Source organism: Diabrotica virgifera, chromosome 1 (assembly GCF_917563875.1).
Source record: "Diabrotica virgifera virgifera chromosome 1, PGI_DIABVI_V3a".
Lineage (NCBI taxonomy): Eukaryota > Metazoa > Arthropoda > Insecta > Coleoptera > Chrysomelidae > Diabrotica > Diabrotica virgifera.
Window position 1 is genome coordinate 224962972 of NC_065443.1, and position 121896 is coordinate 225084867.

Consider the following 121896-nt stretch of genomic DNA (forward strand, 5'->3'; position numbering starts at 1 on the left):
CAAAAAAAAGTAGTGAGGATACTTGCAGGAGCAGAGTATAGGGAACACTGTAAACCTTTATTTCAGAAGTTAGGTATTATGTCACTACCTTCACTCTATATATATATATATATATATATATATATATATATATATATATATATATATATATATATATATCTATATATATATATATATATATATATATATATATATATATATATATATATATATATATATATATATATATATATATATATATATATATATATATATATATATATATATATATATATATATATATATATATATATATATATATATAAATCCTACTATCAATTTGGCATCGATACATTATGCATTTACCATCAATTTGGCATCGTCTTGCAAAGTGGCATCTGTATATCGATGCCACTTTACACTACCTTAATAACTTTTTTCCTGTACTTGTTAGCAGAAGTCTAATCAACTCTGTAGTTAGAGATTTGATTCCTTGATGTTACTTTAATATATCAGCTTTCTTTGTTTATTCCTTACTGACTTATATAAGTTTATTCCATAAAATGTTTGAGTTCAAAATGATGGCACAGTGAAAATATTATATACATTTAGTTCAGTGTTTTACCGTTTTGTCGCTGCCGCTATATACATGAAAACGTATATCCCACTTTCATTATCAATCATTTTGGCATCAGAAATTTGGCATCACTGTTGAATACAATATTATCCACAACGAAAAATAGGCAATTTGAGAATGTATATATTATTTTCATCAACAAATCATTCTGGCATCAAGTTGTTTTCACCCAATTTTGAAAAAATGTGAAAGCTTATAATCCAAGGATGGTACTAAAGGTGAGAAATTTGACCTAAACTATCTGTCCGTCGGTCTGTCCGACCGCGAATATAACTCTTACGTCATTATACCAGGTAGAATGACAAATGAGGTGTCAAATGAAAGCGTATAATCCAAGGATGGTACTAAAGGTGAGATATTTGACTTAAACTTTCTGTCCTTCGGTCTGTCCGACCGCAAATATAACTCCTCCGTCATTATACCAGGTAGAATGACAAATGAGGTGTCAAATGAAAGCTTATAATCCAAGGATGGTACTAAAGGTGAGAAATTTGACCTAGGCTGTCTGTCCGTCGGTCCGACCGACCGCGAATATAGCTCCTCCGTCATTATACCAGGTAGAATGACAAATGAGGTATCAAATAGAAGCTTATAATCCAAGGATGGTACTAAAGGTGAGACATTTGACTTAGGCTGTCGGTCCGTCCGACCGCGAATATAACTCCTCCGTCATTATACCAGGTAGAATGACAAATGAGGTGTCAAATGAAAGCTTATAACCAAAGATGGTACTAAAGGTGAGAAATTTGACTTAGGCTGTCTGTCCGTCGCGTCGGTCAGTCCGACCCCGAATATAGCTCCTCCGTCATTATACCAGGTAGAATGACAAATGAGATGTCAAATGAAAGCTTATAATCGAAGTATGGTACTAAAGGTGAGACGTCGGTCCGTCCGACCGCGAATATAACTCCTCCGTCATTATACCAGGTAGAATGAAAAATGAGGTGTCAAAAGAAAGCTTATAATCCAAGGATGGTACTAAAAGTGAGAAATTTGACTTAGGCTGTCTGTCCGTCTGTCCGTCCGACCGCGAATATAGCTCCTCCGTCATTATACCAGGTAGAATGACAAATGAGATGTCAAATGAAAGCTTATAATCCAAGGATGGTATTAAAGGTGAGAAATTTAACTTGGGCTGTCTGTCCGTCGGTCCGTCCGACCGCGAATATAACTCCTCTACTATACCAGGTAGAATGACAAAAGAGGTGTCAAATGAAAGCTTATAATCCAAGGATGGTACTAAAGGTGAGAAATTTGACTTACGCTGTCTGACCGTCGGTCCGTCCGACCGCGAATATAGCTCCTCCGTCAATATACCAGGTAGAATGACAAATGAGGTGTCAAATGAAAGCTTATAATCCAAAGATGGTACTAAAGGTGAGAAATTTGACTTAGGCTGTCTGTCCGTCGCGTCGGTCAGTCCGACCCCGAATATAGCTCCTCCGTCATTATACCAGGTAGAATGACAAATGAGATGTCAAATGAAAGCTTATAATCGAAGTATGGTACTAAAGGTGAGACGTCGGTCCGTCCGACCGCGAATATAACTCCTCCGTCATTATACCAGGTAGAATGAAAAATGAGGTGTCAAAAGAAAGCTTATAATCCAAGGATGGTACTAAAAGTGAGAAATTTGACTTAGGCTGTCTGTCCGTTTGTCCGTCCGACCGCGAATATAGCTCCTCCGTCATTATACCAGGTAGAATGACAAATGAGATGTCAAATGAAAGCTTATAATCCAAGGATGGTATTAAAGGTGAGAAATTTGACTTGGGCTGTCTGTCCGTCGGTCCGTCCGACCGCGAATATAACTCCTCTACTATACCAGGTAGAATGACAAAAGAGGTGTCAAATGAAAGCTTATAATCCAAGGATGGTACTAAAGGTGAGAAATTTGACTTACGCTGTCTGACCGTCGGTCCGTCCGACCGCGAATATAGCTCCTCCGTCAATATACCAGGTAGAATGACAAATGAGGTGTCAAATGAAAGCTTATAATCCAAGGATGATACTAAAGGTGAAAAATTTGACCTAGGCTGTCTGTCCGTCGATCCCTCCGACCGCGAGTATAAATCCTCCGTCATTATACCAGGTATAATGGCAAATGAGGTGCCAAATGATAGCTTATAGTTCAAGCATGGTATTAAAGATGAAAAATTTTACCTAGGCTGTCTGTCCGTATGTCTGTCCATCCGCGAATACAACTCCTCCGTTATTAATACAGATAGAATGACAAATCGGGTGTCGAATGAAAGCTTTTAACTTAAGGATGGTATTATTAAAGATGAGAAATTTGACGTCGGAGTTCCGGTTTTAGAGTTGCAACCGTAAGTATTTACTATTTTAAAGTTGCCGAAAGAGAATAAGTGATATATTATTCAACGTGGCTTAGCAAGATGAGAACAAATGTAAAATTTTGGTTTTTACGTAATTTCCGCTTAAAAAGTTATAACCGGAAATGCCATTATTCGCGGTGTGCAAGTACTTGGAACGGATACGAGAAACGATCGTGCGCGAATAGCGGAGAAATATTGCAACTTTCTTAAATAATTCATATTGTCCATTGAAATTGTCAAATTGACGTACATTTCATACCTACTGTCATTGAAGAAGAAAAATTATATGTTGCTCTGCAATATTGATATTATATGCAATTATTATATGAAGGCAAATTAAATTAATTGTATTTTGCTTGCAGTACTGCATTTTAATAACTAATTTTATTTACTACATACAATTGTTTACGTTTTAATAACATAACCTGAATCTTATTTTTTCTTCTTATTATTTTTTTGGATTATGGCCTTGACAATTATCCAGTAACCAGGACTAATATAATTGGCCAATATAATTAAAAGTGCGAATAAAGTTGCAGAGCGTAGAAACCAGGTGTCGTTTTGCCGAACTTGCACGGTCCCAATAGACTCAGAAATAGTATACGAACACATAAATCGAAGCGTATTGAAAGGTTTGAATCTTTAGAGTTATTTCTGTGTAAACAGTTTAGTAAAAATGACTCAAAATTAGTAAATTTGTATATCAATCCACGCAAAGTTACACGAAGAATTCAAATATCGACTTCCAATTCTACTTTCGATTACTTTGGGTGAAAACCTAGGACTTACGAAGTCCAATTACTTGTTTTCTTTAAAAATAAGACATGTCATAAATATGCCTTAGGCATCATAGAAGACAATGACACAGAAAAATCAAACAAGCAGCAGGTCAAAAGGGCCTTAGTTATGTATCTTCGGTCCTATTGGTTCAATCGTGACGTACAGCGCCTGAAACGATGGGATTTAACTGGCAGAATACGATGGTGTAGACAAATGAAAATGACGGCATGTAATAACACTTTAAAATTGTAGAAATAAAATGGATTAACGCACATGGTATGACATATTATGTGAGAGTATTTAACAAATAGAATACGATTACATACGTCCAGTTTTTGACAAGCGACTTCTCTACATATGATAAACGCGAAAGGGCCCCAACGTTCACTGTTCGACATAGGCCTCCCGTTCACTGCATATACCCACTGCTTTCTGACGCTGTGACTTAAGAGGATAGGATTTAACGAATAAAATGACAAAGAAGACTAAACAAGGCAGATCACGGGAAAAACACAACTGTCCGTTTTATACTCCACAGGGAAGCATCAAATATTCAACGTAAGGATATATTATAGTATAACGGTATGATAAATCTTTTTCTTTTTTTTTTTTTCATTTAGTGCATTCCGTACGTTTTTTAAACATAATCAGGAGAAGTTGTTGAATTTCTGAAGTCTATAAAAGAATTTCTTAACAAACCTTTTTTTAATTGTGTTATGGATTATTTTTAAGAATGTGTTTAAAAGGTAGCTCACAGGCTTATTGTTCAATGGTCTTATCACTTTTAAACGCCTGTCTTTTTTGTAGGACTATTAATTGTGATTTCAAACATTCTAGCGGGACAATGCCTTTTGTGTAACTGAAATAAATATTGTTATCCATTTAATTTTTTTCCTCAATTAATTGAATGCCTCCTACTGGTGTTTGGTCTAAGCTTACCGCTTTTCCCCATTTAAGCTAAACTGCTCGTCAAAAGTTAGGGATATAGAAAATTATGCTCATTTTCATAGCTAATTTTTTCGAGAACAGATTAACGGATTCCACTAATTTTTTTTAATATTTTAGATTTTTCGTTAGTATTTACACAGTTGTGCAAAAGTTTACCCAAACTTTTTTTTGTACTTTTACCGAGTGGTATAAGTACAAAAAAGAAGTTTGAGTAAACCTCTTGTTAGGTATTAGTTACGTATCTTCACTCCCATTGGTCCAAACGTGTCGTACGGCGGCTCAAATGATAGGAATCAGTCAACAGAATACAATGACACAGAAAAATCAATTACAGTAAAATATTGAAAGGGCCTTAGTTACGTATATTCGCTGCTATTTTTCCAATCATGACGTACGGTGGCTAAAATGGTAGGAATTAACCAACAGAATACAATGACACCCAAATCCGGTGTCGGAAAGCTGGTCGAGAACACTTCGTCGACGGAAAATTGGTCGACAACAGTTGGTCGACAAACAGTTGGTCGAATGCACAATTCATCGAATGGACAATTCATCGACGAACATTTGATCGAATGGAATTTTCGTCGACAAACTGTTATTTATCTTTAGGATAAAGGGATTAATGGTGACAAACGACGGGTAACTGGAATATTGTATTATATATTTTTTTTTGGGTTTTGTTAATTTTGTACCTAAATCTTACCGGAGGTATTGCGCCTTTTATAAATGTGTAGTTGTGAATTAAGTTTTTGATAATAAAATCAAGAGGGTAAGAATCGCTTTACTTTTAAACTCTTCACTTTTGGCGCATCATGGACGGCTCGTTTTTAAAAGAATCGTTTTAATTTTTTTTTTGTATAAACATGCTCTTTCATTCGTTTAAATGTTGCTTTTCAAATTTTCTAATATTTATAAACAAAGCCCCGGTGAATTTTTGAAAAAAGTGGCTAACTCGGGTTTTAAGGGTTGTAGGGCATTAAATTTTTGTTTCAGTTTCTATAAGAATACCAACATGTCGAATAAAAAAAATTAACTTCCTACGTGTTGTTGTTCTGAAGCTATTTTCTTGTGGCATTTTTGGAATTAACTAGTTTTGATGGGAAATAAGCCACAATTTTACTAAAAAAACTGATTTTATTAACGTTTCGACGCTCAAATCGGGTGTCGTTGTCAAAATAAAACCATTTTTTTTAGTAAAATTGTGGCTTATTTCCCATCAAAATTAGTTAATTCCCACATGTTAATGCGGTTGTTATTTTAATTGTTTATTCGCGAACTCAATCGACTATAGGTGGCAGTGCAGTTGCATGAAAATGGCCGATGTAATTGGGATAATGCATTTTGATATAATTAATATTTTTATTGATGTAATTAATTAATATAAATAAATCATTCATTAAATGAACACACCAGACAAGCATTCAATCGACATTGATATATAGGTTAACGGATGTTTTGTTTAAATCTTCATCCCAATTCCTCTAGTTCAAAATAAGCGGCAGCACCCTCGCTTGAGTTCGCGAATAAGCTTAAAATAACACTACTTTTTCAAAATTATTTTATAATTATTTATAATATTTATTATAAACTTTTTATTCAAGACTTGATCTAATTTGATAAATTGAACCTTTCTCTTTGGTTTGATGTCTTTAGAATTTATGTTGACCTAATAGTTTATGCATAATAACGCTGTAGATAGAAGCTTTTTGGGATAAACAATTTCAATTTTGCAATAACTATTAGGTAAAACTTCTTGAAATTTTAACGGCTGAATACTTCTAATATTGTTCCTTTACTTACGCGAAAATAAAGCTTTTAGTGTATTTTTAGAAAAGTTATTAATTATTTTCAAAAAATCGACTTTTGAAGCTATTTTCCCAATAACTAAGCAACAAATTAACAAAAAGAACTTTCCAAACACTCATTTTAAAGAATTTTCTATGCTCTTCAGTAAAATTGTATCACCTTTCCATACAGCATACCGGTCTCCACCTTTAATATTTACAATCAAATAGCGATCTTTAATTGTTTATATATTGTTTATAAGTTAAAAAGTACGTTTGATTTTTTGCATAATTTTTATATTGGATACTGTTGTAACTAAATTTACCCTAATGCCATAAGCAGTTCTTAGATACCTGTATCAACGGATGTCACGAAAGAGGCCATTTATTTGCTAATTTCTCTGGTCTATCACACCCTTTCTTATCTGTGTTTACAATCCAAATCATTAAGCCACATAAAGAGGTAGGGCAATAAACTCACTATAGCTATAGAAATGCTTTTACTACAAAATTTTAAAAGATAAGAGTTATAACGGAACAAGTATGCATACCTGCATTTTAAGACCCAGGTAGATTTTTGGGGATGACACAATGACACTAAAAGATGGCTTTGCCGATGATTGCATTCAATTGAGATGGTAAGTAGGTATGAATCACCTCTAGTTATATTTTAATGGCTTTGTAATTTAACTTCATGGGGTACGAAAGAATTAAGAAACTTTTAAGAATTTGAAAAAACATAGTTTTTGGGGGGTTTAGGTGTTTTACACAATTTTTGAATATCCCTAAAAACTCAGTTATTTCAAATTATATATACGTAACCTATAAAAAACCTTGAGTTAGTCTATTTTGAAGTATATAAAATGGAGAAAATCCCAAAAAACTACCGAAAAAACCAGTTTTCCGGATTTTTGAAGATGGCGCACCTTACGAATAAATCTGAAAAAAGTCAGAAATACAGATTTTGATAAAATTCACAAAACGCAAAAAAATTAGACATGCAGCCATCGCCAAAAAAAGTTATACGTACCTATTAAAAAAACAAAAAACATTGAGGTTATGTACACTCGACCTTCGGGTCCATAAAAATATATGTTTTGTAAAAGCCTCAGCTGTGCGTGTGAATTTTTTGTAATTTATAATTTAATTGCAAACCAACTTAAAAAAAAATAAAATCGAAAAATTGACATTTTTTGATGTGGGGAAAGGGGAAGGGGGTGGTGGGCTAAAATTGCGGTGATTCTTAATTTTTTTAATCACATAGAACGTAAAAAAATAAAAAAAAAATATTCAGGCTGTATCGACTTCAAAATAATACAGCATCATGCCAAAAGGGCCTTAGTTATGTATGTTCGGCCCTATTGATCCAATCGTGACGTACGTCGGCTGAAATGATAGGAACTAACCAATAGCATACAATGACATAGAGAAATCAAATACAGCCTCATGTCAAAAAGAATAGAATAAACAAAAATTTCTTTTGAATTAAATATTTGAAATAAAAAATCACACTAAATTTTCTTTTTTTTTCACCCTTTCACTTATCAATATAAACATAAAAGTTTTTAGAGAGTTTCGCCCTCGGTTATAATGTAATCTTTCATTCTGCGTTTAAATTTTTCCAAAATTCTTATTAGTTTTCTCAGGATTCGAATAAACTGAATGCATTTAAATAGCATTGGTCATAATTTTGCGCCTACTCCCTCAAGGCTTAAAAAATGTAACATTTCAAAGGAATGGAGATATTTCAAAGATTCGCTGAGACTATAATTTTTATCTAATATACATATATCTGTAGTCCATCCACTCACGGTAAATATTGCAAAACCTCCGAATTTTAAACAACCGCTTGGATTGACATGAAATTGGGTATGCACATAGCTGACAGGTCAAAGAAAAAGTGATATTGTGCCGACGTGTGCTTTTGCCTTGGGAGTTAGTACAACCACTTTTATAATGTGAAAAGACATACATTCAAAATAAGTCCTAAAGTGGATAAACTGAGTAATTCTAAGCTAGTTTTTGTTCTATAGATTTTTTCTTAACATACTGTTTGAGTTATTTGCAAGTGAATATATTATGTTCGTTTTTCAACAAAAAAGTCACGTTTTTAGACGGTTTTAGAAAAAAACTCAAAAAGTATTTTAACGAAAAATATTCTTAGCAAAAATATAGCGTATAAAAAAGTGAAAACAATGGTGTATGTATGAAGTCTGTAGACCCTGTAAAAGTAGAGTTGTAGTTAAGAGGAAACAGTAGCGATCAACAGGTAGCGAAAACGCGTTCCAAGATTGCGGCTGTAATTTTGAATATTTTTTCGAGATATTTGGCACACGTATTCGTAATATAATAAAGAATGGCGGTACAGAGCCCAATTTGAAAAATATATGAATATGTGGAAATTACTCTGTAATTAAATACAATATTTAAAAAACGAGCCTGTACCGCCATTAAGAAGAACAAAAAAATACACTTTCTTCAAATGAACTTTTTTATCCGATGCCTAGATTTTGTGTCATTTTGGAACTACTAAAATTTTGTATTTCATTAGTAGTTCCAAAATGACACAAAATCTAGGCATCGGATAAAAAGTTTATTTGAAGAAAGTGTATTTTTTTGTTCTTCTTAATGGCGGTACAGGCTCGTTTTTTTAATATTATATTTAATTACAGAGTAATTTCCACATATTAATATATTTTTCAAATTCGGCTCTGTACCGCCATTCTTTATTATATTACGAATACGTGTGCCAAATATCTCGAAAAAATATTCAAAATTACAGCCGCAATCTTGGAACGCGTTTTGGCTACCTGTTGATCGCTACTGTATCACCTTAATGAAAAGCAGGTTCTACTTCGTCAAAATACAAATCGAATATTTTAACATGAAATAACCATAAAACGAAGCACTTTTCGGGAAAAACTCATGACTTACAACTGTTATAAAATGTCTAAAAAGTTTTATTTGTATTTTTATAAACGTTTCTAGCATCAAAAGTTAGTTAGCATCAAAATGAAGTCTCTTTTTTGTTAAAAAAATGTAAAAATCACCGCCTAATTTACTTATGTATTGTTTATGTGATATGTACATTTTTTACTCTTTGAGATATTTAGTATCACTAATGTTTAAGTTATTTTAAACCAAGGCATTTTTTTTCAAAATTAAAATTTTTTTATTTTAAAACCAATTTTTTTTAATAAGCATTTCTTGCCAATAAATCTTATAGATCATATAAACAGTATAATATAAGTAAATTAACTAGGGCGGTAACTATTAATTTCATATGGAATGCTAATTAGGTGGTGATTTTCACGATTTCTTTTAGCAAAAAAAGGGACATATTTTATTTAAAGCGTAACTTACTTTTGATGCTGATGGTGATAGAATAGATACTTTTTAAATAACAAAAATAAAACTTTTTTAAACACTTTAAAAAATTTGGGGCGAGTTTTCCCCGAAAAGTGCGTTATTTTTTGGATATTTTACGTTGAACTAGTCGATTTGGAATTCGACGAATAAGAACCAACTGTTGTTCAGCTCCAACTCTGTTTTTATTGTGTGTCCAGACTTCATACATACATAATTTTTTTTACTGTTTTATAAGCTTTATATTTGCTAAGAATAGTTTTTTCGATCAAATACTTACTTTTTGATTTATTTACGAAAAACCATCTAAAAACAAAAAATACAAGGAATTTAATTAGTTTATCCACTTACGGACATATTTTTACCTATATTTTTTCACACTCGAGAAGGGGGTGGTACTCATCCCCAGAAAAAAGCACACACTGGCACAATATCACTTTTTTCTTTGACATGTTAGCTATGCTTATGTCAAATTTCATGCCAATCCAAGCGATTTTGTAAAATCCAAAAACAGTGAGTAAATTGTCCAATGATATCTTTAAAAAAGACTAGTGCATTTTACAAAAACTTAGGTCAATAAATAATATGAAAACAGCGGAATATCAACCAATGTTGAATGTTTTTACAAAGTATTGTTTATTTTTCGCTACTCGAAGGGGACAACTATTAAACTGGTTTCTTCCACTTCCAGACAATTTTTTAACCGCATATGACATCAAAACCAGAATTAAAAAAATTCGGTTTCGACCTCTTAATACACGTAAATTGATCAAGTATATTTTTCTGTGACTATGTGTGTCACTTCCGGGTACACCATTTTAACCGGAAGTGGTGTAAAACTAAAAAAAGTATTTCTTTGTTCTCATTTTTCTAATGCGCGTCAAATTTCTAATCGCTAGTACCATCTATGGGTTATAATCTTTCATTCAACCTCTGTGATTATATCTGACAGACGGACGGACAGACAGGCATAAAACCGGACAGGCATAAATATTTGTTCTCGTCTTTCTAAGGCGCGTCGAGTAATACATAGTTTGTACTATTTCTGCGAATTTAGAACAATACTTCGGGTTGCAACTCTTTATCCTGAAGTCGGAGGCCAAATTTCTCACCTTTAGTACCATCTTTGGGTTATAAGCTTTCATTCCACATCTAATTTGTCATGTTTTAACCCGGCATCCGACAGGTGAACTTTTTTGCCACTAACAGACAGGTGGGATGTGACAAACCCCAGCATTGAAAGAGTTAAAGAATCTCAAAAAATATCTCTACGTTTAGATTAGTTAACAGAAACAGTAAAGATGCAGTAGAAATAAACAAACCAAGACACGTTAAATGATACTAGGAGCACTCCCGAATCATAATTTACAATGTGTAAACTTTGGAAATCATGACTTGGAATTTACAATGTATATACTGATCTGATCTTGATTATTGATATGAGATAATATTCTTATATGTCACTTAATTTAATCAATGTATTAATACTAATCTAATTAATTAACCAGATCACATATCAATATGTTTTCAATCTCAGGGCGAATTATAAATTAATTACTTACTTTCGTGGCTTCTGAATATTTCTTAATGGTTCCTAATCGGGATAGAAAAGAAAAGAGTAAAAAAAAATACAAATATGGGTTACAATTATAATCAAAATATTTTTTATTTTATTCAAAAGGCAATCAATGCTTAATATTTGCTATTTCTTATTATTCTTAAACATAACATTTACAACTGGAAATTTTATTTCCTTTTGGTTTTCTATTGAAAGTTTTTATTAACATTTAACTATTAGGAGTTATTAGGGACAACTCTATTTAAGTTTGATGAAGCTTTTCTGATATTATTGATTATGTTATTCAATTTTTTATGTGGAATTTAATACGAAAAACCCATACATTCATGTCCAAACAAATGAGACTGACCTTTTCCTGGTGAACTGAAAATGTCCTCACACAAAACCCTTTCCTGCTATCCTTGGCTGCGATCAAACCTCGTCCTGGCTTCCAGTGATGTTCTCCTTTGAAAAACTAGCTCGAATAGCTCTCGTTCCTGCTTTTGTCGTGATGCTGTGTTCTACCTTTTTCGAAACTGCTATCAGCTACCGGGACACTCTGGGCTCAAGGAGGTTCTTTTACTCTCGACCTGGCCTACTTCTCGTTCCACGATAGATACTCCACACTCACGGAACTACCGGCTTTCTCACTCCTCGAACACTACCGTCTACTACTCGACTTCACTTCTCGACAGCTCAAAACATTCTGATCCCACTTTGTCATTCATTTACCTACTTTCTCAATATCCCTTCCAGATTCACAAATCAACCTTCCACCACCAACTCTCATTCTCAGTATTCCTCAAAAACCAATTTTTAATCTTTCTAAATATGCTTAATGGATTTCAAAAGAAAATATTTAATTCCCATTCTAAAATCACTTTCTACTATTTACAAATTTTAATGACCTATTCTCTCTTTCAAATGAGTCTTATTTAGCATAGGCTAATGATCGAAACCTTCCGCGAAAAACGATAATGAACTATCATCTATTTCACTGAGTTTTATTTAGCATAGGCTAATGATCGACCTTCCGAGAAGAACGATAATGGTACGCGTCATTCACTTTGTTTATTTTAAGCGCACTGTCCCGAGTTCCGTCTAATCACTTCTTAAAATTAAATATAACAATTTGTTGTATACAGGGTGTTCTAAATTTATATGCCCGTGGTTGAGAAAATTGAAAATATTTTATATTAAATTGAATCCTGTTTACAACCATCAAAATTTAATTTTCATATCAAATAGAAATATAACAATACATTGTAAATAATTATGATTCGGGAGTGCTCCTAGTAGCATTTAACGTGTCTTGGTTTGTTTATTTCTACTGAATCTGGATTTTAAATTTAGTATAAATTTCTACGTATTATGACTGTTTCTTGTTGAGAATAAAGAAAAAACTTCACCAATTATGGTTTCATTTCGAAAACAACGCACACATCTTATGGAAAATATAATGTCACTCAAATTCAATAAAATTTATACGAATAGATCCGTTTTAATTTACCGATCAAATCTTATCATTGCGCCAACTCTCTATTTTCAAAAATAAGAGCAGAAATTGATACAAATAAATCTGAAATCAAATGGGTAGGTACATAAGTTAGAGAGAGAAAAAATATTTTAAACTACCCAGATTTTCGGTACTCCATAAATCAGCGGATTAGTTTCACTAATCCGCTTAGGCCCAGCGGGATTTAAGCTCTTATGAATAGCACTCGGAGCAATAATGATTGTAACTTTAACACTTTTAACACTTTATGGACTCCAAAAATGTGATTTCGATAAACTTTAATTGCAATTTGCGCCGTAATTAATCATAATTAAGAGTTGGCGCAATGATAAGATTTGATCGGTAAATTAAAACGGATCTATTCGTATAAATTTTATTGAATTTGAGTGACATTATATTTTCCATAAGATGTGTGCGTTGTCCGTATTATGACTGTTTCTTGTTGAGAATAAAGAAAAAACTTTACCAATTATGGTTTCATTTCGAAAACAACATAAGTCCACAAACTTTAAAACATAATATCAAAAAAATAAGCAACATTTAAACTTTTTTGGTCTTTCAGATATAGGTCTGGATCCCGCGTATGAAAAAAAAGTTGATTAATAGCAAGCTGAAAATTTGTTAATAGCTTAAGGGTGTCCAGTCGGATAAACTTTGATATATGGGAACACTGGAACAGGGGCAGTTTTAATTTTGGAACAGGTTAAAAATTTGAAACGGTCACACCACGAAAACGGCACATGTATTTTGTCCGACAGAACAGACTTAAACTCTTCGAACAGAGATTAAACTCTCATGCAAAAATTAGACTGCTATTTATCACCAAATGGGCCTTTTAATGAGTAGAGCATGTAGAATATGTCAAATGACAGGAATTATGACAGGTGATAAATAGCAGTCTAATTTTTGCATGAGAGTTTAATCTCTATTCGGAGAGTTTAAGTCTGTTATGTCGGACAAAATAAATGTGCCGTTTTCGTGGTGTGACCGTTCCAAATTTTCAACCTGTTTCACAATTAAAACTGCCCCTGTTCCAGTGTTCCCATATATAAAAGTTTATCCGACTAAACACCCTTAAGCTATTAACAAATTTTCAGCTTGCTATTAATCAACTTTTTTTTCATACGCGGGATCCAGACCTAATAGATGCATTTATAACCCATAATACTTATATAAAATATAGTATTACTATCAGAATCTCTAACTACTAATGGAAAGATTTTTACGTTTCCTGAAAAATTTACACATTGTAACATACAGTGCTTCCATAAAGTAACGCATAATTTCATTATTTCGTAAACCGGCGACTTTAAGGAAAATTTTCGAAACAGGTCGATTTTTATTTTTAAATTACAATTTTTTGGCATATTACATATCATACTAGTGATGTCATCCATCTGGGCTTGATAACGTAATCGATGAATTTTTTAAATGAGAATAGGGGTCATGTGATAGCTCATTTGAAAGGGTATTTAATTCTCTATTTACTAATACAAACAATAACATAATTATATATACAGGGTGTCCAAAAAGAATTCTTTAATTAAATTAATTGAGACAAAAAGAAAAATGTATGTAACTTATTTAATTCAAAATTCGTTTTACTTTTGTCAGAAAATTAAATGTTAGAGCTGCCATCCACCTGCCTCTTGGAAGTTTAAGATTACGCTTAAGCGAAAATCAATATTTAGGTTTTAAATAAAACATTTTTATGTTTGCTGGCACCAATAAAATATATTTAGAATTAAACAAATTACATACATTCATCTTTTTATACCAATTAATTTAATTTAAATAACATTTTTTGGACACCCTGTATAAATAATTATATTAACAATTATATTATTGAATAGAGAATTACATACCCTTTCAAATGAGCTATTACATGCCCTTTATTCTTATTTAAAAAAATCAACGATTACGTCATCACGCCCAGATGGATGACGTCACTAGTATGATATGTATGCCAATAAATTGTAATTTAAAAATAAAAATCGACCTGTTTCGGTATTTTTCCTGAAAGTGTCCGGTTTGTGAAATAATGAATTTATGCGTTACTTTATGGACGCACTGTATATTGTTTCGCAATGACCCATTAAATTATTATAAATGCAATTAACCATTGACCATGTCATGAAAATGGCAATATAAAATTAATTTTTCAAATGTCAAACTTTAAAATTTGTTTTTGTTAACAAAAAAATAATTTAAATATCTATTATGAAATTCGTTACAAACAAAATCTGATATTTCAACTAAACGAAACAAAATACACAATAAAAGTGAATTATTAAACTCATTCAGGGACCCGTTCAGACAAAAGAGCCTACAACTGGTTTTTACCTGAGTGCGAGTGGAAGACTTGTAACGTGAAGCGATCGATATTATGTATCTAACTAGGTACTGTCTTTTCCGTAAAAATGTATATCTTGGCAACATCCTGTTGTTGCCAAAGTGATGTTTAAGCAATGTTTTTGACCTACGGGGGTCAAATTGTCGTTATAGTGTAAGGAATAAAATATATAAATAAATCGGATTACTGAAAATCCGACAACGGTGCCAAGCTTAAAGAAGTGTACTAAGCGAACATTCACGGATTATACCTAGAAAATGATAGCATTTCTAGGTGATGCCAAATGACTGCAACGTGAAAAGATGCCAATTTAATAGCGGGATGTATATATATATATATATATATATATACATATATATATATATATACATCCTACTATCAATTTGGCATCGATACATTATGCATTTACCATCGATTTGGCATCGTCTTGCAAAGTGGCATCTGTATATCGATGCCACTTTACACTACCTTAATAACTTTATTGCTGTACTTGCTACCAGAAGTCTAATCAGCTCGGTAGTTAGAGATTTGATTCCTTGATGTTACTTTAATATATCAGCTTTCCTTGTTTACCTCTTACTAAGTTATATAAGTTTATTCCATAAAATGTTTGAGTCCAAAATGATCGTACAGTGAAAATATTATATACATTTAGTTCAGTGTTTTACCGTTTTGTCGCTGCCGTTATATACATGAAAACGTATATCCCACTTTCATTATCAATCATTTTGGCATCAGAAATTTGGCATCACTGTTGAATACAATATTATTCACAACGAAAAATAGACAATTTGAGAATGTATATATTATTTTCATAAAGAAATCAGTCTGGCATCATGTTTTATTGTTTTCACCCAATTTTGAAAAAATGTGAAAACTTTGTATTATCCACGTCCGTCTGTCCGTCTGTCTGTAACCACAACTCCTCCGTCAATATACCAGCTAGAATGACAAATGAGGTATCAAATGAAAGCTGATAATCCAAGGATGGTACTAAAGGTGAGATATTTGACCTTGGCGGTCTGTCCGTCGGTCTTTACGACCGCGAATATAACTCCTCCATCATTATACCAGGTAGAATGACAAATGAGGTGTCAAATGAAAGCATATAATCCAAGGATGGTACTAACGGTGAGATATTTGACCTAGGTTGTCTTTCCGTCGGTCCCTCCGACCGCAAATATAACTCCTCCGTCATTATACCAGGTAGAATGACAAATGAGGTGTCAAAAGAAAGCTTATAATACAAGGATGGTACTAGAGGTGAGATATTTGACTTAGGCGGTCTGTGACTCGGTCCCTCCGACCGCGAATATAACTTATCCGTCATTATACCAGGTAGAATGACAAATGAGGTGTCAAATGAAAGCTGATAATCCTAGGATGGTACTAAAGGTGAGATATTTGACCTAGGCTGTCTTTCCGTCGGTCCCTCCGACCGCGAATATAACTCCTCCGTCATTATACCAGGTAGAATGACAAATGAGGTGTCAAAAGAAAGCTTATAATACAAGGATGGTACTAAAGGTGAGATATTTAACTTAGGCGATCTGTGCGCCGGTCCCTCCGACCGCCAATATAACTCCTCCATCATTATACCAGGTAGAATGACAAATGAGGTGTCAAATGAAAGCTTATATTCCAAGGATGGTAATAAAGGTGAGATATTTGACCTAGGCTGTCTTTCCGACGGTCCGTACGACCGGGAATATAACTCCTCCGTCATTATACCATGTAGAATGAGAAATGAGGTGTCAAATGAAGGCTGATATTCCAAGGATGGTACTAAAGGTGAGATATTTGACCTACATGGTCTGTCCGTCGGTCCGTCCGACCGCGATTATAACTCCTCAATCATTATACCAGGTAGAATGATAAATGAGGTGTCAAATGAAAGCTTATAATCCAAGGATGGTACTAAAGGTGAGATATTTGGCCTAGGCAATCTTTCTGTCGGTCCGTACGACCGCGAATATAACTTCTCCGTCATTATACCAGGTAGAATGACAAATGAGGTGTCAAATGAAAGCTTATATTCCAAGGATGGTACTAAAGGTGAGATATTTGACCCAGGCTGTCTTTCCGTCGGTCCGTACGACCGCGCATATAACCCCTCCGTCGTTATACCAGGTAGAATGACAAATGAGGTGTCAAATGAAAGCTGATAATCCAATGATAGTACTACAGGTGAGCGATTTGACCTAGGCTGTCTTTCCGCCGGTCCGTACGACCGCGACTATAACTTCTGCGTCTTTATACCAAGTAGAATGACAAATGAGGTGTCAAATGAAAGCTGATAATCCAATGATGGTACTACAGGTGAGCGATTTGACCTAAGCTGTCTTTCCGCCGGTCCGTACGACCGCGACTATAAATTCTGCGTCTTTATACCAAGTAGAATGATAAATAAGGTGTCAAATGAAAGCTTATAATCCAAGGATGGTACTAAAAGTGAGATATTTGGCCTAGACAATCTTTCTGTCGGTCCGTACGACCGCGAATATAACTTCTCCGTCATTATACCAGGTAGAACGACAAATAAGGTGTCAAATGTAAGCTGGTAATACAAGGATGGTACTAAAGGTGAGATATTTGACCTAGGCGGTCTGTCGGTGGGTCCGTCCGACCGCGAATGTAACTCCTCTGTCATTATACCAGCTATAATAATAAATGAGGTGTCAAATGAAAGCTTATAATCCAAGGATGGTACTAAAGGTGAGATATTTGAGCTGGGTACTCTTTCTGTCGGTCCGTACGACCGCCAATATAACTCCTCCGCCATTATACCGGGTAGAATGACAAATGAGGTGTCAAATAAAAGCTTGTGGGTGAAAACCTAGGACTTACGAAGTCCAATTTAAAAATAGGGCATATCAGAGATATGCCTTAGACATCATAGAAGACAATGACACAGAAAAATCAAACAAGCAATATGTCAAAAGGGCCTTAGTTATGTATCTTCGGTCCTGTTGGTCCAATCGTGATGTATAGCACCTCAAATGATAGGATTTGACAAACAGAATACAATGAGAGAAAAATCAAATACAACCTCATGTCAAAAGGGCCTTAGTCGCGTATCTTCGGTCCTATAAGACCAATCGTGACGTACGGCATCTCAAATAATAGGACTTGGCAAATAAAATACAATGACACAGAAAAATCAAATACAGCAACAAGTCAAAAGGGCCCTAGTTATGTATATCTAGTCCTATTGGTCCAATTGTGACGTACAGCAGCTCAAATGGTAGGGTTTAATGAACAGAATACAATGACACAGAAAAATCAAATACAGCAATATGTCAAAAGGGCCTTATTTACGTATCTTCGCTCCTATTGGTCCAATCGTGGCGTACAGCACCTAAAATAACTGGATTTGACTAATATAATACAATGACGTATGAAAATCAATTACAGCATCATGTCAAAAGGGCCTTAGTCTTGTATCTACGGTTCTATTGGTTCAATCGTGACGTACAGCGTCTGAAATGATGGGATTTAACTGGGAGAATAAGATGGTGTAGACAAATGAAAATGACGGCATGTAAAAACACTTTAAAATTGTAGAAATAAAATGGATTAACACACATGGTATGACATATTAGGTGAGAGTATTTAACAAATAGAATACGATTACATACGTCCAGTTTTTGACAAGCGACTTCTCTACATATGATAAACGCGAAAGGGCCCCAACGTTCACTGCTCGACATAGGCCTCCCGTTCACTGCATATACCCACTGCTTTCTGACGCTGTGACTTGAGAGGATAGGATTTAACGAATAGAACGACAAAGAAGACTAAACAAGGCAGCTCACGGGAAAAACACAACTGTCCGTTTTATACTCTACAGGGAAGCATCAAATATTCAACGTAAGAATATATTAGAGTATAACGGTATGATAAATCTTTTTCTTCTTTTTTTCATTTAGTGCATTCCGTACGTTTTTTAAATATAATCAGGAGAAGTTGTTGAATTTCTGAAGTCTATAAAAGAATTTCTTAACAAACCTTTTTTTAATTGTGTTATGGATTATTTTTAAGAATGTGTTTAAAAGGCAGTTCGCAGGCTTATTGTTCAATGGTCTTATCACTTTCAAGCTCCTGTCTTTTTTGTAGGACTATTAATTGTTACTTGTGATTTCAACCATTCTAGCGGGGCAATGCCTTTTCTATAACTGAAATGAATATTGTTATCCATTTAATTTTTTTCCTCAATTAATTGAATGCCTCCTCCTGGTGTTTGGTCTAAGCTTACCGCTTTTCCCCATTTAAGCTAAACTGCTCGTCAAAAGTTAGGGATATAGAAAATTATGCTCATTTTCATAGCTAATTTTTTCGAGAACAGATTAACGGATTCCACTATTTTTTTTTTAATATTTTAGATTTTTCTTTAGTATTTACACAGTTGTGTAAAGGTTTACACAAACTTCTTTTTTGTACTTATACCGAGTGGTAGGTATAAGTACAGAAAAGAAGTTTGAGTAAACCTCTTGATAGGTATTAGTTACGTATCTTCACTCCCATTGGTCCCAACGTGTCGTACGGCGGCTCAAATCATTGGAATCAGCCAACAGAATGCAATGACTAGGGAGCGGATTTATATGCGATCAATCTTGATGAAATATTCGCGTATATATGCGGTAAAAAATTACGAAATATGCGCAAGATATGCACAAAAATTCAAAAAATGCGCATTTCGGGAAACCACAAATTTTCTGTCTTATTTAGTAATCTTATTTATTATTTTTCAAATAAAATCATTTTTTATATATGCAATTTATTCACAGTTTTTACAAAAACTGCTACCAATAGTTACCTATTTAAAATAAAACAACAATATCACTATAAATATATCTTCGATTATAATTCACTACAATGTGTTTTTCCAAATTCTTTACGAGGAAACATATTCTTTGATCAGACAAAATATTTTTATAACTTGAAAAACTCCTTTCAACATCGATAATTGGTGCGTATTTAAAATAACTTGTTAATTTCCGTTAGAAAATCGTAAAACTTTGGCTAAAGGTGTAAATTCTCTTAACAATAGAGGATTTAAAAAATCACCAGAATTATAGGTAGGTACCTACCCTAATAGCACAAGGACGTCCAATGGACGTCCTTCACGGACTTTAGGGACGTCCATTGGACGTCCGTTTTCGTCCGAGGAACGTCCTTTATACGTCCTATTTTGGTCCAAATGTCGCGCTACCGAACGTCCATTGGACGTCCATCTAATGTCCGAGGGGACATATATTGGATCTTAATCGGACGTCCTAGGGGACGTAAATTGGACCCTAATCGGACGTAAATTGGACCTTAATCGGACGTAAATTGAACCTTAATCGGACGTAAATTGGACCTTAATCGGACGTAAATTGAACCTTAATCGGACGTAAATTGGACTTTAATCGGACGTAAATTGGACCCTAATCGGACGTAAATGGGACCTGAATTGGACGTAAATTGGACCTTAATCGGAGTAAATTGGATCTTAATCGGACGTCTTAGGGGACGTGAATTGGACCTTAACAGGACGTCCAATTTTGGTCCAAATTCCACGTTGCCAAACGCCCAATGGAGGTCCACCTAACGTCCGAAGGGACGTTCGGTGGACGTCAATTGGGCCTTCATAGGACGTCCCAGTTTGGTCCAATGTATTGCTGCCGATCATCCATCTAACGTCCTGGGAGGACGTTCGGTGGACGTCTAGAGACGATATTTATACCTGTGGAGAATGTATTGTGGGAAATAAAAAATATATTTTTTAAGAAACTTATATTACATCTTATATTAATTTACAATTATTGGATATTAGATTATTTACATTAAATTATAATTACATTTCTCCAAGAAATTAACGCACCACCTTAAAAATGGGCCATTTTTGATGTCTCGAATTTCCTAAAGCCATTGTCCCATCTAAGTGATTTTTTTAATAATATTATAGCCTAGGCTATATGGGCTACCTCCATAAGCTTGTCATGCACGGGGAGCTATACTGTAATAATATTATATCACATCGCTGAGGGAACTCTACATTACATATACTTTTCGAATCAAAAGTTTTATTCTCTTAATATTATTACTTAAAAAATATATACTACATTCGTCTCGCTAAACTCGAAAAATAACTTATAAACCATAAAAATCTCCAAAAATATAAATGACATAAATGAGAATTGGCACAATTATTATTATGGTTTTAAGTTGATTTTTCGGATTTAACTACAATATTATGCAAAAAATTATGTTATATCGCAGATTTAAAATGGGTTTATCTCGAAAACAGTTATATTAAGTTTAGCGAGATGATTGTAGTACACTTTTTTTAAGTAAAAATATTAAGAGAATAAAAGTAGACTGGTACGCAGTCTGATTTTTGCATAAGAGTTTAATGAAATGGTAACAAATCAATTGGAAGTTCTGTCCGACAAAATACATGGAACGTTTTCGGTAGTCTGATGTTCCAAGTTTTTAACCTGTTCCACAATTAAAACTTCCCCGGTTCCAGTATTCCCGTACATCAAAGTTTGTCCGACTAGACACCGTGAAGCTATTAACAAATTTTCAGCTTGCTGTTAATCAACTTCTTTTATTACGCGGGATCCAGGTCTATAAATGAATACAATAAATAAGTAGGTGGGTACATATTATACACTTATTTATACGAGTACAATTAATAGTAGAGCTGGTTTTTGGGATGTTACAAGCAGCATTTTTGCATTTCCACAGAGATACTTATGACAGAAATAATAAAATACCGAGACGGACTATTATTATAATAATTTACAATAGGACCCGACCGACGGCCGACGCTATAGGGACAGGTAAAATTTATGACTGAGCAATGCACCGAGCATCGATACAAGCAATATGTACCGGTCGAAGGTTATTTTTTATTGTGCCAAATGGACGTATATAGTACCTACCTTTAAAAATCGAATACACAAATTAAAAGATATTTAACAACCATAAAGATTTGTCAAACTCTATCACCGACTTCATGAAAACAAGTATTACTACATTCTTTGATGGTTTTTGCTGTAAATTTTAAAGGATTGACATGAAATTTGGCATACGCATAGCTAACATGCCAAAGAAAAAAAGTGATATTGTGCCAATGTGTGCTATTGCCCTGGGGTGAGTTTCACTCTTTCTCTGGGGTGAAAAACGTTCAAAATAAGTCCGGACTTCGATAAACTGATTAATATTAAGCAACCTTTATTCCATACTTACAAAGTATTTGTACTTACAAATTAGTATGTGAATTTGGGGGGTGAGTTTCACCCCGAGGAGGGGTGATATACAAAATATAGATAGATACACAAAAGATATACAAAAATGTTTGATTATGATTATGATTATGATGTTGATTAGGATAAAACTGCGAAGAATTTTTTTATCGAAATATAGTAAAAAATATGAAAAATATACCAAAAAGCTTGAAAAAATATGTAAGTATGTAAGGAAAAACATAAATAATTAAATAAACTTTTGACAACACAACACAAAAGTTTGAAACACTCACTATTGGGATTGGTTGTCCTGGCTTGTGATTTTCTTCTTTGCAGATGACGCTCACGGATCGATGTCAATGTCCAACGGACGTCCGAGCACGGACGTCCAATGGACGTCCAAAGGACGTTCATATTTATTCAACACGTAAGTACGTCCAACGTCGGACGTCCGAAGGACGTTCATTTATAGTCCATCCGCATTAGGACTAAAACTGGACCTATTTTGGGCACACGTACGCTCAACTTCAAAAAGATGCTCTCAATATTCATCTGTAGTAAGGATACATTGATAAAAATTATATTTTTGCTTATTAGATTTAACCACCAAACTTCTATCATCTTGGTAACGGGAATAATAAAACATTATAAAGTCCACTTTACATCAACAATAATTGAACAAGAAATTGACGACAAGTTATTCAAGGTCAAATTTGGCTTATACAAAACACAATTCTACTTCCAATTTTGCCGTGAATAAACAGAAAATAAAGAAATTTGACAAAATAAAACATATCCAATTGTTCTATTTCATCAAATTCCTTCATTTTCTTTTACAAATCATACATTTTGTACTCGTCAAATTTGGCCTTGAATAACTTAGTCAATTTCTTGTTCAATTTATTGTTGATGTAGAGTGGACATAACGAATAATTTACCGATCAGATTTTCACACTTTACATAAAAACAAAAACATGTATTAGATATTAAACTACATATACAGTTTTGAATTAAATATGATTTATAATCTTTTCCATTTAAACTATTTTATTAACATAATTAAGTTAATATTTTATTAAATAATTTTGCTGTTTAATCCCCTTATTGGTAGAATATGTCCAATATGGACGATTGGAAAAGGTCCGTATTTCGTCCGAGTACGGACGTCCAAAGGACGTTCATATTTATTCCACCCGAAGGACGTCCAACACCGGACGTCCGAAGGACGTACATATTTAGTCCACCCGAAGGACGTCCAACGCCGGACGTCCAAAGGACGTACATATTTAGTCCACCTGAAGGACGTCCAACGCCGGACGTCCAAAGGACGTACATATTTAGTACACCCGAAGTACGTCCAGCGTCGGACGTCCAAAGGACGTCCGTTTATGGTCCATGGACGTTAGGACCAAAAATTGACCTATTTTGGACGTCCAAAGGACGTCGTGTGCTATTAGGGTATTAAATATAACAAAAGTATATAAAATTCGGATTTCCGGGTAAAACATCCTTCGTCATTTTAACATCCTACAATCATTTCATAACGGCGGCGTATTATCCTATAAGTACTTTGTGTAGAGATCGTTTATTTTCTAAGAAAAAATGAAAGGCGGTTAATGAGCTGTCTCTCTTGGTTCTCGAATTAATACAGACCACAGCCTGTGCGTGGAAATATTTTGTCGAATTAAAAAATTTAAATTTTGTTTTGGACTAATGAAATAAAACATTTTAGTAGTTCCAAAATGACACAAAATCTAGGCATCGGATAAAAAAGTTTATTTGAAGAAAGTGTATTTTTTTGTTCTTCTTAATGGCGGTACAGGCTCGTTTTTTTAATATTGTATTTAATTACAGAATAATTTTCAAATATTACCTAATATATTTTTCAAATTGGGCTCTGTACCGCCATTCTTTATTATATTACGGATACGTGTGCCAAATATCTTGAAAAAATATTCAAAATTACAGCCGCAATCTTGGAACGCGTTTTGGCTACCTGTTGATCGCTACTGTATCACCTTTAACAATTTTTTAAACAAATTCACAAAAATAATTTTTTCATTACGAACGATTTTTTAGATAAGTTGGGTTATTCTGAGCAAAAAAGGTATCTTGAGATTTTTCTCTAAAATTGATTTTTGTCGAGTTATATGGCCATTTTCGCATTTTTCAGGTTTTAAATCGCGTATAACTCGACAACAATCAATTTTAGAGAAAATTGACAAGAGACCTTTTTTGTTCAGAATGTCCAAAATTATCTAAAAAAAAATTGTTCAAAGTGAAAAAATTATTTTTGTGGATTTGTTTAAAAAATTGTTTAAACAATTTTTCGACCACGGCACCTTGTGAATATGTTATAAGGACCTCTTTTTGAGTAAGTTTGTTCAAAAAAATCGAATCGGAATAATTTCACTAACAGGGGCGACGATAAATCCGGGACTATAGCGCTAATTATTAATAATTAAAAATAACAGCTTTGTAATAAAATAATGACAAAAATCTCTTAAGGACCTTGAAGCAAGGGTTTGAAACTTGATCTGCTCACTTTTTAATTTCATAATAATAACTTTTAGTCGAGTTATTAAGACTTAAAAATGGCCATTTTCGCATTTTTCAAATTTTTAATCGCATATAACTCGACAACAATCAATTTTAAACAAAAATGGCAAGACACCTTTTTTGCCCAGAATGACACAAGTTATCTAAAAAAAATTGTTCGAAATGAAAAAATTGTTTTTGTGAATTTGTTTCAAAAAAATTTTTTAAACAATTTTTCGACCAATGCACCGCCCGGCACCCTTTGGATATGTTATAAGGACCTCTTTTTGAGTAAGTTTGTGCAAAAAAATCGAATCGGAATAATTTCGCTAGCGGGGGCGACGATACTGCCCGGTCTACTTTTGATGCTGATGGTGATAGAATAGATACTTTTTATATAACAAAAATAAAACTTTTTTTAAACTCTTTAAAAAATTTGTGGCGGGTTTTCCCCGAAAAGTGCGTTATTTTTTGGACATTTTACGTTGAACTAGTCGATTTGGAATTTGACGAATAAGAACCAACTTTTGATTAGCTCCAACTCTGTTTTTATTGTGTGTCCAGACTTCATACATACATCATTTTTTTTACTGTTTTATAAGCTTTATATTTGCTAGGAATAGTTTTTCGATCAAATACTTACTTTTTGATTTATTTGCGAAAAACCATCTAAAAACAAAAGTTACAAGGAATTTAATTAGTTTATCCACTTACGGACTTATTTGGACCTATATTTTTTCACACTCGAGAAGGGGGTGGTACTCATCCCCAGAAAAAAAGCACACACTGGCACTCTGATGTTCATTTCGCGAAATATCGCAGGGTTCGTATTTAAAATTTTTAATTTACTCCTCACCCCTTTCCGTGGGGGTTCGTTTTTGGTATCATTCGATAGACTTTTGAAAAATATTGAACACGCATTTTTTAGTTTTTCGATCTGACGTTCATTTCGCGAAATATTCGCTTTTTTGTGAAACTTTGTGACTCGCCCATCATTTCTTCAGATTTGGGAACACTTAATAATTGGAGGGGGCCAAGTCAGGAGAGTAAGCCGCATGAGAAAGTAATTAGAACCCCAACTCGAATTTTTGCTACTGTCACAACGCTCTTGTGAGTCGATGTATTGTCTTAGGTCTTGAGAACACTTTTTTCTTCTGCTTATGGAGTCGTTTTTCATTCATCACATACCGGAACTCACCACATAAATTTTGAAGACCCTGACATCAAAACTGTATTAAATTATATGTGATCTAAGTAAGTTAATGAAAAGTCAGAATAGATAGAGTAGAACACTTATAAAAAAAATTGTAACAAGCAATTGGACATCGTAAGTTCTAATTTTTCACAAAAAGTGACGGGAAGTTGAACCGGCAGTCGATATTTGAACCCTTCGTGTAACTTTTTGTCAGCTGATATGACGGATGAATTTTGTTCACCTACAGATATGGACGAACAGACAGGCATGAAACCGGAAGTATGTATTTGTTCTGGTCTTTCTTAGTCGTGTTGACCAATAGTTTGTACTATTTCGACGAATTTAAAACAGTACTTTCGGCTGCAACTCTGGAACAGGCAGTCCGAGGTCAAACTTCTCACATGTAATATCATATTTTGGTTATAGGCTTTCATTTGACACCTTATTTGTCATTCTTTCTGTCCTACTAATAGACGAGTTGTGTTTATTGACGGACAGACATGGATAATTCTAGGTTTTCACATTTAATGATAAAAACAATAATTATACAATTCAGTTAACCTGACTATATCATTGTGATAATGACTTCTTATCTAAAAGTGACAACGGCAATAATTGCCGTTGTAATAATTATTATTCCATTCACTCACGATAAAATATCGCAAAACCTCCAGATTTTAAAGAACCGCTTGGATTGACATAAAATTTGGCACACACGTAGCTAAAATGCCAAAGAAAAAAGTGAGATTATGCCGATATGTTCTCTTGTCCTGGATGTGACTTTCACCCCTTCTTGGAAGTGAAAAAACATACGTGCAAAATAAGTCCGGAAGTGGATAAACTGACTAATTCTAATTCTAAGCAAATTTTGTTCTATAAAAGTTTTAGGTCAATACTTTTCGAGGTATGTGCGAGTGAATATGTTTATTTTTCATAGAAAAACACGTTTTGGACGGATTTTCGCAAATAACTCAAAAAGTAAGTATGTACATATTTTATCGAAGAAAATATTCCTAGCAATAATATAGCTTATGAAAAAGAGGTGTCAGTATAAGGTCTGTAGACCCAGTAGAAGCAGGGTTGCAGCTAATGAAAAATAGGTTCTTATTCGTCAAATACCAAATCGAATATTTCAACGTAAAATAACCAAAAAAATAAAGCACTTTTCGGGAAACACTCATCATAACTCTTTTAAGTGTTTAAAAAAAATTTTTTTTGGTGTTTTTAAAACAGTTTCTAGCGTGAAAAGTAAGCAAGTTACGCTGAAAATAAAATCGTTCCCTTTTTTTGGCAAAAGAAAGTCATGAAAATTAATTGTTACCGCTTCACACGTTACTTTAGATAAATGTATTGTTTATACAGGGTGTCTCCGAAAATAGTGCGTTCCTTTAAGGTGTGGATATAATACACAATTTAGAACAAAAAGGTGTAACATTTTTTCCTAAAGTTAACCGTTTCAACAAAAATTACGTTGTTCTCCATAAGAGTAAATTTTTATTTTCATAAATTTATATGACCTGGCAACATGGCGTAGAAGAACCTGTGACTGTGAAATTTAATCTAATGGGACCCCTTGTTTATTTACTAATTGAGTATCAATTTGCATATCAAAATGTATTTTCGTTTTTTGGTCAAACGGCTGAATTTAGAATAAAATGTTATAAGACTTTTTTGCTCTACATTGTGCTTTCTATCTATACCTTTAAGGAACGCACTATTTTCGGGGAAACCCTGTATATGATCTGTAAGTTGCATTGGTTCAAAATGCTTATTTTTGAAAGGGGTTTTGTTGAAAGGCCTCGAACGAATCACTAGTCACGAGTATGTATATGCAAATTTTGAACAGCCATATCTTAACCAATTTTTGTCTTCCAGAAAATCAAAAAATTCCAAATATTTAAAAAAGCAACACCTACATTTTTTACTCTTTAAGATATTTGGTATCACTAATAATTTTTAAGTTATTTTGACAAAAGTCTTTTTTTCAAAATTAAAGATTTAAAAAAATTTACTTTAAAACCAAATTTTTCCACAAATAAGCACTTTGAACTGATGAAACTTACAAACACAAACAATACATAAAGTTACTTGTGAAGTGGTAACGATTAATTCCATTTGGGCTGTTAATTAGAGGGAGTTTTTAGAATATTTTTAACCAAAAAAAAAGGAACAACTGTATTTTGAGCGTAACCTGCTTACTCTTGCTGCTGGAAACTTAAAAAAAAAATAAAAATAAACGTTTTCTTAAACACTTTAAGAAAGTTGTAATAAGTTTTCCCAGAAAAGTGTTTCATTTTTTTTATTTCACGTTAAAATATTCGATTTGGAATTTGAGATATAAGAGCTTATTTTTCACTATAGTCTGTTTTTAAACAAGAGGAGTCATTCAAATTTCCCGCGCCGTACACCTTGTTTGTAATTGGTACAACCTCAGGCAATTTTACTCATATCAAATTTTGACACTATTGGCATTTCATAGGTCAGTTTATTTATTTTATCAGCAATTTTTGTATTTTCTGCGTTCTTCCTTTTATTTTTAGATTTTTAGTCAAGATTACCGTCAAAGGCCGATATGATCAACCAAAAAAGAAGATTTATCTGATGATATTTCTAGTGACTTTCTTGGGTGTGAATCTGCCATTTAGTTTACCTACTCCTCTTGGTTTTAAAACAAAGCTTAGCAATAACTCTGCTTCTACTGGGTCTACAGACCTGACACATATACCATTTTTTCACTTTTTTATAAGCTATATTTACTATTTGCTAATTTTTTTTCAATAAAGTACCTACTTTTTGAGTTATTTGCGAAAAACCGTATAAAAACGTTTTTTGTTTGTTGAAAAATGAACATATTCACTCGCAAATATCTCTAAAAGTATTGACTTAGTGAAAAACGCTATAAAATAGAAGTTGCTTAGAATTAGTCAGTTTATCCAATTCCGGACTTATTTGAACGTATTTGTTTTCATACCCTATAACCGACGAAACTCACCTCCAGATCAAAAGCACATATCGGCACAATATCACTTTTTTTCTTTAACATATTAGCTATAGGTACGTGTCCCAAATTTTATGTCAAACCAAGCGTTTCTTAAAAATTCTGACCAAAAACCCTAAGTAAATTAAACGAAAATATAAAATGAATTTTTCAAACAAATATTTTAAGTCGGTATGAGAAATTTTAATTTAACAGATGAAATCAAATAAACACAATTCAACTCGTAAAATATTTAGACCCTTGCTTGGTAATCCAGCTGAACAGGTAAAGAACCTACCTTTTATGTAGTTTTTAATCTGAGAGGATGGAATATTTTACCAAAATATTCCATCCTCTAAGTTTACAATAGACCTTTTCTACCTGTCCTCAAAAGATCGGTATTTTTAACTCGTGGCAACGTCGAAAAGCGGCAAAATGATGGGAAATACACATTTTTATGTGGTGGAAGTCAAAATGGTTATGAAGTGTAAAAATTTTTGTATATAATTTAAATTTTTAAAATTAAAATTTTAGAAAACTGAGAACGATACAGGGCGTTAAAAAATGCGCTCAACAAACATACACGAATTAAAATTCGAAAATGATAGTATTTCTTGGTGATGCCAAATGACTGCAACATGAAAAGATGACATAATGATAGCGGGATGTATATATATATATATATATATATATATATATATATATATATATATATATATATATATATATATATATATATATATATATATATATATATATATATATATGAGACGCTGATTGAAATTCATTCCAACAAAAGTAAGTTTAACATAAACTCCAACTTCCATGATCACCATACAAGATCGAGCGATGCTATTAGAGCACAACGTTTTAGGTTGACGAAAAGTATAGAAAACTCAACTGATGTTAGTTTGTACAATTTTTTGCCAGATGAAGTAAAAAGTCTTCATTTACAGTCGTTTAAAAATAAAATAAAATCACACTTTTTAAAACATTGTTTTTACACAAAGACAGAGTACTTAGGTACCGCTTATAATACATTATAAGTACACTAGTTTGGTCAGGGTTTCTTGCCGATTATGACGATATTTCATGTTTTTAAGTTTATTTCATGTCTTTACGTTTTTACATAGTGTATTAAATTGTTTAAATTTGTTAGTACCTGTTTGTATATCTGTTCATTATAATTTGTAATATTTATCTTTTAAATTTTGTCAAAATTTTATAATGTAGGTTGTAACGGTCGACCCGTTATAATATCATTTTTAGCGCTTTAATTAATTTTTTTAAATATTTACGTGACGTCACATTCTATACGGAACATTCTACGCCTCTGTTGGTGAATTTAATTCGCGTTCCGTGGTCGTTGACGTTCTGATCGTTCTGAAAATTTGACAAAGCGATCTTCCGTTTTCCGTGACTTGGCTGTGAAGTGTGCTAGGATTCGGTCGACGAACTTGGTTCCATAATGGCAGAAGGTTTCATTTCTTAAGCCATTCTATTTGGAAAAAAAATGCAGTCCAACTGAAGTAAAAATGGTATCCCATGGTTTTCCCAGAATCCATCCAGAGTTTCTAGAGGGACAGTAAATGAACAACTGACCTATCCGCCATTTGGGGAGAAATATTAGAACCTACCATGTAAATCCTTCAACCACCTGGAAGGCGTCGATTCCAGCCACGACCACAGCCAAGTCACTATTGGGGTTATGGGAACAAGCTTTTTGGGAGCATTCCAGCTCCTTTTCGTCCTGCCACCTGGGCCTACGGAGGGCATGGGGCGCATCATCCTGATGCTCATTTCTGAGGATGCAGCAGCAGCCTCTTTAGGAGTCGTTTGGGAACATTTAGTGTTGTGCATTAAGTAACTTTTGGTTTTTATATTTTATACATTTGACTTAATGCACCATGTTAATTAATTTTTTTTCCAGATTTAGTTTACCTCTGGTTTTTTTTTTAATATCACATATTTGTATATTATTGTATTTGGTTCCCAAACTTTGTATCTACGGTAACTTCTTGTGCACAGGAATAAGCCGAGAGAAAATTAGGTTTTTAATACTTTATTATTGCTTTGATACTGGTTTATGTAATTCGTGTAAATTTATTTTGTAATATTACTTGCTTGTTTCCCAAATATTTTATTGTTATTCGCTTTATTTCGATTGTTCGGTTAATTCGTCGTTACTTTATTTCATTGCATTTTCTCGGTTAATTTAGGTCATCGTTTCGGTATTAATTACTTCATTACTATAACTTTATTCATTTGTATATTTAACTTTATTTATTCATTATGGTATTTTCTCTTAGTGAGGCTTGGGCCTATTTATTTGTAGTATTTTCATCTTTGTCAGTTTCATTTAGTTGTACGTAGCAGGCGTACTATAACCATTTGGTAGAAGACTTATGTAATTTTGTACCCTATATATTAGTAAGAGGTACTTATACCTTTAAGTTTTGTAACAGGTAACAGTATTATTATCTCAAATATAACTTTTTGTATAACTTATGTCATTTTAGAGTCACATGATATGCACTTTGTGTAACTCAGAGATTGTCCAAGATCTAGTAGTTATTTTAATAAATATTTATTTATTTTGTATATCAATTATTTTATTACTCTTTTATGTTCATTATTACAGGTTTGATATATTTAATATTTGACAGCAGTATAAGATACCTGGGAAAATGATCGAAGATCATTTTAATGGCGCCCATGATTTGTTAGTTTTATTTATTTTGTTCGTCTTTAGCAACTACTCATCTTCATTCATTTTCAGTACATTATTCTTATTTTATTATTTCACCTTTTAGTCATCATTACTATCTACTTAGAGCTACTGTTCTTCGACAGGCATGCAAACGAGCCGTATCCATCCTTGAGTGTCAAGTGGTTTTCTTGCATCTCTTGCTAGCCAACTCTATTCAGTTTGCCTCTGTCTCTTCCCACTTCTACTTCTATCCCTTCTAATTCCCCTTTCTTCAGTACTACTGCAAAGTAGTATTTTTTATTTTTCTTACTTCGGCTTCAACGCTGAAGCCCCTTCATTTCTATTTTCAATATAGACACAACTATTGAGTGATAAGTAGTATTCACTTTTTTCATTACTTCTGTTGGAGTATATCACTCCAACAGAAGTTCGCTTTTTGTTACACTGGCGCCCAACGTGGGGCCAACCGTTTATGGTTCTAAGACAGTAGTTCTTTTATTCAATTATCAGTAGTTCAATTTTCTTTTATTGGAATTTTCTGTTTTATTAACTTTTTGATATCTTTGTATTCATGTTACTTCTGATTTATTTTTGGTCTTTAAAATTTTTATTAATAATAAACAGGTAGACTTATACTGCTTCTTTTGGTTTTGATTAGTTTATTTTCGATACCTCATTTTTAGTTAGTGGTACAGCTCATATCTTAGTTTGGATTTTGTATTTTTATTGGAAACTTATTTATGTATTTAGACTGAGTATGCATATCTGACATTATGTTCTATTAATATAAATTTTTATTCCTTCTACCAATGGTAGTATGTTTGCACGTACAATTAATCGTTGACTAGATGCATACATTTTTTTTCTAGTATCGTTATATTTTATACATAACTAGAAATTATTTTCAGTATTTAGGTATTTTATTTACTTTATTGATTTGCTTTATATATTTTTTGCTGGCATTTTTGATTTGTTGGTGTGTCGCTAATATTTTCTCCATATGTATATTTGTCTTACAAACTTTGGATTATATTTTATATTTGTTATTTTTGATATTTGGGTTGTTTGGTAAGACAGGCACACACCACAAAGCAATATCAATCCAGAACATTAGCTTCTACACATGATACGTTGAATTCGCTTGGTTCGGATGATTACAGATGGTCATCCAAATTATTTTTCTTAAATTGGTAGTGTTAAACATAACAATTATAATTATTGTATGATAAAGTAGTTCCATTATCCATCTCAGTTTCTAGTTTTGTTAATGTTGGTAATATTATACCAGTGTGGGTACCATAATAATATACCTAATGCTTATATGAATAGATACTTTAGGTTGAGATTCAAATATAAATTCTTTATTAGTTAGGAAACATTGATTCTATTTTTCGATTAAGTTATAGAACAATCTTCAGAAGAAGATTACCTTAACAGTGTTGTTCAAGCTAAACTCTTCTTCTGTTTGTCTTTAGCTTAGCTCAATCTTTAGTATGGTTAGAAATTTTAGTCTGATATTTTTTTGTCATCTGATAATTCAGGTACCTACATACATTGCTTGATTTCATCTTTGGCTTTGTTGTTGATGACTTTTAATTTATTACTCATTAGGTTAATTATTAGTAGTACTTTATGTATGAGTTTATTTTTTTTTTTTGGTATTATACATGATGCATTTTAATTACTAGTATGAGTCAATATTATTGATTGCTGATCCTGTCAGTAGGATTACACAATTAATAATAAATTCACTTGTATTTTTGTTTAGTTTTGCACACCTAACCCCTAAGTTAGTAGGGTTGTTAACTTATTATATATTTATATAGTTGGATAGGAAAGCTCATACAAGTACTCTTGTTTAATATGGATATTATGATGGAACTATGTTACACTACCATATCTCAGGTTATGCGTTATATTATGTTGAATATTTGATTACTTACTAATTTTTTTTTATTATTTTTGATATATTGTTATTGAATTTGCCATATTGGAAAGATGTGGTTTTTAATTTGTTATTGGGTTACTCTATTAACATTTGTCTCCAATATCTTAAACACTTAATAATAATTTATATCCTTCTATCCTACACACTATGATTCTGGAATTAGTTTGGAATGTTGATGTAAGTATGTATGAATTCTTGAGTCTTTCATATTTCTGCTTATGATTAGTCTGTCAATACTCTGATTTGTGAATGCGTGGGTTCGAAGTTGTTTCTCAGCAACTGATCACTGCTGTTTGACTGACTTCGTAATCTATGTCTTTCATGGCAAAGTAGGCAGACGTTTTACCATTATAATATTTCTTGTTAGGAAATGACGGTCGCATGTCCTAACCATTCTTCTGTAATTAGTCCAAGTATTCCAGTTTTTTTTACAATTTAATAGGGAAGTATTTAGTTCATATTAGGCCTTTTACTTCATAGTATGTTTGTACTTTGAGTTGATGAGTAAACATGGATAAATATCTTGCGCACTTGTTTATAAATCAATGCTTAGGCCATCCCTATACATAGTAGGTTCGTTAAGTCAGTATTTGGAGTGTTTAGACAGATGAGTTGTTCATTTGAGTATATTCCCACTTCTTTCCTTAGGCATTAGTCTTGCTATTCAGATTCTGGAATATTTACTGAATAATTCCACGTATGTGAGAGCGCATGAATCTGCAGTTTTAATTAAAATTGGTTGCCTGTTCTCGTCAATTTTTTTTCCTATCACTTATCATATTTTTTTCCTATCACTAATCATGGTGTCATAGAACTTGTAAGTTCACCATTCATTCTGTTTTCCTACTTATTCTTACATTATTGGTACCTTATCTGTGTCTGGTTATTCTAATACATCTGTTGTAGCAACATGCTATAGTTCGCGAATACCAGCACGAATTAAGTTTATGTAGTTTCTATAAATTTTAGTCAATACACTGTAGGTATTTATCATACCTTTGATTTAGTTTGGTTACATCTCTGTTACTTAGTCTGTTAGTAATTTTTTTTCTGACTTATTTTGATTACTTAGTTTGGATAGGTTCATATTACCGGATGAGGGTGTATGTAGACCTAATTTATTTATTTTGTTCAGTATTAGTTACCATTGGATCCAATAATTTAGTTTATTTAGTATTAGTAAGAATTGGTCCATAAATTTGCCTGATCGTTCTTCTTTGGATATACTCCTATATAAATCTGGTGTCCATTGATAGTCCGATTCTGGATAAGTGTCCGATTCTTCATTTATTTTGTGTATTTGGTTGGATAGGTTCGTATTACCGGATGTGGGTGTACGTAGACCTGATCTGTTTATGTGGTTTAGTATTGGTGTGAATTGGTCCATAAATTTGCCTGGTCGTTCTTCTTTGGATATGCCTTTTATGAATCTGTTGTCCACTGATAGTTCGACTTTGGATTAAGTGTCCGATTCCCCATCTATTTTGGTTATTGAGTTTTGGATTCCTTTGGTATGTTTATTATTGGTATTATTTGGCATTAGTGAGAGTTGTTCCATAAATCTTCCTGATTGTTCTTCTCTGGATATACTATTATGAATCTGGTGTCCATTGTTAGTTCAATTTTGGATTAAGTGTTCAATTCTTTACTTATTTTAGTTACTGATTTTTTTTATTAACTTTGGTACATTTACTTTTGATATGGTTCGAATTTGCTCACACCTTTTCCTGGTTGTTCCGTCCTTGGATATATCCTTTATAAATCTGATGTCCATGGATAGTTCAATTTTGGTTTTAGTGCTCAATTCGACACTTAGCATTATTATGAACTTTAGTGCAATATTTAGTTTTGTTGGACTTTTAAGCAATAATGTGTTAATATTTGGTGGCAGAGAGTAACATAGTAACATTTTAGTATGAGTTTGAGTCATGTATTGATTTATTTTTCCTTGACCATTAGTTTATGCTTAGTGGTAAGCTTGCGAATCAACGTGGATTGTTAGACTATTGTAAATTTAGTTGTTAATATTTTGAAGTTAGAAAAAAAAAATTTTTGTTTAAAAAAATTTTTTTCCTGAGTAGGAGGGGATTGTAACGGTCCACCCGTCATAATATCATTTTTAGCGCTGTAATTAATTTTTTTTTAATATTTACGTGACGTCACATTCTATACGGAACATTCTACGCCTCTGTTGGTGAATTTAATTCGCGTTCCGTGGTCGTTGACGTTCTGATCGTTCTGAAAATTTGACAAAGCGATCTTCCGTTTTCCGTGACTTGGCTGTGAAGTGTGCTAGGATTCGGTCGACGAACTTGGTTCCATAATGGCAGAAGGTTTCATTTCTTAAGCCATTCTATTTGGAAAAAAAATGCAGTCCAACTGAAGTAAAAATGGTATCCCATGGTTTTCCCAGAATCCATCCAGAGTTTCTAGAGGGACAGTAAATGAACAACTGACCTATCCGCCATTTGGGGAGAAATATTAGAACCTACCATGTAAATCCTTCAACCACCTGGAAGGCGTCGATTCCAGCCACGACCACAGCCAAGTCACTATTGGGGTTATGGGAACAAGCTTTTTGGGAGCATTCCAGCTCCTTTTCGTCCTGCCACCTGGGCCTACGGAGGGCATGGGGCGCATCATCCTGATGCTCATTTCTGAGGATGCAGCAGCAGCCTCTTTAGGAGTCGTTTGGGAACATTTAGTGTTGTGCATTAAGTAACTTTTGGTTTTTATATTTTATACATTTGACTTAATGCACCATGTTAATTAATTTTTTTTCCAGATTTAGTTTACCTCTGGTTTTTTTTTAATATCACATATTTGTATATTATTGTATTTGGTTCCCAAACTTTGTATCTACGGTAACTTCTTGTGCACAGGAATAAGCCGAGAGAAAATTAGGTTTTTAATACTTTATTATTGCTTTGATACTGGTTTATGTAATTCGTGTAAATTTATTTTGTAATATTACTTGCTTGTTTCCCAAATATTTTATTGTTATTCGCTTTATTTCGATTGTTCGGTTAATTCGTCGTTACTTTATTTCATTGCATTTTCTCGGTTAATTTAGGTCATCGTTTCGGTATTAATTACTTCATTACTATAACTTTATTCATTTGTATATTTAACTTTATTTATTCATTATGGTATTTTCTCTTAGTGAGGCTTGGGCCTATTTATTTGTAGTATTTTCATCTTTGTCAGTTTCATTTAGTTGTACGTAGCAGGCGTACTATAACCATTTGGTAGAAGACTTATGTAATTTTGTACCCTATATATTAGTAAGAGGTACTTATACCTTTAAGTTTTGTAACAGGTAACAGTATTATTATCTCAAATATAACTTTTTGTATAACTTATCTTATGTCATTTTAGAGTCACATGATATGCACTTTGTGTAACTCAGAGATTGTCCAAGATCTAGTAGTTATTTTAATAAATATTTATTTATTTTGTATATCAATTATTTTATTACTCCTTTATGTTCATTATTACACGTTTGATATATTTAATATTTGACAGCAGTATAAGATACCTGGGAAAATGATCGAAGATCATTTTCATGGCGCCCATGATTTGTTAGTTTTATTTATTTTGTTCGACTTTAGCAACTACTTATCTTCATTCATTTTCAGTGCATTATTCTTATTTTATTATTTCACCTTTTAGTCATCATAACTATCTACTTAGAGCTACTGTTCTTCGACAGGCATGCAAACGAGCCGTATCCATCCTTGAGTGTCAAGTGGTTTTCTTGCATCTCTTGCTAGCCAACTCTATTCAGTTTGCCTCTGTCTCTTCCCACTTCTACTTCTATCCCTTCTAATTCCCCTTTCTTCAGTACTACTGCAAAGTAGTATTTTTTATTTTTCTTACTTCGGCTTCAACGCTGAAGCCCCTTCATTTCTATTTTCAATATAGACACAACTATTGAGTGATAAGTAGTATTCACTTTTTTCATTACTTCTGTTGGAGTATATCACTCCAACAGAAGTTCGCTTTTTGTTACAAGGTACGTACTCTTTTGACTTGTCAAAAACAAAAGAAATTTTGTATATTTGATGAAATAAATTCTATTCTATTCTATTCTATTCTATAATAAAGTATAGCTCGATTACTATTGGTCTTAAAGAAAATTAAAAAAGACTGTTTTGTTTATTTTTTTAAAAGGTACATTTTTGTTAGGTAAAGTTGTTTTGATAAAACGAAAACTTTTGGACTTATTAGCAGAAAATTTATTAAAAACATTGATTTTTCCGATATAAAACTAACACTTTCGATAGCGAATAAATCGAAAACTATTAATTTTATCAAAAAAATATGTGAAACGTTTTTTGAATATTTTTACCAACTTTTGCGGTCAAAATATAATAAAACATTTCCATCCCCCAGATGGGGTGGCAACCACCCCCATGGTAAAAGCGCCTTTCGGCATCATATAAATTTTGGACTATCCACTACTCATTCTCAAATTTTAAAGCAAATTTATCCATTCTGTAAAAATTGCGAGGTTTTGATCTATTTTAAGCTTCATTACTTGGACTATTCTTCTATTTTTATGTTTATCATTTCCTCTTCCTTTTCCCCCATGACCACAACTTTTGTTTTATTTTTATTAATTGTCATTCCATCTTTTTTAGTGTTTCATTCCATATTTTTATATTTCTTTGTAGTTGTTTTTAATTTTCGGCCAATATGACGACGTCATCGGGGAATGCTCCTTCTGAAATGTCTACTCCTCTTAAATTTCTATAACCCACATGCATTTTTTTCACTTTTACTTTACATTCTTTAATTATCTCATCCATGTTAATTATAAACAGTGTTCGACTTAATCCTCCTCCTTGCCTCAGTTCCTCGTTCGTAGTAAATGCTTTTGATGTTCTGTTTTGGCTGATGATATAATTCACATTGTTGTTGTAAATGTTCTTAATTACCCTTATCATTTTGTTACTTATATAGGTCTGGATCCCGCGTATGAAAAAAAAGTTGATTAATAGCAAGCTGAAAATTTGTTAATAGCTTAAGGGTGTCTAGTCGGATAAACTTTGATATATGGGAACACTGGAACAGGGGCAGTTTTAATTGTGGAACAGGTTAAAAATTTGGAACGGTCAGACCACGAAAACGGCACATATATTTTGTCCGACAGAACAGACTTAAACTCTCCGAACCGAGATTAAACTCTCATGCAAAAATCAGACTGCTATTTATCACCTGTCATAATTCCTGTCATTTGACATATTCTACATGTTCCACTCATTAAAACGCCCATTTGGTGATAAATAGCAATCTGATTTTTGCATGAGAATTTAATCTCTGTTCGAAGAGTTTAAGTCTGTTCTGTCGGATAAAATATATGTGCCGTTTTCGTGGTGTGACCATTCCAAATTTTTAACCTGTTCCACAATTAAAACTGCCCCAGTTCCAGTGTTCCCATATGTCAAAGTTTATCCTACTAGACACCCTTAAGCTATTAACAAATTTTCAGCTTGCTATTAATCAACTTTTTTTTCATACGCGGGATCCAGACCTAATAACTCGCTTCTCTAATATTTCCAATAATTTTTGCCTTGGTACCGTGTCAAAAGCCTTTTCAAGATCTATGTAAGCCATATACATTTTTTTCTCCTGTTGCTGATATTTTTCTATTATTTGCTTGATTGTAAATATGATCCTGGGTGCTTCTGCCTTTTCTGAAACCGCTTTGTGACTCTTCGGGTGTGCTGTCAATTTTTCCGATTATTCTTTTGTTCAGTATTTTTTCGTATATTTTCATGGCGGTGCTTAACTGTGTTATTCCTCTGTAATTGTTGCAATCTGTTATATCGCCCTTTTTATAAATCGCCACTATCTGTGCCTTCTGCCAGTCCATCGGTGTCTGTTCTTCTCTTCAAACTTCATTAAATATTTTTAATAATAGCTCTGTTGCATTTTCTCCCATTTTTTTATCATTTCACTGGTTATTCTGTCATACACTGGTGCTTTTCCGTTTTTCATTTCTGCAATAGCTTCATGCAGTTAATTTAGGGTTATAGGGTCTACATTATCTATTTCAATTCTTTGGTTCGCTACATTGTTTTCTTCTTGATAGCAGTGAGTTTGTAGCATCTCTTGGAAAAATTCTCTCCATCTGTTCATTATTTTATTTTCTTCTGTAAGAATTTCGCCAGTTCTATTCTTTATGTTTTCCATTTCTTGAATTCTTTCTTTTCTCATTGATTTTAATACTCCATAGAACAGTTTTTGATTCTCTTTACTGTTTGTTTCCATATTTTCTCAAAATTATGTCCATTTGTCCTTATTTGCCTTTGTAACCAGTTATTTTACTAGTCCCCTGTGTTTTTTATATTCTTCATAGTTTTCTGGTGTTTTGTTTTGTAAGTATATTTTCCAAGCATTTTTCTTTCTTTTCACTTGTTGTTTTATTTCTTCATTCCACCATGCAATTTGCTTTCTTTTATTGCTTTTTTTACTTGTTCCACATACTTCTGTCGCTGTATTTAGTATTATCTCTTTGAAGTAGTTCCACAATCGTTCAACGTTTTGACCCTCTCTATTTTCTTTAGTATTTTCTAGTTTTTGATTTATGATCATCTGGTACTTCTCAGTATTCTCTGTATTTCTCAACTTATAGTGAGTTTAAAAATATTTTTGGCGTCTTTTATTTCTTGTACCAAAAAATATTTTAAAACTGCATAACTTTTAGTTTTAGGTAATAATTACCGCATTGTTGGAGGTAACGATACCACTATCGAGCAGCATCCATGGATAGTGTCAATCCAGTTCTTAAGGGTACACTTTTGTGGCGGAGCTCTTGTAGATGAAGAAACAGTTATAACCGCTGCGCATTGTTTTAATGAGTAAGTGAGGAATATTTTTCGTCAATTACTATACAGAGTGCTGCAATAGTGTGAGGAAATCCAATTACTCCTTTGTCGTAAGAGATACGAAAACCATTTATTTAGGTAAAAGTTGAAACATAAATAGAACCACATTTTAAAAATACTTTCAAATATACAGGACCAAGTGTATTGGCAGGATGACACAAAATTTTGTTTTTTTTAATAATATACTTTTACTTTTTGCCATTCTCCTTGATGTTTTTGTTCTTATACTACAAGGTTGTGTAATGTTATATGACTTATAATAAATTTACAATACAGATGCAGTGAAATAAACAAACCGAGACACGTTAACCCGGCATCCGACAGGTGAACTTTTTTGCCAGTAACAGACAGGTGGGATATGATAAACCCCAGCAGTTAAAAGAGTTAAAAAATCTCAAAAAATATTTGTACGTTTAGTTTTCTGTGATATGTGGAACGTCAACATCTTGAAGCTTGTCAGGGTGGTCACTGTTTACACTAACATTGTCTATTTCTTAACTTACTTCCGAATTCTTCTTTTGAATACATTCGTCACTGTCTGCTTCATCCCATAAGACTTGAAGGCGTGCTTATTCTTGTTCGTAATTCATTTTAGCTAACACTAATAAAAAAAATATTTTAAAATCTGTAATAAGTATTATTCACTTACCTATACTTACTTATTTATAGGAGAAAAACAAAATAAAGACAATTCTGCAAAAAGTATAAAATCCGACTAGTGGGGTGTGACCAATTTCAATAAAAATGTACTTGCTGAAACTAAACGAACAACTAAAAACTATGTGTCATAGCATAGATGAATATTCAATAGAAAGCTATCTAGCCGCTAGTTCGACTACATGCAAAATTTCCTTATGTTTTAGGCGCTTCAGCTTTGTTGGGGTGTACTACACCCCACCTGTCGTATGCCGGGTTAAATGCTACTAGGAGCCCTCCCGAATTATAATAATTTACAATGTATAAACTTTGGAAATCATGATTTGGGATTTACAATGTATGTATGAATATACATTGTAAATTATGATTCCGGAGTGCTCCTAGTAGAATTTGACGTGTCTTGGTTTGTTTATTTCTACTGCATCTTGATTGTAAATTTGGTATAGTTTAAAATATAGTTACGTCTCTTTATTAATTTCGTAGCAATATTCACACTCGGTCGAATAGTAGTTATTTCATATAAAAAAATATAATTGTGCTCAAATATTTTACAATAGAGACTTAATGTTTAACTTTAACAAGTAATAGAACTTTTAACTTGCATAAGTAATAGAAATTTTAACTTGCATTAGTAATAGAACAAAAGTAATGAAAATAAAATACCTTACAATTACGTTGTCCAGCTACGACAAGTAGCTGAACAGCTTGCTAGTATTTATCCAGCTAAGACCTGGATAAAGAAGTGAGAAATCAAGTACAAAAAGCAAGTAGACTGGCAGGATACCTTAATAACACTGTATGGCGAAACTGACTTATTAACACTGAAATGAAGTCAAGAATTTATTATAAAGCCCGTGTGAGATTGTTAATGTCATATGCATCAGGAACAAGACCCGACACAGCCACAGCACAAAGACTACTAGTCCACAGTACATCGTCCTTTTTGGAAGATGATTACAAAAGTCTTAAAAATGGCCTTAACTGCTTGGTTTGAGCCAGTCTACCATTATCTGAAAAATTGAGAGTGCAGGTTGGACGCGTTTCAGCGTCCCGCGACATTAACATATATACGTTGTCGTACTAACGAAAAGCAGCTGTAAATTTGTCGGACAAGAGATCGACAATATTTGGTCAGAGTGTAAGAATGGTATACGTTCTTCGATTAATCATATTCTATTTGTAGTAATACCTTACACGCTGCTGTACCGTATATCGTTTTCAGTGAAACACCTCGCCTGTATCATTCATGAATTGTTTCGTGAGAGAGAGAGAGAGAGAGAAAGAGAGGAGAAGCGATAGGCTGAAGGAGTGTCTTTCGTATAGGTGCTATGGCTTGGGCATAGTTAAACGTTGCAGCCGGCATGATTAGGCGATTTATTAGATGAGACACAGACGAAATCTAATCCCCCATTGACACGTTAAAATAGGTCCAATAGCAACGACAATAGCGTTCTCTTTTGGCAGTGTTGTCGGGTTTGTTTCTTCTCTGTTAGCCAATCTCCATTCATTTGATGTCTCTTATGCTAAAACCAAATCAAAAGCAACTAAGATACGATATAGTGTCCTTTTTTTCAATGTCCATGTATGTTTGTTTTTTGTCTCAACATATTCATTTAACGTTTAACTCTTTCATTTAACGTTTTAATCATTAACATCAAACAGATAACAACAGAAATTTGCGATAAAGCCGTTTTGGAAATGTCAGTGCGTTTGCGTTGTGTGTTAACATATTCCTTAAGCCCTCCACTTTCCCACGAGCCCTCCTACGCGATGATCGGATGAATATTACCGGAGATACGCTGTAATGCCCATTTGGTAAAGTCTTTGTTATTGTTTTTTATGTTGATGTGTTCGCTACCCCTTCCGCTTTCCAACGATCCGACCAATAGAAACAGAGATATGTTGTAATGCTCTTTTGGCAATGCCGCCATCTTTGTTTCTTGTGTCAATGTATTCGTTACGCCTTCCTCGTTCCAAAGATACCTCACACTTTACGATCCGACGAGCAGTCGCGCCTCCACCACAAAAAGCGTCAAAATTGAGCAGCATGGACCTCAGCGATTTCTTATGGGATTTTACATGGAGAAATATCCCGTTCCCGTGATACCCTTTTACTGACAGGGTATCGACAATTTTTATTAATTAAACATAAGAAAGGTAAAGTTTTCAATCATAATAGCAACATTAATAATATTGAAAAATATTAAAAATATTACTAAAAGATTTTTAAATTGAAAACTTATTGGTCCATTTCCCTGGTGACACCTCCAAGGCTTCTACAATTTGCAAGCCAGATGGATGCTGCAGTGAAGACAAAGGGAAGGAATTCTAAACGTTGGAATTCACAACCCCCGTCTGCAGCTTGGTAAAGTTCCAACGGAAAATGGACCTAGTTACTCTATAGGAGTAATACTAATATAAAATAAAAATGTATACCATTTTTATTCAGTTGCAATGCGAAGGCAAAACAATCTATTTTTCACTTAGAATAGAGAGCGCAGTCCAGCACTCCGAATCGACGATTTTCGACTCTATTGGAGTCATCATCGGAGAGGCTTAGGCCTGCTGCTCTCTACTCGAAGTGACCAACCATGAAAGTTTATCCCCAAACTGCAACTGACGTGTATGGATTAGGTGACTAGCGTCATCTGGCAATTGAAAGGTAACGTTTTCAATCCTAATAGCAACATTAACAATATTGGAAAATACTAAAAATATTACTAAAACATTTTTAAATTGAAAACTTATTGGCCCATTTCCGTGGTTACACCTCCAAGGCTTCTACAATTTGCATGCCAGATAGATGCTGCAGTGAAGGCAAAGGGAAGGAATTCTAAACGTTGCAATTCACAACCCCCGTCTGCAGCTTGGTAAAGTTCCAACGGAAAATGGACCTAGTTATTCTATAGGAGTAATACTAATATAAAATAAAAATGTATACCATTTTTATTCAGTTGCAATGCGAAGGCAAAACAATCTTATTTTTCACTTAGAATATAGAGCGCAGTCCAGCACTTTGAATCGACGATTTTCGACTCTATTGGAGTCATCATCGGAGAGGCTTAGTCCTGCTGCTCTCTACTCGAAGTGACCAACCATGAAAGTTTATCCCCACACTGCAACTGACGTGTATGGATTAGGTGACTAGCGTCATCTGGCAATTGAAAGGTAACGTTTTCAATCCTAATAGCAACATTAACAATATTGGAAAATATTAAAAATATTACTAAAACATTTTTAAATTGAAAACTTATTGGCCCATTTCCGTGGTGACACCTCCAAGGCTTCTACAATTTGCATGCCAGATGGATGCTGCAGTGAAGACAAAGGGAAGGAATTCTAAACGTTGCAATTCACAACTCCCGTCTGCAGCTTGGTAAAGTTCCAACGGAAAATGGACCTAGTTATTCTATAGGAGTAATACTAATATAAAATAAAAATGTATACCATTTTTATTCAGTTGCAATGCGAAGGCAAAACAATCTTATTTTTCACTTAGAATATAGAGCGCAGTCCAGCACTTTGAATCGACGATTTTCGACTCTATTGGAGTCATCATCGGAGAGGCTTAGGCCTGCTGCTCTCTACTCGAAGTGACCAACCATGAAAGTTTATCCCCACACTGCAACTGACGTGTATGGATTAGGTGACTAGCGTCATCTGGCAATTGAAAGGTAACGTTTTCAATCCTAATAGCAACATTAACAATATTGGAAAATATTAAAAATATTACTAAAACATTTTTAAATTGAAAACTTATTGGCCCATTTCCGTGGTGACACCTCCAAGGCTTCTACAATTTGCATGCCAGATGGATTCTGCAGTGAAGGCAAAGGGAAGGAATTCTTAACGTTGCAATTCATAAACCCCGTCTGCAGCTTGGTAAAGTTCCAACGGAAAATGGATCTAGTTACTCTATAGGAGTAATACTAATATAAAATAAAAATGTATACCATTTTTATTCAGTTGCAATGCGAAGGCAAAACAATCTTATTTTTCACTTAGAATAGAGAGCGCAGGCCAGCACTCTGAATCGACGATTTTCGACTTTATTGGAGTCATCATCGGAGAGGCTTAGGCCTGCTGCTCTCTACTCGAAGTGACCAACCATGAAAGTTTATCCCCACACTGCAACTGACGTGTATGGATTAGGTGACTAGCGTCATCTGGCAATTGCAAGGTAACGTTTTCAATCCTAATAGCAACATTAACAATATTGGAAAATATTAAAAATATTACTAAAACATTTTTAAATTGAAAACTTATTGGCCCATTTCCGTGGTTACACCTCCAAGGCTTCTACAATTTGCATGCCAGATGGATGCTGCAGTGAAGGCAAAGGGAAGGAATTCTTAACGTTGCAATTCACAATCCCCGTCTGCAGCTTGGTAAAGTTCCAACGGAAAATGGATCTAGTTGCTCTATAGGAGTAATACTAATATAAAATAAAAATGTATATCATTTTTATTCAGTTGCAATGCGAAGGCAAAGCAATCTAATTTTTCACTTAGAATACGGATCGCAATCCATCACTGTGAATCGACGATTTTCGACTCTTATTTGAACTCTCATAGTTCCGTTGGAACTTTACCAAGCCGCAGACGGGGGTTGTCAATTGCAGCGTTTAGAATTCCTTCCCTTTGTCTTCACTGCAGCATCCATTTGGCTTGCAAATTGTAGAAGACTTGGAGGTGTCACCAGGGAAATGGACCAATAAGTTTTCAATTTAAAAATGTTTTAGTAATATTTTTAATATTTTCCAATATTATTAGTGTTGCTATTAGGATTGAAAACGTTACCTTTCAATTGCCAGACGACGCTAGACACCTAATCCATACACGTCTCCGATGATGACTCCAATAAGAGTCGAAAACCGTCGATTCAGAGTGCTGGACTGCGATCCCTATTCTAAGTGAAAAATAAGATTGTTTTGTCTGCGCATTGCTACTGAATAAAAATTTAAATTGAAAAAGAGGAAAGGAACATTTTGACGCCTGCCAAAATTTTCAATGTATTTTAAATATAAACAATTTTGTTCGAATCCTGACAAAACTAATAGTATTTTTGAAAAATTTAAACGCAGAATGAAACACTTCTTTATTACCGAGGACCAAAAGTCCCTTAGAATGAATAAAAAGTTTATTTTGAATGAGATATTTGAAATTAAAAATCACACTAAATTTTCTCTTAATTTTTCACCCCTGTAACTTATTAAAATAAATATTATAGAAGTTTTCAGGTATTTTCGGCCCTCGGTAATAACGTAATCTATCATTCTGCGTTTAAATTTTTCAAAAACACTTATTAGTTTTCTCAGAATTCGAAAAAAATGAACCCCATTTAAATAGCATTGAAGCCGAAAGTTCGTACCCATCCCCTTAAGAGTTTTGTAATAACAAAACTACCGCCCTAGAGTGACATCTTCTGGGAGTCGGATTCTACGATTTTGTTATTACAAAATCTCTAATTTCCAACTTAAAGTACTTATATTTAATTATTGAAGATTGCCTATCTCTTGTCCGACAAATTTATATCCGCGTTTCGTTAGTCCGACAACGTAAATATGTTATTGACGCGGGATGCGGAAACGCGTCTAACCTGCACTTTAAAATGTTTCAGAAAGTGGTAGACTCGCTCAAGCGAAGCAGTTAAGGCCTTTTTTAAGACTTTTGTAATCATCTTCCAAAAATGACGATGTACTGGATATACTGGAAATGGCAGAGATGAGAGTACTGAGAAGAATGACAGAAAATAAGCTGAGATCGAAAGAGGACTGACGATATTAGACTATAAAATGTAGCGTATGTAGAGTGTATAAACGAAAGGACACTAAATAGAAAAAATAATGGATTATCCACGTAAGCAGAATGGAGAAGACACTTGTGGTTAAAATAGCAGGAAATAAATCACCACTCAGTAGAAAAGTATCAACAGTCCTCGCAAAAGATGAAGTGACAACCTTCCATAGACGTATCAATCCGCCAATGAACTAGCAGAATTACTTACAAAGATGAAGAATAATGTTTAAATTCAGTATAGTCGAAACTTGGAAAGAGTTGGTCGAAACTTGGAATGAGTATTTTCTGAGTTTCCTTAAATAGAAGATACTGTATATTAACCCGGGAGCAGTCGCGCCGTGAGAAAAAGCCTCACATTTTATCCTTTTCCGTGATACTTTGATGAATTTTTTTTAACATTGCCTTCTACTCGTAAGTGTCTCGAGGAAGCTCGTAGTAATGTGTGGAATTTTATTTTAATTTTTTTAAAAAAAATTTTAAATTTCTTTGTTTAATTTTTTTTATTTTTTTTTATGGCTTTGGTGAGAACCAATTAGTTTTAAAATTGTTAGAAATAGATATTTTTAACATATCAAGTAAATAAAAATATAATAAAATAGAAATTTTATTTAAATTCGTATTTAAATCTATATTGTGAGATTTTTTCCCTACACGCGACTGTTACAGAAGTGAGCGCTACTGCTCCCGGGTTAATATTGTAATGAAATAATATTTTATGATACGTTTTTACTTCTTATGTATTCTCTATACCTAACTGCTTTAATTCGTGTGTTATTCTTGATTGTTCCAGGCGAAATTACATAACAGTATTGCAATAAGGATGTCATGAAACTGCATTAAGTTGGCCGTGAAAACATTCAATGAAAAATAATTTTTAAAAAAGAATACATATTTTATTAATCTAGATTAGACTGACCCTTCATTTATTATGTTTGGGGAGCAAAGTATGCTGAATGTGCAGTCACTGGAGCGCTTTTGGGTTGTAAAGAGTAGGTCCTAAAACCAAAAAAAGTATTTTCCCACATTTTAGTGGGGACTTTCCATTTTTAATTTAATTTCCCATTTCCAACAATCGTTTTTTAGATTATAGTGCTATCTATTTATCATTTTAAAAAATGTCTCGAAAAAAAGTTACTTATTTTTAAGTAGAGAATCCAAATTTGCAATAAAAAATGGGGGCTCCCATTTAAGATTTTAAAGTAACTTTCCACCCCACCTCGGTGGGGTTTGTGTTTGGTATCATTCAATAGATTTTGAAAAATATTGAGTACGTATTTTTTAGTTTTTCAATCTGTCATTCATTTCGCGAAATATTCGCTTCTTTTTTTGAAACTTTGGGACTCGCCCATTTCCTTACTAGGTCTGGATCCCGCGTATGAAAAAAAAGTTGATTAATAGCAAGCTGAAAATTGTTAATAGCTTAAGGGTGTTTAGTCGGATAAACTTTGGTATATGGGAACACTGGAACAGGGGCAGTTTTAATTGTGGAACAGGTTAAAAATTTGGAACGGTCAGACCACGAAAACGGTACATTCATTTTGTCCGACAGAACAGACTTAAACTCTTAAAAACAGAGATTAAACTCTCATGCAAAAACTCAGACTACTATTTATCACCTGTCATAATTCCTGTCATTTGACATATTCTACATGTTCCACTCATTAAAACGCACATTTGGTAATAAATAGCAGTCTGATTTTTGCATGAGAGTTTAATCTCTGTTCGGAGAGTTTAAGTCTGTTCTGCCGGACAAAATACATGTGCCGTTTTCGTGGTCTGACCGTTCCAAATTTTTAACCTGTTCCACAATTAAAACTTCCCCTGTTCCAGATTTTGCATATATCAAAGTTTGTCCGACTAGACACCCTTAAACTATTAACAAATTTTCAGCTTGCTATTAATCAACTTTTTTTTCATACGCGGGATCCAGACCTATACGCCCCGCTCAAATCGTCAGATTTTTAAAATATACACTGTTTTGCATGTACTTAACTTATCTTATCGTAATCTGACGATTTCGAGTTTTTCTAAGGATAGTTTTTTTCGGCCCCCCCTTAACGAACTCCCCGGCATTAAGAGCCAATATATGGTAGAGTTACATTTTCAGGGTACAAGGATTCTTCCCATGTAATAATCTGATGCGCTCGAGTAACTGCAAAAATCCCCGATTGGGCTTCCCTTGGGCTCCCTAATCAAATATCTGATGAGATTTCAAACACCTACGTAGTTAAGATTTTTTGTGCGTAAAATATTAATAAAAACATACAATAGTCCTGTCGCCAGTGGGGGTACAACGGCCTTCTTAATTCAGATGGACTTCAGAAGTTTTTTTATGTATTTTGACCCGTAGAACACGAATTTTTTGGGTAACAGTCGATCCGGATGTCGATAAGATTGTTATAAACAAGGAACTTGAGAAATCACATTTCGCAGAACAAAACTTTTTTTGTATTTTTGGGTCATTCTAAGCAAAAAATGTTTTGACAAGTTTTTTCGTACATAGTTTTCGACATAAACGCGGTTGAACTTTCAAAAAATCCAAAAATTGAAATTTTTGAACCCGAATAACTTTTGATTGAAAAATAAAATAGCAATTCTGCTTACCGCATTTGCAAGTTTAAGTCAAATTCTATCGGTTTTGGTGACTTTCATTGCTAAAAATTAATTTTTTTATTGCTAAACAAAGCTATAAACACATAGTGATTGAAGAATGTTTTCAATGCATTTCTCATTTTAAATCGAACGAGTAGGCGCGCATACAGACAATTTCGCATGCATTGGGCACGGGAAACACTATGTGTTTATGGTTTTGTTTAACAAATAAAAACTTAGTTTTTAGCAATGCAAATAATCAAAACCGATATAACTTGACTTGAACTTTCAAATGCAGTAAGCAAAATTGCTATTTTATTTTTTAATCAAAAGTTTTTCGGGTTCAGAAATTGCACTTTTTCGATTTTTTGAAAGTTCAGCAACGGTTATCTCGAAAACTATGCATCCTAAGAAAAAACTTGTAAGATCATTTTTTGCTGAGAGTCGCCTAACAAATACAAAAAAATATTTTGTTTTGCGAAAAATAGCTGTTCTGTAATTCCTCAAGTTCTTTGTTTATAACAATCTTATTGACATCCGGATCAATTGTTACCCAAAAAATTCGTGTTCTACGGGTCAAAATAGATAAAAAAACTTGGGTAAGTCTATCTGAATTAAGGAGGCCGTTGTACCCCCCTGGCGACAGGACTACAATGTTCTACTTAGTTCGCTATGATTTTGATACTAAGCTTGTTTAAACATTAATTTGACATTATAACTTTTTATAGTTCCAGTTGCTTTGGTACCATTACTAATATGAATTTTTCTAATGAGGAACTAATTGATATAATTTTTGTGCTAGAAGAGTATAATAAAATGGTGCTACTAGCAATAATAATTTATTATCAGCGATTCCCTGATAGACGACAACCAAAAAGGGAAACTTTTCAAAGTTTACTAAAACGGTTTCGATGAAATAAACACTTATTACGAGGATAACGTTACACTTTCCAGAAACTGATACTCGAAGAAAAGATAAAGGGTCAGAGGTGTCTGGGACATAAAAAGATGCCATGGTTGCGTAATATTCGCTAATGGACAGGAAGCCACAGCTATCAAATGCTTCACAATGCTGCTTAAACCATAATAATTTAATCCCAAGCATCTCATCTAACCAGATAATGTACGATAGACGCCTACGCCGAAATGCACGGCACCTTAAGAAAAAGAAGTTACTTCTAATGGATTCTATTAACCATAATATCGTCGACGAAATTCGACAAATAAATTAAAATTTGTTGCCCAAACTCTCGATTTTCCGATCACTGATCACATCACAAAAAAAGGAGACCAAAGCAGGATAAGTCAATTACAGATATGGGGCCTTTCGGGACATTGAACTCTAACCCCTATCTCTTTACAAATATGTACTACTATCTAAACAAAAAGAATGAACTACACACAAGTTTTTTTGTATGACTGTATATAACTCTAGCTCCTTCCATGACCTATGGACAAAAGCGGTCTCATAGAAATGAAGAATTTTATGTACACCCTAGAAAGTACAATTTTTGATTACATGTTTTTTAAGAGTTTTGTTGTTTTAGTGTATCTGGTAGGATAACCATATTAGCGGGAACTGCTGATTTGACTCAAGAAGGTACGTCCATTAAAGTTAAAAGTATTTTGATTCACGAGAACTACAATCCTGATGTTGGTTCTTTAGATCATGACATTGCAATATTAAAGGTATGTATTTTTTATGTTTTAAGTTATTTATTATTAATGTAAAGAGTAATGGAAAGACATAGGCAGACAGACAAAGACTCATCCAGGGTTATGATGCCAAAAGAAGAACAAAAAGAAGAAGAAGAATGTAAAGAGTATTGCTACATTATATTCCAGGATACATTAGTTGCCCTTATCCTCATAATCTATCTTTTTTTATTTACCTACTTATACTTTTTACCCACTTGTAATTTGGTTGTATTCCTGTCGCCAGGGGGGGTACATCGGCCTCCCTAATTCAGATGGGCTTACCCAAGTTTTTTTTATGTATTTTGGGCCGTAGAACACGAATTTTTTGGGTAACAGTTGATCCGGATGTCGATAAGTTTGTTAGAAACAAAGAACTTGAGGAATTACATAACAGCGATTTTTCGCAAAACAAAACATTTTTTTTATTTTTTGGGTGATTTTCAGCAGGTTTTACAAGTTTTTTCGTAGGACGCATAGTTTTAGAGATAAACGCGGTTGAACTTTAAAAAAACCGAAAAAGTGCAATTTTTGAACCCGAATAACTTTTGATTAAAAAATAAAATAGCAATTTTGCTTGCTGCATTTGAAAGCTCAAGTCAAATTCTACCCGTTGTGATTATTTTCTTTGCTAAAATTAAGTTTTTATTTGTTAAACAAAGCCATAAACACATAGTGTTTCCCGTGCCCAATGCATGCGTTTTAATGTACGTAATTTACGTAGAAATTGTCTGTATGCGCGCCTACTCGTTCTATTTCAAATGGGAAATGCATTGAAAACATCATTCAACCACTATGTGTTTATAGCTTTGTTTAACAATAAAAAAAATAATTTTTAGCAATGAAAGTAATCAGAACCGATAGAATTTGACTTGAATTTTCAAATGCGGTAAGCAGAATTGCTATTTTATTTTTCAATCAAAAGTTATTCGGGTTAAAATATTGCAATTTTTCGATTTTTTTAAAGTTCAACCGCGTTTATGTCGAAAACTATGCATCCTATGAAAAAACTCGTAAAAACATTTTTTGCTTAGAATGACCCAAAAACTACAAAACAATATCTTGTTTTGTGAATATTCGCTGTTATATTATTCCTCAAGTTCTTTGTTTATAACAATCTTATCGACATCCGGATCGACTGTTACCCAAAAAATTTGTGTTTTACGGGTCAAAATACATAAAAAAAAACTTGGGTAAGTCCATCTGAATTAAGGAGGCCGTTGTACCCCCACTGGCGACAGGACTATTGATTTTATTAATATAATTAGACAACGCGTAAAGCTCGGGTTTGTCCGGGAAAATATTCCCACTAGATTTTATTCCTAATTTTCATGGGATACCCCAGGAAAAGGTTCAAGAGGCTGCCCATGCGAAAAGTGGACCTAATTTATTTAATCAATTTTTTGACAAATTAAAATTCATCTTAGTTTTAAAGGAAAATTTACGTAGATGGAAGAAACCTTGCAACTATCATCAAGGCTTATCATAGCGGTAAAGAATGATGAAACGTTCTTAATCACGTTAAAAAATTTTCACATGAGAGATTTCAACATTGTCACGGCCTTGGAGCATCATTTAAAATTTATTTAAAATTTACCTACCTTGTCATTAAAGTTTGTAATTATTATTTTAGCTATCCGAGAAGATTACATTTTCTGACAAAATACAACCTATAAATTTACCGGAAGAGGACATTGATGTACCAAAAGATACAAAAGTTTCAACTGCTGGTTGGGGAGTAACGGAGGTAGGTATCTATTATATTAATGTGTTAACATACAGTGCACTGGAATAAGTGTCCCCCTTACGCGATGAATAGCACTCGCGCCGCTGTCGCTCGTGCTCTAAACATCGCGTGCGTTCGCAAAAAGCATACTTCACGAACTGTTTCATAAATAACTATTCCGGCACAGAAACGTCACTTTTCTGCACACTAATGTCACATATCATAATATACTGTGAGAAAATGTCAAGTTTCTTAACATAAAACTGTGCAGGAGAGTGCATCTTGAATAGTGGTTGTAGAAAAAATTACTTTTATTATTTACTATATTTCCCTTCTTTTTTATTATTTGCTGTTTTCTAGGAAGGAGGTACGACATCTTCGGATATATTGTTGGAAATCAACATCAAAATTGTCGATAGGCAAACCTGCAAAAAACTTCTTGAAGAACAAAGCGAAGTTACAGAGAGAATGATATGCGCTGGGGATCTTAAAGGAGGAGTAGATACATGTCAGGTAATACATATTTAAACTTTTATTAGCAACTTTATACAAACACTTTTTAACCTTCATCAAACAACGTTTTCGTTCATCATTATTATCATTCAGCCAGTCACGCATAAAATACTGCTGGAGATAGGTGTCCCTTAGTTTCTTGTAATGACACTGGGCCGATTGTAGCCCATAATATATACATACAAATATATGAAGGTTGTGTAGATTCAAATATTGTCTTGGATGGCTAGTAAGCTCAATAAACACGAAAAGCGACGAAATAAAAAGAAGCATAGCAATAGCAAACAGAACTGTTCACGGTCTCCAGAAACATTTAAAAACTAAAAATATAAAACGTCCAGTAAAGCTTAATTAATAATATGTTACAGTTTAAGTTGATTATCCAGTTGGAGTTGACTATTCCTAGTTCGAGTCAACTCAAACGGCTGGTTTCAGTAAAAGTTTATTATAAATATAAAATGAAGATTTTTATTCAACATTTACTAGTAAAAGTAGATTCCAACCAGTTAAAATATACTCTTCCCAATGCTATTTAGTAAGAGTTGATTCACACAAACTACAGATTCTAGAAATTAAATAATGTTACTGGATATTAGGCCAGGATATAAAGCATTTTGGCTCGCAATTTTTTCCTACAGAATGGATTTACTTGAAATTTTCACAGAAGGTAGGGAATAGCTCAAGGATCATTTTCTATGTCATGCCGCTGTACGCTAAAATGTTAGGAGTGGTTGCCACCCCATCTTGGGGGCGGGAAATTTTTATTACATTTTAATTATGGAAATCGATGGAAAATGAAATTCTACGAAAAAAATATTCTTCACATTTTCTTCGTAAAACTAATATTTTTCGAGTTATTCGCGGTTGAAAATTACAGTTTTTCGACGAAAGAATCAACTTTTTAGAGGGTTTTCTGAGAATCTCACAAAATATACATTTAATCAAAAACTGTACCTTTAAAAATTGTATCTTTTAGAAACACAAACAAAATCCTTTTTTTATAATTTTTCTACAACCAATGCAAACTGAAATACGGCATGTTAAATGTTAGCTTTTTTCGTCAAATGCATAATTTGAAATATTCAAAGCCAAATTTTTCGCATTTTTCGAGGAAAACGTACAGAATATTTTTTCAAGTATACAATTACACCTTTCAAAAAAAAGTTTCTAGCAATAAAATTGTGCGACTTATGATCAAAATAAGGTCACTACCTACTTTTTTCTACGAAAAAATCAGTGAAAACAACCCCTAACTACCCACCAAAATAAATGTTTTTTTCTACAACCGTGTTAAAAATGCAATTTTTAGCACTCCATAGGAGCGTTAAAAATGCTACTTTAAGGCAGTAGTGCTTTAAAATTTTTAAGGCACTGCAGTTTAAAGTGAATTGTCAAATTGTGAAACGTCAAAATATTTGTATTTCATTTATTAACATTAATATTAATAGTACAACTTGCGCAATTTGAAAAAGGTGGTGTAAAAGGTTTTTTTAAACTTAATTTAATTTAACACGTTTGTAGAAAAATAGTTATTTATGAAACAGTTAGTGAAATATTCCTCTTGCGAACCCACGCAATTTTTAGAGCACGAGCGACAACGGAGCGAATGCTATAAATCGCGTAAGTTAGGAACAAGTACTTCACGCATAGTTTCATACAATATTTTATCTACGCTAAACAAATAAAAAAAAGCTTTAACTCTTCGTCACTGGAATTCATTTCTATTCTACAATTTTTAGAACTTTGACATTTAAAAATTCTAACTACTTTCAAACCACAAAACTGTCAAAACTTTTGTTGTAATTCATTGCTCATATTGTCATCACCGTGATAACGCGAAAGTTAAGGATTGTCACCATGACAACGTGAAGGTTAAAACAGTGCGAGAAAGTAAATCCCATTTAAAATACATTGCGCACATACTTCACGCACTGCTATCTATAATGACAGTTTTCACAAACTAAAAACTTATACATAATATGACATAAAGTAGATAAAGAAGTTTATGTAACGGTATAATATATTCGCTAAAAATTTTTAGACACTCCCCTCGAATGTAGACAACCAGTTCTACCTTTTACGGGTCATAGGTTTCATGGTTTCAGCAAAAAACCAAAATATTATATTTTATAAATTTATAAAGTTTGTAGAAACAATATTATATGATATACATGTTAAAAATTACATTTTCAAGGCACTCATGTGAAATGCAGAATTCGCGTCGCTCATTCTGCAAACTTTCATATGCGTGCCTTAAAATTTATTTTTTAACACTTAGGTATATCATAATAGTTATTTATTATCAAAAGTATAATTTTAAGGCACGCATGTGAAAGTTTGCAGAATGAGCGAAGCGAATTCTGAAATTCACATGAGTGCCTTAAAAATGTACTTTTTAACACGTATATCATACAATCTTTTTTCTACAAAAGTTATAAATTTATAATATACAATATTTTTGTTAATTGCTGAAACTATCAAACCTATGACCCGTAAAAAGTAGAACTGGTTGTCTACACTCGAGGGGAATATCTAAAAATTCTTAGCGAAAATATTATATCGTTACATAAACTTGTTTTTTCTACAAACGTGTTAAAAATGCAATAATACAGTTTAAATTAAATTTAAAAAAAAACCTTTAAACCACCTTTTTCAAATTGCGCAAGTTGTACTATTAATATTAATGTTAATAAATGAAATATAAATATTTTCACGTTTCATAATTTGATAATTCACTTTTAACTGCAGTGCCTTAAAAATTTTAAAAAAATTTTAAAGCACTAGTGCCTTAAAGTAGCATTTTTAACGCTCCTATGGAGTGATAAAAATTGCATTTTTAACACGGTTGTAGAAAAATATCTATTATAAATATTTATATTTTTTTGCTGTATAGATCTACAAAATTACTTATAAAAATTGCAGTTTTACTAGAAGGGTGATTTTTAAGGGTTAAAATATTATGATATATCCTAAAGTATAAAACAATCATTATTTAACCAACCAATACCAAATTTTGCCCATAATAAGGTTGACAATGTTTTTATATAATTTTTGACAATCAGGGGTAGCTTAGACCCCTAAAAATAATCAACACCCTTGAGCAGCATGATATAGAATATGAAGTACAGGGTGAGATGATCCTAATTCCAAATTTTTATGCCAATCCATGCAAGCCGAAATCATTATTTTAGGATAAATAAATTTTTTATATACAGGGTGCGCCAAACCTCTGGTCTTCTTTGATTACGGCTAAACTATGAGATATACAAAAAAATGTTTATAACAAAACTAATGTGTATCAAAGAGGTCTATAATTTTAAATTATTTTCAATTATACAGGGTGAGTCAGAACGACGGTATGAACCAAAGTTTTATTTTTTAAATGGAACACCCTGTATATTAAATCATTTTTGAATATATTATTTAAAAATATGAAAAATTTGTATAAGGTCTTATAGGTCTAAAGTTAATAATTTTCGAATTATTTACATTTTTATTGAGAAAAATGGTAATATTTATAGGGTTGTGGATTATGTTTCCAAGGAAATAAAAATTTGGGTGATAGGTCAAAGTTTTTAAAATATAGTGTTATTTTTAAATAATTTAATATTTTTTACTTTTAGCCATAAAATATACAGTGTGATCAATATTTGCAAATACAAAATTTTTTCATTTTTTTTTAAATGGGACACCCTGTATATTACTTTTGCGTTTTGTAGTAAATATTACAACCTTTCTTTTGGTATAAGGTTGTATGTACCTAGCATGTTTCGTTTTGTAGATATTTAAAAAAAAACTATAGATCTTACGTGTTTGCGGATTTTTTATTTAAAAATTTTTTTGCAAAAAAATAATTATAATCTGGTTTTAGAAACATACACTAAAATATAAAATATGAAGATAAAAACGTAATTAAAGAAATAAATAAATCGTATGCTAGTACAATTCAATTGAACTTAAAATTATTTTACAAAAAATATTTTACCATATTAATGAATGCATAAATTAGTTACTAAATTAAATAAACAACCAAATTTTAAATCAACCGTAGTAATTTTTCTACTACAGCAACTTTCCTGTACCAAATTAATTGTTAGTTAAATTGTATTTAGTTAAACTTGTAATTTACCTTTTAAATTTACTTACATACATCTTGAGAATATAAAAATTATTATAAAGTATGCCTTGAAACAAATGAATGTTAAATGTATTATCCAAATTATTTATAAATAGTATTTACTGGTGTCACAAAAACTGGGAATACTTTTCTAGTTGAAATTTTTGTAACAATTTTTTTTATTTTAAATTTTAATTTTTTAACCGAAACATTTTTGGATATGACATTTGTTTTGGGCGAAACCATTAGAAATTATTACCAGATTTTGTGACACGAGTAGGTACATAGATACTATTTACTTCTTAATATATTTCCATAACGTTCATTTGTTTCAAAGCATACTTTATACGTTCTCAAGATGTAGGTAAATTAAAAAGTTATTAACTGATCTTACTCGTAAATAGAATATAACTAACAATTAATTTGGTATAGGAAAGTTGCTGCGGTAGAAGAATTACTACGATTGATTTAAAATTTGGTTGTTTATTTAATTTAGTAACTAATTTATGTATTCATTAATATGGTAAAATATTTTTTGTAAAATAATTTAAAGTTATTAAATTCAATTGAATTGTACTAGCATACGATTTATTTTATCGTATCTTTTATCTTTAATTACGTTTTTATTTTCATATTTTATATTTTAGTGTATGTTTCTAAAACCAGATTATAATTATTTTTTTTGCAAAAAAATTTTTATATAAAAAATCCGCAAAAACGTAAAATCTATAGTTTTTTTTTTAAATATCTACAAAACGAAACATGCTAGGTACATACAACCTTATACCAAAAGAAAGGTTGTAATATTTACTACCAAACGCAAAACTAATATACAGGGTGTCCCATTTAAAAAAAATGAGAAAATTTTGTATCTGCAAATAGTGATCACACTGTATATTTTATGGCTAAAAGTAAAAAATATTTAATTATTTAAAAATAACACTATATTTTAAGAACTTTGCCTATCACCTAAATTTTTATTTCCTTGGAAACATAATCCACAACCCTATAAATATTACCATTTTTCTCAATAAAAATGTAAATATTTCGAAAATTATTAACTTTAGGCCTATAAGACCTTATACAAATTTTTCATATTTTTAAATAATATATTTAAAAATGATTTAATATACAGGGTGTTCCTTTTAAAAAAATAAAACTTTGGTTCATACCGTCATTCTGACTCACCCTGTATAATTGAAAATAATTTTAAATTATAGACCTCTTTGATACACATTAGTTTTGTTATAAACATTTTTTTGTATATCTCATAGTTTAGCCGTAATCAAAGAAGACCAGAGGTTTGGCGCACCCTGTATAGCTCCAACAAGGGTGGTTTTAAGAGTTGAAATATTATGATATTATACCGTAAAGCATAAAACAATTATTAACTAATAAAATCCAAATGCCGACCATATTAAAGTTTAAAATGTTATTTTATAATTTTTTACAATTAGGGGTAGTTAACACCCGTAAAAAACCAAAAGCCTACAACGGCTCAATATATAAAATGAACTACAGGATAAAATGAGCCTAATCCCAAATTTTTTGTACAAATCGATGCTGGGCGAAAAAATTGCGAGGTTTTCTCATCTTCATTTCCTGGCCTATATGTTCAAATCATAAGTAGTTGAAACGGTCAAAACAAAGAGACGCACAGTCATCAAAAAGCAAGTGAGATTATACTCGTGTAATCAACATTTACTGAATTGATGCAGAAATAGTCAACTCAAACTAGTAAAAGTTAAATTAAATTTTTCCAAATCAACTTTTACTGCTCGTTTTAGTTGAAGTTGACTCGAACTAGGAATAGTCAACTTTAACTGAGAATCAACTTGAACTGTAATATATACAAGACCTTAATAAGACCGGTTTTGGTCTATGGGGCTGAAACGTGGACCTTATCTCAAAATGATGAAAAACTTATTGGCATTTTTGAGAGAAAAATTCTTATAAAAATTTTTGGGTCTGTAAAAAAAATGGGCTATGGTATCAAAGATACAACTTTAAACTGCATCAGTTCTACACCAATCCAGATATTGTTAAATTCGTTAAAGTGCAGAGACTTGGATAGGCTCGACACATTGCTAGAATGCCAGATCACGAATACTCTAAGAAAATAACTTTTTCAAAACCAGAGGGCACACGAAGTATATGACGACCACGAAGAAGATGGATTGATGATGCGGAAGAAGACCTAAAGATTCTAGGGGTCAAAATATGGAGGGAACTTGCCAGTAGTCGACAGAAGTGGCCACTTCTTTGCAAGCAGGCCAAGATCTACAACGGATTATCGAGCTACTTATTATGACATTCGCGTACACTGCTGGAGATATGTGTCCCTTAGTTTCTGGTAATAGTCTCTACACTGGGCCGCTTATAGCCAGTTTTTCACGTCGTCTGTCCATGAGGCTGTGGTGACCTTGGCTTTTATTATAATTTCTGGACCTCAATTCCATTATTCGTCTTTTACGCCGTCCATCTTTTCTTCTAGCTATCTAGCCAAGTGTCTCTCCCAGTTGATGATGTCTAGAACATTTTATTTTTGCTTGATTTGTTGGTTGGATATGGTCTCGAAGACTCAGGCTCAGTGTTGGATATTTCATGGCTTGTTGTGTGAGTTTATTTGCAAATTTTTGCGTCAATATTAAAATCTTTGCTTTATAAGTTTCTTCATCTTATCCACCCTTTTGACCGTAATATATTATCTCTCCATAGGATTTTTGAACATCCTAAGAACCTTCCCCCTTTAGGGGCTTTCTCCCAGCTTGACCATGTAAGGCGATTTTGGACAAGACTAGCCAATCTTAAACGTTGGAGTTCTCGTAGACCGTTGGACTACGCTGCGCTAGACCTAAACATCTGTTCTCATTTGGTACTGCTTAGTTTTTGGTTCAAATCTTTGAACAAACAAAATCTTTCGCTTGAGGTACAAGCGAATTTAACTTCTTAGAATATGGCTCAGTTGGCCAACTGCTGTCCATGTCAGGCCTATTCGTTTTTGTATCTTATGTGGTTGATTGCCTCTGCTTATTTTGATCACGTGTTCCAAATATTTATTAATTTAGAATGAATGTTATATAAAAATTGTGTCTTGGAAATTATATGCGATGAATACGACACCCCCATCGAACAAGGTTGTAACTCAAGTTAGACCTTTTTTCAGATTTCAACACAGGCGAATTCAGCAAAAAATTGCGCACACGCCAATATAAACGACATAGTTTAATTCTCAATAGTTTGGCTATTACTAGATTGAAAAAAGTTGTATTTTAACTTACGTGTGTCATTTTAGCGTGAAAAAGGCAGCAACACTAGATACTCCCTATGTTAAATATTTACTTTCTTTGTACTTGACCATTAACAAGGATTTTAAATGAGTTACAACTTTGTTGCACGTATGTTTAATTTATAAATTATTTAAACATGTGGTGTATCTCTAAGTCAATTTATCGAAATAAAAGTAAAAAAGGATTTACGGTCTTTTTTTTGATAGTTGCGGTGGACAAAATAAATACATAATAGTGTTGGCTACGGACTTCTATGTAGTGAAAAAGTTTAATATTAACATTACACATTTATTTTTGAAATAGCACATTCACAAAAAGGGGGTGATTCAATGCATGCCCTTATAGAAAAACGGAAAAACATTAAGTCGTATATGCTCCACACTAATGGATAACCATGATACGATATGCCAAAGCATCAGGTAAGCCTAAATCCGTAACTGAAATAAATCAGAAGCAAATTCTAGATTTTAACCTATTTAAGGACACACATGTTAATTTTGTAGTAGATATTAATAGTAAAAGAGTAAAGTAATAAAGTAAAATGGTTTAAAATTAAATATTTACAGACACGCAATAAGAATGCGAAAAATTTGAAATATTTTATACCATGTTTTTTTCATAGTGATAGAATATTAATGTTATTGTAAAATTTATCATTTCCAATTAAAATTATGTAAACTGTGAGGTGATATTTTGTTTAAATATACCATAAAAACCATTTTTTCCCTAGAAATATTGCAAATAACTCAAAACATACAACCTTTTAATAGTTAAACGGGAAAAATAATTAACAAGGAGAGTGTAAAATGGTTTTTAGTCAAGTTACAACCTATTTCTACGAATACTCATGTTTAATCTCAAGGTTGTAGCACACTCAAACTCAAGATATTCAATAGTTAATAAAATTACAAAACATACATCTCACAGTAATCCCTTATTATGTTATAAATATCACATCCCATTATTGTAAAAGAGTCAAGTCATTTCGCTACAAATTTTTAAAAATTCATGTTTTCGTTTTTTGCCTCTCTTGTAAAATCACTTAAAATGAGTTACAACCTTGTTCGATGGGGGTGTCGATCATCTGAAAACCTCATATGATTTAATCTTTCTGCATGTATGTTAATGCACACAACTTGCCACTAAGTGTTCATACTCAAGTAGTAAGTGTGCCTGTGTAATACTTACACGAACATACGGGTGAGTCCTGTGAGAACCAAAATATAAAACTCGAGGAGTAAATGTGCCACTTACTTCTCGATCTAAGCCGCATTTTTCTGTGTTTTCGTGTACTTTCATACTTGGATTAGGACTCTAATAAATGTTTTTGATTAGCAAATTATACCTGCATCTAATCTATGTATTCGGCTTTTCTTTATTGCTACCAGAACTTGTTTAACCTCTACAAAATCAAAACCTTTTCGTAATCGAATCGGCAAAGTGATTTATTTCAACTACCAGTGGTATATTGCACTCGATCACTTGTCAATTAATATCTTTGTTATGCAAATGGTCAGTTGTGCCATATACTGCCCTGAAGCTGCCTGTTTTCTGGGCTGATAGGAACCAAATTTAGGTGATAGTCTCTTCGTTAATATTTTTATAAAGAGTTTGTTCATACGTGTCAAGAGGCCGATAGGTATGTGGTTTTCTAATTTAGTAATATTACCTTTTTATGTAACAATACTACTATGGCATTGTTTCAGTCTTTTGTAATCGTACCATCTTTTAAGCAATTATTAAACAAAAATAAAACGGGATAATACCCGAAGGTTGGCTGTATACCATCTAGTTAAATAAAATTAACATGAAGTAAAACTCCCTAGTGTAGTTGGTATATTTAATAAAAATTCTAAAAAAATTTTAAAAATCCAAAAGGATTACGTTCAAAACGTTTTCGGACTTATCAGTCCATCATCAGTGAACCTAAAATAAGTAATCTCACTTAGTAAAATTGAAAAGGGTGAAATTTTGAATGTTAAAAATTGAAAAGTGTGGTTACGATTACTTACTCTCTGTCCTTGCTAAATAGCCACAATGCCAAACACTGGTCAAGATGTATGTTCTAACTACATGGTGAAATCTGATCTACAATTTGGCTTACATTGGATGCCAACGGATTAGTACTAGGTACATGATGCTCTACTCCATTAATTAAGAGATTTTTTTTATTATTAGGTCTACATTGAACTACGTTTAGTCTGTCAATGATTTAGAAGGAAGTTGAAATACTTCAAATGTCAGTAACATTGACATCCAGGAAAGGGAATTTTTAAGGTATTAACCAAGGTCAAGATCCAATGTGGTTACGGAAATTTAAGTTTAAGACTGTGTTGAAATTTTAATTTTTAATATTAGAATTTAAATTTACTATTTTTATAAAAATATTACAACCATTACTATAAACCTGACTATAAAATTAAATTTGATCGAACTTAAAGTAAAAAAGTTGACGGTGAATGGGAGTAAAATTGCGATTAAGGGAGGTTTGTCTATTCACACAATTGGGACTGGACCTCAAGTCTCGGATAATCTCCAAATCCTCATACAAGTCCAATCGGAGTGTGTTTTTCTGCTGTATATTGTGCACCAACTGGACACCCTCAGGAATCTTAAGTTCTTGTCTATTGACTTTAAGGTGATGTGAGAAAGAGGAAGTAGTATCTCTCTTACTATGTTCTAGGGATCTGGTGGCAAGAGATCTACAAGTTCTACCGATGTAGGTAGCATCACAATCTGAGCAAGAGAGTTTATATACACCACTACGGTTCATGTAGTTGATTGGATCCTTAGTATTGGTCAAACTCTTGTTAAGGGTGTTATTAACTTTAAAAGAAATTTTTATATTATCACAGGAGTTGGTAATAATGTATTTAACTCTTTCAGATAGATTAGGGTTATGGAAAGGCAATGAAGCATAAATCGGAGTTGTTGTAGATGAAGTAGAAGAAAAAGCTGACTGTTGAAGTAATCTGAGCTCTCTTTTATGTTGGAGTTTATTGATGATATCAGGGTCATAACCATTGTTTATAGCAATCTGTTTAATGATGTTTAATTCTTTGTTAAATTCTGTAGACGAAAGAGGAATAAAATTTAATCTGTGGATAAAACTACGGAATGAAGAAAGTTTGTGGGAAAGAGGATGATTAGATGATGAATGAATTACCTGATCTGTTTGAGTGGGTTTACGGTAGATCCCAAAGTTGAAATGGTCATCTAGTCTGGTGATAAAAAGGTCTAAGAAATTAATGGAGTTAGAAGTTTCTAGACTAATTTCTTAGACCTTTCTATCACCAGACTAGATGACCATTTCAACTTTGGGATCTACCGTAAACCCACTCAAACAGATCAGGTAATTCATTCATCATCTAATCATCCTCTTTCCCACAAACTTTCTTCATTTCTTCATTTATCCTTCACACTTAGCAACTTTCCTGACCTCACCCATAAAACCTTTAACTTAACCTTCTTTTTCATTCTTTTTCATACTTCACTTTCTTCTATTTCCAAAATCTCCTTTCATACTAATCATTTACTCTACAACCCCCAGTAACACCAACACAATTAATTCACCCTTTGCCATTTTCTCACCCTACTTTTCCCTTCATAAATCATTGACCTTATCTATTTATCTATTCGCCGCTTGGGTCTTTACTTCGTTCGTTGGTCTTTTCCAAAATGTTTTACTACGCTATTCATTTAATTCTTCTTTTTCATACAGGTCCTTTTTCCTTTTTATTTTATTTTCTTTTTCTTTTTATTTTTCATTTTTAAAATTTTTTTCTTAAAAATTCAAAATTTTAATATGTTGCATTTAACTTTCTAGCCACTCTAATCTCTAACTTTACAACTTTATTCTTATTTTACTATTTTTAACTTTTAATTATTTTCCAAATCGATGGCTTAGTGTGAAAACCTCGTATCTCATTAAATTACAATTTTACAGGAGAGGCAAAAAACTGATTTTCTGCATAATGTAGCCTAAAAACAAAAACTACTGCTACATATTTTTAATTCGAGCACATTGAGACAAATATCTGATATTGGCCTAGAGCTAGAAGTGTTAAATGTTGCTATTAAGTTGAAAATACAAATATTAACTATGAAAAACACGTAAATATCCTTGCAGTACATAGAGCCTTTGCCCAAGTAACTATGATAACCTCGTATATCTTGATATACGTGTTTTTCATCTTAAATGAGGTTGTGTTTATTATTATTTACGAGGTTTCCATTTTTCATAGCTTATTGCACACCTCCAAATACTAGGTTGATACAGTACAAATCTTTTGATTTAAGGTTCATAAAATGTTTCTGTACGCAGGACTACCTTTTACTGTTTACAAAAAACATTTCTCCAAGTCGAATCTCTCAAACAAATACTCCAAATTAGATACCAAAGTCTTGGTTATAAATATACGTGGTATTCACACTAAATCAAGAGAGCAATTGATATACGTGGTTTCTTTTTTCGGCTGTAGAAAATAGTCTAGTATATTTGGATTTATTTTAACAGTTGTAAATCGTGAGATACAAGGTTTTCAAACTAAAACCACCAAAATGTCATTTTCGAAAAAAATGAGATACGAGGTTTTCACACTAAGCCATCGAAATACAGTTTGTGTCTTGTGCATCCGGTTGACGCACTTCTTTTGAATCTTTTGTTCATTTACACATTTTATCAACATCGTTTTAATTTAACAATCAAATAATTCCATTTTCTTTTCTATGCATAATGTTATAATATTTCCTATATTTTTGACTATAACTAACACATTTTCACATTCCGTCAATTATTTATATTTTTCACTTAACAATCTTATATCAGTTACCTCAATTCTCACCAATTTTTTTAAATAGTTAATTTCATACAGAATCAATATCTTACTAGACTTATACAACCAACATTACAGTTAACAAATTTATATTTCTATACACACTAAACAACTGTTGTATCACTTCAACGTTTTAACTTTCACCCACAAGGCTATTTTAGGCCAAAAATTATTAACTTTCATTAACCAATAATTCTATCTTACATTTTGTTTTCATTACCATATTATGACAATAAGTTCGATCAAATTTAATTTTATAGTCAGGTTTATAGTAATGGTTGTAATATTTTTATAAAAATAGTAAATTTAAATTCTAATATTAAAAATTAAAATTCCAACACAGTCTTAAACTTAAATTTCCGTAACCACATTGGATCTTGACCTTGGTTAATACCTTAAAAATTCCCTTTCCTGGATGTCAATGTTACTGACATTTGAAGTATTTCAACTTCCTTCTAAATCATTGACAGACTAAACGTAGTTCAATGTAGACCTAATAATTAAAAAAAATCTCTTAATTAATGGAGTAGAGCATCATGTACCTAGTACTAATCCGTTGGCATCCAATGTAAGCCAAGTTGTAGATCAGATTTCACCATGTAGTTAGAACATACATCTTGACCAGTGTTTGGCATTGTGGTTATTTAGCAAGGACAGAAAGTAAGTAATCGTAACCACACTTTTCAATTTTTAACATTCAAAATTTCACCCTTTTCAATTTTACTAAGTGAGATTACTTATTTTAGGTTCACTGATGATGGACTGATAAGTCCAAAAACGTTTTGAACGTAATCCGTTTGGATTTTTAAAAATTTTTAGAATTTTTATTAAATATACCAACTACACTAGGGAGTTTTACTTCATGTTAATTTTAATTATTAAACAGTTGGTTTATTAATTTTTCCTTAACACTCAGATCAATTTAAATCGCACTAAATATAAACCAATTTCTAAAAACTTTATTACAGCATCACCTCGCAGGAGTCCCAGCTCGACTGAATAAGCTCGGTTTTCCACACTGAGTCTATATTCATTCACAGTTTTATATTTCTTCACAACATTTGTATCATCCATAACACATTACATGTTAGCCAAGCTTATTTGAGATTAATTGTTTTACAGCTGGCCTTAATTAAAACTTATATATACTTTATTGAAATTTAAATATTTCATTGACATAATATTTTTACATAGCCCTGGCTGTTTTCATTTGGTCTTGGATAATGCTTGACACTTCAATTTTGTATTCTGAACATTGACTGTAAGTTTGAATTAACAGTGGTATAATATTTCATATTTTATTAAGTTTTTTAAATCATAACTTTTACTCAGTTCATTTTAATAAATCAATTTAATTTCTCTTTCTACTTTTAATACCTAACTAGTACTACAGAGTATGCAACCAACCACTCTTTAGGTGTTAGCCAGTACCAAGGTTAATAGATTGGGCGTAGGTTGTCTCGTAACTATAGACCAATCAAATGCTCGCTTTGTAAAGGCGGGAATACGTCACCCGTACGACACTTTTGAGATTGTCTTAAGTTTCAATACTAATAAAAGGTTCAAAAACTTAGGGTTTTGCAATATATTTTGGGATTTTTTTGGGTATGGATATATTAAGTGGTTCTTATATTAAAAATCAATAGTCTGTTGACAAAAAAATAGTTTGATTTGAAGAAGATTTAACATTTATTGTGTGTTTTAAATGGAGATAACAGTTCAATTCGCACAAAAACCCAAAACAAAAAGTATAAAAGTTTAGCAAAATTACATACTTACTTATTATGGTTTTTCTGGAATGTGCAGCATTTTTATCATGTAGTCATAGGAAAAAAACTAATAATATAAATAATTTATTTTTAGATTAAAATATAAAAAATTATTTGTCCTTCAAGCACCAATCCATTAAAAATGTACCATGTATACGTATCAATTAAAAATTAAACAAAATTTGTTTAATTTTATTTTATTTAATAAACAATATTAAAGAAAATTATCTAGAAATACTCGAAAACACAACCACAACATAAAAAAGAGGGTTACGTTTGAACCACAAACAAAAACTGTCAAGTGTCAACCTTGACTTTGTCGTACGAGTGACGTAGTCCTTCCCCTCCCCTTCGGTTCCGCCCACATAGTTACGAGACAACCTACCTCCTATCTATGAACCTTGAGCCAGTACCACATTCACTCATATTATGTCCACAAACGTTGTCGCCAACTAACATTTTAGCTCATTTCTGACAGGTTTGAATGTGGGAACTGGCTTACACATTTAACTACAATAAATAATATAACAATAATTGTAATTACCTCCAATTTCACGTCTTGCCCCACTTTTATTGTTTCGTCGTGCTTGAGGTCTTTGATCAGTTATAGGTTTTTTTGAATGTGCAAATCACTGTGTAGTGACTGTACATATTACACAGTCATAGTCTTACCAAGTTGTCATCTGTCGGCCATCACTCGATCAGTTATATGTTAATTCAAGTTGCCACCAAAATATTTTCATAATAAATAACATTCGAGGATACCTTCATTTTATTGACGAAGTAAGTCTAAAACGTTATTGAATTTTTTATCACACCATCTTCGATTTTTTGTCGAAGTTTCTAACTTTTTCTTGCTTTACAATGGCGTTTTTCTTTACTTATTTCAGATGCCCTTGAAGATGCTCTAGATAGCGAAAGTATACTTGGTCAATATTAAATGAATCTAATTCTCGATATCTGCCTTTGACTTTGTAAAATTCATATATTCGAGCATGCAACCATTTCCTATTTTACTAAATTTAGCAGGATTTCTCAGTCTGGTTGTACTATCTCAATAATGAGTTCATCATGACCATTGTGTCGATATCCATTTCCTTTAAAGCTGCTCTTACTTCTGAAACTATAATAGGGAAAACTACTTCAGATCCCTGATTTAATTTAACCCGGCATTGGCCGCTATATGAGATTTTCCCTCACGGTTTCAGAATATTGCACGCAACTTTTTCCATGGTAAATTACACATTGCAGTTCCTTCTAGTTCCCTAATAATTATCCTTCCTCTACAATCGAATAGACTCGTCTGCGCAGATGGTGGTTCAGTTCACAGTATGGCCCGATTGTTAAGTCAGTGCGCTTCACGCGAGATATTCTCTCATCGCGCGACCACCGTGTATAATATTATTTAGCATTATTTTATAGCAATATTTTATTTTGAATTTGCAATATGAATAGTGCAGATATAATATAAGATCTTGCCCTGTTGCAGGACAATAAAATAAAGGTAGGTATAAAACCTACTGGTATAAATTTGAAATTTGTAATGAAAAATATTTCTAGATTTTTACATTAAAATGTACAAGCGCAACATTGTGTAGAGCTAATGACAACTTTATTAAGTTTAAAATCTATTTTGAAAATTTTCTTTCGTAAAACAGGCAAGAGTTGGATATGTGAAACAAAATCTCACGCGCGACCACTCACATAAAAGCCCACCTAGCCAATGCCGGGTTAATACGCATATCTATATAATAGGGGAGTGCATATAGATTTTCACTTCGGAAAAAATCGGAAAAAATCAAACAAGATAGAACTTTTTGCAATTTTATTAAGAAATGCTTAATAAACAACATATCAAAAAGTTCTACTCGAGAAGTAGGTGCTTCATTTTTTATTAAACAAATGAACTACGAAATTAGCTGTTTTTTTAAATAACTCTGAAAATATAAATTTTAGAAAAAAAACTGACTTGACCATTGAAATATTCAGAAAATTTTACAAAAAAACCTTATATAAAGAATTTTCTAAAATTAAATCTGTATCTTCTATAATTTTTTATTTATAAAGCTAAAGTCACCCTTCTCACAAACATTGGCGCACTGTAAACTAGCGTACGGCGAAGTGCATGGTTGAGTTATTTTAATGTGATTCTTTAACTAATGGATCAAATGAATTTTTACAAAATGAAGATGAAAGAAGAATAATTAAGCTATATTTTGGTTATAATAGAAAGAAATAGAATGTATGATCATAAGTACGGTGTGGGCGGAAAATGAGCCTTACATGAATTTTGTTTAAAAATGATTTAAAAATGTGTAACTATTACAATTTTTCTTATAAAACTCTCAATTTTGCAAAACTTACCTTTCAAGCAATTCGCTAAATGATGTTTTATTCAAAAAAAAATCTCAAAAATTTAATTCAAATTATATGACGTCTCAAAAAATGTAATTTTTGAAAATTTCGTGGTTTTATAGAATTACCACCAATTTAAGAAGGTATTACTCAAGTTTGAACAGATCTATTACAGTTTTATAAGTACTTTTTTATAGCTTAGGATGTAATCTTTAAAATGCACTGAATTATTTGGCTTTAGAAATGAAATAAACTATTTCTTTTTAAGAAAATTAAGAAAGATGTAACAAAAATGTAATACAAAAACCGAAAATTACCAGCTAAATAAATGTTTATACAAAGTGATCAAAACTTTTTTCTGTAAAATTTACCTAAAATACATTTAATAATAAGCTTTAACACTAATAAATGCACAGTAAAAAATTTTTTTAGCTCTTATACAGTATGTCTGCGTAACTTGGAACCTATTGATAGCTTTTTTATTATCAGTTTTACGAAAAAAAGTTATTTTTTATAAAATAGTCTGCATCTTTTATAATCTAAGATGCAGTCATCAAATATTAAATTTAATTAATTTTATCCGAGGTATGTCAAAAAATATGAATTTCACTCAAGAGTAAAGTACCTTTACATTTCACAATATCGAAAAGTGTTTTTAAGAAAAGTTGTTTGGAATTAAAAAAATTGTTTTGGTGTTCAATTACATCCTTCTAATTAAAATATTGTGCATAATAAAGGCACTTAACTCTTAAGGAAAAAAGCATATTTTTACATACCCCGTATAAAATTAAAAATGTTTGATATCTGATGTTTTCACCTTAGATTTTAGACCAGAGAGAGCATTTCATGAAAAATAACTTTTTTCGTAAAAGTGATAATAAAATAGTTATCTTAATTCGAATAAAATGACGAGAAGTATCCGTAATTTGAGAAAAAATTGAATTTTTTTTTTCAATTAGAACGATGTAATTGTATATTTAAACATAGTTTTTAATTTCAAACAACTTTTCATAATATCATTTTTGGATATTCTGGAATATAAAGGTACATACTTCACTCTTTAACGTAATTCATATTTTTGACATAACTCATATAAAATTGATAAAATTTGATATCTGATGGTTAAGTTTTAGATTTTCGACTATCCAGAGCAGTTTATGAAGAATAACTTTTTTTCGTAAAATTAATAATAAAAAAGTTTTCCATGTGGTTCCTAGCTACGCAGACATACTGTATAAGAGCTTCTGTATAAGAATTTTCAAATTGCAATGCCATATTCGGATCCAGCATAATCAAAAACAAAATAGAAACATATTTGATCAACGTAAAATGATAAATTTAACGATATTTTTAAAATTATTTATACAAAAAAATTGTTATTGTTTAAACAATTAATAAACAATTAGCGGCGAAATCTGTGAGTAGAGCTTTTTACTTTAACATGTATATAAACTAACAAAAAAAGTTTTAGAAAAATATAAGCTTGTTTGAATTTTTCCGAAACAATGCATGTTTTCGTTCTGATTGCACTCCCCTATAAGTACTAATTATTTATTTATTATACAAATTATATCGATACGTCATATTAAAATAATATTTTTACAATTAAATAAAGGAACTATATTATTTATTTATTTATTAGTTATTTTCAAATATTAATAAATTATTATGTTTGTATCTATCTACATATAATAAAATTAAATAAAATAAATCGAATCGAATCGAATGGAATCGACTCGAACTGAATCGAATTCAATATAATCGAATATTATAAAAAGTATTCACCTCTGTCGGTACTCAGCAAGTTCGACGCTCTATTTTTTATTATGTTTCTTAACAAAATTATAATAAAATTTCAATATCATTCTCATAATAGTAAACATCCAAATCATAATACAGTAAGGTCTCGTTTTATGCGGTGGATATCTTCTTCAGAAAACCGCATATAAAATAAATCGAATAAAAAAAGACTTTACTTGCATTGAAAAAGTAGGGATACGTTCCGTGATTTTGTAAAATCACATAAAATGGTGGACGTTTGTCCACCAAAAATTGTGTCTTTGATGTTTTTTTTTTCTTCATTGGACCAAATAAAATCTTAAAGAAGAAATTAAAAACGCAGACTAACGATATGGAGATTGCAAAAACCTCTTCTAATGGAACATAAAACTTTACGACACTTAATTAAATGTTTCAATCAAGAAATCAAAATGTGCTGTTTATTATACTGCAACTTGAAATCAGCAACATTTAAATTTAATTTCAAAACAATTACAGGTTATATAGGTCTGGATCTCGCGAATGAAAAAAAAGTTGATTAATGGCAAGCTGAAAATTTGTTAATAGCTTAAGGGTGTCTAGTCGGACAAACTTTGATATATGGGAACACTGAAACAGGGGAAGTTTTAATTGTGGAATAGGTTAAAAATTTTGAACTGTCAGACCACGAAAACGTCACATGTATTTTGTCCGACAGAACTTCCAATTGATTTGTTACCCTTTCATTAAACTCTCATGCAAAAATCAGACTGCTATTTATCACCTGTAATAATTCCTGCCATTTGACATCTTTGTTAGGACTTTTAACCTTTATAAAAAATGGCAACGGTGGCAACACCGCGCGCGCCTCAGTGACACCTAAAAACTAGAATTGGGGAACTAATGTTGTTAAGAGTGTAGACAAGAGAACAGACTACAGACGAATACGCGAACCAAGAAGTGTATTTTATGTAATTTGTACCTCTTTCAATTAATTACAAGTATCATACAGTCCACTAGTGTTTATTTCGATTATCAGCGACAGGAAACGAGTAAATTCCAAACATTTTGGTCAAAAGAGCCGAATTTATTATCTATTAGCCGGCATGAGGCAATATTAGCGCCAAAAACTAGTAGACGCTAACCAAGTTAATAGTTCCAAGTTCTAGTGTCATTTCCAGTGGCCCAATTCAGCGAAAGAGAAGTACGTACAGCAAGGTACGCGACAAGCGACAGCTATTCATCAGGAACACTGCAAATAAAGGTCAGATCCTTCCATTTTTACATATTTCATTCTTAACCGATCATTTTATAATTAGTTGGTTTATTTGACAATAATTATAAACGATTTTATGCAATTCTATCAATATCAATCTAGTTAAATGATATTACCTTCTGTTTGCGATATTTGTGTACAATTATATATGTGTTTTCATATTTAATTTCAATAATAATCCATAGTTAAATTATAAGTACCCATTTGTCGAGTTTATCAATTTTATTTACTAAGATGGCGACCTCAAATGAAGTAGTAGTAGTAGACGATTTAAAAGATTTAGTTAGACTTCGTGGAACAAATAAACAAAAGTTAACTTTGCTAGAGAAATTCATTACTAAAACAAAAGACAAGGGTGACTTTGATATTCAAGATGTTCAATTTAGATATGATAATCATATAAACTTACTAAATGATTTTGATATAGTTCAAACAGAGATAGAAAAGAAATGTTCTGAGGGTCAATTACCGGAGCACTATTCAGAAAGAGAGGAGTTTGAAAATCGATTTTATGCGGCACAAGCATATTTAAAAACCATTTTAAGACCGGTAGCGGTAAACAGTAATAACGTACAATACGGTCAATTAGGTCAATCTAGTGAATTTAAAGCAGTGAGTGATCCCCTGCAAAATGTCCTATTACCGAGAATAAAATTGCAAACGTTCTCTGGGGAGTTTCAATTTTGGGTTAGTTTCAAAAATAGCTTCAATGCGACCATTGCGAATAATGCATCCCTTAGTGATGGGCAGAAGTTTCATTTCTTGAAGGCTTCCTTGCAAGGGTACGCAGCCAGTTGTATTGAAGGTTTAGAGAGCGTAGAACAACCATTTCAGAAAGCCTGGGATTTATTATGCGATAGGTTCGATAAAAAACAGTTTTTAATAGACAGCCACTTTAAATCATTACTAAATTTAACCATGATGCAAAAAGATAATTATAATTATGCTAGTTTTCGAAATATGTTAGACGAGATATCCAAACATTTAACTTCCTTGGAAGGTATAGACGTACCAAAAGAAAAGTTATATGATTCATTTATGATACATATCTTAATCAACAAGTTCCAGAAAAATACTATACGCGAATGGAAAGAAACTAAGGTTGCAAACGATTTGCCTACTTTAGAACATTTTATCAATTTTTTAAAAAATAAGACGGACATACTACAAAGTTTGGATGAATCTCAAACGGCTAAATCACAGTCTTCAAGTTCAAATAAGTATCACAACAGATCTAACAATCTAGTGCACTTTGCGGTTAAAAACCGATGTAACTTTTGTAGAAAGGAACATTCAATTTATAAATGTCCCACCTTTAAAGCGTTATCAGTCGAAGAGAGGTTTCGGGAAGTTAGAAAACTTAAATTATGCGAAAATTGTTTATTAAGTGGTCATGATAAGAGAAATTGTAAATTTGGTCCATGTCCTGTTTGTAAGACTCACAAACATAACACGTTGCTTCATAAAGATTATGCAGAAGTTTCAATTCGTGACACTAATCATCAAGTAAGTTCACCTAGTACTTTTGATCATAGAAATGATGGTGTAGAACAGCAAATAAGTATAAATTTTGCAAAAAATGAGAGTCAAGTTTTATTAGCTACAGTTATGTGTAATATTAAAGACCAAGATGGTAAGTTTCATAAGTGCCGAGCATTACTTGATTGCGGTGCACAAATGAATTTAATCACCGAACGCTTTTGCAATAAATTAAAACTACAATTAACTGAGACAAACTGTTCAATTACTGGTATTAGTCAGCGTTCTTCTAACATTAGTAAAAAATGTTCATTAAAAATATCTTCACAATTTTCAGATTTCAATTCTAGTATATCATGTCTTGTAGTACCCGTTATATCAAGTAGATTACCTGCTTATCCTATTGATATGAATAATATTCGATTACCTCACAATATTAATTTAGCAGATCCAGAATTCAATTGTCCTAAAGAAATTGACTTGTTATTAGGCGCTCACATTTTTTGGGATCTTATATTGCAAGATAAAATATCATTAGGTAAAAATCTTCCATTACTAATCAATACTCATTTAGGTTGGGTTGTAACAGGTACAGTTCCAATTAATTCAGATAAATATGTATGCAATTTTGTTGAAGTACACATCCCTGAAGATGATCAATTAAAAAAGTTTTGGGAACTAGAGGATGTTCAAACCAAGAATGAATTTCTGTCTCAAGACGATCTCATTTGCGAATCTTTATTTAAACAAGACACATCTCGTAATGAGAATGGACAATTCGTGGTAAAATTACCATTAAAATATTCTCCTAGTCTATTAGGTGATTCAAAGCAAACAGCTATTAAAAGATTTAAGTCATTAGAATCAAAATTCTCCAATTCCTATTTTAAACAACTCTATTTTGAATTTATTCATGGATATGAAAACCTAGGTCATATGAGTAAAATTTCTATTAATTCAGAACATTCCTATTTTTTACCACATCATGGTATATTAAAAGAGTCTAGTGTAACTACAAAACTTAGAACTGTCTTTGATGGAAGCTGCCAGAGCTCATCAGGATATTCTCTTAATGACCTTCAATATGTAGGTCCTAAAGTGCAAAACGATATTTTAAACATTTTGCTAAGATTCAGAATTTATAAATATGTTGTATCAGCAGATATTTCTAAAATGTACAGACAGATACTCATACATCCAGAACATAAATATTTACAACAAATTCTTTGGCGTGAAAATAATAATGAAGAATTTTCTATTTATCAACTGAATACTGTCACATATGGCACTAGATCAGCACCTTATTTAGCAATTAAATGTATCAGAACATTAGCTGAAGACAATTTAGACAAGTTTCCATTAGCTTCTAGCACAATTTTAAATGATATGTATGTTGATGATTTATTAACAGGATCTAATGATCTAAGCGAACTACAAGAAAGATGCAAATCTATTTACAATATGCTCAAATCAGCTCATTTTATTCTGAGAAAATGGATTTCAAATGATCAGCAAGTAATTACAGATTTTCAAGAATCCGATGTCTCAAATTCAGTATTAAATTTGGGAGATCACGATAGTTGTAAAACATTAGGTGTCCAGTGGCTAAATTCTTCTGATTCGTTTACCTTTAACATAAACAAATTACGTAGTCACGAACCATTTACTAAAAGACATATTCTATCGAATATTGCGCAAATATATGACCCTCTAGGTCTGTTAAGCCCGTCTATTATTATTGCAAAAATGCTCATTCAGCAATTATGGACTCTTCATATTTCGTGGGACACTCCAATCCCTTTGGATTTGCAACAGACTTGGTTACAATTTCAAAATAATATTAATATTTTTAATCAGATATCTATTCCTCGTAAAGTTGTCTCGAATAATTTACTTGATATTCATTGTTTTTGTGATGCATCAAAAGCTGCATATGCTGCGTGCATTTACCTTCGAAGCATCGATGATTCAAATCAATATCACATTAATCTCTTGTGTTCAAAAACTAAAGTTGCACCAATCAAACTTGTAACTATTCCGAAACTAGAACTCTGTGCTTGTTTATTAGGTGCACAACTAATAAACACCGTAACAGAAGCCATTCAAGTCAATGTTCCTATTTTCATGTGGTCTGATTCTCAGGTAGCACTAAGTTGGATTCATACGGATCCTAGTAAATTACAAGTTTTCGTTGCTAATCGAGTATCCAAAATTCAATCGTTGTCCAACACATTTACCTGGAATTATGTTAACAGTTCAAGTAACCCAGCAGATATTGCATCTCGTGGTATTATGCCTGAAAAATTAATTTCCAATACAATTTGGTGGAACGGACCACTGTTTTTGCAATTGCCACAGTCAGAATGGCCTAATGTGGATTTTAAGTTAAAAACTTCAGAACTGACAGAGTTGAAAAAGACTTCTAAAGTGTTTCAAGTTATATCAGTACAATTGTCAGATTTAATCACTAGATACTCAGATTTTATTACACTTCAAAGAATAACAGCCTATTGTTTACGTTTCATTTACAATTTAAGAAATAAATCTAATAAACGTACGGGTAATTTATCTATTGCAGAATTAGATGAAGCCCATATTAGTATCGTCAAACAAGCTCAATTAGAGTCATTTGCTGACGAATTATCCTTTTTCAAAAGGGGCAAGCAACTTCCAAAAAATAATAGACTTTCTTCATTAACTCCATTTTTGGATAATAAAGGAATTCTTCGAGTAGGTGGAAGACTCAACAATACGTATTTATCGTTCAATACTAGACATCCTATTCTTCTGTTATCCAAACACTATTTTACTAAGTTAATTTTTGAGTATAAACATAAGCAACTATTTCATCCAGGTCCTCAATTATTGCTTGCATCAGTAAGACAACGTTACTGGCCTATAGCAGGACGTGTCTTAGCAAAACAAACTGTCAAAAATTGTTTGACTTGTTTCAAGTTTAATCCTACACCCTTTTTAAGTCCAATGTCAAATCTACCAAATAATCGAATTAAACCTAATTTTCCATTTGATGTGACTGGTATAGATTATGCAGGTCCTTTTAATATTCTTAGTAAAAAGGGGCGCGGAGCTAAACTATTAAAATGTTATTTGGCATTATTCATTTGCTTTTGCACAAAAGCTGTCCATTTAGAAGTTGTGTCGGACCTCACAAAAGAGAATTTTTTAGCAAGTTTAAAAAGATTTACCGCTCGACGTGGTATACCTAGTACTATTTATTCAGACAACGGCAGTACCTTTGTAGGAGCCAACAACTATCTGAAACAGTTAGGACATTTTTTACAAAAAAATTACAATTCTATTGAAACGGCTACAAGCGAGCTACGAATAAAATGGATCTTCATTCCTCCTTATACACCTAATCATGGGGGGCTGTGGGAAGCAGCTGTTAAAAGCACTAAGCATCATTTGAAACGAATATTAATTAATAATAATGTAACATTTGAAGAATTTAACACCCTTATCGTACAGATAGAAGGTATATTAAATTCACGACCATTGTTTGACATGTCAAATAATCCTAATGACTTATCTCCTATTACACCTTCCCATTTCCTAATTGCTAGACCTCTTACGTCATTGCCAGAGTATGACGTTCACAATATAGCCAGCTGTCGCTTAACCAGATTCCAACATGTGCAGCAGCTGTACCAGCAATTTTGGGGTCAATTTTCCAAACAATATATGTCTCAATTACATCAACAGTACAAATGGAAGGATCCAGCTAGCAAAATTCGATTAGGAACCCTGGTTCTTATTAAAAATGATTCTGTTCCTCCTTGTCAATGGATTACTGGACGAATCACTAAGTTATGTCAAGGTAGAGATGGAGAAACCAGAGTAGCAGAAGTAACCACCATGAAGGGATCAGTTACTCGTTCAGTAAGACATTTGTGTCCTTTACCAATGCAAGAAGACATCAACAATTGACAATTATTTGTGTTTGTTTTATTTTTTGTGTATTTAGATATTTTACTATTCAATATTTTATGTATATATTTTTGAAGGTGCCCTTCAAAAGGGGGGCTATGTTAGGACTTTTAACCTTTATAAAAAATGGCAACGGTGGCAACACCGCGCGCGCCTCAGTGACACCTAAAAACTAGAATTGGGGAACTAATGTTGTTAAGAGTGTAGACAAGAGAACAGACTACAGACGAATACGCGAACCAAGAAGTGTATTTTATGTAATTTGTACCTCTTTCAATTAATTACAAGTATCATACAGTCCACTAGTGTTTATTTCGATTATCAGCGACAGGAAACGAGTAAATTCCAAACAATCTTCTACGTGTTCCACTCATTAAAATGCCCATTTGGTGATAAATAGCAGTCTGATTTTTGCATTAGAGTTTAATGAAAAGGTAAAAAATCAATTAAAAGTTCTGTGGGACAAAATAAATGTGACGTTTTCGTGGTATGACCGTTCCAAATTTTTACCTGTTCCACAATTAAAACTTTCCCTGTTTCAGTGTTCCCATATATCAAAGATTGTCCGACTACACACCCTTAACCTATTAACTTAACCTATCAGCTTGCTATTAATCAACTTCTTTTTATACGCGGGATCAAGACCTAATACCTTTCAGTGCGAAATTCAGATTGATATAATAGCTGCATGGTACATCATGTAACAAGGGAAATACCCGAATTGCAAACTCTCAGACTACTGGATGGGAATAGTTAATATTAATTATCCTAACTGTTAATAATAGACATTTTTGAATGAAATACCAACCGCATAACTTCAAAATCGCATAAAAATAATGCGCATAAAAAGAGACCTTACTTTACTGTACTACCTATTTTCATCAGTGATAGGCCAATTACTAAGATTAATATTTTACACAACACTAGATTATCTTTAGTAATAAATCATACACTTTTGTTTATTTGCACATTTTATGGGTTGAAATTCACACGAAGAAGTAAAGTCAATTCGGACCGTTTTTCATAACTCATCACAGCAAGTTTATGGCACGTTTGAGAAATTTATTTCCTCTATAAAACATATCAGACTGAATTTCTTGACAAAGATATAAAGGGTAATTTTAATTTAAAGAAACAAAACATGACTGATATTATAGTGGAACAAGTGTACAGTCGGAAAAATGAAAGAATACCCATGCGTCATCGATGATATGGATACGAATCAAATCAAAAATTTCTAGTCAAAACAAAGTCTAAACTAAGTTAATACTGAAAATAAACGGATGTGACTACTACCCCACCGTACGATTTTTCGCTACGTAAGAATGTGTCAAAAAATTTTTGGGATGTTATTCTTTTTCTGATAATATATATTTATTGGTGATAAATGTTATTATTACTACCGTAATAATTATTTGTTATAGATTAATAATACAAAAATAATGAGTAAGCAAATATAGTATCTATTATGAATTTCTCCATGTTAAAGTTGCCAGTGGACGTAAATAGTAACAGGAATTTAAAAAATATCGTTTATGTCAGCTGCATTAAGTGATTAAAGTGAAAGTAAACTTAATGAATTCAGATTATTAGGTATCCAGATCATTTTCCAGACATTATCTGAAAATAAATGTGCATTCGTAAAAATATACTAATCTGTAATTTCATACACTATGATTAAAATGTCAGAGTAATATGTACACGTTTGGCAAACTCATAGACATAAGTTAACCATATTGACAGATGATTACTTAAAAATTGTATTGGCGCATTTTAATTAAATAAATACTTACCAAACCAAAAATACAATATAATATCAAAATAGCTCTTAAAAGAACTGAATTTATTCAAGTAAATACGACTGATTATTAAAATTTATAAACTTTACCGAACCTAACCCAGTTTCACTGTCAAAGTGACAGAAATCGAATCAGTCAGATTATAATTGACCAACACGATTACTCGAATAGTAGTTTATACAATCATTATCTTTACTCATGTTGAATGTGTTTCTAAGAATGACATTAGAAGTACAGAAATAATCAAGTGTGGGTTTAAATTTTCTACTAAATTAATATAACTACGTTGAACAATTGTATCGCGGTCTCACTCTGTCAATTATAAATATGTAACCGCTTATGTCTTGGATAACGTTTTTGCTTTGTAGACAACACCTAATCATCTATCTCTCTCGTCTGTTATTTATAGAAAAAGGCAGCAAATCCAAAATATATGCTTGATATGATCGTTCATGGGTATTCTTTCATTTTTGCGACTGCACACAAGCTTAATATTATGTTTATATGTGATGAGTCACAGTTTGGTTATAATGACAATTTTATTTTTACCTAAAACGATTTAATGTTGCGCTTTCCACTCCGGTAATCGTTATCGAAAGAATAGTAAAAATATGTTGAGAAATTCGTGTTTAACAGCTAGTTGTTGCTTGAGGTCATGTTATATCAAATCAATAAAAATTTAGGTTTCAATACTTATGCTGTCACAACTAACAGTCAGCTTTGACCGAAAAAATGTGAGGGTGGATATTTTATACCCTATTGAATGAGATCAGCGCAATTAAACTTATAGCCTAATAAAATAAAAAAGGCAAAATGTAAATTCGTACAGGTTAAAACAAATTTTATATTAAAGTATAGGTGGGTACAAAAGATATTTTCAAGAAGGTATACAAATCATATAAGGGGATCATTGTTTAAATAATTAAAAAGGAGTCATTTTTGCAAAAAAAAATACTTTTTTAACTGCTGAGGTAATTCACTTATTAATAAATGTATATGGGATTTTTTTCTGCAAATTTGAAGGACTATTTCACATAAGACTTACTAAATTAAATTTGACCCCCCATTTATTTAAATAATTATATAAAACTTTAAAAACAAATTTGCAAAAAATTATTTTTAGCGTTTTAAATAAGCACTATAAAATATCTTATTTTACAGACTAAGTTGCACTATGTTACTAGTATTAAGCAAAAAAAATTTGGTCGAAAAAAATTTAATATTTTTTGAGATATTGAATTTGTTTATTAAATGTTACTATATTTTCAATTACAAAACGCGGTTGTTGCCAAATAAATATTCACCTGCTTAAGATCTCATTATTTTTATTTTTATATGTTTTCGATAAATGTATTGATAAATTCAAATTTCAATTAAACTCCCCCCTGAAATGGCATTTGAAAATTATTCAAATTTGTTTATAACTTGTTTTTTTTAATAACGTCGCGGGGATTAAGTATTTTAAAATGCCGTTTAGATAATTGGGTTCCTGGGAATTTTCTACTAATTAACAAAATTTTTTTGTTGTTTTTTCTTCTTCATTTTTTTTTCTTGGAGTTATATTACTACGGGCCCTTTTAGGGTAAAATTTCAATAAGAATGTCGAATCGCTGAGTTGTGGATTCTAGACCTAAAAATATTAAGATTTACCTAAAATCTCTTAATTAACATGTAGCTACTTACTGAGTTACAGGGTGTTTTATTTAAAAATTTAAAAATTATTGTTACCAAGTACTTTAAAACTATTTGACGTATCCTTATTATACTTGGCAGAAAGTGTGGCTATTATACACCACCTGTGATTAATAAAGGTTTCTAGCTAGTGCCAGAGGCGTACCCCAGGGGATAGTGAATGATTGACCCTTCCCAAATTCTACGCCACTGAGTGAATTACTATTTTAGCGAGATTTTTCGATTCTCCAATACTGTGTATGTAAATAACTTTATTGGTATCGGTAAAGTCATCAGTTTGAGAGATATTGGAAGTTTAAAATTAATGAATGAATGAATCAAAACAAATATGCCGTTTTGTTTTTAACGTCCAATATCTCGAAAACTAATGACTTAATCGTTACTAGTAAGGAGTATATTATTTACATAGAAAGTATTGGAAAATCGAAAAATTTCGCTAAAATAGTAATCCCCTCAATGGCCTAGAATTTGGGAAGGGTCAACCAAAAATTATCCTCTGTCGTACACCTCTGGTAGTAGCTAGAAACTTCTATTTATCACCATTTAGTAGACTGTTAGTACCCACACTTTGTGCCAAGTATGATAAGGATAAGTCAAATGGTTTGAAAGTACTTGTTAAAAATAATTTTAAAATTTTTAAATAAAACACCCTGTAACTCAATAAGTAGTCACATTTTATTCAAGTGATTTTAGACCAATCTTAATATTTTTAGGTCTAGAATCTACAACTTAGAGATTCGACATTCTTAATGAAGCTTAACCCGAAAAGGGCCCGTAGTAGTATAACCCCAAGAAAAAAAGAAGAGAAAAAAAAATACAAAAAAATTTTTAATTAGTGAAAAATTCCCAGTAACCCAGTTATCGAAACGGCATTTCAAAATATTTATTCCCCGCGACGTTATTAAAAAAACAAATTATAAACAAATTTGAATAATTTCAAATGCCATTTTAGGGGGAAGTTTAATTGAAATTTAAATGTATCAATACATTTATCGAAAACATACATAAAAATCAAAATAGTAAGATTTAACAATGGTAAATATTTCTTTGGCAACAACTGCGTTTTTGCAATTAAAAATAGGGTAACATTTAATAAATAAATTTAATATCTCAAAAAATATTAAATATTTTTGGACCAATTTTTTTTTATTAATACTGATAACATAGCGCAACTTCTGTAAAATAACATATTTTATAGTGTTTATTTAAAACGCTCAAAATATTTTTTTGCAAATTTGTTTTTAAAGTTTTATGTATAATTATTTAAATACATAGAGAGTAAAATTTAATTTAGTAAGTCTTACGTGAAAGATTTGCCCTTCAACTTTGCAGAAAACAATCTTATAGACCTTCATTGGTAATTGAATAACCTCAGCAGTTAAAAAAGTAATTCTTTTGCAAAAATGACCCCTTTTTAATTATTTAAACAATTATCCCCTAGTATGATTTGGATACTTTCTTGAAAATATCTTTTGTACCCGCCTAGACTTTGATATAAAATTTGTTTCAACCTGTACGAATTTAAATGTTGAACTTTATTTTACTAGACTATTATATAGTTGAGCCTGGAATCGTTGCTTGAGCCGTATAGGTAATGAAACACTAAACTTAAATGATACGATTTTATTTAAACTGACACTCTGACCCGAGGCAAATACAAAGTTTAAGTTGACAGCAACAATGTCTGATTGCTAATAATAAATTAATGATAATAATGCGTTCTTTATTTTGTATCGCAACTTTATAGATAGTGATTTTGTGTCAAATTAGACACGCGACCAATATTGTTTTTAACAAAGAACAAAATTATTTAATTTTACTAGTCAACGCCTATATGCAATGTCCAAATAAACTGCTCGTCAAAAATTATAAATATAGAAATTTATGCTCATTTTCATAGTTCATTTTTTCGTGAACCGATTAACGGATTTCACTAATTTTTTTTTAATATTTTAGATATTTTTCTTTAGTAGGTATTTACATAGTTGTGCAAAGATTTACTCAAACATCTTTTTTGTACTTGTGCCGGGTGGAAGAATATAAATGTTTTCTTATGTTAATTTTCTGACACCCTGTAGGGAGGACGAGGTACAAATATTAGTATTCATCGAAATAGTATTATAGTCTTATATTTTGTTAATATTTTGTTTTTTGAATGTACACTTCGCGTCAAAAAAAACTGGTACAACTCTTATAACCGAAAATCGTGTTTTTCAAGTTGTGTAAGTTGATCTTGTCACAAGTGTCATTCTAATTTCTAGGGCAACGTTGCCAGTTCAACGAAAATATTATGTCAAACTAGGTAAAAACGGGGCTGTGCGACACACCGCATTTTTTAATATACTAAAAACTAAAATAATTGTAATTTTCCGTCATCTCAATTAAGTATCCAAACATTGATTCGCGTTTTATTATAATTTATGAAAATATTTCAATTCAAAAATAGTGATAGATAATAAATCTTGACATGACTTTAAATTATTATGTTTAATGTCAAATCGAGAGGTGTGATTGGTTTCTCGTAAATTGTAGGACAAAACGGCATTAAGTTGTATAGAATAAATAAAACACACTGGAAAAATTAAAAATTTAATTTGAAATTTATACAAAATGAATAACTCTTACAGTGAACAAGTGTGGAATTTAAATATGTATTACAATTCGATATTTAAACGTTATTTTTTTGTATTTAGATTAAGTGCAATTCCGTTATCTGTGATGGCAACAACGAAGTGATTCACGAATAATAATTGTCAGTCTGAACACAGGTTTACATTGGGAAAAAAAAGTGTACCAGTTTTATATGACGCGAAGTGTACCTGATATCTTTATAAACAAAGAAGATAGGTGGTTTTACTCTTTAACAGGCGTTATAACTGAAACAAAACTAAATTAACAATAAAAAATAACAGTTAAAAAAAACTTTAAAACAGTAAGGCACATAAAGTAAACAGTTCTTATTGACACCAATAAGAGTTATTTGTCGACCAAGTATGCGGTATGCATAGCGCAGCATAAGAGAGACTAGATTGTTTAATGGAGGCTTTGTGACGTTTCGGGGCGAAATTTCCTTAAGAATAAGTAGAGATTTAGTATCTACGTGAGGCTCTTTAAATAGCGAAAGGTACATTACACAGATTTTTTTTCTTTAAACACACTGTTCCTTTCTCACTATACGTAGAAAATAATTTCATCTTAGTGGTATGATAAAGAAAGAAATTTTCTAACTTAGAAAATGAACAAGGAAAAATGGCACAAGATGATAGAGAGGAACCTCATATGGGAAAAATACATCAAAAATCTCTTTGCAGACGAGAGGCCTAAGATAGAAGTCGTTCAGGAACAAGTGATAAATATTAACAACCTATCTGGTCCCGAGATTACAATTGAAGAAATTACTAGAGCAATAAATACCTCGAAAGACGGGAAAGCAGTTGGACCAGATAAAATTCCTGTTGAGTTACTCAGATTGTTAGATGAAGAGGGAATTACGATACTCCAAAGATTTTTTAACCAAATCTATAAAAAAGGAAAATTCCCTGTCCAATGGCTTGTATCTACCTTTATCCCTTTGCCAAAAAAGAACAACGCAACAAAGTGTCAAGAGCACCGACTGATAAGTCTGACGAGCCATTCTTTAAAAATATTCCTCAAAGTTCTTCACTACAGAATCTCCACAAAATGCGATAAGGTTATTGGTTGCTCACAATTTGGATTTCGAAAAGGCCTGGGTACCAGGGAAGCACTAGTTGCAACCCAAGTGCTAGCTCAGAACTGCTACCATCAAAGGAAAGATGTAATGATGTGCTTTATAGATTATGAAAAAGCCTTCGATCGAGTACAACATCACAAACTCGTACATATACTAAAACAACTCGACATAGATCAAAAAGACCTTCGTTGCATAGAGGCTCTTTACTGGAATCAAACAGCTGCCGTCAAGGTGGATAATGAAACAACGTAAGCTCAAAAAATTCTCAGAGGTGTAAGACAGGGATGCATTCTGTCCCCACTACTGTTCAATCTATATTCAGAAAGTATCTTCCAGGAAGCTCTGAAGGAATACGAAAGCGGCATCAAAGTCAATGGTACCTGGGTCAATAATATACGATATGCGGATGATTCGGTCTTAATAGCAGACAATATAGAAGACCTCCAAAACCTTCTTAATAAAATTGGAGAGCGTAGCGAGAACATGGGACTTAGCATCAACATAAAAAAGACGATGTTCCTTATAATCAGCCGTCAATTATGTCAACATCAAAATGCAAGACTAGCATATAACAACCAAGATGTAGAGCGCGTAAGAAAGTTTAAGTACCTGGGAACCTGGCTATGTGAAGACTGGATGTCGGATATGGAAATTAAATGTCGGATAGAAAGAGCCAGAAGTGCATTCATGAAATTCAGAAACGTCTTTACGAACTCTTACTTTGACCTAAACCTAAGATTAAGATTCACAAAATGCTATATATGGTCGGTGCTCCTATATGGCATGGAAGGATGGACTTTAAAAATAAACACAATGAAGAAGCTAGAGGCATTTGGAATGTGGATCTATCGACGAATCCTTAAAGTTCCCTGGACCGCAAGAATAACAAATGAAGAAATCCTGAGAAGAATTGGTACAGAACGACAACTGATGTGCACAATTAAACAGAGAAGAACGGCATACCTGGGACACATAATTAGAAATGAAAGATATCAGTTTCTGCAAACCTTAATTGAAGGAAAGATCGAAGGAAGAAGGGGAGTGGGCAGGAAGAAAATGTCATGGCTCCGTAATGTCAACCAATGGACAGGACTAAAAAACATAGGAGACCTAATACATACTGCAAGGGATAGAGAAAAATGGTCAAACGTGATCGCGAACATCCATTAGTGGATTGCATAAGAAGAAGAAGAAGGTATGATAAAACATGGCTCCCTCACATAGTCAATTAAAACATATATTAAAGAGTAAAACCGTCTAGTTTTATTGTTATTAAACATATCAGAGAAATTTAAAAAAATTAAATATTCGCAAAATATGAGCCTACCAAATAATATCGATGTATTCCTATCTTTGTGCCTTTTCCTCCCTACAAGGTGTCTCAAACTTTTGTTTCGGTTAAAACACATGTTAAACTACAAAACCGTATATTATAGTTTGTTTCTAAAGGTATCAGGGACATTCAAAGAACAAATGTTTACAAAACATAACACTACAATACGATTCTGATGCATACTCACATATTTGTACCTCGTCCTCTCTACAGAGCGTCTCAAACTTAACATAAGAAAGCATTTCTTTTCTTCCACCCGGTATAAATACAAAAAGGAAGTTTGAGTTAACCTTTGTACAAAGAAAATATGAAATACTTAAGAAAAATAAAGTGTGAATACTTAAGAAAAATCTAAACTAATAAAATAATAATTAGCGGAATCCGTTAATCTGTTTACCAAAAAATCAACTATGAAGATGAGCATAATTTTCTATATCCCTAACTTTTTATTGCTTATGAACACCTAATTTTTTGGGCCGCACCTGTTAATACAATAACAAAATGAAGTTAGATTGATGTACTGGTTGTGAATTACATTGTTTAATTACGGAAATTTGAATTATGAATATTTGAGTGTAAACACCATGATACATCAAATTCTGCTTATTTTGTGCGTTTGATAATACTGTGTTTGTGGATGTTCATAAGTTGTCAATTATTGGGGTATAAATTGTGAAAATATTTTTGTGTAATGTGTATATCACTCCATAGGTTTTTATTTTGCGGGTCATGTCAACATTAATCCTCTTTACCGACATGTCCTGCCTAAGCATCACCCCAGGTTTTCTTTGGTCTTCTTTTCCTACTTCTTCCACGAACCCGCAGTTCAGCAATTTTGCGTATTGAGTGATTAATATCTCGACGTTAAAGTAGCCAAACCATCTTAACCTATGCTCACTCATTGTAGCATCAATTGGTGCCACCTCTAGACTTCCCCTAATATATTTATTTCTCCGATTTTGTTATTTGACTCATACATCTAAGCATTTTCATTTCCGCCCATGCATTCGTTGTTACTCTTTCTTTTTAACTACATAACATTCAGATCCTTATATATCATAACCTTACTTATGGCTGTTTTGTAGAATTTTTTCTTCAGTTTGATTGGAATTTTTTCGCCACACAGTATACAACTCGCTTCCTTCCATTTCATCCATTCAACCCTAGTTCTATTGCATACTTCTTCATCTATTTCCGATTGTAATACCGATTCTAGGTGTATTTAAAACTCTCACTTTTCACAATGATTTCTCCATCATTTTTTACTCTCTCTTTGTCCTACCATGTTTTAAACGTACTTCCTCGAAAGCTTGTCTCCACTGTTCCAGTTTTTGTTATAAGTCGCCTTCACTATTTCTCACCAACATCTATTGCGTAATATTAAATCTAATTACGAAACTTATGTAAGTTAAGGGCGTAGGTGCAAAATTTCGGGTTAATGTTTTTTAAATGCATTAATTTTTTGCGAAAACTGATAAGTATTTTTGAAAAATCTAAACGCAGAGTGAAAGATTACATTATTACACGGGGCTGAAAGTTCCCTAGAATAAACAAAAAGTTTTTTTTTATTGAGATTAAAAATAACACTCAATTTTCTCTTCTTTTCACGCCTGTAAGTTATTAAAGTAAATATTATAGAAGTTTTCAGGGACTTCGGCCCTCGGTAATAATATATTTGTTTATTCTACGTTTAAATTTTCCCAAACTAGTTATTAGTTTTCTCAGGATTCGGAAAAATGAGTGCATTTAAAAAAGCATTGGCCCGAAATTTTGCACCTACGCTCTTAAGGGGTTACATAGGTCTTGCGGGTAAAAAAGTGACTTTTATATTTTAAAAATTATATCTCGAAAACTAAATTTTTTTTTACTTATGATGGGAACATGTAAAAATATATTACTTAAGGTAGTCTCAAAAAAATTTTTAGCCAAAAATATTCATTTTTGTAGAGTTGACTGCAATTTTTTAACAACAGCCCTTTTTTGCGGTGGGCAGCATAGCTAAGTACAGTCTCATCTGAAATCAAAAAATCAAAAAGTTTTTTGTATCTTATACCTCTGGCTAGTTAATGAACGAAGAAAGTTTAAACACAATTTCGACCCCAATTTTTCTCATTTTTTCAAAAATGACCATTTTTAAAGTAGTTTTTTTTATAAAACAAAAACAACTTGACCTAATAAAAATTCCTTCGTTTATTCACTAGCCGGAGGTATAAACTACAAGAAACTTTTTGATTTTTTGATTTCAGATGAGACTGGACTTAGTTATGCTGCCCACCGCAAAAAACGGCTGTTGTCGAAAAATTGCAGTCAACTCTACAAAAATGAATATTTTTGGCTGAAAATTTTTTTGAGAGTACCTTAAGTACTATAATTTTACATGTTCCAATTATAAATAAAAATAAATTTTAGTTTTCGAGATATATTTTTTTTAAGTCACTTTTTTACCCTCAAGACCTATGTATACTATGTAACCCCTTAAATAAAAAAAATATCGAAACTAGTAGATAACTGGAAAACAGATCATGTGCTGCAAGTCGATTATTTTTTAAAAACTTATTCTTCTGACAATTGCATCTGCAATTCAGTATTTGAATAAACTCTACGCCGGTCGGTAACTTTTTTTAAAATATACGGAGAATACCTATGACACTTCTCGAAATACAACGGTTTATGTGATAAATAGCCTATGTTCACGTCGAATGTCAGAGAATAACTACTGAAATGTGTCATTGTTAAGGAATAAAAATATTCATTTTACTACCAAAGGACTAATGACCCTACCGCCATCTTTCGAAATTGGAAGTAAACATATAATATGTGACATTTTTCCTGGTAAAAGTATAGGTTATTGTGAGTCAATTTAACAAGATGGAACTGGAAATATGCAATTTTTGAGTTGTGTCATTTTCTTCCGGATATGTGACGTCATAAAATTCGACTTTTAAAAACTTATATGTAAATTTATTATCTCGCTATACAGGGTGCGGCAAACCTCTGGTTTTCTTTGTTTACGGGTACACTATGGGATATACAAAAAACTGTTTTTAACGAAACTAATGTATATCAAAACCGTCTATAATTTAAAATTATTTTCGATTATACAGGTTGAGTCAGAACGACGGTATGAACCAATGTTGTATTTTTCTAAATGGAACACCCTATATATTAAATCATTTTTGAATATAGTTTTAAAAATATGAATAATTTGTAAAAGGTATTATAGGCCTAAAGTTAATAATTTTCGAAATATTTACATTTTTATTGAGAAACATGGTGATAATTATAGGGCTGTGGATTATGTTTTCAATAGTAATACCACTAGTGATTCAATTTTCGCGATAAGTCTGTCGATTTACTTCTAAACGAAACTGAGTTGCTTGAAAACACCACTAGTCCGTAGGACGAGTGGTGTTTTCTTTAAGCCACTCAGTTGAGTTTAGAAATAATGCTGGCCACTCACTTACGGATATCGAAGAGGCTATGGCATGCAGGCCAGGACTGAAGGCCGTTATTTGAGTAGTTAAGTTAATGAACTGCCAACGCCTTTACGACAACTGCGTGTATGTGGTGATTTTGGCTTCAATTAACCGCCTGTCAGTCGCTCGGCCTCTTCGATATCCGTAAGTGAGTGGCCAGCATAAAAGACAGACTTATAAGATAAATTAAATCACGAGTGGTATTTTATTAGACTATTTCACGAACAAAGTGATAGGTCAAAAATTCAGTAGAATGAGAGGAAGGAATTTAATAATACAGTCAAACTCGCTTATTGGAATACCTCTTAAAGGAATATCCCGGTTTAAGGAATAGTAATTTGAGGTCACGAAAAGTTTCTACTAGCGACCAATGATCGGTTATTAGAATATCCCGGTTATAGGAATACTTTGGATTGGCACGAAGGCTATTCCAATAAGCGGGTTCGACTGTAATACATTTGATCTAGGTAACCCAAATCTACCCATTTTTTAAATAATTCACAATTAGTCATAATCATGAAATATTTATTACTACCATCAATTTTTCGCATATTGAAGGCCCAGTCTTTTAGAATGAATGCTAGTCTTTCGTTGTTATTTTCTGCATCTAATTTGTAGTTGCGATCCACACAGAACATCATAAATTGTCTCCATATATAAGATTTAGATTTTCTTGTGTTACTCGGTATATTTTCTTCAATGTTTTGGTTTATAACTTCGTTTGAAGTACGACCGAAACGACTCGTTTTGACGTATACAGCTACAATAATTTTTTTGGCAAACGTCAAACTTTGCTTTGCGATCGGTATCCATGGTTACGTCGTTGAAAACACGAAGCTGATAGACCAATCAGAATTGAAAGACAGTTGGTGTTTTCGCGATAACACAAGCTGTTTTTGGTTTGTGATTGGTCAGATTATGTGAAAATTTTAAGATGAGTGAAATAGTCAATAGTAATACAACTAGTGATTCAATTTTCGCGATATGTCTGTCGATTTACTTCTAAACGAAACTGAGTTGCTTGAAAACACCACGAGTCCGTAGGGCGAGTGGTGTTTTCTTTAGGCAACTCAGTTGAGTTTAGAAATAAAAGACAGACTTATAAGTAAAATTAAATCACGAGTGGTATTTTATTAGACTATTTCACGAACAAAGTGATAGGTCAAAAATTCAGTAGAATGAGAGGAAGGAATCTAATAATAATACATTTGATCTAGGTAACCCAAATCTACCCATTTTTTGAATAATTCACAATTAGTCATAATCATGAAATATTTATTACTACCATCAATTTTTCGCATATTGAAGGCCCAGTCTTTTAGAATGAATGCTAGTCTTTCGTTGTTATTTTCTGCATCTAATTTGTAGTTGCGATCCACACAGAACATCATAAATTGTCTCCATATATAAGATTTAGATTTTCTTGTGTTACTCGGTATATTTTCTTCAATGTTTTGGTTTTTTAACTTCGTTTGAAGTACCACCGAAACGACTCATTTTGACGTATACAGCTACAATAATTTTTTTGGCAAATGTCAAACTTTGCTTTGCGATCGGTGTCCATGGTTACGTCGTTGAAAACACGAAGCTGATAGACCAATCAGAATTGAAAGACAGTTGGTGTTTTCGCGATAACACAAGCTGTTTTTGGTTTGTGATTGGTCAGATTATGTGAAAATTTTAAGATGAGTGAAATAGTCAATAGTAATACCACTAGTGATTCAATTTTCGCGATAAGTCTGTCGATTTACTTCTAAACGAAACTGAGTTGCTTGAAAACACCACGAGTCCGTAGGACGAGTGGTGTTTTCTTTAAGCAACTCATTTGAGTTTAGAAATAAAAGACAGACTTATAAGATAAATTAAATCACGAGTGGTATTTTATTAGACTATTTCACGAACAAAGTGATAGGTCAAAAATTCAGTAGAATGAGAGGAAAGAATCTAATAATAATACATTTGATCTAGGTAACCCAAATCTACCCATTTTTTGAATAATTCACAATTAGTCATAATCACGAAATATTTTTTACTACCATCAATTTTTCGCATGTTGAAGGCCCAGTCTTTTAGGATGAATGCTAGTCTTTCTTTGTTATTTTCTGCATCTAAGGGTACCCCCCGTTAAGATAGGCAAAATGCCCTCACTCCCAGAATTCAATTTTATTAATTTTTTTACTTTCTATGCAACTAAAAAATAAGATAACGCGGATTTTTAGCTCGCCACCCCCCTTACCCCTCCCCCCACAGCCAAAAACGTAGATTTTTAGAATTAATTTTTTTTAGTTGGGTTGCAATTGATTTAAAAATTTCAAAAAATTCACACGTGTAGCTGAGGCTTTCACAAAACATGTCCATTTTTTATGGACCCATGGGTCGAGTGTACATAACCTCAAATTTTTTTTTAACTTTTTTAAAACCTATAACTTTTTTTCAGAGAGGGCTACAGGTCCAATTTTTTTTGCATTTTGTGTATTTTATCAAAAGCTATGTATCTGATTTTTTTCAGATTTTTCTGTCAGGTGCGCCATCTTGAAAAATCAAGAAAACTGTTTTTTTAGGGGGTTTTTGGGGATTTTCTCCATTTTATAGGCTGCAACATAGATCAACTCAAGGTTTTATTAATAGATTATGTATAATTTAAAATAACTGAGTATATTAGGATATTCAAAAGTTGGGCGAAACACTTTTAAACCCCCCAAAATCCATGTTTTTTTAAAGTTTTGTAAGGATTTTTGCGGGTCTAATTATATTTTTTGTGGTCGATACAGCCTGAATATTTTTTTAATTTTTTTTACGTTCTATATGATTTTAAAAAATAGGAGTCACTGTAATTTTAGCCCACTTCCCCTATTCCCCCTCCCCCACAGCCAAAAATGTCAATTTTTCGATTTTATTTTTTTTTAAGTTGGTTTGCAATTACAAATGTTATTCTGAAGCTATTTCTTTGTGGCATTTTTGTAATTAACTATTCTAAATGGTCATTTTTTTTAGTTAAATTGTGTAAATTTAATAATTAATAATTATTAAATTATAATTTACAAAAAATTCACACGCACAAGCTGAGGCTTTTACAGATCATCTATTTTTATGGACCCGAAGGTCGAGTGTACATATTATAACCTCTTTTTTTTTGTTTTTAATAGGTACGTATATTTTTTTGGTGATGGCTGCATGTCTATTTTTTGTGTTTTGTGTATTTTATCAAAAACTATATTTCTGAATTTTTCAGATTTTTCCGTAAGGTGCGCCATCTTCAAAAATCCGCAAAACTGATTTGTTCGGTGCTTTTTAGGGATTTTCTCCATTTTATATACTTCAAAATAGATTAACTCAAGGTTTTTTTTATAGGTTATGTAGGAACAATTTGAAATAACTGAGTTTTTAGGTATATTTTATATAATTTGCTATTGAATAAACTTAAAAACCACCTGCTAGTTTTCACAATCATAAACTTGCCAGGATGACACGTTCCACAATTAAAATTACGTTTTACAATTAAAACTTCCCCTGTTTCCATACCTACGTCAAAGTTTGTCCGACTAGATACCATTAAACTATTAACATATTTTCAGCTTGCTATTAATCAACTTTTTTTTGGTACGCGGGATCCAGGCTTAATATTTTTTGAGATAAATACAGCCTGAATATTCTTTTTTTCGTTTTTTTTTACGTTTGATGTGTTTAAAAATAAGCCTTAGCTCAATTTTAGCCCTCCTCCCTCTCAACCTGCCCAATAAATCATCATTTTTTCGTTTTCATTTTTTTTTCTCAGTATATCTGTTGCTCAGTTTGTCCTCAAGTAAACTACATTTAACAAAATAATTTCAAATTTTTGCAATATTTTTGTATAAAGTAAATATGTCATTGTGATATCTTTTAGGTAGGATACAAAAAACCAAAATAAAACAAAATAATCAATTTAAGAAAAATACATTATTTTAATATATCATACTTCTTGTCGTTTTGTGAATCAAAACAATTTGTTCTTTGTTCATTAGTTTGTATTTAGTAGGTACCCTAATATTACCTTACATTATACATATTCTAATTATTCAAATATGTGCTTGTACCATCTACATAACCTATATCTCTGCTCTGCCTATTAAAATGTCATTTTGCTTCACGTTTACTGCCACGTAAAACACCATAAAAAGAATAAAGAATGTATTACCAAAGAATATATAGCTTCTTATATACCCTTAGCGTATTCGGAGAGTATATTCGTTGGTATTACACTTTACAGTTCTAAAGTCTTCATCGCTGTCTTCGTCTATTACAGGTATAACATCTGTATTGTCAAAGAGTTTTGTAAGATATTCTGCTGGCTTGATGATTTTTGTAAAATATCTTCCATGCAATAAATATCATATTATGGCAGCTACATGCGAACAACAGCCTATGGTTATGTTGCCGTTTCCGCAACTCACATCTACAACAGTATCTATCGTTTAATGTTTTCCAAACCATCTTCGTTTGGCTCATAATGCAAATAGTCCATGCTGAATGCTTGTCCCCATTAGGTAAATTATTCCGATTCATTTTTTTGCACAAACTTGCTCAAAAACAGGTCCTTATAACAAATCCACAAGGTGAAAGGCAGTACCGCGGTCGGAAAATTGTTTAAACAATTTTTTAAACGAATTCAAAAAATCAATTTTTTCACTTAGGACAAAGGGCCTAGCCGGGTAAGATGGTGAAAAGTGCCCCCAACTCAATTTAAATTCCATATAGGCCACTTTTTAGCACATATAGAGGAACTCACTTTCTGAAATTTTTAGCCCCCTAGGTGGTCACGTGACCCCCCTAGAGCATAATTAGGCTTTTTATGTTTTTATTTTTTATCTCAGCCGCATCAAGAGCTAGCCAAAAACTTTATTTAAAAAAGTTGTAAGTTTCAAAAAGATCTATATGAAAAAATTTTTTCTAATTTTTTGGCGGCAAATTCGAATTTTTAGAACAATTTTAAACTTTTAAATAACTCTGAAAAAAAAACTAAGACATTCGTTTTTACGAAAATCAATTATAATGTATATTTTTGGACAATCTGTCACCCTGGATTTTTTCAGATTTTTAAAATTGGTGAAACGTACCTTTAAAAATAAAAAACCGCATTTTTTCGGTTTTTTTTTTGGTTTTTTGATATAATTTTATACATATTTTTCAAAAAAGGTAACACCGTCACTAGAATAGGTAAAAAACTGAAAAATAATTGGGGTTTGCTTAATAAAAATTTTTTGTAACGCCATCCATTTTCAAGATACAAGGCGTTGAAGAAAACAAAATTTTACACATTTTTTACGATTTTGCCGAAACTACTGGCAAAATTGTAATAAAATTTGGCGGGTTTTAAGAGGTAGTTATTGTGCATGTTTGGACATACAATTAAGGATTTGATATTCATCATTGGCGCGCATAGGGGTAATGGTCTGAACTTTTCAAAGAAAAAAAGATAGTACGCCACTGACGTATTTTAAATTAACAATCATTTTTGAATTTTTCGTTCAATTTGCAATAAAAAATCTATCTTCTCATTTTTTCATACGACGCGCCGTTTTGTTGCAAAAAATAAAATATTTTAACGCTTCCAAAGTATTCGAATTAATTTTTATAATGGATGTACGAGTTAGTATAAGAGCTGTGAGACATTTTTGAGTAGGTATTTTAGGCAACCTGAAAATTTTTCAGGTGACTTTTCTATGATAGCCTAATACAAAAATGCCGGTCTGGCTGGAGGGTAGCGGTTATTTTCCCCAAAAATCCCCCCCAAAGTTAAAAAAAGGGCAAACATTGATATTACAAAAAATACCATTGACGTGACTTTAAAGTAAATTTAAATATTCAAATATAAAGAAAATAAACAGACCAGGCGATTTGAGGGCGATTTTAACTCTGCAAGATACTTGCATGGGCGTCCCAGGATTATTTTCAGGGGATGCATCTGAACTTCACAAGATTTCATCTGAATCTGTACATACTATTAACGAGTATAAAATATACAACTATACATGCATAGCTATGTACACTCCTTCCGGGCAGGGAGGTGCAATTGTTATTTTGACAGGGTATTTTTTAATATTAAAAATAAATATTCTAAAAAAGACAGGTTTTTTTGGTGAAATTTTCCAACTGCCATGTGATCAAACAAATTACGGGTGCATATAAATGAAAAGCGCTATAGGTAAGCACCAGTGTGAGAAAGAGCGTATACCGATAGCTGTTTGCGTCCTCTGTTCTAACTGAGCGAGTCCGTTCGCTCGAGAAAAATCACGTGACCTAGCGATAACCATGTTGTTGTAACTTTTTCTTAATTAAAGGAAAATAATACGTACTATACAATACAGTGATGAGCAAGCTAATAACCGGCAAAATAGCTCAAAAGGTTGAAAACATAACACATTGCGAAACAAAAAGAGTTTCATCTCTTTTTGTTTCGAGATGTATTATGTTTTCCATCTTTTGAGCTGTTTTGCCGGTTATTAGCGCGCTCATCACTGTAGATTTTGCAAATATGATAGAAAAAAAAACAAATGTATTATTATAAATATATAGGTAGAAAAGTATTAAACTATAGACTAAATTAATTCTGTGTCTTGTACTTCTTCTTCAAACTCCTCATCTGAGCTTAAATATTCATTCTCTTCTTCTTTGTTAGACTCCCCTCAAGACTCAGATTCGTCTTCTACCTAATCTGTAAATAGTTATAATATGTATTTAGAGTTAATTAAAAGATTATTAGTGATTAATTAATTGAGTTGCTACGTATTCTTTCTTTTAAAACCAATACTTAATATTTTTCCTTATATAACCAATCACATCAGGTTTTTTATTTCTTAGTATATGACCAAAGTAGCTCATTTTTTTCCTTCATAGTGTTGAGTATTTCTTGTCTAATTTTCATCTTTCTTAATGTTTCCGCGTTTGTTACGTGTTGTGTACATTATTTTTTTACATTATTCGATAACACCACATCTCAACAATGGCAAGTCTTTCTTCAGATGCGCCCGTGGTTGTGCAGGCTTCGACTCCGTACAAAATGACAGAGAATACGTAGCAAATCAATTAATTAATCAGTAATTAATTTTTAATAAATTCTAAATGCATATTACAACTATCTACAGTTCATGTAGAAGAATAATCTGAGTCTCGAGGGGAGTCTGACGAAGAAGAAAAGAATGAATATTTAAGCTCAGATGAGGAGTTTGAAGAAGAAGTACAAGATTCGGACACAGAATTTATTTAGTTTATAGTTTTATAATTTTCTACCTATATATTTATAATAATAAATTTGTCATTTCCTATCATATTTGCAAAATCTATTGTATAGTACGTATTATTTTCCTTTAATTAAGGAAAAGTTACTTAAAAAACTATAATATATAACAATTACTCTAACGTTTCGAGGCACAACAACATGGGTATCACCAGGTCACGTGATTTTTCTCGAGCGAACGGACTCACTTCGCTAGAACAGAGGACGCAAACAGCTATCGGTATACGCTCTTTCTCACACTGCTGCTTACCTATAGCGCTTTTCATTTATATGAACCCGTAATTTGTTTGATCACATGGCAGTTGGAAAATTTCACCAAAAAGCTGCCTTTTTTAGAATATTTATTTTTAACCTATTAGCAGTTGAAATGGATTTTTGGAGGAGAGCAGCGGGAAAGTCTAGATTAGAACATGTGAAAAATGAGGACATCAGGAGACAAATGAAAGTACAAAGATCAATTATAGAAGACATCGAAAAACAACAACTAATATGGTACGGACATGTTAGACGTATGGGGGAAGAAAGACTACCCAAAAAGATATTAGAATGGGTACCACCAGAGAAAAGAAAACGAGGACGACCACCAACAACATGGATCCAAGGAATCTCAAAAGCAATGTCAGCAAGAAATCTATCTGAAGAAGACTGGCAGAATAGACAGGCTTGGCGAACGGGAACCCAAAGGCGTATTACGCTGTGAACGGGATATATATATATATTTTTAATATTAAAAAATACCCTGTCAAAATAACAATTGTACCTCCCTGTCCAGAAGGAATATACATAGCTATGCATGTATAGTTGTATATTTTATACTTGTTAATAGTATGTACAGATTCAGATAAAATCTTCTGAAGTTAATATGCATCCCCTGAAAATAATCCTGGGACGCCCATGCAAGTATCTTGCAGAGCTAAAATCGCCCTCAAATCGCCTGGCTTGTTTATTTTCCTAATATTTGAATATTTAAATTTACTTTAAAGTCACGTCAATGATATTTTTTGTAATAACAATTTTTACCCTTTTTTAAATTTGGGGGGGATTTTTGGGGAAAATAACCGCTACCCTCCAGCCAGACCGGCATTTTTGTATTAGGCTATTATGGAAGAGTCACCTGAAAAATTTTCAGCTTGCCTAAAATACCTACTCAAAAATGTCTCACAGCTCTTGGACCAAGTTGTAGTTTATGTAGATGTAGAAACTACTAGAAGTTCGAATACTTTGTAAGGGTTAAGATCTTTTATTTTTTGAATAAAAATGGCGCGTCGTATGAAAAAATAAGAAGATAGATTTTTTGTCAAAAATTGAACGGGGAATGAAAAAACGATTGTTAATTTGAAATATGTCAGTGGCGTACTATCTTTATTCTTTAAAAAGTTCAGACCATTACCCCTATGCGCGCCAATGATGAATATCAAATCCTTAATTGTATGTCAAAACATGCACAATAACTACCTCTTAAAACCCGCCCAGTTTTATTACAATGTTGCCAGTAGTTTCAGCAAAATCGTAAAAAATGTGTAAAATTTTGTTTTCTTCAACGCCCTGTATCTTGAAAATGGATGGAGTTACAAAAATTTTTTTATTTAGCAAACCCCAATTATTTTTCAGTTTTTTACCTATTCTAGTGACGGTGTTACCTTTTTTGAAAAATATGTATAAAATTGTATCAAAAAACGAAAATTTGCGGTTTTTTATTTTTCAAGGTACGTTTCACCAATTTTAAAAATCTGAAAAAATTCAGGGTGAAATATTGTGCAAAAATACACATTACAATTGATTTTCGTAAAAACGAATGTCTCAGTTTTTTTTTCAGAGTTATTTAAAAGTTTAAAATTGTTCTAAAAATTCGAATTACCCACCAAAAAATTAAAAAAAAATTTTTTCATATAGATCTTTTTGAAACTTACAACTTTTTTAAATAAAGTTTTTGGTTAGCTCTTGATGCGGCTGAGATAAAAAATAAAAACCTAAAAAGACTAATTAGGCTCTAGGGGGGTCACGTGACCACCTAGGGGGCTAAAAATTTCAGAAAGTGAGTTCCTCTATATGTGCTAAAAGTGGCCTATATGGAATTTAAATCGAGTTGGGGGCACTTTTCACCATCTTACACGGCAAGGCCCTTTGTTTTAGATTCTCTGGATCAACCTGAGCAAAAAAGGCCTCTTGTGATTTTCCTATAAAATTGACTGTTGTCGAGTTACATGCAATTTAAAATTTGAAAAACGCGAAAATAGCCATTTTCAAGGCTTTAACTCGATTAAAAATTATTATTATGAAAGTCATAAAGTGACCAACTCAAAGTTTATATGTATTCGTTATAAAAGGTTATATGTATTGTACACTCGACCTACGGGTCTAAAAAAATAGATATGTTTTTTAGAAGCCTCATAAAATTTTTAAATTAATTGCAACTTTACTAAACAAAAAAAAAATAGAAAAATTGACGTTTTTGTGGGGGCAGGGGAGGGGGTGGTGGTCTAAAAATGCGATTAGTCTTATTTTTTAATCACATATAACGTAAAAAAATGAAAAAAAATATTCAGGCTGTATCGATCTCAAAAAATATCATTAAGCCCGCAAAAACCCTTACATAACTTAAAAAAACATGGTTTTGGGGGGGGGGGGGTTTAAAGGTGGTTTGCCCAATTTTTGATAATCCTAAAATAGTTATTTCAAATTATACATAATCTATTAAAAAAACCTTCAGTTGATCTATGTTGCAGTCTATAAAATGGAGAAAATCCCTAAAAACCCCCTAAAAATACAGTTTTCCTGATTTTTCAAGATGGCGCACCTAACGGAAAAATCTGAAAAAAATCGGAGAGATAGATTTTGATAAAATACACAAAATGCAAAAAAACTGGACCTGTAGCCCCCTCCAAAAAAAAGTTATAGGTTTTAAAAAAGTTAAAAAAAAATTTGAGGTTATGTACACTCGACCTACGGGTCCATAAAAAATAGACATGTTTTGTAAAAGCCTCAGCTACACGTGTGAATTTTTTGAAATTTTTTAATCGATTGCAACCCAACTAAAAAAAAATTAAATATAAAAATCTACGTTTATGACTGTGGGGGGAGGGGTAAGGGGGGTGGCGAGCTAAAAATCCGCGTTATCTCATTTTTTAGTTGCATAGAACGTAAAAAAAATTATAAAATTGAATTCTGGGAGTGAGGGCATTTTGCCTATCTTAACGGGGGGTACCCTTTGTAGTTGCGATCCACACAGAACATCATAAAAATTTTCTCCATATATAAGATTTAGATTTTCTTGTGTTACTCGGTATATTTTCTTCAATGTTTTGGTTTATAACTTCGTTTGAAGTACCACCGAAACGACTCATTTTGACGTATACAGCTACAATAATTTTTTTGACTTTGCTTTGCGATCGGTATCCATGGTTACGTCGTTGAAAACACGAAGCTGATAGACCAATCAGATTTGAAAGACAGTTGGTGTTTTCGCGATAACACAAGCTGTCTTTGGTTTGTAATTGGTCAGATTATGTGAAAATTTTAAGATGAGTGAAATAGTCAAGGTAATAAAAATGTAAGTGGTAAGTCAAACTTTTTATAATATAGTGTCATTTTTAAATAATTTAATATCTTTTACTTATAGCCATAAAATATACAGTATTTGAAAATTCAAAATTTTCTCATTTTTTTTAATGGAACACCCTGTATATTAGTATTGAATTTTGTGGTAAATATTACAACCTTTCTTTTGATATAAGGTTGTATGTATGTACATAGCATGTTTGGTTTTGTAAATATTTAAAAAAGAACTATAGATTTTACGTTTCGCGAATATTTTATGTCCGCGATAATTTTAATTAAATTTTTTTGCAAAAAAATTATCTGATAATCTGATTTTATAAACATACACTAAAATATGAAAGATGAAAATAAAAACTTAATTAAAGATTAAAATAAAATGTATGCAAGTGCAACTTAATTGAATTTAATAACTGTAAAATTATGTTACTAACAATTATTTTTTTACCATACTAATAAGTAATTAATATGAATAAATTAATTATTAGTACGTTCTTTAAAGGTAAAATATTGCAAAACTTCTAAATGTTAAAGAACCGCTTGGGTTGGCATGAAATTTGGCATACACTTAGCTAACAAGTCAAAGAAAAAAAGTGATATTGTACCGATGTGTGCTTTTGCCCTAGGGGTGAGTTTCACCCCCTTTTGTGGGTGAAAAATATATGTTCGGAATAAGTCCCGAAATGGATAAAATGACTAATTTTAAGCAAATTTTGTTCTACAAAGTTTTTTCACCATGTTAATACTTTTCGAGTTATTTGCGAGTGAATATGTTAATTTTTTTACAAAATAACAACGTTTTCAGACGGATTTTCGCAAATAAATCAAAAAGTAAGTAGGGTAAAGGCACCAGTTGTTGGCCATGTGCTAGTTATTGGCCTACTAATATGTTTTAATTATAATTAGGAAAATGTTGGTATTTTGTTAATTCTAACCACTTTTTTAAGTTTGGCAACATGTCTCCTAGAGTATGACATATCTAGTTTCAAGGTAACCATTACATTTTAGTCAGTATTCGATGTTGAACGAAACACTGTTCTATGCCGCTAGTTTACAACCGAAATTTTGTTATTTACCTAGAGAAACTTGTGTTGGTCGGTAAGTACTATATACTGCAATTCACTTTCTACTTTATGTTTTATGTTTTTGTGAGAATATAGTGTATGTCCTGCTCCAAACTGCATAACGAATATAACGTTATTTATTCAAATAACGTAAATTATAAGTTGGCCAACTACTGATGCATGAAATTATCAATGTATCAGTTATTGGCCTAGATGGCCAATAACTGAAACATCAGATTTTGTAAGAATCTAGTGATTGACATATTGTTAATAACTAGTGTTTTATGTATGGCCAATAACTAATTATTTTAAATTGTTTTAGAAAATATGCCAAAACGATCTAAAACTGAAAACAATTATAAAAAAAGTATTCCGAAGACGATGTTAAAAAAGAGTAAGAGTTAATTAAAAATGGTATGAGTGAGCGAGAAGCCTCAAGAATTTTTAATATTCCCAGAGCCACCATAAGTTACCGGAAAAGTGAAAAATTTCATAACAAGATAACGCATGGACCAGATCCATTTCTTTCGAAGGATGAAGAGGAACAACTGAAACGCTGGATTTTTCATTGTCAAAATAGAGGATTTGCTGTTCGTGTGGACGACATTAAGGACTCCGTTAAGTCATTTTTAGAGAGTTACCCTAGAGTTGAAAATAGACCAGGTAGGACATGGCTATCAGCATTTCTAAAGCGCAATCCCAACATTTCGCTAAGGACTTCAGGGGGAGTGACATCAGCAAGTTCAAACATTAACCAAAGAGATATTACCAAATGGTTTGACAACATAAAATCGTATCTAGATAAAAAAGGAATTTTAAACGTTCTTCAAGACCCAACAAGAATCTTTAATGGTGACGAGACATGTTTTTATTTATGTCCCAAAAATAAAAAGGTTTTGGCTATGAAGGGTTCCAGAAACGTCTATGAAATTAAACATAACCCAAAGGTTAACTTAACAGTTAGGTTCACATTTTCTGCAATAGGCAATAGTTTACCTCCTATGATAATTTATCCCTATAAAAGATTGCCAAATGATATATTAAGTGCTGTGCCGAATTCGTGGGGTATTGGTTTAACAGAAAATGGTTGGATGGACAACAAAAACTTTTATGAATATAAAACCCATTCATTATTTTATGAATATATTGGAAATATATTTAACCCTTATTTAGATCGAAATAATATTACACGTCCGGTGATACTTTTTGTTGATGGGCATAAAACCCATTTAACTGTACAGACAAGTCAACTTTGTACAGATTTGAAAATTATTTTAGTAGCTTTATATCCTAATGCCACGAGATTAATGCAACCAGCGGATGTGGCTGCATTTAAGCCTCTAAAAACTTTTTGGAACAAAGCTGTGCTTCAGTTTAGGAGAGACAACCCCCAAAAAGTGTTAACGAAAGTACAGTTTGCCTCTGTTTTAAAATCTGCTATAGATAGGATAAATCCAGATGTTATCAGAAGTGGGTTTAGGGCATGCGGTATATTTCCTAGGAATTCTTCTGCTCTTGACTATTCAAAATGTCTTGGGAAAGAATTTGAAACTGAAGATAATCTGGATGAGCACAATGATTTACCAACACTTATTGATCCAAATACAACAATTTCTTATAAACAATTTTGTGAAATAGTTGGCAATGAAAAAATTAAACAGCTATGTCGAAATAATTGTAAAACTCAATCTGATGATTACCAAATATTGAAACAAATCTTTTCAGCATTTACAGAAAAATCCTCGGTAGAAATATCTACAATATATACATAATAATATATGATACTGAAATTGTAAACATTCCTGAAATGGAGAACGAAACCTTGATAGTACCCGAGAATGAAATTTTCAACATGCAAGGAATAGAAGAATATACAAATCAAGCCGAATCAAGTGTGATGAAAACGGTTAAAGAAGATCAAGAAACCAAAAAACCCGAGAAATCCCTAAACATTTCTGAAAATATATCTGTAAATGCTACAAATAATCTATTTCGACTTACTTAATATGGCCAGATACTCTAGCACGAAAAGGAAAAAAGCAAACTCAAAAGCTTCCATTTGTTCTAACTTTATCAGATAGAAGAAAAACAGAAAAAGAAAAAAATGGAAAAAAAAATAGAAGAGGAGCGTAAAAAGGAACAGAGGAAACTTAAGAGAAAGGAAAAACAAAGTATTAAAGAAAATCAAAAGAAAATAAAAAGCTCTAATAATAAAAAACCCAAAAAATTAGCTAAAACTTTTAATAAGTCTGAAGAGAAAAGTAGACGACCCATAGAAATGACCTCAACAAAATTAAAAAGGGTGTAAAAGTTCACTTTCCTATTGAAAAATATCCAGAAAAGACAAAACAAGCATTGAAGGTGTTTTCTCCTCTAAACCAGGAAAGTAGAAGTAACAATACTGCGGTTTTTGAGCCACCACTACCTGAATTTGTCAAAGTTCCTACACCAGAATTTCATTCTCACACAAAATCATCAAGCTCTGTAAATAACCAAGATAATACTGACATTTTCAAGCATTCACCTACACCAGAAGCGAATTTGAGATTATCTCCGAAAATATTTCTCGCCCACACTAAATTTCCAAGCCCTGAGAAAAAAATTTTACCCACACGGAAATTATTTGATGATAATACAAATCAGTCCTCAACAAAAATTACAATTTTGTCTGATAATTTATTATCAAATATTCCTTCACACTTCGAAAATCTAAACTTGGTATCAAACGTTCTTCCGCGTTTTAAAAATACAAACATGGTATCAAACATTCCATCACATTTTAAAAATCAAAAAGTCTCTAAAGGTGTGTGTTATCTATGTGTACTAAATATTACAGAGTGTAAGGAAGGCATTAGGTGCCAAATGTGTCTTAGAACATATCATGTAACTTGCATAACAAGATTCTATGGCGACACAGATCAAGTATATGTTTGCGAATCTTGTCAGAATAAAAAATAAAAGTTTACTTTGACATATCGTTTTTTTTTTGTGTCCACACTCAGCACAAAATCCTTGCTTACCCAAACACCTACCTATCTACTTATTTCAACTTAAGGATTATTTGGTAACATATTACTTTAAAAAATGATGGCCAATCACTAACACATAAATATGGTGTCAATAACTAGATCAGGGTGGCCAATAACTGGTTCATTTGCACGTTTACAAAAGAACACATATAAAATATTTTCAGACATGAAAGATTAACATAATAAAATTTTGCAATATGTAGAAATAATAATAAAATTTCATGATGTTAAAAATAGGTATAATAGGCCACAGTGACAAAACATTTCATAGATACATCCACGTGCTCTCCTTAAGAGGCCAATAACTGGTGTTTTTACCCTATTTGGTCGAAAAAAATTTTGTACCAAAAATATAGAACGTAAAAAAGTGAAAAATATGGTGTATATATTAGGTCAATATACCTAGTTGGAGGAGAGATATAGGCTAATGAAAAATAGGTTCATATTCGTCAAATTCCAAATCGTATATTATAACGTGCCATAACCAAAAAACGAAGCACTTTTTTGGGGAAAACTCATTTTAGCTTTTTTGATGAAGTGTTTAAAAAATGCTTATTTTTGTTTTTTATAAAAAAATTTTAGTCTAAAAAGTAAACAAGTTACGCTCAAAATAAAGTTGGTCCCTTTTTTTTGGGTAAGAAATCGGGAAAATCACCCCCTAATTAGCATTTCAGATGAACTTAATTGTTACCACTTTACAAGTTTTTTACTCGCGTATGTATTGATCATATGATTTGTACGTTTCATCGTTTCAAAGTCCTTATTTTTGAAAGAGATATAGTTAAATGGGCTTGAACGAGTCACTTATCACGAGTGTACGCAAATTTAGAAACATCGAATCTTAACCAATTTTTTTCTTACAGAAAAACAAAAAAAGAGAAAATATTCAGAAAAATAAAGCCGGCTTCTTTTATTGTTTAAGATTTTTGGTACCTCTAACAATTTTTAGGTTATTTAAAAAAAATAATTATTTTCAAAACTATACTTTTTAAAAATTTTATTTTAAAACCACATTTTTTAAAAAATAAGCACTTTGAATCGATGAAACTTACAGATTATATAAAAACAACATAAGTAAAGTAACTTGTGAAGCGGTAGCAATTAATTTCATTTAAATTACTAATTGGGGGGTGATCTTCCTGATTTTTTTTGCCAAAACAAAAGGGACCAACTTCATTTTGAGCGTAATTTGCTTACATTTGATGCTATAATTTTTTTTAAACAAAAATAAAGCTTTTTTAAACACTTTAAGAAAGTTGTAATGTGTTTTCCCCAAAAATACTTCGTTATTTGGATATTTCACATTAAATTATTCTATTTGGAATTTTTCAAATATGAACCTATATTTCATTATCTAAAACTCTCCTTTTGCTAGGTATAGACACATAATATATACACCAGTTTTTTCACTTTTTTATAGGGTATAGTTTTGCTAAGAATATTTTTTTCGACAAAATGCTAATGTTTTGAGTTATTTGCGAAAAACCCTCTAAAAACGTAGTTATTTTGTTGAAAAATGGACATTTTTACTTGCAAATAACTCGAAAAGTATTGATTTGGTGAAACAACTCTATAGAACAAAAGTTGCTTAAAATTAGTCAGTTTATCCATTTCGGGACTTATCTTGAACATATATTTGTTCACCCCCGATATGGGGTGAGAATCACCCCCAGGTCAAAAGCACACATCGGCACCATATCACTTTTTTTATTAGGCATGTTAGCTATGCCTATGCCAAATTTCATGTCAATCCAAGCGGTTCTTTAAAATATTAAATTAAACAACCAATTTTAAAATCTACCTTAGAAATTTTTCTACCCTAGTTACTTTATTGTACCCAATTGTGTTAGTTAAATTGTATTTACGAGTAAGATCAGTTAATAACTTTTTAATTTGCCTACATCTTGAGAACGTATAAAGTACTTATGCTTTGAAACAAATGAACGTTATAGAAGTATATTTTGAAGTAAATAGTATCTATGTAGTCGTGTCACAAAAGCTGGTAATAATTTCTAATGGTTTCACCCAAAACAAATGTCATATCCATCAATTGTTCGGTTGAAAAATTAAAATTTAAAATATAAAAAATTCACAAGGAAGAATTTCCTGTAGCTGGCTGTATACCATTAATTACAAGTAAAATTTAATAAAAAAGTTTGTCCTGGTAAAAGGTAAATTAGTTTAAGAAGCCCTATAGGGCTAGAAACCTAGAAACAAGAAGTTTTCGCTCTGTAACAAGATCATCATCAGTGTTACAAGAACATGGTGAGCCACCCAAAAATACAAAGGTTAAAACCTTTTAAAAGGTTTTCACCTTTGTATTTTTTAAAATGTAAAATGTTTTTAAAAAAGTTTTACCCTTTGTATTTTTGGGTGGCTCACCATGTTCTTGTAATTGTAACACTGATGAAGCTCTTGTTATAGAGCGAAAACGTTTTGTTTGTATATTCGTAGCCCTATAGGGGCTTTTTAAACTAATATACCTTTTACCAGGACAAAAATTTTTTATTCAATTTTACATATAAGGTGTCCCAAAAGTAGAGGAACCGTAGAATATTTCGCGAAATAAACATCGGATCGAAAAACTGAAAAATACGTGTTCAATCATTTTTAAAAATCTATCCAATGACACCGAACACCAACCCCCACTACACCCCCTGGAGGTGGGGTGGGGGGTAATTTAAAATCTCAAATGGAAACCCCTAGTTTTTCTTGCAGATTTGGATTCGTTACGTAAAAGTAAGCAACTTTTATTCAAGACATTTTTTCGAACTGTGGATAGATGGCGCTATAATTGGAAAAAACGATTTATCGTGATACCATATAACTCGTCCAATTTACTTACCGTTGCACGTCATCCGCGCCATAGCCTGTGACACGATACCAACACGAAATATTTAGGCGGTGGGTGTGTTCTTTTTTAGAATCAAAATGATTCTAAAGGGGAACACACCTACCGCCTAGATATTTCGTGTTGGTATCGTGTCACAGGCTATGGCGCGGATGACGTGCAACGGTAAGTAAATTGGACGAGGTATAGGTAAATTAGAGAAACGGTCTAATTTCTCGAGAAATACACTTCAAATGAGAAACCAAAAAACAGGTTTTTAATATTTTTCGAAAACCTATCGATAAACACCAAAAATGACCCTCCATCCCACCCCCTGTAGACGGGGTGGGGGGTAAATTTAAAATCTTAAATAGCAACCCCCACTTTTTATTGCAGATTCGAATTCGTCATGAAAAATTAAACAACATTTATTGGAAATATTTTTTAAAATTGCTGATAGATGGCGCCAATAAATCGTATTTTCACAATTAAAGCGCCATCTGTCAACAATTCTAAAAAATGTTTCGAATAAATGTTGCTTAATTTTTCATGTCGAATCCGAATCTGTAATAAAAAGTGGGGGTTGCTATTTAAGATTTTAAAGTTACCCCACACCCCACCTCCAGGGGGTGGGTTGGAGGGTCATGTTTAGTGTTATTCGATAGGTTTCCGAAAAGTATTAAAAACCTTTTTTTGGTTTCTCATTTGGAAGTGTATTTCTCGAGATATTAGACCGTTTATATAATTTACCTATGGTATCAGGATAAATCGTTTTTCTCAATTATAGCGCCATCTATCCACAGTTCGAAAAAATGTCTTGAATAAAAGTTGCTTACTTTTACGTAACGAATCCAAATCTGCAAGAAAAACTAGGGGTTTCCATTTGAGATTTTTAAGTTACCCTCCACCCCAACTCCAGGGGGTGTAGTGGGGTTTATGTTTGGTGTCATTGGATAGATTTTTGAAAATGATTGAACACATATTTTTCAGTTTTTCGATCTGATGTTTAGTTCGCGAAATATTCGACCGTTCCACTACTTTTGGGACACCTTGTATAAAAAATTGTTACAAAAATTTCAACTACAAAAGTATTACCAGCATTTGTGACACCAGTTAATACTATTTATATTAATAAATAATTTGGCTAATACATTTAACATTCATTTGTTTCAAAGCATATTTTATAATTATGTTTTCAAGATGTAAGTAAATTTAAAAGGAAAATTAAAAGTTTAACAGATCTTACTCGTAAATACAATATAATTAACAATTATTAATTTGTACAGGAAAGTTGCTGTGGTAGAAAAATTAGGTTAGATATCAAAGGTTGTTTATTTACATAATTTAGTAACTAATTTATGCATTCATTAGTATGGTAAAATATTTTTTGTAAAATAAATTTAAGTTTTATCTGAAGCTATTTCCTTGTGGCATTTTTATAATCAACTACTTGCAATGGGAAATAAGCCAAAATTTTACCAAAAAAATGATTTCCAAAAAAAATGGTTGACAACGAAACCCGATTTGGGCTTCGGAACGTTAATAAAATCATTTTTTTGGTAAAATTGTGGCTTATTTCTCATTGAAAATAGTTGATTATAATTTTAAGGTATTAAATTCAACTGAATTGTACTAGTATTCGATTTATTTTAATATTTAATTACGTTTTTATTTTCATATTTGATATTTTGATGTATGTTTCTAAAACCAGACTATAATTATTTTTTTGCCAAAAAATTTTTTAATAAAAAATTTGCAAAAACGTAATATCTATAGTTTTATTTAAATATCTGCAAAACGAAACATGCTAGGTACATACAACCTTATACCAAAAGAAAGGTTGTAATATTTACTACAAAAGGCAATACTAATATACAGGGTGTCCTTTAAAAAAAATGAGAAAATTTTGTATTTGCAAATAGTGATCACACTGTATATTTTATGGCTATACGTCAAATATGTTAATTTTTTTAAAAATATCAGTATGCTAAAAAAATCTTTGACATGTCATTTAAATTTTTATTGCCTTAAAAGGCTATAGTCCTGTCGCCAGGGGGGGTACAACGGCCTCCTTAATTCAGATGGACTTACCCAAGTTTTTTTTATATATTTTGACCCGTAAAATACGAATTTTTTGGGTAACAGTTGATCCGGATGTTGATAAGATTGTTATAGACAAAGAACTTGAGGAATTACATAACAGTGATTTCTCGCAAAACAAAACATCTTTTTGTATTTTTTGGGTCATTCTAGGCAAAAAATGCTCTGACAAGTTTTTTCGTAGGATGCATAATTTTCGAGATAACCGCGGTTGAACTTTCAAGAAATCGAAAAATTTCAATTTTTGAACCCGAATAACTTTTGATTAAAAAATAAAGTAGCGATTCTGCTTACCGCATTTGAAAGTTTAAGTCAAATTATATCGGTTTTGATTATTTGCATTGCTAAAAATTTATTATTTTATTGGTAAACAAAGCTATAAACACCTAGTACGTGAGTGATGTTTTCAATGATTTCTCATTTAAAATCGAACGAGTAGGTAGAGTAGCTACAAGTGCAAGCGAGGCAATTTCTACGTAGCATGCGTTAAAACGCATGTATAGGCACGGGAAACTCTATGTGTTTATAGCTTTATTTAGCAATAAAAAAATTAATTTTTAGCAATGCAAATAATCAAAACCGATATAATTTGAGTTAAGCTTTCAAATGCGGTAAGCAGAATTGCTACTTTATTCTTTAATCAAAAGTTATTCGGGTTCAAAAATTGCAATTTTTCGATTTTTTGAAAGTTCAACCGCGGTTATCTCGAAAACTATGCATTCTACAAAAAAACTTATAAGAATATTTTTTGCTTAAAATGACCCAAAAAATACAAAAAGATGTTTTGTTTTGCGAGAAATCGCTGTTATGTAATTCCTCAAGTTCTTTGTCTATAACAATCTTATCGACATCCGGATCAACTGTTACCCAAAAAATTCGTATTCTACGGGTCAAAATATATAAAAAAAACTTGGGTAAGTCCATCTGAATTAAGGAGGCCGTTGTACCCCCCCTGGCGACAGGACTACTAATACACAGCCCCTTGAATATTACCATTTTTCCCAATAAAAGTGTAAATATTTCAAAAATTGTTAATTTTAGGCCTATAATACCTCGTATAAATTCTTAATATTTTTAAAAAAATATTCAAAAATGATTTAATATATAGGGTGTTCCATTTTAAAAAAACACAACTTTGGTTCGTACCGTCGCGTCGTTCTGACTCACCCTATATAATCTAAAATAATTTTAATTTATAGACGACTTCGATATACATTAATTTTGTAAAAAACATTTTTTTGTATATCCCATAATTTAGCCGAAATCAAAGAAAACCAGAGGTTTGGCGCACCCTATATTTTCGTTTAAACACTTTCATTTCTCATAAACCATTAACAAGAATCGCAAATAGCAATGGCATTAAATCCTTCATCTCCGCGTTCCCTTACGCACCAATTACTGTCGATACAAACTGATAATACCCCTTTAACTGTTACAGAATGATTCGGGAGGACCACTAGAACTAAACACGACATTAATTGGCATTGTATCCTGGGGATATGGCTGCGGAGAAGCCGGTTATCCTGGAGTTTATACCCATGTTGCACGTTTCAGATCATGGATAAAACAACATGCTGGTGTCTAGCGCTTGTCGAAGCATTATCCTTGGATAAATTTGTTATTTGTGTTTGTAGTTCTGCTTTAAGTTGTAATTTCTTAAATGATTAAATGTAAATAAAGCTTAAATTATAATTGGCACAATAAACTCACAAATATTTTTCTTTAATCCTACAGCTTTTGGTACCGGAGAATCAGTTAGTAATAACAGCAAATATATTTTTTAATTAATTAATTAATTATTAATTAATTAAAATTTTATAAAAAAAATAAAACAATATCCTCCTCTATCTCTTCTCCTTCTTGAGGATGTAGTGGTGTCATGTAATTTCTTTGTTTATTTCTGCCCAATTATCTCTCTCTTGAGTGTTGCTTTGCTTCTGAGAATGAGTAACCAATCATGTCCTTTATTTGGTCCAACTATCGTACTGTAGATCTTCCTCTTTTACTAGCTACGTTGCGTTTAACTATCATTCGCTCCATGCCTTCTCTTCTTCTAGTTATATGTCGAATATATCTCAGATATTTTGGTTGATAGTTGTGGTGAGTTTAGCTTTTAAGTTCTGCCAGAATTGCATTATTTCTGCGATGTGCGGTCCATGGTATGCGTAACATTATACGCTTCGAATCGATTTTTTTTCATTCTAAAGTTTCTCAGGCGTAGGTGGCGATAGGCAATATCAATACTCAAACAAGGCGTAGTTTTGTATGTTTGGTAGTGTCAGTGTTCTTCAGTATTTTGTTTGGCTGTTACCGATCTGGTTATGGTGATGCACAGTGGCGGCTCGTCAGAGGAGGCAAGGGAGGCTTAGCCTCCCCATACATTTTTTACACACGCTACACTGTTTTGTTTATCTTAAATCGCGAAAAACAACAAGCATTCTCACTATTATACAACGTGTAAATTCCACATTATCACTTAAATTCTATACGCACGGAGCATTAGCATTAGAGCGCATGATTGCGTCACAGTTTTTTTATTATTATTGTAGGCAGGACCCTGGGTTATCCCGAGATGCATGAACGGAGCCGAGAAGCCGGCCAGCCTCCGTTGCTAATGCTCCGCGCAGCGCATCAGGCGTTTAAGGACACCCGGTCTCCTAATAGTGGCATCTACGGTGCCATCACACGCTGCCCGGAGATTTACCAACGGAGGCTAACTAGCTTCTCGGCTCCATTGTCGTTGCGTGCATCTCGGGACAACGAATTTTAGGGTCCTGACTAAAAATAATAAAAAAACTAGAAGTGCGAAATTTGTTATGAAATTTAGTATTTGGGGTTAGAATAACATTTGGAACAACTTGTTCAAATAACTTTTTCCGATATTTCTAACGCAAAGCAAAATATCGGTAATTTATCATGTTTTTGGATTCGTAGTAGGCCGCGTTTAGAATTAAAAAAATTCAGTTGAGCATCTTAAAAAATGTGAACCTTCAACCTGTATGGACTGCAAAACTTCAAATCTGTATTTATTTTGGTATGCATAATTATCTACTTACAAAGATGGAATTGTTAACAAATAAACGACACAAAATTTGGTATTAAACTTTTACAATTGGACTAATTATTTTTAAAATGATATGATATTATGAAATTATGAATTATGATGATATTATTAAATGTAAATAAAAAATGGGGCCTAAAAGTTGTAATTAAGCGGCTAAGACAACTTTTCCAGCAATGCTTAAATAACGATGAAATATCTGAAGAATGGAAAGAGTCACATCTGAGCACTATCCATAAAAAGGGAGATAAATCAAAACCTGAAAAGTATAGAGGAATTGCAGTGGTTAGTAGTATTAGCAGAATATATGGAAAAATTATTAAAAATCGAATAGAAGAAAAATACCAAGATATAAAAGCCGAAGAAGAGGCTGGTTTTTGCGCAGGTCGATCTACAATAGATCATGTTTTCTCCAATACTCAGATAATTGAAAAGAAAGTTGCTCGTAGCCAAGAAGCCCATCTGATGTTTTTGTACCTTAGAAAAGCATATGATAGTGTCCCGCTGGTTAAATTATGGGAGGCACCGGAGAAAACAAATGTAAATATAGAATTGGTTGAAGCCGTAAAACGTTGTACTACCAACAAACAACAAGAATTAAAACGGGAAATCTCATGACACCTGAATTCACAGTAACTAAAGGACTAAGGCAAGTATGCTGTATCTCACCAACACAATTCAAAATATACCTCGAAGTAGCACTCAACAAATGGAAGAAAAAATGTATGAATATGGGCATACCACTAACGTACTCAACTTTGTACACGCTGTGCTTTGCGGATGACCAGGTGATCATCTCACAGGAGTCTGAAGATCTTAGTTACATGATGAGAAAACTATTAGAAGGGTTCACAGAGTGGGGTTTAGAAGTGCATATGGAAAAAACTGAATACATGTGTATCGCAGGCGACCAACACAGCCTCCGAGTAGACGAAAATAAAGAAATAAAATTATGTGAAGACTACAAATACGTGGGAGTAAAGATCACTCAAGACGGAATATTAAATGCAGCTATTAAGGAACGAAATATACAGGGAAGCAAAGGTATATTCTTGCTGAACAGCGTATTGTGGGATAAAAATCTCTAAGGAAAATAGAAGAAGAATATATAACACTATAATAAAAAGCATCACAACATATGGATGCGAAGTTTGGCCCCTAAAAGACGGAACAGAGAAAATGCTTAGAGCAACAGAAATGGACTTCTGACGCCGTTCGGCAGGAATATCTAGACGCGACAGAATAACAAACGAGAGAATCCGAGAAATCATGGCGGTTACACATACAATGTTGACGACATCAGGACGAAACAACTTAGTTGGTACGGACACGTAAGGAGAATGCCGGAGAATAGAATACCAAGACAGATCCTCGAATAGCAACCAAGAGAAAGTCGCAGACAAGGAAGGCCTAGAAGAAGTTGGAGAGTAGGAGTTAATAGAGAAATCAGGGACAGAGAACTCAAGGACGATCTATGGAGTAACAGAACGAGATGGAGATTGGAAATCGGAAGACGTCGAAGAACGTTGTGAACCGATATTATATAAGTATATATTTAAGGCTGAGAATGGATTTAAATTATGATCTAGCTGTTGATCCCTGTCTACGCAAAAAAATTTCCATAAGTTCGATACATAATATATTGGCAAAAAAAATTAGGAAAATGCACAGAAGATAGAAGTATGTACTACTACCACGATTGGAAGCCTTTCTAACAGTCACTGCGAAAATATTCCGTAAAGATAGATTGTTAGTGTATTGCGATTATGATGTAGAAAAATATCTAACGATATATTACACATCCTGCCCTTAGCCGTAGATGCTAAGGACGGGGATTCTACCTCCCAGATATGGGTGGTAGTGAGGAAATGAAACAACCATGATAGACCAAAACTAGCACGCAGCGTCTGACCCAGAGTCGTCTTCTTTTGGTGTATATTTGAATTGAATACTCGCGATCATTCCAGGGCAGTAAGTACGATGTTGGGGGCCCCGGGGCAAATGTGATCTGGGGGCCCCCTACCGGGATGTCTGGGGAATTTACCCCCAGCGCAAGGGGGGTCAGGAAAAATGTTTGATGTTTAACCCCATGAAAGCGCATTTTCGATCCTATGTGAACACCACACTCTCTTCTTTCTTTTTTTTTTTCAGGATGTCCTGCAATAACTATAAAATTAGCAGCGCTAATGATTACAGCTTCATCTGACATTGCGGACGGATTATTAACGAATGCGTTCGTTCGCTACAATGTAAATGGTCTTACTTTGTACCGAATGAATAACCAAGCGAACACCTACGAATTCGTTCCTTCGTTCGTGTTTACTCTGATTTAAAAGCACCTTAAGGTGCCTTAAGCTACTGCAGTGTGAGCCAAGCACACTCAGTGAAGCTGGTCAGTGTACTGGTGGGACTAATCCTAATGTGCCCATTTTATCTTATGTATACCTTTCTCTTCAATATGTGGTTCCCTTCACGTACCAAGATGTGGTCTGGGGTAAATTGATTAAGACAAAGTAGCTGGGACCTGGGGTCCCTATTCCGGTTGCATTTTAGTTTTTATTTCGCCAAAATAACTAATTTCCTCAGTCACAATTTATATGTTTACGAAAGGTCTCCGGGGCCCCAGCTTAGTCCGGGCCCCCCTCTTCCAATAGCATTTAGGTTTTATTACGCCGAAATAATTAATATTTCTTAAGCAATAATTTAAATTTTTATGTTAAGATTTCGGGGGCCCCAGTTTAGCTCAGGCCTCAGGGGCCCTGTTCTTTCCAATTGAATTTTAGTCTAAAAGACTAATTTCCCCAGTGAAAAATTAAAACTATGTTGCGGTCTTTTTAAAATTGTGTCAATTGAAAATATTTCGTTGGGATCGTCTTTTAAAATACATATTTTTATTTTCCTCGTTATAATCTATGCACGGGGCCCCCTTGATCGGGGGCCCCGGGGCACTGCCCCGGTTGCCCCAATGGTAGTTACGGCCCTGGATCATTCTGGCTATAATTATTTTATTAACTGTTACTCTAAATAGATTAGTTGTTGTTGTGGAGAACTATTTCCTCAGGTTTTTTAACCTTCCGTCGGGCGCAGCAGTCCCGGATTAAGAATCTTAAGGCCCCTAGGCAACACTAGCTATGAGGCCTCTTAAGAAACCTAGGCTTTCTCTGTTTTTAACCATTTTCATTTTTGACAATGAAGCAGGGCTATAAAATATTTAAATTGCTCTAGTTCATCTTCAAGTTCCGGTTTAATATCATCAGGATAGTTTTCATGTAGTCTTGAAGCATACTCCTTATTTATTTGAGTATCACTCAATTTTGGAAAAACACACAAAAGACTAAATACTGAGTTCACTGACTCGTACACTGTCAACAGACGACTCAACTCAGTAATTATTAGCTTATCGAACATTGGTGGATACGTTTCATCCTTTAACTTTTGTCCACCCTTTAGAAAAACTTCATTGAAATTAGCATCATCAAAATGTAGTTTTCTTGCTGACTTTGACTTTCGTTTACTTTCATCGAAATACTCAGAGTATTGTAGATTGCAGGCCTTCTGCTCGTAGTAAGCAAAATTATCTGTTTGGGAATTTAACAATTTCAAAAGTGAATTTAAAAGCTGCAGGTTGAAGTTCAATATCTTCTCTCTGTAATGATTTACTCACAGCGTTAATGCGTTCTAAAATTGATGCTCAAAACTCATTCATTATAAATGTTTCTTTTTTTGACATTTCTTTCAACAAACACTTAGCCTCATAAACTCTTTCAGGTTTCTGCTTAGTGTCTTCAGCAAGAGTATGAAAGCATTGGAACATTTAGACAAAGGTCTTGTTGCATGTGCAATTGCAGTCCCTCTTGTGCTACCTACTTGTTCATTTAAGCATTTGATCATAAGTTCCCAACGGTGGGTAGAGGCTGAAAAAAAGTTGTACCAACACGGACTGAACAAACCTAAAATACAATATTCTATTTGAGGGAAAATACGTTAGGCAGTCTCTTTTAATTTTTGTTCCACTGATATGTTTTCGTGTAAAACCATATATTGTGTAAAAATCTTGTAATGCCTTTAAAATTTCTTTTTGATGCTGAAAAACTTCCATCAGGGCTCTTACATTCTGGATGCCTTTCCTCATCCAAAATTTCCGTACTTCTTCAGTTGTTGTATTCCGTAATTCTATGTCGTTTTCCGAATTTAGGACCCAATTTAGACTACTTTAGAGACTATTTAGCTTCAATTTCTGAATAGTTCTTTATCTCTTTGAACTGGAATAGAACTGTCGTTATATGTTTTTTCATATTCTTTAGTTACGGAAGCTATTTCACTAGCTATGGATTTCCGTGTGAAACTGAGTATAAATAAGTTTTGGTTCTGTTTTAAATTTTGCTTAAGGATCTTTCCTTTCTCCTGTTTTTTCTTGTGTATTTTTGCTCCGCTCTCGAATTTTTTTTATTTCCAACTGTTGGACTGTTCCTTCTACCAAATGTCATTCATTAGCGATTTATTCTCACAACATAGTTCTACATGAACAAAAGTATGCATTGTAATGTAATTTTATACGTCCACCGTCACTTTTATATTATTGCGCGATATTTGAATTTGTCAACATAATATGATTTAAATAGTTTTTATATAATTCCAATTATTATTTTTTCGTTTTGGACCATGCGAGGCCCCCTTTGGGGTCGAGGCCCATAGGCAACTGCCTACTTTGCCTTATGATTAATCCAGCACTGGGGCGCAGTCGTAATAACATTATGGCTTGTTCGGGCGTAGTGTATCTGAGAGAATCAGTATAAAATGCTGCTTGATTTTTTATTTTGATATGAAATAGTGATAATTAACTATTTAAACAGTAGCAGTAATAATTAGAAATATAAAGTTTTCTGATTTTCGACATTTTTAAATATTTATTAAGAGCGTATGCGCAAAATGAGAAAACTAATAAGCATTCTTGAAAAATTTAAACGCAGAATGAAAGACTACATTATGACCGAGGGCCAAAAGCCCCAAAAACTTCTATAATGTTCATTTTAAAAAGTTACAGGCTTGAAAAAAAATTATACGCCAGTCAAAGAAAGCATGAACAGAATATCACCTCTGAATTGTAACCTACTGCATGGATTTTAATTAAATTTTGGAAATCATCATCATTAATGGTGCTACAGCCCTATGAAAGAGCCTCGACCTCCCCAAGTCTATTCGCCAGTCAGTCCTATCCATTGCCAACCGGTGCCAGTTTGCTGCGCCTATTTTTCTCCCATCCTCATCTACACCATCCTTCCATCTAAGTTTTGGCCTACCCCTATTTCTAGTGACATAAGGATTCTTTTACGAGGATTGATCTGCTGTGATCTTGCTAGATGTCCTGCCCATCTTAGTCTTCCTATTTTTTTAAGAGATACTACGTCTTTACCACCATGTTTTCATATTTTTTCCAATTGCTTAAATATTTATTAATTTTAGTTGACAAGAAAAGTTGTATTTTCGTCCAAAATTCAACCCATACGTCTACCACAACACAAGATTCACGTACCAAGTGAAACACCAGTTAATATTTCAGGTTGGAGAGATACAGATACATGGGTAAGTATATTAAAATAATTGATAAAAATATATAGCAGGTATGATCACAGCTGATTAGGTAATTATCAAATTACTAAATTACTGGGTAAACAGCTCAATGTATCAGCTCAATTGGCATAAAGAGCTCGATGTAGTCTTTTCTACAATTCCAATATTTCGCTAGCAGTCGCTAATATCATCAGAGAAGGTTGTCATACCCAAATATGTTATATAATTATGCAAAATTGAGGCATTGTACAAAAAACATTGCAGTGAAAGGTATTAAGCCAAAAGATATTAACAGTACAAAAAATATAATATTTAAAAAATCCACAATAGTCGAGAAGGAAAGTATGCTAAATGTGCAGTTACTCGAGCGTTATGGGGACCTATTGGGTTGTGAATATTAGGTCCTAAAACCAAAAAAAGTTAAGTAAAGTTTTGCATTTAACTGGGGAGTTTCCATTTTTTAATTTAGTTTTTTATTTCCAACATTCGTTTTTCCCGATTATAACGCCATCTCTCCATAATAATTCGAAAAAATGTTTCGAATAAAAGTTAGTTATTTTAGCATGTTATTTAAAAATGGGGGCTCCTATTTAATATTTTAAAATAACGCCTTTCTCCACCTCCGTTGGGGTCATGTTTGATATCATTCGATAGATTTTTCAAAAATAGTGAATACGTGTATTTTGCAGTTTTTCGATCTGATGTTTATTTTGCGAAAATTTGTTTATTAAAATCCAATTGCTACATTACACACGTTTTCGATTTTTTACAAAATCATCATCAGTGTTTAAAAATAAACCTCAAAGTAAGTATAACCGTGTTAATGAATACAAAGTTGATATTTGAAAGTTTGACGAAGGTTAAAGCAAGTTGGCTATAAATACAGGTTTAATGCCCGCTAAGCCACGAAAAAAGAATACCAGGGTGAGAAACCTTTGAATGGTATATAGTTATGTTATAAATGCATATTCGCTTGAAATTCCATAGGATGGATCATATTTATAAGAAATTATGCCCTTAGGTAAAGTATGACGTTTCTATCACGTGGGATGTAAAACATATACTATAGACCAGGGGTTCCCACACTTCTAGCAACTGCGTACCACCTGAAATAGTTTGAAGATTTTGGCGTACCACCTGAAATAGTTTGAAGATTATGGCGCACCACCAAACACCGGGAGGCGTGGGGCGGACATGCAAAAATGGAAGGAAGCTCCCCCGAAGAAGCTCTCCGATCCTATTTTTTTTTTTTTCGAAATATGTTTACTAATTATTTCTAATTTTAATTCTTCTTAGTGTATAGACACAATGTGTACTTCGGCATTCAGGAGCAATTTTCTTTATTTTTGCTGCTAACCCTGTCAATTTGATTTCAAGTAGTTTGCAAAACAAAAACTCTTCTACAACTTCTTCATAAAAGTCAAATCGTACAAACGCGAGTAGCTGTGCTATGTTTGTATCTACTTGAAGCGCAAAATATGTGCATTCTTGAAGTTTTAAACAAAGTTTTTCTTCAATATTGGAAGACATATCAGTAATTCGCCTTTTCACTGTATTGTTTAACAATGGCATTTTTTAAATTGCTTTGGCTGCCTTTTTTCCTAACACGGTTTGGGCCATTTCCACAGCTGCCGGTAGTAAAAGAGGCTTTCCATCCTTTGCAATTGTACATCTAGCAAGGTAGGATACCTTTATTAAGTTAATATGATATTTACAAAGCCAGTCATGTATTTATTTTGTTTCTTAAAAAAAGTAGATTCTCTTTTAACAAAAATCGATCACCTTACCACATCACAGTGCTTTGTATATTGGTGACGTATCAGCATAATATAATCCTTCATGCTTTGGCTCAAAAGCGTTTTTAAACAAGCAACACATTCATGAATAAAATTGTCACTATGTTCTGTACCAGACTTCACTATAAAACTATGCTGTAAGTAGCTTTCGTGGTATTTCTGATTAGCCTGCGGGTTAGGTTATTTCACACTATCCTTTGAAGTCCCAGGGTTTACCAAAAACTGCTTCATAGAATATGGAAGCACACCAACTGCACTGGCATTTTCGCAGACAAAGGCCCAGCGTAATCGCTTGTTTCACCCACGTGACGCGTACCACCTGAAATCTTCCCGCGTACCACCAGTGGTACGCGTACCACCGGTTGGGAACCCCTGCTATAGACTATAATACATCCAACATCCAACTCCCACAGAAAACTGCCAGCACGTTGCCACTAGCGCCTCGTGATTTGACGTGGAATATACCAGAATCATGTTAATAAATTTAGTGATTACTTTCCAGATAAGCAAAAATCGGACATTTTGCTGGAAGCAAACATCAATACCATTATCTGACAAATATGTAAAGTGTTTTACAAGAAAAAATTGACAGAGAGGATGTGCAGGAAACCTATATGGAGGACAGGATTCATGTCAGGTAATAATAGTATATTACTCAACGAGCATGTAATGATGGCTATTACTCACGATGATGAAGTTTGCGACACGAGCCGTAGGCGGGTGTCGTAATTCATCAGAGTGAGTAATAGCCATTACATGCGAGTAGAATACTATACTTTTTCTACGACCTTGTTTTATTTTAATTAGTAAAAAATTTAATTATCAACTACTCGAGATTTAAGTTATAATAATTTACAAAAATACCTAAATGCTATTTACCCCTAGTACGTAGCTGAGTAATTGGTTGCCTACTATTACTAAATTCTTATTTATTGTAAAAATACAACTAGAAATAGTCAATATAAGTTCTATTCGTTTCCGAAAAATTATAAGCTTAAATTTGTACCTACTGTCAGTGAATCTAATAAATAGGAAATGGCT

The 121896-nt window shown here is 32.5% G+C and overlaps 1 protein-coding gene across 1 annotated transcript; it reads left to right on the forward strand.

Moving 5' to 3' along the window:
• Positions 1-34010: 34010 nt before the first annotated feature.
• LOC126892891 (trypsin-1-like) lies at positions 34011-112140 on the forward strand. Its single transcript, XM_050662716.1, has 6 exons — positions 34011-34044; positions 40576-40729; positions 51351-51492; positions 53132-53245; positions 53585-53737; positions 111866-112140. The coding sequence occupies exons 1-6, from the start codon at positions 34011-34013 to the stop codon at positions 112010-112012; spliced, it is 744 nt and encodes a 247-aa protein (XP_050518673.1). The 3' UTR covers positions 112013-112140.
• Positions 112141-121896: the final 9756 nt, after the last annotated feature.

Excerpts from the sequence above, each read along its gene's own strand:
- LOC126892891 (XM_050662716.1), top strand. The coding sequence starts at position 34,011 with ATGATTCTGGAATTAGTTTGGAATGTTGATGTAA. Across the intron at positions 34,045-40,575 it reads AGTTTGGAATGTTGATGTAA|TTTTAGGTAATAATTACCGC; the intron begins GTATGTATGAAT and ends CATAACTTTTAG. Across the intron at positions 53,246-53,584 it reads CTGGTTGGGGAGTAACGGAG|GAAGGAGGTACGACATCTTC; the intron begins GTAGGTATCTAT and ends GCTGTTTTCTAG.